Source organism: Lichenostomus cassidix, chromosome 9, assembly GCF_008360975.1.
Source record: "Lichenostomus cassidix isolate B80296 chromosome 9, HeHo_3.0, whole genome shotgun sequence".
NCBI lineage: Eukaryota > Metazoa > Chordata > Aves > Passeriformes > Meliphagidae > Lichenostomus > Lichenostomus cassidix.
Window position 1 is genome coordinate 6858010 of NC_139490.1, and position 129491 is coordinate 6987500.

Sequence of the window (129491 nt, forward strand, 5' to 3'; positions counted from 1 at the left end):
TATGTGCTGCTTGTTGAGTGGAGTTTTTTTGACAGCACTTTTCCACAAATGATTTGTCAAAGACTCTCTACGGTTTCTGACCACCTGACCCTGTAAATCATCCTTACAAGAAGGCACTTCTAGCTCTGGGTAGGGAAGGCTTTTCCTCTCATCTCGGCACTCAATACCGAAATAACCCACACAGTCTGGGGAAAAACCCTTCCTCTTTTTGAAATTTCCAGACCTCTTCTGGATTTCAGGGCCCAGAACTCTCTTTGGATGCTGAACGTTATTTAAATTCACCAATTTTGAAGAAAACCTGTTCTTCCTATTTTTCAGATATACTTTGTGATCATTCCTAACACAAGGCAAACTTTTTCAGTTTTAGAGAAGTGAAGTGCTAAATTTGCATGATGAGATTGAAAACCAGGTTGGAGAGGTGAAAGATAAAAAATAATAGCAGGCAGCATTTGAGGACCTAACAATAATCTGTTTTCCTGGCTGCCACTGAAATTTCTTAAAGGCACATTCTGGCAGGGCAGGCTGACCAGGCAGTTCAACCACATCTGCTGGAAGTGTTACTTTTCAGGACCAACCTTTTCCTGGGCTATTAACCTTCTGTTTAAACTTTCAATTGCATATATGTTATCTGGCATTACCCAAGCCTTACAGCATTTTTGAAAGTCCTACATCATTTCTTACCAGCTTCTCAACTACGGAAACATTGTACTGGAGTTTTGATTAACCCTCCCTGTCAGTGAAGATACAGATTAGAACTCGGGGAGCCTGAATTGTGCTTACAAGGATTTTGTTGATGTCTTTTTATAGACAGTATGTTGACATTTTGTACAGATGGAAAAATCTGGATTTCTTTCTCCCACTCACTGTTCTCCTACGCTCGTACACACAGTCTCCCATGTATATATTTGCCAGTTGTGGGAGGATCAGATCATCACAATTACAAGAGGGGAGTTTTAAACGCCAGTGGTTTAGATTTGTGTGTTTATTTCTCACTCCCAATCAACTCAGCACAGAACTACATCTGTAATTAGTTGCGACAGCAAACAATTCCATTTGCATATGCAAGAACTTAATTTGTGGTATACTAATTATCATCCGTTCTTAGGCCAGAATTGCAAAGGTATTTAGTTGCCTAAGCTACTTTTATGAGTTTTTTTGATACCTTCTTAGGTACAATCTATGATTTTAGCCACCAATATCTTTAAAAAAAGTATTTGGTCTCCATGTTGTAAAGTGTTCTACAAAAGAGAGATGCATGGAATGCATAACTTGTATTTCAGGTTGTCTCTGCATTTGATTTGGGACACAATATTGGAGGTTGGGTTTTTTTTGTTTGGTTTGGGTTTTTTTTTTTGTAAGAGAGCAATTCTGGCCCTTGCTGTGCTTTTAGCAGGGGTCTCTTACTTCTGCTCTAAGTCATGGCAGTTACCTGCACACATACACATCTCTATTTCACAGAAGTATCATTATTTTTTGCATTTCAAGCTATGTCCTCCTGTTTCTGCTTTAGATTTTCATCTGTCTCAGAGCTTCAGGTCCCTGTGATTATGTATTCTGTTCCACTGCCTTAATAAGACAAGAATCGAGAGGAAACCAACAGTTGCATAGTTCTTATATTCCAGAAGCCCCAGCTATGCCATGTCTTGACTTCGACACTTGATTGCACTGATGTATTTTGATCAAATCATAACACAGACAGCAGGGCAAAAACAAAGAAAATTTAGTTACCAATTTCTGGGTTTCATGCTTGACCTGAAACCTGCTGAAGACAGTGGGAGTCCACAAAGTCTCCATCCAAAATCTCTCAGAGACACAAAACTGACCATTAAAACCAGTGGCAGTTGTTTCTGTCTCAGCCTTTGTAATTTCTCCACTGAGCCAAAAGGCAGACTGGAACATGAGGCAACAGGTTTTACTTACAGGTTTTAAAAGTTTTATGATAGAAAATTGAAACCTCTAATAATAAATTATAAACCAAAAGATAATTATTGAGTTCAGAGCAGATATAATTTTTTTTCATGGCTTGTTATTTTACTTGCAAATAATTCCAGCTTTCTGGATTTAACGCTGTGAGGAACTCACCAAATGTTTAAACAAACAAGTACCATATACATACATCAGTTTGGTATTTCACTGTTCCATCTCGCCTCTGCTTTTGGTTGATAGGAAAAACAAACCTGATCTGTTGAGACTAATGAATATCTACTTATGGCTGTTACTTACTGGAATTATATCGGCCAGATAATTCTGTAATTAACTTCTCTTTCTGTTTCTAAAAGTATTTCTTAATCACTGTATTTCCAAACAATTCTTATGGAGATAAAAATTAATTGGAAATCATATCACACCAATTCAGCTTATCATTTTTAATAAGAGTCTCACCTGATAAAGACAAAAATAATTTTAGTACATTCTATTTGTTTTCAAGGTATGCTCATGCATTAAATGGGAGCAAACACGAAGATAATTAATCAGTATTGTGAATCTGCTTTGCCAACTGTTTAGCTCTTCACAAGTTAATTAGAGCAGTTTCAACTTTTTAGTTTTAGTGCAGTTTAAATAGTCACAAATTTAAAAGAAATGAGGAGGCTGCTAATTGCTTTGTGACAATGGTTACATGCCTGGTTCATTGCAAGCAATTGAGAAAACAACTGATTTTTGTACATTGCTTTTTAAGCAGTATTTATTGCACATGTTGCATTAAATGTTAGAATGGTGGAGCAACTGACCATGAGATGCATAAATGAGTAGGTTGTTTTACCAGGAATAGAAAAACTCCAACTGGTTTAGATCTTCAAAATACTTTTAGAGACTTCTTTGAACAACTTTTGAATGTTCATATGTGTGCTATGACCGTTATAAAGATGAAAATTTCTGGAAAAAGTATTCTATAATTAAAACTTGAATAGTGCTTTACTACAAATAAGAGACTTAATAACGCAGAGTAGTTGCATGCTTAAAGATCTCCATGCAGTGCTTGCAGCCTTGAAGTCAAAAATTCACACTGTGTTTTGCTACACCCTGGAAATGTAATTTTGAGCTATAAGGAGCAATCTACTCTGCTGAAAGGAAAGTTGTGATGCTGCTTTAAGGTGCAATCATTCTAAAACTTGAAAACCAGGATGACTCTGCCTTGCTATAAAGCAGGAGATACTGCCTGTCTGTGGAGTGTTAGAGGCTGGAAAATCCATGAAAACCTCACCAAAACCTGTCTGCTCAGCATACCTGCTGCTGAGCCCTCATGTATCAGGGGAATTTGCTCTGCAAGCAGGATTTCTAGATGCACTGCAAGCTGTACAGGTGGGTGTGTACATATTGTCAGTGTCAGGATTGCTGCTAAGCTGCCCGACTGGGGTTCCTGCCAAATAAGCAAACCCTCATTCACCACAGCCTGGTCTTCATATTTAGGGTAAAAAAAAATGTCAAGGATAATGTTTCCTCCAGCTTCCTTTTCAGTTTCACCTGAAACCTTTAAGCACTTGCCGCTACTCTGCAGGTAAAAAACGCTGCACTGGGTGCACAAGCTGAACTCACAGTGTACAAAAGCTCAGCAGTGCCACTGCCTGCAGCCTGGCAGAAATCCACAGGACTCATAGGGGGGTCTCCACTGACATTTCTTGACCATTATTCCCATTGTACTCCAGCAATGTCTGACTGTTGATTCAGAGCCCAGGCAGTTTCCACAGTCTGTCTTTGCATATTTATAACATGCAACTTACTATTCTTTGTCTGTGTTTCTAGAAATCTGAGAAGTGCAAAGGTCCTTGACACCAAAAACAGGTGCTGAGCACACTCCAGGTAAGTCTACATCACTGAAACCATACTCCCTTACAGACCATGCCAAAGCTGAGCTGAACAATGAACTTGTTACAAAGGGAAATGCTTGAATGGGCATGGCTTGGGTTGCTCCATCACTGAGTTTGGGGTTGTCTTCACACTTCCTCCTTCATATTTGGTGATTATGACTGCAGACATCATGTTTTCTTCACAGCAGGGCTATTAACTGGCTAGCAGTTATTCTGTGCTGAAGGTCCCTTCATCAGTCTTGAGCTAAAATAATATGTTGGATATTGGACAGTCTCTTTGCTGCTTCATAAATTAGCAAGTCTAGGCAGCAGGACTGCTTTTGGCAGTATTTTCCATAAGTCTAACACAGCTGGAAGTACAACTCTTCTTGCTCATTCTCATTACTACTATTAGCTTCCTCTTTCTTAGCCCAAAGGACATATTCAGTTGAATATTTCACTCCCATTTGCAACAGGCTAAAATTTATCTTCAAATCTGCCCAAACTTTGCAGGAAATAATACTTTGAAATGTATGATCTTGGGGAATCTAATCTTTTTCTCAGTGATAAAATGTGGCTCTGGGCACAAAATCCTTTCCCTCCATGAGATTTTCTTGTAAGCTTCACTGGTGATATTGGATGCTTGGAAACATTTGAGAAGCAGCTTGACCTTGTTGCATTCAAGCTGTGCTCACTGGATTTGGATGAAAATCTGCTTACTCTTTCATATACCCACTTTGAAGTTCTATCATGCCTATCAGTGTTTGGGTTGTTCAGGGGCAATATCACTGCAAATTTGACCCTGGGTTCAAAGCTGGTTCGGTGTAAATTCATCATCTTTTTATTTTGGGAGTTTCAGGCTGTAAGGATGGATTTTATGAGTTGCCTTTGAGCATGCACTGACCTGAACTGTCAGGAGATCTACATCGAGTGTGCTCAGACATGTCTGCTTTCAAAGTATCTGGAGTGTTCCTCCCCCAGCAGGGTGAGATGTTGACTTAGATCGTTTTCTCCTGCAGAATCAGGACACTCCTGCCCACCTCTTCGTTTAGTTAGCAGATGGGATCAGGCACTACTCATCCAGGCAGCTCCTAAATCAATGGAACAGAGGATTAGCAGCATATGGAGCATGCCCCTCCTCAGGCCTGGCATCTCCTGAGCACTATATATAGCCCTGAGTTTATTCCATACTGTTCCATTTATCATTATGCCTGCCTGAACTGTGGTGGCTCCTACATCCTTTTATCAAAAGCATTTCCTGTTGGGTAAGTGAAGTAAAGCAAGCAAAGAATGAAAGGAAAAGCAGAAAACTTCCACCACTGAAAAGATGCAGAGATATTTTTAAAATCACAGTGAATATCCAGGAAGAATCTTGTGAGAGAAAAGGATGCAAAAGCTTGTGTGTGCCCTGGGTGAGGTGGAACAATGTACAATATGTCACAGTCTTATGATGCTTCTCAGTTCCTTACTATAACGTAAAAAATAGGAACAAAAATTACAAATTCATGCTCAAATACTCTGCTCTGGCAAAGCTCTTTCTGAAGATGGAATTATTTGAGGTATTTTCAGTTTGCTTGATTAAGATAATTTCAAGATGTATTTGGCCCAGTTTAAGAATGGATCACGTTAAAGATGAAGTTAGCCCTCATGTTCAGGGGCAACTAATCTACCTTCAGTGTATTAATGTGTTATAAATTACTGAATTTCCTAAACTGCAATTGATTCTATACAAAGAAGAAAATGTCTGTAAGAAGAATCTGTTGCTATTAGGCAGTTCTGCATTCACAGTGTTTTTTGCTGATGTTTTAAGCCCAGAAATTGTAACACATTGGAAGTCTTTACTCATAATGCCTAAAATCTTGTACATCGTGTGTATGTATCTGCATGTGAGACTGGAGAAATGCTTACACAAGCAGAGTTCATGCTTCAAACAACTTTTTTTTTTTTTATTGCTAGCTCTTGTATTTGCTAAGCAACACCAATTAACTCTTACTCAAAATACCATTTCCTCAAATAAAACTACCGCTATTTGCAGTTGTGCCACACGGCTCAGGACACTGCACTTGCCATGTGATTCATCCAGAAAAGGCTCCTATCTGCACCAGGTCTGTGCAGGTGCATTAACCTTCCCATGTCAGCCCGTGTCTAATCAGTCTTAATGTCTAGAAATTTCCATCTGGTGTTTTCCCACCATGGTAAGCAGCAATCTAAGAGCACACCTGGTCTCATACAGATCAGGAAGACTTTAAATCAAAATCCTGGCAGCTGTTTGGTACATAATAAGTGTTGTGCCTCCTTTATCTTCCGCTATATTAAAACAGGGGGACGTGAAATGAAACCAAAATATAAATTTGCCCTTCCAGTGTCTTCCCCAAGTCTGCTACACCAGTGATATCCCTGCTGGCTTTGAACTGAGCTTCTGAGACCAGAGTCTTTGATATGATCCTTGCCCTCTCAGTCATGCTGCTTCCTAGAGGAGTCCATGTCCCTGATCTGCTGACAGCCAGATTGCTATTTTTTCTTCAGCATTGTACTGAGGGGAGAAGTGACATTACGCTGTTTGCAGTGGGTTTTCTCCCCCACCCACCCCCCCTTTTAAAATTAATTATCAAATGCGATGCCAGGGACAAATTATTCCTGGGAGCTGAAAAACTGTGATCTTTCTAATAGACTTGGATTATTTCCAGCTGGTTTTAAGCACCTTTCTCCATTAGCTGGAGAGGTGATTAGCATGAAGAGCCTCCTGAGTGAAGTGTCTTTTTAGCATCTAAAGTTAGCGCTGAGGAGCAGGACGGCCGAGCCTGTGGCACAGCTTGGCTGTGCATTCAGCCATCGCCTTCTCCCGATGGAATTGCCCTTTCTCCCTATTTCAGTAAAGCCAGAACATCCCTGTCTGCACACTGTGTCACCTGTGGGAAGTGCCGAGGGGAGCCTGTCCGCGGACAGAGCAAGGAATCGTGTTAGGAACACCGCAGAGCTGAGCCTCAGCCCCGTGCTGCTGTGCTGGCTCTCTGCTTTATTCACAGAATTAGGAACCCATTCGGTTGGAAAAGGTTTCTGAGATAGTCCAGTCCAACCTGTGGCCCAGCACCATCTTGTCAATTAATGGAACCAAGTGCCACGTCCAGCCTTTCCATAAACACCTCCAGGAACGCTGACTCCATCACCTCCCCGGGCAGCCCATTCCAATGTCTAATCACCCCTTCTGTGAAGAAATTCTTCCCAATCTCGCAATTTAAACCTCCCCTGGTGCAGCTTGAGGCACTTTCCTCTGTCCTGTCGCTGGTTCCCGGGGAGCAGAGCCTGACCCCGCCTGGCTGCACCGTCCTGTCAGGGAGTTGTAGAGAGTGGGAGAAGTCCCCCCTGAGCCTCCTGTTCTCCAGGCTGAGTCCCCAGCTCCCTCAGCCTCTCCTCACGGGAATCGTGCTCCACACCCATCCCCAGCTCCGCTGCCCCTCTCTGCGCTCGACTGCCGTAACTCGGCCGAGCCCCGACCGTGAGCAGCCCGGGCTATTCCCGGTCGCTCCCTCGGAAGCAAAGGCACTGCGGGCAGCTCCAGATGAACGCGGCGGTGCGCGGCTGTCTCCCCTATCGGGCCCGGCTGAGGGACGCTCCGGCCCGTCACTGCCCCGCTCTGCGCGCACCGCGCCGAGCCCTGCGGGGGCGCAGCGCCCTCTCCCGGCAGCGCCGCCGCGAGTTCTGCCCTCACGGGCCGCCGCTGCCCAGCCGGGCAGGATTCCCGTGGGGAAGATCGGTGTGATTTGCGCCGTGTGCTTTAATTACTCTCTCTCTAATTACTCTCTGTTTACCAGCTGGAGAAGGGCCGGCCAACAGGGCGGGCAGCGCAGCCGCTGCTCAGCGCGGTCCTCCCGCCCACCGGGGGGCGCTGCTCAGCCCGGTCCCGCCCTGTCGCCGTTGCCCGAGCGGCGGTTCCCGTTCCGGGCGAGGCGGCGGCGCTGGCGCCGGGATGGATCGGGAGCTGCTCCGGCAGGCGCTGAGCTACCATGGCCCCGCGCTGCTGTCGCTGCTCCGCGCCGAGCAGCACGACAACCCCGACTTCCGCGGGCTGCTGCCGCCGCCCGGGGCCGCCCCGGAGCCGCCCCGCGGGGCCCCGCCGGCCGCCTGGTGAGGGGCGCCGGGGCAGCGGCCGGGCGGGCCGTGAGGGGCCGCGGGGCGCGACTCACCGCGTTCTCCTTCCCCCAGGAAAGAGAGGGCGAGCATCGACACCGAGATAAAGCGCTTCATCGCCAAGAAGGCGGATCTGCTCTTCGCGCACTCGTGGAAACCCAACGGGCCCATCGAGGACACGATCGAGGAGAATGAGGGTGTGTGAGGTGGTCTGGGGGGCGGTCACTCTGAATGTGTAAGGACAGCACTTGAATTAGCGGTATCTTCAAAAACAGGCTTAAAATTTTTCCTATTGACTTTTATAGGCGGTGCACAAGCTTTCTGTTTGCACAGATATATCATGTTTTCACGTGTTTCGCTGTCGCCAAATATTTTGTGCTCTCAGGGCGTAGCTTGGCCGTGTGTAATTTGCTGTGCCCTTGTTGCAGAGTGTTATGCTGTCATGCCACCCCTGGAGAGGTTCATGGAGGTGCCCAGGGAGGAGAGGAGAGAGTTGTTCTTCCGTGACATCGAGCGTGGCGATATCGTGATTGGGAGGATCACCTCTATCCGTGAATTTGGCTTTTTCATGGTGTTGATTTGTCTGGGAAGTGGTGTCATACGGGAAATTGCAGATTTGGAAATCACTGTAAGATACAGCTTTGGTCGATAATTCATTTTTGAAATGTGTTCGTTGCCTCTTGCATCTCTTAATGGAGTGGAATGTGCAAAGGTGAAACTGAGCTTTGGGGTGATGGGTGGTGTGTGGCTTTGTGGGCAGCTTGTGACACTTTGCTCAGCCAGTGAGCACGTCTTGCTGTGACCACACGATTGGGTTGAAAAATTCATCATTTGTGGATGCATGAATTTTCACTTGAACCAAGCCATATTTTAAGTATCACACTTCTGATGTGCTTTAAGCTTAAAATAATCTTTTTTGGCTTCATCTTGGGGAGGAAGAAAACCCCAACCTTTTGGCTTCCTTTATGATGTTCCTGCTCTGCTCTGTTGCAGGCCCTGTGTCCTGTGAGGGATGTGCCTCCTCAAAGCAACCATGGAGATCCTCTGTCTTATTATCAAACTGGAGACCTTATTCGAGGTGAGTAGCTGCAGTAGTTGTCAGGAATTGGTTTGTCTTGTGTTTGGGACATTTCTGTAACTTTATCCTGCCCTTCATTATTTCTGCAGCTGCACTCAAGGATGTCGACCGTTACCACGAGAAGCTTGCGGTGTCGCTTTACAGCTCAGCTCTTCCACCCAACCTTTCCAGTACAAAACTGGGTGTGATCACCTCTGATGACTTCCCACTGCATTATAAGTACGGATGGGCTGTTTGGCTGCTCTTGCTGGGTGCAGTCAGGGTGTCTGAAGAGCATCTCTGACAGGCTGGCTGTTCCTGAAACTCGTCAGGGGGGTTTCTGATTTAATTGGATGATCACAGCCTCCTTGTTGTTCATCTCTTTAACATACTCGTGTCTGGATATTTAGGTGTGGTTGGCTTTTTAGCTTCTTTCCCAAAACGTAAGGAGAGCAAAAGGCAGAGTGATATATCTGTTGCTTTAGGACAGTGTTAACAGACAAATAAAAAAACCCCAAAACCTTGGGAGGCTGGAATGTGAATTATTAGCATTTTAAAATTCCCATTAGAAGACAGGGGGACACAGCTATCTCTGTAATATTTGTAATGTTTTTGTATGTCCTGGGGATGCAAGGGTAGGTGCCAAAATAGGTTTCAAAAGCTCACTTGGGATAAAGGATATAAGGGTAGGTAAATAGCAGGAAAATACATACCTGTAGGGGAGAACAGTTTATGAGCAGTGATACAGATATCATACAGGTATTTTTATTCTAAACATAATCTTGATAAAATAGGGTATAGAGCCTGAGGTCTCATTTGTGTACATTGGTGCTGTTTTTAAGGCGAAGCCTGGAAGTTGCCAACACAGGAGAGACATTTGAAGAGGTTTTGCATCGTTCCCCAGGATTTGCTAATCCATCATTAGTTGAATATTTAGCAGAAAAACTGGGACTAAGTGAGTCAAATCCACCGTCTTTGCTGAGAAGTCTTCAAATGTAAGTGATTTTTACATTGTTCCTCTCCTGTAGCTCTGTGGAGATTATTCTAATCCATTGAAATAGACTTGTGAGTGGGAGTCCTAGACCACTTAAACCTTTTACATTTTGACTTGCATGACTGCAGCGTACATGTCCTTAAATATTTAAAAGCAAGCTCCTCTAGAGTAAGAAATTTGCATTTGAAATCCTATTGCTGTGAATAAGCAAGACACCTTACCACACACCATGTTTGGTATCAGACACTTTAGGAATTTATTGTGTAGCTCTTGTCACATCTGTGGATTGAAGTGCAGGATGTTTAGATTTTAATATTTTCTGACAGGTGTTTATTCACAATGTTGATTTTAGTAATAGGTTTGACCACTTTTATAAAACAGGGTCAAATATATACAGTGATTGATGTTGTGAGCCCTATGCATATTAGGCCCAAAGCAGGTGTGGACTTGGTATGTTTTTGCTCAATGCACTATAGTTGTACTGGTTCAATTCAGCACTTCTAGAATGGTTTGGGAAAAACTGGTTTCAGAAATATGAAAGAACAGTCCTGAATGAGGGAGAACACTAAGGCATGGACAAATATATTTCATCTTATTCCAACTGCACTACTGTAAGCTTAACTTTGTAGATTCAGAAAGCCAACTTGATGGTTTTGTTTGTTTGTTCCTTAAAGTAAAAATTTCAGTGAGGAAGATTTTGCCCCTGCCTTGAGGAAAAAGCAGTCTGCATCTTGGGCCTTGAAATGGTATGTGATACTTCTTGTCAGAGCTTGTTGTTAAGTTAGATTGAGTTACAAGATAAACTTCTTGAAAGAAAATAAACATTGAAACAGTTTTTCCACTGCATTGTGTAGTGATGTAACCAGGATCCTATTGAAAGTAAACCTATCAGCCAGGTGGGTATGTGATAAAGTCCTGAGATTCAGTTCCAAAATGTGTGTCAGGTTTAAGGGGGAACTTATTAAAATTTTTATAATATCCTGACCCATTCTAGAGATGAGAGCAAGATTTGTGATAACACGAAGTACAGAATTTTCTGTTTTATAATTGAGTGTTGAATGACCTCATACTTGTCAAGTAATTTAAGCCTCAGACGGTAGATGTAACAAGTGCACTTACTGTCTTTGGAAAGTTGAATGTATTTTCCTGGCTGCTTCTGGAACAGCAGCCCTGGATAGGTGCTGTTGCTTTTACATTATGCAGTGTATTTGCAACTTCGATTAACTGCAGAAAAGATTGCTTATAATGTTAAATTAAATTTTAATTTAAAAAAAAGTCTGTAATGAATTCTTCTGAAAATAAGCTTGTATCAATTCTCCTCCAATACCTTAATCTCTTGGAAAATATGCAAGAAATGTTTGGGTAATATGATATGTAAAGCCTTAGGATATTCATTTGAGATGAGCTGGTTTCAGTGTGTAACATATGCCTGTGTCACCTTGTGTCATCGCTTTAATGGGGATTTTTAGCTTTGGATATAATTAAGCCTGTTCAAGGTTAATGGTGGTAGGTCACTCATAGTTTTGTGCAGAAAATTGCTTAAACTATCATTTTGTAAGTGACAAACAATGTAATATAGTAGCACTGTCTGCAGAAATGCTCTTGAGTGCCTTAAGATTTTGGATTAAGAACAATACATTTTTGTGGAATTAGATCAATAGCACCTTAATTGAAATGCCTGTGTGAAGCACACAATAACAAGGTTAGGTTCTATTAGCTGCCCCTGGTTTGGAATCATAATTGTGAGTAACAGAGCAATCTGCATAGACTAACTGTACATACTATTTTCTAAATATGTTTTCTCCAGTGTGAAGGCAGGGGTGGATTATTTTAAGGTTGGACGCCACGTGGAAGCCATGAATGAGTACAACAAAGCTTTGGAAATTGATCCACAAAATGTTGAAGCTTTGGTAGCACGTGGAGCTCTGTAAGTCTGTTTGTTTTACTGTTTTTTCCACTTTGTGAAAGAGAAACATCATTGTTTGACGTGAAACTTTCTGTTGTTCCAGGTATGCAACAAAAGGAAGTCTGAACAAAGCCATAGGGGATTTTGAAATCGCTTTAGAAAATTGTCCTACCCACAGAAATGCAAGGAAATACCTGTGTCAGACCCTTGTGGAAAGAGGCGGGCAGTAAGTGTTGGGGTTGTAGGTTTGGTTGGTGCTAACAGCTTTCCTCATAAGATTTTTTTTAATACCATTCTTGTGAGGACACAGAATAGCATCTTTCCTTCCTAGCGATGTGTTTAAAGAAAAAAACAAAGTCTTTGTAAATATCCCTCCTTGTGTAATTGGTTTACACTTTGTCCTCTGTCCCAGTTAAAATCCTGGCAAAATATTTGAGATTTAATCCTCAATATCCTTTTTAATCCTTGATACCCTTTCACTGGTAGGATACCAGGCTTGTGTAAAGTCCTGCAAATTGTTTGAATATAATCCAAAAGGTTGAGGTTTGGGGTTTTTTTATGTTTTGTAAAATGACATTCTGTTACTCTGCTGAAATATCAGTGAACCACTCTAATGCAAAATTTTAATTTTGTATATTCAAGGAATAGGTTTTTTTAAAGCTCTGTGTTAACGAGAGAGAGAGACAATGTTTTTTAAAGTGGAAGTGACATTTCAAAGAATAGTGTTATAGGTCAGGATTAGGAGATGATAAGGTCAGAAATACTGTTTTGAGTTGTTATTGGGGAGGGCTGAGATGAGAGAGGGGGCCTCAGAGGGATGCAGTAGTAGTGTCATAGTGTGAATGAGAAATACTTGCAAATAAGAAAGCCCTAAAATAAAGGTGTCAAAATCTGTGTCCTAACTGTATATGAATTATCACTTTAATTTTAGATTGGAAGAGGAAGAGAAATTACTAAATGCTGAAAGTTACTATAAAAAAGCCTTAAGCTTGGATGAGACTTTTCAGGAAGCAGAAGAGGCCTTAACAAAACTCCATAAGCACATGCAGGTGATTCTTTACTTTCTTTTCATTTGATGCTCTCAATGACAATAAGTGAACATCAAAAATCATATTAAATCTTAATAGGGAGGGGTTAAATTGATGGTTTGTCTTATTCTCTGCTTCCCTACTCCACAGTTGATCTTTTCTAGTGAGCATTATGGCTGTACCTACCAGAAGAAAGGTACCTCTTGGTGCCTCCACTGTTTTGGAATAGTAAAGAAATGCCAGACAGTGGAGACATGGAAAGAGCAAAGCAGGGATAAGACTCTCCCATCACACAGTGTTATTAATAGGGTTAATTTAGAGCATTCTGTGAATACAAATGTGCAAAATGTAACACGCTTATACAACCAAATAAACGTTGTTACCATAGCTCTGGCCAGACACTTGGTCGTCGGGGTAATTACAGAAAGACAGAGTAAGGCCAGGCAAAGCTGATGCACAGGGAGAGCACATGAGAGGGAAATTAAGAGGTAATTGACAGGAGAACAGCAGGAGGTGGAGGGTGGGCGGGCAGACAGTTTGAATATCTCAGCTTTCTCCTCTGCTGTCTGGTGGTTTTTTTCTCTCTTCCCTTGCACGCAGCATGTTTCCCAGGTGAGCCTGCTGCGTCTGTCTGCTAATCTGAGTTGTCATCTTTTCCTTTTTATTTACCTCCTTTGCTTTTGTTGTCTTCCAGAGTGGGTCAAAGGGTAAAATAGAGCACTGAGGAACAGGCTTGTGTTGTTCTGTGGTTGTGCATGTGAGGATGTACACAGGCTGGGGTAGATGGCCTTAGTCAGCAGTTCTTCAGTTGGTGTAGCCATAATGCTGACAGAATGTGTGGAAACAAGGGGGAAGAGGAGATAGGACAATCTTGATAAAACTGAACTAATCCATAGATAAAGAGGTGTATGTTACTTGAGCACTACATGCATTTGGCTGCTTTAGAAGTGGTGTCAGTTAAAATTATGAAGAATATTCTCAGCAAGTAGGAGATAAATTTTATTCCTTTGACATTTTCTTATAGCCATTGACGCAGCAGATAAGGAACACAATAGCTGTTGTTTGTTGCTATGCATGGCCTTGGCTGCAGTGAAGGGTTTATTATAGCTGTTAAGACAGTTGCTAAGTTTTGAAAACTATAATCAGACTTACTGCTCAATCTGAATAGAGCTACTCAGTAGGGCTGTAGGTGGCAGAAGTCTGATCTCTTATGAACTTAAGTAGTTGAAGGATTATTTATCTGCTTAGAAACTCTCCTGCATTTACCTGTAACTTAGTACATAAGTCTGATACTGTCCCTACTGTGTAGAATGGCTGAAACAACTCTGCTGTGTGTTTTCCTGTAATACTGATTATGTGTTTTTCTCCAATGCATTTTCCTCTGATCGGAACTGTTGTTGCTGTGTCCGACGTCTGGTGCTGCTCATCACCACCAAACCCCTGGAACATGATTCCTTACGTAAACTATGCATCAAACTGCTCTGTGAAATTGGTACAAAATGGTTTGTATTCAAACTTGGCCAACTTGAATTCATCTTCAACTGGGTTCTGCCATGTTTTTCCTGTAAACCACAATAATGATGACACTTCCCCTCAAACTCTCCTCTCTGTTCTGGTTTGGGATTTTTTTACTTGTTTTTCTACATGTTGGTAATATTGGGGATTTTTTGTATATTCAATCTATAACTTTGGGGCTTCTTGCTTCCTGGTGTGCTGGATCATGGGTACCACTGCAATGACTGGTCAAATATATTTTTTAATGGAATAAAAACTGCAATATGGTCCTTAAATATAAATCTGACTGTCACAATGGCCAATACCAAATTCCTGAACAATATTCATTTTTGGTCTGGGAATCCTGGTAAAACATTCCTGGTGTATATATTTGAATGGGGTTGAATGGGGGGAAAATACCCATGTTAACACTACTAATGTAATCTTTTTTATGATGCTTGGGTTCAAAAAAGAAATCTTTGGAAATGAGGGAGAAACAAGCTGCCAAAGAAGAGAGACAGAAAGCAAAGAAAATAGAAACAAGTGCAGAAAAATTGCGTAAGCTCTTAAAAGAAGAAAAAAGGTAACTGTTACATTCAGTGTACTGGTTATGTGGCAATAAATGCAGATGAGACTGAGCAATTCATCTCAACAATGAGCTGGGGAGAACTTCTCCCTGGGTAAGCTGCTTTTCCTTCAGAATGCTTTTGTGGATAGTGCCCTTTAGTGCATATAACCTTTAATAGAGGTGTGTGGAAGAGAAATTGTTTAAGGAATACGTTGCAATGTGATATATTTGCAAAGTGCAGTGCCATGTGCAATTGGGAAAGTTGTCTTTTATAGCACAATGTTCAGTGTATTTAATCTTAGTTCTTTGGTCAAGAAATGACATTTGAAATTGTCTTGCCAGGTCAGGCTCAGTTTCTGTTCCCACCTTACAGTCCAAACTGGGGTGAACAGATTTGCTTTCTACATGTAGTTTTTGCCTGATACTGGAGATTATCTCACAGGTTAATTATTTTTTTTAGGTTGAAGAAGAAAAGGAGAGTATCGACTTCCTCCTCCTCCTCATCTTCTTCCTCCTCTTCCTCATCTTCCTCCTCCTCCTCATCATCATCATCATCAAGCGATTCATCATCAGATGTATCAGTTTCCTCTTCCTCCTCTTCCTCTGATCACAAGAAACGTAGGAAAAAGCATCGGCATAGATCTGAGTCTGCTCGCAGCTCCAAAAAGAGCTCATCTAGAGCTTCTTCCCATTATAAAGATCAGAATAGGAAAGAGGAGTGCTATTCCCCTCCAGCTGATACCTCTGCTTCCTTTCTTAACCGAAGTTCTGAAGTGGAAAAGCTGCTGGAAAGGCAGGACAGCGTAGCGTGTCCAAAAATGGAGGTAAAAGAAAAAGACAGATACTGTTCTTTTTCGAGGACTTCAGGTGATGATGAAGACACTTTTGGAGGTAGGTCTGAAGATTCAAGAGATTCTTTCAGTAGCTCCAGAAATCAGCCAAGTCATAGCAAAACTGAAAAATATGGTAAACCAGAGAGATTTTTCTCCAGTTGGAGGGGTTCTTCAGGTTCGTATCATAAGTCAGATTATAAACCCAGGATGCATTATTACAGGAGATTTGAAAGGGATGGAGAGTGGAGAAGAGAGCAGTTTAAGAGACATGGCTCAGGTCAAGACAGGTATTACATGTCTCCAGGGTCTGACTATTCTGGCAGGTCGGGGGGGAAGTACAGGTCATATTCTAGCAGCTGCTCACATGAAGGTGACAAAGGTTATGATAGTGACAGGCAGCATAAAAATGAAAGTGAGTCTAAGAATAGAAAAAGAAGTTATGAAGAGACTGATAAAACAAAGGAACCAGATGAAGAAACGTCTTTAAATGGTACAGAACAAGCAGAAAGTGGTGTTAAAAGAAACCTGCCCCAGAACTTAGTTAACATATTTAATCAGATAGCTGAGTTTGAGAGGGAAAAAGGAAGTAAGCAGAAGAAACAGTGAAGTACTTGAGAATACACTGTTTGGCTGAGTGTAGTTATGTGAACTTTTAACTTAGTATCTTGTGACAAAATACACACAAAGTGAGAGAAAGGCAGAATTTTTTCTGTATTTCAGAATGTCAGAGAATTCTAAAAGATCATTTGGAAAGAGATGGAAGAATATCTTACACAAAACATCAGTTATTATTTAAAATATAAGTTTCCTGTGGTCTTAATTTGAGGTGTTCCTGTACAATATTCTGTCTGATGGGCTGAAACCCTTTGATACCCCTGGGTGGAGTTAGCTGTGACTCACATCAAATACACCCTTTAACAACAGATGGGGTTGGTTTTTCTTGTCCCTGGGGTACTACTGACTGTTGATATTTTTTCTATCAAACTTAAACTTCCAGCTTTAGAAAAGGGATAACTGAATGAAGTCACGTGCCATCAATGTATATAGCCCATTTGATCATTAAATTTTCTTAATTTTTCTTAATTTTTTGTGTCTGAATTTTTGTGAATGCTGCTGGGATGTTTCGTACTGGTGCACTACATGCTGCCTGTTCCATGGAAGCCTACTATGTCTGTGAAAGCAAGTGCTAAGAGTAATGTAAAAAAACCCAAATACCAAAAAACCCAACTTGAAGCAGAAGAGCAAGTTTCACAACAGTGTTTATTACCTAGGTAAGCTCAAGTGTGAACCCTTGGTTTCAGCTTTGGTGGGTATTTCTTCACAAGTGCTTGGAGGCAGCAGTTGTGTTGCTGAAGAAAACGTTTACAGGGGGATCTGCAAAGGTGAGTGGCAGAACCACACAAAGGAGCAAAGGCCTGGCAGACCACACAATGACAATTGTACTTCAGCTGCAAGTTTTCCAAGTAACTCCATGGATATAAAGTAGTTGCAAAAATTAAGAAGTCTCAACTAGGTGTGGCCTTCAAAAGATGCCTTAAGACTTCTTGCGTTTAGAAATCTTGGAGGTGCTGCCTCTGCTGTGTGGCTGTGAGCCAGGAGCTGCTCCTTCCTCAGGAGCAGGGATAGGCAAGACCAGTTCCACGATTTTGGGTGATGCAGCCTGACTAACAGCTGAACTTCTCCTACCAGAGCATCTGAAAGACAAAAATTTGCTCATTAGGATACAGAAATCCCTGCATGTAAAACAGCTGCCAAGGGTGGCTCATAATGAAGCTCCCCAGCAGCCATGTTCATTCCAGCTGAAATCCCCTAAAAAGATCTTTCTAGCCACCACCACTAAATTGTAACCCCTGGGAATGCTGGATCATAACTGCATCAGCATGGCACAGGCACTATTTGAGCACACCTTGAACAGGGGAAGAAGATACCAGTAAAAGCATCAATATCTTCTCAATTAGGAAGGGGAGTTCACAGTACCAAGTGTAAAATGTGGCTCAAAATTGTGCTTTTATAACATCAGACCACTTTTTTTAGTTAGAGCACAGTTAACAAGAGTATATGTAAGTATTCTGTAATTATTGGTTTCTCTAAACTCTGATGGATGCTGAAGTAAACAACATGTGCTAGAAAAATGTAGTAAACTTTAAAGACAGAGTAAGGAGAAAGTTTTTAAAGAATCTTCAGCAAGTAGAGACAATTGACACTCCTTCAGGAATGAGGAATTCTTTTAGTTAGGGACTAATTTTGCTGGTTTAAACTTGATCTTAAAACCTCAAACCAACCCAAGAGTGCTAGTACTTACCTGCTAGGAGGTCGTGATTTCTGTGAGGATTGACCAACAGGAGGAGCACTTGTAGGAAGCTCTAAATTGAACTGCAATATTTGGAAAGAAAAAACAAGCTGACCTGCTGGTTGCTTAATAGGATTGGGATATCAGGGGCATTTACAGTGCTTGGTATTTGAAGAGATGTTGAAAGCAGGTGAACACTTTGCCATGTTTTACCAGAAGTATATTGTGAGTTGTCCTTGAAAGACACTCAGTGATAGCCTGGAGCCATCACTCAAGATTTTGGTGGCAGTTAACTGGAAAGCTCACCTTGTCAAAGTACATTTGAAAGGCTGCTGTCAAACCAGGATTTGCCTCTAGAACATCAATTATCACTTGGTTGATGGTTCTATTGAAGCCTTTCAGTTCACGAAGATTAATGTCTCTCTCTTCCTGTGTTTCTGTTTTACTTTGCTTCTCAGATTGAATGTCTCTGGATATTCTATAACACTTAACACAAATATTTTTAAAGCATTATGCTTATGAAAATACAACACTTCTTCATAAACCTGCTAAATTAAAACCACAGAGTTTAACCCACACTACTGTCTATCACTATAAAGTTAGAAGTTGTCCTCAATAAATATACAAACCTGTTTTATAACCCTGTCTAGTCTTAGCTTCTGTTCTTCAATGTCTTTCTTCAGCTGCAAAACAAGAGCTTGTTTTTCCTTCTTTTGCTCTTTGAAGAGGGCCAGCTCCTTCTGTACTATTTCAAATTGTTGTTTCATGCTCTGCAAATTCATTTGAACAGTAGTATTAGTTTATGAAGCAGTTCTGGTATCCTTTCACTTTTTGTATTACTTTGTGGGAGCGTCTGTTGTCATTACTACTAGTTTCTAAATGTAGTTCAAGCAATTAGTGCTAATGTTAACTCAAAACTTTCTGCCAGTCCAACTGTTTGGTGGATACAGACCTGGGCAAAGCAACTTCCAGGTATTTTACATCTGTTTTAAAGGTACTGCTAATGAAATTACAGGTATGTCTTTTCAGAGGTATCTCAGAGTGTCTACAAATTAGTTAACTGGCACTCTACCAACTTACCAGTGCAAGCTATCCTAAAAAAACCCCCAACATTGTTTCCTATAGGAAAAGAGGGGTACCCTTGACTGGAATGAATAAAATCAGCTCCACGAGGGCTGCTGGTTTTTTTTTACTAACTAACTAACTAGCTAACTAACTAACCAAAAAGGCAGGAATGGTTTGCTGTAACACAGTGCAGGACTTACTCCCTGATGAAGATCTGTGTCTCTTTTCTTTGCCTTAAGAAATAACATCTCTGAAATAAGAGCTATGTCCTGTGGTGGTAGAATAAGCAATAGGAATGATTGCTGACTATAGTCAGTGACTCAGGGCTTAAAACAGTCATGGAATATGACCATGTGCCTTTGCTTTCTTCTGCCTAATAAAATTATAACTGAAATGTCACACATCAGAATTAGCTGTTGCTCTTTCTTAAGGTCCAGGTGGCTTTTTGATAACGAGGGGAACCATGAGTAAATCCTTGATGTAGAGCCTGAACACAAGCTCTGGTTTGCCTGCATTTAGAGCTCAGCCTGCTAAGTTACAAGTCAGCTAAATTATCCTCTTTAACTGAGGCACTCTCAGTGCTAATAAAAGTGAATCTGTTCCAGAAGAATCCTGGAACATAGAGGCCAGAGGTCACAAGCTGTGTGGATTTTAATCTGCAGTGCTGGACAGGATGGTACAACAGTGGTGTGTGCTGCACATGAATACAGCTGCTTTAGTGGCTGCCAGAACAGCAGCTGTCAGTGCATGTGGGATTCTGAAACTTCTAGTTGTATGTAACTAAACACCTGAAATTTTGGTGTGATTCAAGAAAATTCAAATAGCAGTCAGTTTTTGAAAGGGGAGGTAGAACCTTCTAAAAATTGTATCTAAATAAAAGAGCAGAAAAAAAATTGTACCACAGTTTCCTATTATTCCTCTAGGTTGACTTGCATGGATTTAGCTACATGCTGCAGTCTTGTTTGCTGGACTGGAACTTTACTTGTATTTTACCTGGATATTTTCCTGAAGTTCCTTGATCTGCCTTTGTTTGCGTCTGTATTTTTCATCAGCATCCCTTTTCTGCTTTTCTAGTTTCAATTTTTCCTGAAATTCCTCACCTGTGATCCCAAACAATGAGGCAGCATTATTGCTGTGTGTACAACTCAATTTTCACTTGAAAATAAGGTGCACTTTAAAGTAACTGCATCACAGACTATTATTATATTGGTGTTGGAAGTATTTCAGCACCTCAAGGTTTGAGGGCTTTTTAAATACTCTCCTACTAATTCCAAGTCACTGTGAAAAAGTAATTGGCTTCACGAGGGAGAATGATTTAAGAGCTACTGGTTCCAGAGCCAGCAGAGGGCACAAATGTTAAAAAATAAGTATTATTTAGAATTAAGTTCTATTTTCTATCTAATTTCTATTTCACATACTTGTCTCAGGGACTGGCTTCAAAGAGTTTTTGTAGCTTCTGTTCCAGTTTTTAAGTACACACAAACTGTTTTCCATAGCTATGATTTCTTTCTCAGCTTTGCAGATCTTTGCATCCAAATCATCACCTTCTTGTTGAAGTGCTTCCTTTTCCTGTGCAGCCTGAAAGCAAAACCAATATTTTAGGTGACTCCAGACATGCTGAAAATATTAAGATAATTATGAAGAAAAGAATACCAGCAGCATTTAGGAGTTAAAATCACTTGAACTGAGATTTAGTGAGTGACTAGACAACTGGAAGGAAGAGTTATTGACAGGATTGAAGTTCTCTGAGATGTTTAATCCATGTGCATTTCATTATGGGAATCTGCCTCTCTGCCTAAGCTCTCTTAGTCCTGCCCAGCAGCATCTACACCCTGTACAGAGCAGTCTCCATGTCTTGCACTGCTGATGTGAACTGCAATTCTGCTTCCTTCACCCACAAAATCTAAGTAAGATTTGAGATTGCACCTTATATAACCACTGAGAGACTGTTAGAATTCATCCAGTTTGGGAATTAGTCACTTGTAACTCTTCAATTATCTGACCAGTGGATTTAAGAAACAGCCAGCAGGTGAAGTATTTTCTACAGCCCTTGAAAATCTGTTATGGTGAAAAATCTCCATAGGTGTAGAGGGTATTTTACACACCCACAGTGACCACATGGCTTTTGCTGAGGGTCTTCTGCTGTACTGCACCTCACAGTAGCACAAATACCATCATTAATAAATTATCCATTTAAAAAAAAGAAAAAGATCAACTTCAGAGCCAAGGTCACAGCTAGAGGTGTGTGGCTTTAAGAGGAAATTAGAGAATTTGTGGAGATCAAAACTAACAAATTCTTGTTCATGAATCAGGGTATCACATTATGGAGAAAGACTGATTTTTTTTCCCAGACAAAAGCTGACATATACATAGGTGATTGGTGAAAGGGGAAGGCAGACATTCTTCAAGGTGTAAACCCATATGATAAAATGAATATCTGGAAATAACTCTGACAGGTAGAAGAACTTAAGGTCATGTGAGATGCCAATAAAGTCATTTTCAGTTAACAGTGGATTGTCACTTGACCAGTAATTTTTGTGTATTTGTAAATTAATGAGCACTGAAGTTTTCAAACTGCTCAGAATTAAGGCTCCACATAAATTATTGTGAAAATACTGTATCATTTAAATAACCAATGGTGTCAGATAATGTAAGACAATTAGAATCAAAGTAGGCAGTAGGCAAGGAGGTTGTCTTAGAGCCCAGGGAAATTTATAGCTTAAATAATTAAATTATAATGAATTATGTTGATAAAATACCTTAATTACATAGTAGGCCTGACTTTTCTGCTCCTCTCCTTCAGGTGGCATCATGGAAAGAGTAAAAATTTCATATCTGCATTTCAGTTTATCAATTTTCCACAGGCGATCTTGAAATTCAGCACTGATTTGTTTGGGGAGAAAATAAATGCATTGAGAAAGCGTCTGTAGTGTTTTGTGGGCAGTTCTTACTGCAGCAGTTTAAATTCCTAGTGTTATTCCAGCAGCCAGGAATTGTGCTGCTACTGGTCTTGGTTGTTTTCTGTGTTCTCCCAGCCACAAACATCTGCTGTTCTGATTACCTACATGGCTTTTGCAGTTCTAAACCGAGTCAAATCTGTTTTCACATCCCAGATCTCTGCATCCTGGGAGGCTGTGCCACAGTCCTTCCCCAGATTTACAGGTTTGGCGTTTCACTCCCAGAGCTGCCCCAGCTACCCCGTGCTGATGGCACCTTAGCATTCCCAGGGCAGGATGAGTGTGAGCAGCAGCCGGGAACAGCCCCAAATCGGACTCTGGAAGTATCAATAGCTGGGTGATGGCAAAGGAAGAAGGGCACAGTCTGTGCTCAGTGAGCAGTGAAGCCTGAGTCACACCAAGTCACTCTCATGTCCCATTGTGTGGGGTGTGGTCAGCAGAGCAGTTCTGCTGCTGAAGTGTTCGTTTTTGGCTGCATCCAAATACTGCGATTTCAGGGCTAGAACCATCCCAGATACTTTGTACTATTATAGGAAGGAAAAGTTATTTCTATGTTGTTGCTTTATAAGATGACATATGTAATAAGATTTAATATAGGACAGATAATGGAAAGCTCATTAGTTAAAAAGAAGAAAAAGCCCAGCCAAACAAAACACACCACAAAACAAACCAGTCTTAGTGTTTGAATCAAAGAAACTGCAGTTTTATCAAGCAGCTGGGACTAAAACCTCTTTAAAAGCAACTTTTCTGTTTCTATACTTTGCCCTACCAACACATGGTTTCACATTTCCAGATTATTTTGAAAAATGCAGAGTCACACACACAGTGTGTGTAAAAAGATGTCTGTGACTGAGGGTTCCTCTCGGTCCTGCTGAGGATCCTCACTCACAGCATGGCCACTGATCTCCTGTTCACCGAGGGGTTAAAGCTGCAGCCTGGGGGTCACAGAAGGGATTTCTTGCTGGCCTCAGCTGCCTTGGGAGATAACTTTGAGCAAGATTTATTTAATCTTCAATTTCTCTAATGGTGAAGCTGGATAAAATGCTTCTCTTTTTAGTAAGTCCCCATAAAAAATGTACTCAATCAAAGCTACAAGTTTAATTTCTGTAAGAATAGTTACCTCATGCGGTGCCGTTCCTGATCCAAGAGTCTTATCTGGGAATCCAGCATTGCCTTCTGGATCCTGATTTCCTCAGTTCTTTCTGCTATGGCTTTCTTTAACTCCAGTTGTTGTTTTTCCAGTGTTAGAACTTTCTCTGCTTTATTACACAGAGTATTTTGAAGACGCTTCAGTTCTAGTTTCATGAGATTATCTTCGACCATCATCTCCTAATCAGTACCAAATGGTATCAAAATAAGAAAGCATAGTTTGAATTAAGATTATTTATAATTTAGTACGGTAATATTTATTATTTATTTTACCTTTAACATATATACAACTGTAAGATTCACTTTGCTCCGCATTTAAAAATATCATTTTCTCATCTGCCAACAATTAACATGGTGAATGTGACAGGGGTAGATTGTTTCCTGAGTGGTTTTACACAAATTCAGACTTTCTAATTCAGGCTGAGTTTTGGGTTATTAGACTTTTCCATCTCCAGCTTTCTCAGTTTAGGTGGTTTCAACTAAAATAAGAGACCTTACAATGAGCTTTCTGAAGCATTTACTATCTCACTCAAACCATTAAAACTGTCTTGGAGTACATTCTAGATTCTGGAGGCATGCAAGTCATGTTGTTATATGAGCAAATTTTGGATACACCAAAGTTTATGAAAAGCAGCAAGTGGTGAACTTCATTAGCATGCAAATACTTAAAATAATTTTTTAAAAATCTCTTATGGATCCCAAACTCTGTACCCATTTTGGTCTGAAAACTTTTAGGTCATCAACTTCTTTCTTTTATTACCCTAATCTCATCTCCAAAGAAAAGTTCCATGTTTAGGGAAAGTTTTCAGTGAAGAGGAAGTGCACCAGTCAAGTCAAAGGCAAAACTCCTTCCCCTGCTTCCTAGACTCTGCTCTTTTATACTACATTAGTGCTTTCATTTGGAAGGCCAAATCTTACTGCAAGAAAAAAACTGCACAATAATTAGAAGAGTGTGAACTGTATTTTTCTGCTTATCAGGATGTGGGGAAAAGGATTTACACTTTGTTTCTAATTCCTTAAATTAGAATACAAATTGATTCAAACCATCTGTTATAAAAAGATGCTAATAATTTAATAACAATACTGTGCCAAACTTACTAGTAGGCATCACAGATTGAAACTAAAAACTCAGGGTCAGGTAAAGACATCCTTAAACAGTAAATACATTTTCTATTGTAAAGGTAATTGTTTCTCAGGGGAAAAGCCCCAACATCCACTGAACAGGTGGATATTGTGGTATAACTAATGTGGTATTAAACTGATAATCCATCAAACTTTATGCTGTATACAGAGGAGAAGCAGCACTTTGCCTAGTAAGATAATAGTGATGAAGATGACTTCAGTGTTTGGGAAAGAAGTGTAAATTAGAAAACTACAGAAAGGATAATGATGTAGCACTGGGGAAGGCAGATGACACCCCAAACAAACAAAAGTGTCCTGTATTAGTAAAGCTGCAAAATAATACTGTACCTGCTTAATGTGTTTTGCTTTTCTTAACTCCTGAAGCGATCTCTCATTGAAAAGATTTAATTCTTCTATCTTCACTACCAAACCACTTGTTTCTTCTCTTGTCTTATCAATTGTTTTCTTGATGATGTGGACATCATTCTGTTTCAAAATAATTTATATTGAACTTATTTCAGTGAATGCAAATTGCAACAAAAGCTACCAGTTAATTTTGAATGAGATGTATTTAAGGCCAGGAACCAGGAACCATCATTGTGATGTGTCCATATGCTGCTCTGTGATCTGCATGGCATGTCCTCATGCAGAGAGCTGCATGGGGGCTTTGGACAACATTAAATTCAACTGTGCTTATGAATTTATGAAATATATAAAAGTAATAGCTTCACAGAACAGCATTCTCCTATTTCTGCATGGTCCTAATGACAGAGTCAGACATTTGCAAGCACTCAGTCACATCTTGATAAAAGCTCAGCTTGTCTTTCCAATATTCAATGCTTGTCTTCATGCTAAGGTGTCTCAGGTGGGCAGTAATAACCTATTTTTCTGGAAGGTATAAGGAATATATTAAGTTTTCCACATGGGTTACACAAAGTCCAGATACCTTTTAGTCTAATACCAACTTCTTAATTACTAAAACCCAATCTACTTAATTCACTGAGATTTCTAAATGATACACAGTCAAAATGATGTTCTAAGGAAATTACCTGAATTTTCCTGTACTGTGCCTGTAGAACATCATATGTCTTTTTCTTTTCTTCTAAGGTTTTCTTAAGTTCAGCAACTTTTGCTTCCAAAATTTCTTTTTCATCTGAATTAACCTCCCCTTCTAACCGTGACAGCCGTCTCTGTACTTGCTGAATATAAAAATCCTGTTAAAATAAATTTTAAGAGAATTAATAGTCTGAGATAAGCAATATACTTGGATCCAAATGTTGGCTTTAGGACAGTCACCCAATTAAGCTATTGTTTTTATAATAGTTTCTGGCTTATAGACCTCATTAGCAAAATATCTTAGATGACTGATGAGCAGTGATGATTTGGGGTAATCTTCTAGAAGAGTAACAAAGCACACTCAGCACAGGCTGCTGTGGGGAGGCTTACAATGGAGTTGCCATCTTGTTGCTACCAGTGGATGCTGATATAAAGGAGCAAATTTTCAAAGTGGTGCATAGGAAATATGCACATAATCCAATTAGTAAATAACAGGATTTTGGCATGTACCTCTTGTATTGCTTTAAAAATATACCCTGAGGTGTCTGTGGTTCAGAGGGATCAAAGTAAAGAATGGATTTTAGAAATTACTGGGAATAGCAGCAGATCCAAAAGAATAATGAAATACACAAGTGCAAAATGTAAGTGATACTTTAGCAAGTTTCAGTAATTTCAATTTTATCTGTACATCTACAGACAGAAATAAATGCAGACTTCAAATTATACTGCGCAACATTTCCAAAATGGAAAAATATTAAAGGTTACAGAATTCAAGCAGCATGCTATCAGTAGACTCAAGAAACACTTCTAGTATGAAAATACATTAACATTTTACCTGGTCATAAATGAATTCTTGTTGTTTTAACAGATCTGCATCAAGTTTGCGCAGTCGACATTTGAGATTTTTAAGTGACTTTTGACCTCCATCAATTTCTGACAGAACAATCTTCTCCTTATCCTTCTGCTCTTTTAATTCCTGAGTCTTCTTGAAAAGTAGGTCCTTTAACTGTTTCATTTCATTTTCTTTTTCCTGATGACAAAATGATCATTAAGTAAAAGAAAGAAGTAATTAATCAGATCAGAATTAATTTCCGATGAATTATTTGCTTTTATTAATCATATATAGAAAAAATTATTACTATATCCATTAATATTAACATGGAATTTTGTAAGTCTTCAAAATGGTTGGCAAAAAAAGTATTTGACTTAAAGAGAAAGTTATATTTTTTATTCATTTTTAAAAAATCTAATCCTACCCTACTGTGACTTTTTTCCTCAGTAATAGGAAAGCTACTCTTTCCAGCCTTTCAGAAAACTAAATTTCTGTCATTCTTTTCAAAAAAACTCCTTACTGCCTCCAGCATCTGTGAATAATTGAAGAAATACAATACAAAGCTTTTCAACAGTTTATTAAAACTTGTAATGTTGCATGTACACATGTGTGTTTAGGTAAACTGGAATAATTCTGAAAAATTACACATTCTAAAATCACTTTTTCTCAGAGGTAGGTTGCCTTTAACACCTAAATCAGTGCAGGAAGTGAGGTTTTAGCAGAATAAAAGACAATGGTGAACATTTCAGGTAACCTGAAATGGACTGAAAACAATGAAAATTGAGATTATTTTCTTTTTATGATCCTAACAAGGAAAACAACTTATTCAAACAACAAATTCAAAACTTAGGATGTAAAAGGCAAATGGAAGTTTATTATGGACTGTAGCACATGTCAGTTGGCATTGCTTCCATCATGCCTGAAAGAAGAAACTTACTTCTGGAAGCAAACTGGTATTAAAGCATGTGCCAGATGCTGAGCTGTATTTCTGAAGCTAATGACAATGATGAATTCACCCACTAACATTGGATCATGACTTGACCTTCACTTCATGCCCTTTATTGCATATCCAAATGAATTTATTTAAAAGAAATTGTTGCTCTTCCTTCAAGTGAGGTTATTAATAGAGATAAAATGTCCAATAAGCTTCACTGTGCAACAGTGTTTTGCCACAAACTGAAGAGGGAGAAGTACCACAGAACCAGATAGCAAAACAGTAACATTTCATCCACATTGTTCTTGTAAATATCTCTTCAGAGTAAATTAACAGATGCAGCAAATAGCCATGTGTGTCTAATGGTGATGGAAGGGAGGCTTCTGACTAATACATTACAGACATTGTTCAAGAACAGTTCATCCTAGCTAAAATATTCCCCTGGAGCTGTGGAGCTGCCAAGCTCAATGTCATCTTAGGTTATCCGCCACAGAAACGAGTAAGGAAAGCCTGCTAAGGCTTTAGCCACCCTGCAAACTGTCTTGAGGGGAAGCAAATAAGGTTTTCATTTTAATGGAAGGCTACACCATTATAACTTGTTTTCAAATTATCTGCAAAGCCAAAACAATAAGGCCTGTAATTTAGGAAACTCTCTATAAAGGCATCCCATCTCTACTGTATGAAAGTATATTTAAAATGTCTGGTCAGTGCCTGTGGAGTCCAAAAGTTTGAAAAATAACATTCAATCTACTGCAAGGCATTATTTCACATGCATGTTACAGGAAACACAAAATAGGGAAGGAAAAAAGAGCATACAGTGCACAGGTACAGCTTTGTTGTCAGTTGTCTGGGACACCAGCTGTCACATTAATTTAACCTGGTCATTCTAGACCAACGGAAGCTTCAGTATACCCAATGCTCAATTGTCTAGCAAAATGTAAAAAAATATTTCTGTCATGTTCAGTCAGAAGCTAAGTAGTGAAACTACTTTAAGAGAATTAGTAGCAAAATGACAAAACAGTATAAGCATTTCGTGAAATGCAGGAAGGTTGAGAATATTGCATTACAACACTGCATTTATTCAAAAGCCCTTTACAGCTCATCAGATGATAAAGAATTTTTATTCCTATACTTAATTTGAAACCTAAGAAGTGGGTTTTTAATTTTATAAAAGTATTACTAGGCATGTTAAAAAATAGTCACCGTATTATAGTTTGTATATGCCACTTCCTAGATCAAAATTTTTATTCCAAAAATGAAATCTAAAGTGAGGCAGTAATTATTGAATAGTCCAAAAGTTAAATGTGTTAGAGTATCACACAATAGAAATAAAAAAAAGAAGAGCAGGCTAGGCCCGCCAAATCTGATTATAAGACTTCTAAATATTTTTTAATCCATTTGCCAAAATCACAGCTCTTTGCAGGCTTATAAATTTTGGTGGTGTTTTAATAGAGTCATGAAGTTTTCAGTGGCAATATCATTTAGAAGTCATCCTGACAAGATTCTCCCTCTCTAACAACCTTATTGATTGGTATCAGTATCCTATATTAGTACAGTTGGAATTACTAGGATCATTTATTTTCCTCCAGTTTTCTCAGCACAGACCTATCTACATGCACATTACTTCAATGTTTGATGAAATAACTACATGTCATATTAATACTTTTGTTTCAATTTAATATAAAATTTTAAAATTAAAAAGATAATTTTAAAACATAGAGCTTGCAAATTCAAACGACTCCTCATTTACAGAAACCATGAAAAACATTTTTACCTCAACACTTTTTTCTTCTTCTTTCAATATTTCTTCCATCCTTACGGCTCTCTCTTCTGAGCTGAGTGTCTCCTCAATCACAAACTTCAGTTTATCAGAAAGACTTGCATTTTTTTCATTAAGAAGGTTTAATCTAAACAAAATTAGTAAGTTAAATGGAGGTGCTCTATACAATGCTACCAAAAGGAAACAGCAAATCTGAGCAGTTGCCTCAGTCTAAACTTCAACCTGTATAACAAGCAAGGCCCTGATATTTTTTCACACCTCTTAAAAACAAGGATTACCAGGAGCATTTCCTGAATTACCCAGTGCCAAAAACTGTGCGGGACATGAAGTGACCAGAAAGTTGGAGTCTTTAATCATCAACATTATTTAATGTTCTTTGCTATCTCAAGGATTTGATTGTATTACTAACATTTACAAATCATATTTTTAAAGGTCTGCTTCTTACCTGGCTTGTTTTCCCTGAATTTCTTTCTTCAGATTGGCTATTTGTGTTCTCAAAGACTCTAGATCAGAAGCAGTTCTGTTCACAATGGATTTCAAAGCCTGCAGCTAATAAATTACAAAATCAAGCAATCAAGATCTTATTTTCTTTGGTACATGTTAAGATATTTAAAATTATATTTTCCTATTTATTGGAAAGTTTTCCACTACTTTTAAACAGTGCTCTCCAAATGAGGAGTGCTGCAAATTCCAAGGCACTATAAATTGGCCCAGCTAGTAAACTCAACAGATGAATTTACATAGTATGAGTACTGGGAGAAATAATAATTAAGAACATAAAATGAATTATGGAGGTGCTGTGGGCTGCAATTCTTGTCCAACAGCATCTGTATAAAGCGGAACTGTGCTTTTACAGTGCACAGCTGAGGTTCTTTGTGAACATGGATAACCTTATATATCTAATAAACTTTTCTGTGTCAAACTTTGTTGGATACATAAAATTATTTTGATTAAGAGATCACTGTGACAAAAATACACAGATATTTAATTTGGCAAAAAATACATGACACCATACACTCATTAAACAGGATAGGAATACTTTACAATCTGTAGCTCATTCATCTTCACAGTATCACTTAACAGCATAAGTATAATTGTTTTCACTTTCACAGATGAAGAAACCTGATCAAGGGTATGTATAGCAGGTTTCTTAGAGGTCACAAGTTGTTGGCTGAAGTGTCTCCTTCTTTCCTTGTTTCTCACATGCATGCCACAGATGTTCTAATAAGGGGAGACTGTTCTATTATCCCATCATGGAGTATTAATTGTGAAAAACTTCAAGCAAGAATCTCGCAGCTTGAGATGAAAACCGACCAATTCGACAAACCCTCAAGCTTGCATGAATTATAGGGAAATCTAATAGCCTACACCTTATTTGAGCTACCTCCAGTTTAATTAGGAGATCAGTCTATTAACCACCTGTTACAGAAAAGCTATCCAAAGTTAAGGCAACAGCAGAGGCAGAGTTTTTAAAAATCACCAAACTTGCTGAGTACACCAGTATCACCATCTTCTTTTTAAGAAAAAACTTAGGTAATACAAGTATATCCCTTCTCAGCAGAGCTATGAAACTTGAATTGCCTCTTAGAAATACTTCTACAGGCATTTAAGTAATTAATCAGTGCAGCTCACTCCCAGATTTAAGTGCAGAGTAAATATGGACAGCATCAATCATGGCTTGTTCACAGGGCAGCACTGTCCTAGTGCCTGTTGATTAGAAAGCCATGTGAAAGCACTGGGTGTTTTCCCCAGGAATTGTAACCTGACTACAAGGCCCAACAACACACACTTCTGAGAGCACAGGACAGGAATTGTTTGGAATCTGGAAGAGATTTCTCTCATCTTTACACAATACTGCATACATACTATGCAATACATACATACAGCCTCCTGAGGTATCTAACAGTGTTAGACCATTTAAGAGAAAATTCATCCTTTTTACAGCAACACAACAAAGAATACATTCTAATCTTTTCACCACTCTCACTGACAGAATTGAGACCCTAATAAACAGGAGTAGGCTGAAAGGAGCAACATTTTGTTGAATTATTAAGAGTCCAGTATAAAACCAGAGAAAAGGAAACGCTATTCCAGTATTTCCTCCATTTGGTTCTCAGTTCTAGTTCCAGTCTGTTTTCCTGAACTGTTTGGTCTCCCTTACCTCATCGTGCAGCTCAGTCCTGCGAGTGTCCTGAATCTGAAACTCCTTTCGGAGGTTGTTTGCTTCCCGCTCAGCAGAAGCAATTTTCTTTTCATATTCCATATTATTAACAGTTTCATTTACCAAAAAGGAAGTCTTCTCTCTCAGCACTATTTCTTTGTTTCTTATCTCCTGTTTTATCTGTGCAATTAGCTACCAAGATAAAAACATTTTAGATTTGCCTGCATTAGTTGTGTTAGATTAATAAAGGGTACAACCAGAAGATCAATTCCTATTATGATTACTATTTGCCTGAGATAGGCCAGTTATCAGTCTTACAATTACTTTATTCCACAGATACATCACACCAAACACTGCAATTGTTTTGGACTGGAAACTTCCAAAATATTCCAATAATTTCAAAAAACCCATGACACTATAAATTCTTATGAAAATAAAATAACTCTTGATTGATTAAATAGAAAAAAAAAAAAAGCTAAGCAAAACTTCAGGTAGACTTGAAACAGATGAAATGCAACAGGAAAATTGCCAACAGTAGTGATGCTTACTTTACCTGACAGATTTATAGCTATTCAGTGAAAACTGTGCATTTTGAAAGGTTAAGTAAAAGATTAGCTACTCAAAAAATTATACCAGTTTTGATGTTAAAAAACCCCAAACAACAAAAACAAAACCCAGATAGGCATCAGTTACAGCAGTTTTACCAAACCACAATGTTCAATCTCTTCATCTCTTTTTTGCATCTGCTGAATTGCATTCTCCCATTGCCTGATGACTTCTTGCCTTTCTTGATGAACTCTGCGAAAATCTTCAGCTGCTCTGTCAAGCTCCATCTGTTTAAAAGAAATCATGCCCATGATTTCTGATGTTAAAAATGTCACATATAAACAAGGGATCTTCCACAACCTTAAGTACAAACCTGAGCTGTTATGGTTTCTGTAAGCTCATTATCCAGAGCTCTGCGCTTCTGATTTGCTTCCATGGTCAACTTTTCTATTTGCTGGTTTAATGCCTAAAATGAAAGGATATGAAAATATTCAAAACCGAAGTATTTAAAAATAAATAGATCACATCTTGTAAATTCTTAAAATCCTGCTACAATTAGGGGTTGAATTACTGAGGCATCAATTCTACTGTGTTTTAGAGAACCAAAATTGACAGTGTAACCTCTCAAATTTTCAGTCCTACAAGTGGCCATAATGACCAGACTGCACCAAGGCCTATGTAACCCTCCACTGTGTGTAAATGTGTTTGTGGTGTCCTTGGCATCCAGCAGTGAGACTGTTTGTGTAAACTAAAGGTTTTGGGTTAAGTATTTAATGAGTAAAAATCAAATTTCTCCTCACTGTATTTCAAGGTGAAAAAGAAAAACAACCAGGGTTACTTATCTCTAGATTAATAATACACTTGAGAACTCACCCTTATAAACTCTGGAATCTCTCTTTATACAGATATATATGTTTATGTCTTTCATTATTCCAGGTAGCTTTACTGAAGTAGCTGTACTTTGTTCTCAGCAATATTAAAAAATTCAGTTCTAAAGGGAATCTACACTATTTGTCCATAGTTGGTGTGAATTCTTGAACAAACCCCTCTTAATACAGTAGTACTGTTCTCTAGACTTCATTATCTATCTGTGCACCTTCTCAAAAAATTAAATCTTATCCAGATGAACAAGCAAATTAATGTCTTCAATTATGCCTCTCATTCTTGTAAAACCTCTTCTCTCTGAACTCCAAAATGAGCTTCACACAGATTTGCAGTACTGTGCTAAATGGAAACCAGTTTAAAAGCAGTGTTGTACAAAACCTTGTCTTCATTTTATCTGACTTGATAACATAACAAGGTCTTCAAGTGATAAAATGGTTCTCCATTTGGTTTCTGAAAATTGCTGTAATTTTTACTTACTCCTAGTTTCCCTTCATCTTGGTGTGCATACTTCTGGATTGCAATAGCATCATTATCTGAACGATTTAATTCCTTTATCCAGCTCTCCAGAAGTTCCTCATCACAGTTCATCTGTTGTTTTAAGTTTTCCAGCTTCTTAGTGGTTTTATTTATAGTGTTCTAATAAAACAAGAGAAAATTAAAGGCTCAATATCAAATCTCTAATATTCATTGAACAGTAATTGAAGTAATCAGTTCAAGCTACTGTAAAAAGTCTACCCACAACTTGTCCACAGAATTCAGTTTTCTTTTTTTATAAGTTGTGTGTTATACTTGAAGAATGCCATTGGACATCTTGGTCTTAAAGAAGAAACAAGACAGTAGATTGCCACAAATTTAAAATGTGAATAATTGCAAACAGAAAAGTCAACCTCTAGCAAGATATACCCATATACAGGGTATTTATTCCACATAATAAACTGATCATCTGAGGCATCAAAAAGTGAAGTTTCTCTGTAACTCATTAAGGCCCAGTTGTTAGACCCTTATCCTACATAACAATTTCCAAATGGCCCCACATGACTGCAAAGAGACTTCCTGACACAAAAATGAGAGAATCTAAATCCAGCTGCACAGTGGGAATGTCTGCATCCTGCTACCCATTCTTAGAGACTGGAGATTACAAACAGCCTCAAGAAGAAAAGAGCAAACTGAAAAAAAAAATTAAATAATGAATAGAAAGAAAAGAGACAGTTCCAAACCCAGAAAACCACCTGTAATTGGGTGGCATTAGATTACTTTGTAACTTAGAATAAATTTTTGATCTTGAAATTATGTCCCAAGTTTATTTTACATAGAGAACAAGATTTGCCACCAACAATTTGATTTTCAAACCCTTAAGAAAATACCTGTGAGAATTAACAAGACAGTGATATGGATATGTGGCTGTGTATCTGGCATTAGGAACAGAACTTTTTCAATATCTACTAATCAATATTTGCTAAGTCTTGACCAGTCTATGCAAGGAGATCCTCAGTGTCACTCTATTTGCCTACACAGGGGAAAGCCCATCCAGATCATCTACTACAGTTTATTAACTTCAATTATAATCAGCTATTCTTGAATTCTACTATTGTTGCTGTAAGTGCAAGTGAGGACAAGTCATAAAATTTTACAATATAGGTGTTCTCTTCCAAAAATTTCAAGCCTTACTTGTTGAGTGTCTTTCTTTTGTCTTAAGGAAGCTATCTCATCTTTCAGTCGTTTAATATCGTTTTTGAGACGTCCATATTCTCTCTCAGCAACAGCTTTAAAGTGATGTTCAGTTTCAATTTCATTCTCTTTGGCTTTGTAAAGAGACTGTAGAATAATAAAGTTCAGTATTTTACAATGAACAAAAGGCATACATCAAAAAACTTTTTTTTTTTTACATACAACAAAATCACAAGTCAAAGATGGCGTGGTTTCACCAGGGAAATGAAAGAATTTTCAGAAAAAATTTATTGTTTGGATTTTAGTATCCCAAATACATGTATTCTTATATATACATATATATCCTCTGTATTGAGTATCTACAGACCAACTTTTGTAGCCCTGAAAACTCAATTCTAAGATTTTTCACCCAAGATTCAGTATCTTAAACCTTTCAACATCAAAATCTTCGTCTCTCGATCACCAGTGACTTTACATCAGATTCAGGAGACACAGCAAAAAAAAATACTTTATTGTGTGCTGAGACAGACCTCTGCTATTGGCCTATAGCAGTATCTATGTAATGTCTAATCTTTCTTTCTTTTAATTCAAATTAAAACTTGAATCTGGGACAAAAAAAAAAAAAAAAACCAGAAAAAACCAAACAATTAAAAAGTCGCTCAGCTGCAGGGTAGTTTCTTAAGACTTTTTCAACTGGGATATTTTACCTGAAAGGTGTAAAGCCTTGTCTCAAGACTCTTTAGAAATCTAAACCAGCTCTTTTGGCCAGTTAATTCAGAGTGTAAGTCAAAACTTAGACCGTGATCATCTCACTTCATTTTTCATGTCTGTGAATTAAATCTTCACCCACATTTCACAATTATCTCTTGACCATTATAAAGATTATACATTTATTTTTCTCTTACACTGGAGTTTTCCTTGACTGATTGTTTTATTAATATCTACAGAAGTCCCCATTCATGAAGAATTCTAAAATGCACCCATCCAGGCTTTTTTGAGAGGTACAGTCACTTGAGTGGTCTTCTTAATGCCTATCAAATAATATCACTGAGGTACAGAGTTTAACTTTCATTTTTTGTGGAAATCCTGCAATGAAGGCCCAAAATATCTCTACCAAAGCTGGCAAAGTAGATGGGGATACCAGCCACAGAGAGATGCTCAGCTTACAGGTTTGTTCGACAAAATGAATCTGCTACATCTGGTGATTTACCTGACGGAAGTTTATCTCTTGTCTCACGTTTTTCAAATAAGATGTCATTGCTTCTATGCGCTCCTCAAAGTTGCTCAACTCATTCTGCAGGTCCTCTTTTTCCTTTTGCATCTTCTGCAGCTGTTTAAGAGTTAGAACAGTGAAGTTAGTTTGAGGTTGAGCGCTTATGTACCTGCAACGACCTAAAAGTAGTCATTGCCATTATTAATAAAAAATAACGCAGGAAGCAACTGCAACATTCCTCCAAAGCAGTGAAATTAGGGATTTCAGTGGAAAAAGTGGAGCCTTGCTAAGGGAACGCACAACTCGCAGGGCTGAGGGGGATGAAGGGGGACGAGGAGGATGAGGGCCACGGGAGGGGAGGATCTCCCTCCCGGTTCCCCGGGTAGCTCCATGCAACTCGTGGGGTTTCCATCCACCCCTCCATCCCTCCCTCCCTCCCGGCCCCAGGGGAAGGCGGTTTCCTCTCGCTCCGGCCGCGGCTCCGCGCTCACTTCTTCCTCCAGCGCCTTGTTTTCGGCGTTGGCCACAGGGATGGCGTAGCCGCTCTCCCACTGCAGCTCGGCCAGCACCGAGGCGGCGGGGGTGCTGAACAGGCTCTCCATGGCCGCGGAGGGGCCAGCAGGGCCGGGGCTGAGGCACGGCTGGCGCTGAGGCAGGGCCGGGGCTGAGGCGGCTGCGGGTGCTCGGCAACGGCGGCGGGGCCGGGAGTGGCCTCGGGCGGAGCTGCCCTCGGGCGGGGCTGCCCTCGCTCCTCCCGCGCGGCCCCGCGGCTGTGGCCAGTCATGCAGCACGCTGGGCCCCGTGCCGGGTGGAGGAGGCTGTTTGTGTCACCGGGCCGGCCGTGGGGCTGTGCCCTTCGTGGGGAGTGCCACAGAGGGGTGTCAGAGCCAGAGCCGCTTCAGAGCCCCGCGCCTCCGCTGCCAGAGCCGACCCGAGGCGCGGCCGCAGCTGGGCTGGGGCTGACAGCGGGGCAGCTCATCTGCCGCTGGGGACACCGATAGGGCTGGGTGACAGCACCTGCCGCTGGTGACACCGACTGACAGTGTCTGGGAGGTCGCTCAGAGCCCCATCCGACCTGCCCTGAACACCTCCAGGGAGGAGGTACCCACAGCTTCTCTGGGCGACCTGTGGCAGCGTCTCACCACCCTCACAGCAAACTGCCTCCTCGTATTTAATCTAAACCTACTCTTTTATCGTTCTAATCCATTTCTCTGTGTCCTGTCACTACATGCTCTTGTAAGAAGTTCTGTAAAAACAAGAAGTGTAGTCTTGATGCAGAAACAATCTTGAAGAACACTGAAAGCCAGGCCTGGTGAGGACTCACCAGAACAGTGACTTGCAGTGTTGTGCAGATTGTTGCTGGTCACTTCACTGATCATCACCTGAGAAAAATCTTGTATTATTCTTAAAGTATTGAAAGAAAAAGGAGCAACAGCATATGGAGGCAACAATTTCTTGAAAACAGAGGAATGGTATGGGGTTCAGTGCCTCAAGCTACCTTTGAAAAAATACAGATGTCGTGAGGAAGATCTTTTTTATCTCTGTTATCTTACCTGGCATGGTGGGCTGTGAATGCTTATAAGATGTGATGAATAATATTTTTGAAGAAGCAAGGAAAACGTAGTGTCTCAAGACAGCAATTGGCAGCAAGCAGCCTCCTGCCACCTTCCTGTTTGCCCTCTGGGATATATGAAGTTGTGATGACCAATGTCCTGTGTTTTGATCTTGCTGTACACTTTCACAGTCTGCAGCTCAGTGATGATGTGTCTGACTGTGGGAATGATGTGCTGAGTACAGTTATTGTCTTCCAGAGAAACGTGGCATGATTGGACCTATATTATCAGTGTGGACAAAGATGCAGATGATCTACAGAGGGATAAAAGATAGCTGAGATATATGGTCATTCTGAACAAGGGAACCTTTTATAGGCAGAAAATTCAGACTGCTGCAAAACTCCTGATTCTAGAATTCATGGAGCAGACTTCTAGAAGATGGACATGTGTAGACAGGTGGCTTTTCCAAATGAAATCTTAGGACGAGCAGCTCGCAGCACTGTATCAGAACTGGGGATAAGCACAAAGGGATGGGTGCAGAGGTGAGGCAGTGGTGTCATGGCAGGAGGGAGCCTCAGCTGCTGGGACAGTGTCAGGTGAGTGCATGGCCTGCAAAGGACTGAGCCTTTGACCCCCTCAAGGGTTGCGTGCCAAGAGCCACCTATTGCAGAGTGCAGTGAGGTGACCTGGCTGAATGGAAAGGTGGAATTCCAGAGACACTACAAGCTACTAGAGAGACAGCAGAGACTACAGTGGCACATCCTTGTGTACGTATTAGGGGCCCCTTGCTCTTCTACCCAAAACGAGAACCTCCTTTTACTTCCTGTATGTGAAGCATAAATGCAACTTGCCTTGCACAGGTTTTAAATTGAAACATGTAATTCATTGTGGCATTGCAGTGATGAGCACCTGATAATCTTGTATTATCCAAGCACAGCTTAAGTGTGAAAGAATGTGAGACAATGTAGTGCCTGAGAAGAAAGCAAATTATTGGAAAACTGTTATTAGGTGAGCAATCAGTCCTGTTCACTAAGCAAGGCTTCTAGTAATAAAATTGGTAATTTATAAACACATGCCCTAATGCATGCACAAAAGAAAGCAAATTAAATCAATCTTGATGCAGTTAGTTACATTATGTACCAAAGTTTTGAATTTTTGTCATCATAAGTGCACTGTTCCCATATTTCTAGTCCAGATTTTTATATAGTGTCTGAAACGTATAAAGTGTTATGTGAGTAAAGAGTATTGTTTCACAATTGTCTTGGAAATTTCACACCCCTGGCTTTCTCATGCCTGACACTGACTAAACAAATCTCCATTATATGCTTTTGTTCATATGGTTCCTCCCTTCTCCTGCCTGTGGAAATGTGTTCAGGAAAAAGCAGAATTGTTTGTCAGACGTGCTAATCCACCAGATGGTGCTGCATGCCTGTGGATTCAGGGGGGATTTGCTGGTGTCTCTTTTAAAGTAGCACCAGTCATTTATCGGCTCTTCAGTTAAAAGGAAATGTAAAATTCCTGTTCTTAAATATATATACACACACACAGACAAAGTGTTTTCTTATTAACATTCCTTTTGGGCTGAATTTTCACTTATGTAGACCACTGTGCCCATTTGTTCAAAAGACTTAAATGTAAAACCACAGTTTCTGGCCTTTAAAAGCCTTAAAGCTTCTCTTGTACCTGTTTTTAAAAAAAAAATTGTTTGTGCCCAATCTCCTTAAACTGTTGCCTGTGTGAAAATAAAGATTTCAATTATTAATTTCTTTCTAATACATGATATTTTTGTTATGTAAAATATGGGAAAATATTTTTCCTGACAGTGCATCTCAGCCATCCCCCCAAAAAAAGACTCATTTAAGGGATTATTGGATTATTTATAACTAACCCAGTGTAGCCAGTTGGTGTCAGTTAATCATTGTTTATAATCAATTTCCCATGTGAACCTGCAAGTGGCAGGGTGTTTGATAATGGCATGTAATGGCCCACACTGTATCTTCTCTTTCAGATGGGTGCACCAAGGCTGCTGACACAATGGAAGAAGCAAAAATAGGAAGAGAGATTGAGAGGACCACACAAGTGAGTGTGAGATCAGAGCATGCAGGAAGGGTGGAGGATCTGGCATGATAACGGCTGAAGGGTTGACTAAAAACTCAATGTCTTTATTGAAACCTGGATCTCCTGACTTGGGTAGGAGAAGCACAGTTGCATAAAAAGGAGGATTGCTCATAATTTAGGTCTGATGTGTTATCAGTTATGTTTACTCTATTGCTAACCAGTGAATGATAGAAATTAACAGCAATTTAATACATTGGTCTCGGATGAAAAAAAAGACAAATATGAGCCAAAAATCAAATACCTCTGAAGTCTGAGGAAGTTTAAATTTGTTCTCTTTGGCCTGTTCTATACTTTTTGCATAGTTGTGCTGGTAAAGGCTGCAATATTGCTGGTCCAGTGCAGTGGCTTTTATGTGCTGGAGATGAGTGCAGAGGACAACAAACCGCATCCTTTTGCTGCAACATTCATTTGAAAAGTTACATTGTCTTACATAGGGTAATTTATTTTACTTGCAGGACCTGAGTTTGCAGCAAGCACAGGGAGGGCAGCTGTGAGAGCAATGCCTTTGGTGCAGGCAGGAGCGATTTGTGGAGGGGCAGAGCAGCCCCTCTGAGCCCCGCCCGGCAAAGGCGCTGCCCGGTGGGGTGGGGTGTGCCTTCTCCAAACACTGCTCAGAAAATGTTCATGTAAAACCATTACCAGGTTTTATTTAATAACCTCCTAACCCTCTCTCTCTCTCCTCCTCCTCCCCTCTGTTCCTCTAATGCCTTTTACAGCTCTTGCTGCACAGCGTGAAGCCTTAGAGCTGTATTCATCAATGACTCACACCCTTGCTTAGGGGCCAATTTTCATGGAAGCTATACAGGAAAATTTTGAAATGCACCTATCTCATGCAGGGCACAAGATGATTTCTCTATTCATTACTATTCCAAAAGGACTTGTTGTCCTTTGGAAATGTTCACATATTACTTACATTTGTGTGTGCATGCATACATGTGCAGAGCTAACTTGCCTTTAGATTTGAGTGGTCTAAAAATAAAAATGTATTATTATTATCATTGACACTAGTCAGCTGAAGAGTAACTAAGGGCCTGCTTACCCTCAGTGGAAGCAGACAAATGCAAAGGAAAATGCAGCATTGTGTGTTAGGTGAGCAAATTCTACAGACTCAAGCACAAAACTTGTTGAAAATTCCCCTTTTGTTTGATGCTATGAGTAGCAGCCTTCTGAGGAATTTGGGAGTAAAGCCAAGGACTTTCTCGGGGAAACAAAACTGCAGTTTTGCCTCCAACAGCTTTCCGTGTTGGTCAAGGTTACAGTACCTTTCTAGAGCACTTCAAGAAAACATTTTCCTTTCCCTTAAGACAGCCCAAATTAAGTCAAGTTTTTAACTTTGAGGGGAAAGAGAGAGGTAAAATCATAGAAATTATTAGCCAAAATGACCTTTCAGTTTAAAATCCATCTGACTGGAGGGGAAACGTTGCTGCAAAATTGCCAGTCATAGCCTAATTGCATTCTCAGGGGTTGCTAATTATATCCAAAATTACTTTAAACAGTTTTGGTGAAGAGACTGAGACTTACTGCTTAGCATAAAGCAGTTTATTTACGCATGTACAAAGTAGCTTACATCCCTAAGGGATTAAACTAATTTCAATATTTTACTGTAAGTTGTTGTAAAAATTGTGTCATGCAATGATGAATCAGAAGTGGTAGGAAAAAGAGGGCAAAATATACTTTTGCTTTTTATAATTTTTCGAACAGGCATTTCAAATTGTAATTCTAAAAATAGCTTTTCCCTTCAATTTGTTTCTTAAACAGAATGGAAAAATCTCTTTCTGCAGATCAGGCCCATCCACTGACATTCATTTCTACCTTCTGTCTATGCAGGTAAGTTCCTCGAGAATGTGTTAAAGATCAGATTTGGGTTTTCTCTATTTGTTGATGATATTTTGCTGAAGGAATTTTGCTAACAAAACCTTTTGCTTGACAGATGAGCTTTGTCCATGGCCTAAAAAGAGAACATTGTCTTACAGGAATGCAGAGAATCACCAAGCTCCACATGTATGTTACGTATATCAGAAAAATTAATGACCCTGTCAGAGCCAAAAATTAGCAGGGAGTCCTCTGAAGGCAGTAGTGTGGTCCTTGTTTTAGAGATGACAAAACAGAGGCATGAGGAAGCTAAGTAAATTCCCTCACATTGCCGAGAATACAAAGTTGGAAATTAGAAATTTTTTATTTGTGTTTTATTTCCAGGCACAACTTTTGCACCTTTGTGAAAGTAATGGCTATTTTGTTTACAATGGGCAGCCTGTATCCAGTTCTTCCTTCCCAAAGTCCATTTGTGCTGTAGAGAATATGTAGGGATTGTGAATGTACTCCTAAGTAGCATTCCACAGTTGAACTAATTGCCAGGCCGAGCGAGGGACCACAGTAAATGGGTGAATAATTTGATCCAAGATGGATTTGTACTCTACCAACACAGCCTGAAATCTTCTAATGCTTTTGGATTTGACTGTGAGCTGTTCATTGTTGTTTGAGCCTGTTCTTTTCTATTACCATATTTTCTCTGGATATCATTTCTGTGTACCTTATCTTTGTATAAAAGGCCACATCTTTACCATATTTCCAGGGAGTAGTCAGTAGAGGCATACAAAATTTACTGCTGTAGACCAAAATATGACAGATAAAGGTAGTGCATTACAAAGTTCTTGCCCTCAATCATGCAGAAGGCTCTATGCTTCTGTGAGCAGTGGTACAAATGTGGCTGCACTGTAATGGGAGAAGGGTTAACAGCTAACCAAGACATTTTCTGCAGCAAAAAGAGATGGAATCTTCTCCAAGCAATTACCTTTTATGTAATAAACAATGTCAGTGGTCAATAGAGGGAGTTTTCTTACCCTAATCTCCTTCCATTTAGCTTAAAATAGAAGTGCTATTAGTTTGACTAGCAGGTTGGTGTATCATGAAGCCTGGTCATACCTGGTTGCATGTTAAATTTAACTGTCAGCAGAAAGGTTGCTCCAGTAGCTTTTGTTTATGCTTTCCTTGAAAAAAATACAATAATACATGCTAGAGCTTCAGTGGTGTTAGGTGCTTCTGTCAGATGTGTCTGTTGGCATGCTGCAGCCTCTTTGGAATACGGAGTGCATTGCTTTTTATTACAGATTATATTGGCATCATGAAGTTGTGAGTAGCTTCTCCTGTACTTTTAGCTTCTATTTGCTCTGAAAATCCAGCTCTAATTACTAATGGATACTTTCCAAAACAATTTCCTTCTGGTAAAGGATGCACATAACCTGTTATCATCAGATATCTGCTGGCAATACACATTGTGCTCTGGCTAACCCTTAAAGGAGGGGGAGGTTTGATAAAAAAGAAAAGCCAAAAGCCATTATATGTGCTTAAGATACTGAGGAATTTAAAGATTACAGCATATCTGTCTTTTTACATATGAACTGTGATTTTTAATGGATGTGATGTTCCTCATGGATGCAGTGAGATATGGCAGAATGGCCCCACAGCTGAGTATTCCATAGCTGAGTAGCCCTCAGCTCAGTTAGAGGACACAGAAAAAACAGAGCTTCAAGGCAGCATGTTTTCTTTGTGTTACATATAAACAGTGCTTCTGTCTACTGTCCTTTCTAGTGGAGTGCAGCTACCGTGATCCCTTTCCTGACCATCAGTTTTCTTGTGTCTTCTTTCTGCTTCCAAAATACATTTATTTGAACCAGAGTTGAAGTAAAAAAAATAAAAATATGGCACAAAATTAGAAATAAAGAAAGTTAGTCCTACTTACTATTATGAAAAGTTATATGTGAAAGCAGTGAAAACTGCAAATGTATCCTTTTAATTTTTCTTCTAATATTGTTTTTATTTTGGTTTTGTTTTCTTTTTGTCACTTTCTTTATAAACAGTGTAATGGTAAAGCAAGGTAAAGCAAGGGCAGTGCCATAGAAGGCCAGAGACCTTCCAGTTACAGTTAGGTGATCAAAGAGAGAAGCCTTAGCCTGACCTTAGCCACAGCCATTCCCAGCCCTTTGCTGAAATCTCAGGCAACTGCAATGTCTTCTGTTCCCTGCTTGTGTTTGTGAATTCTCAGCACTTGAATCTTGCTGTTTCTGGCTCATAAAATCCCGTGACTGTAGTAAGCTTCTTCATTTTCTTTCTCTTTTTGGCGCTACTGAAGGAATCAGAACACTTTTAATTGTTTATTCCTTAGCAGTTCAGTATTTTGTGGAAGGAAATTGGTCTTCTCCCTGCCAGCATCTGTGGAGCCAGAGAACACCCCAGAGTTGTCAAGGCAACAGCTTTTGCTTGGGGAGCTGCAAAAGAGAAAGAGACAAGAATGTCCTCTGGAGAACCAGGTCTTTTGTTGCAGGGCACAAAACCTGTGAGTGATCCCTTTACTGCAAACACCATCTACAGATGGGTCAGGGAAAGCAGAAGTTACTCCCAGTGTAACATAAGGAGGTGGAGCTTCTGAGAACAGCATCCTGATGTACACTCAGGTCTAGAATCACAGGCCCAAACTGGGCTTCTCTTCAGTGTGTTCTGTTGTGGAAGGTCATATTGAAATACTGGCATAAATCAAGTGTTCTTAGGCTTTTGGGGGGAAAAGGGAGCTTGGTTCTCTTTACTACCTAGAACTTTTAGCAAGCAAAACTTTCTATTTAAAAATTTTATCACTGTTCAGTGCTCCAGAAGGGTGTCTAACTACTAACTGGATTCTTGTGGTGATCTTGCTTGCCTCTGCTGGGAGATTTTCTTCTCATGCTGGGCAAACCTTAAAAACCATGAACAAACTAGCTTAAGGCACAGGGCTCACCTGAACCAACAGACCTGTGCTACAATTTACATGGTACAGACTGTGGGCTGCATGAACTCAACATGGAAAATGCCACTGCAAGAGTGCTAGAAATGCAAACCTAGCAAAAGTTCCTTCATTCTGTCCCAAGGGCAGGATCCAAGTATTCTGTCTGCATTGTGGTATTCCTGGTATTTCTTCTACTTCAACAGCCAACAGTTAGAAAATCTTGCACCTGTATATTATGGTTGGAATACTCCTGTATTTCTCTGGAGGCATGAATATGCATTTGCCATTGGACATACAATGAGGCTACCAAGGGTTTAACAAAGTATTTAGCATGGGGAGATCAGATGGCCCCAAGACTTGTTGCTGTGCTTAGTATTTGGCATGCAGTGTCACCATCTTCATGCAGTAGCTACTTGATGTCTCTGAAGTGCATATTTGTTGTCATGTTACTGCTATGTGCATAGTAAAATGCTATATAGGACATAGCATAATCTTGTTTGATATTATGATCCTGTAATTTCCTTTAAAAAGATTAATCTTGTAAATACTGTAAAGTTATATTAGTAGTTGCAGTAAGCTGTTTAAGATTTATGCAGCAGCATTATTTATATTTATAGTCAGTGACCTTGATACCTTCTACTTAAAATTGAGATATTTTTATGTTACTTTGTTTCTTTATTTTTATTGGCCGTGGTTAAAAACAAACAAACAAAAAAACCCAACAAAACCCCACCCCAAACAAATAGACCAAAACACTGTTAGATTTTTGATTTTCAAAAGATCTTCCAAACTTTTACAAACTGTGATACACAGAGATTTTGGAGGCTATTTTACTTACTGCCATTTCGTGTAGTCATTTCAGTCATTAGGGAGTGAGTAAGGTACACCTAGAGAGACAGGACATTATCTGTGTATTAGCCTCTTTGAAGTGCATTTTATTGTTGTATCAGTCATTTTAGAATAAGGTTCTGAGCCTAAGAGCACAGATGAAAATATATACAATCCCTTTAAAAGGTGGAATATTTGAATTTAGGTTGCAACATAGTTGCATGAAATTATCACTCCTGTCATGTCAGCTGAAATATCAGAAATCCTATTTCTAATCCCTTCCATGTAATGTGGCACAGGGACATAGATACATATCAGCCACAAAGAGACACAGCACAGCCTTTCCGCCAGGCTCTGCAGGCTGCCTACAATTCAATCCCCCTTCTTCAGCCTCTCCACCCACTGGTTGAGCCTCTTGTTGCCCTTCCAACACCTAATGCACTCCTGACACAATGGAGGGAGGGCAGGAGCAGTGTGGTGAAAAATTAGACACTGCAGACAAAACCTTGACAGACTGTCTTCCTCTCAGTGCCACAATATGAACTGGCCAAGTGAAAAGTGATGGCCATTATCCTGTCTCACTGAATGACTTAAATGACTTACAGCCACATGCAGAGAAAGTTCTTTGGGCTGTTTCCACGTGGATTTTTAATTTAATTTGCATGATAAGATGTACAAGGCAGGTTTTTACAGATTGAGCAGCTTCATTTTCCCCTAACTCCTGTGTAAAGTAAGGATAATTTCACTGAAGTCATCTGAGTAAATTCATTATCAAATGGGTGTTGGGAGAGCACTTTCACAGTCCTTGGGCAACTTTCCAGTCGTTGCTCCTCAATGCTCACAATAGGTTCCTATTTACATCTTCCCTGAGGCTGAGGTTTCTGGGCACGCTGGGCACTCATCCAGCACTGCACATCTCAGGAAAGATGTCTCCTTATGGATTGTATCACTGTTGTACAGGACATCACCTGACTCAACAGCCAGGAGTCTCATGCACCCAAGCAGCTTCTATATTGACAACAATCTGGAAAATGTAGGTATTCTAATAGGCACAGTGTTGTATTTACAACTTTACAAATACTGCCTCAGGTTCACGTGAATGTTTTGCCTTTGTCATTCCAGGCTAGTACCTATATTCAGGGATGCTGGCCACTCCTCTCTTTCTGTGCTTTGTCACTAATCTTGACTTGAGATACTTTTCTCTCTGAAAGCTTCACTAAAATCGATAAACTCCTATGAAAAGTTTCAATTCAGAGAACTGATTTCTTGAAGAATTCCCAGCAAGTGCTTTACAAAAGCTCTGAGAAAAGCAACTGATCTCTGCCTCCCTGTCCAGTGACTCCAGCTAATTCAAAAGCATATCCATGGGCTTGAGAAGAGCAGCTGTATGAGCAGAAGCAGCCAGAGACTAAGAGAGGAGAGGAGAGGAGAGGGACCAAGAGCTGTGTAATGCTGTAATTGTTGTATCACATGGGAATTTGAGGCACCAAGCCTGGCTGTTCCCTGTGGCTACAGCTTCTGGAGCCTGACCTGACCAGTAAATCCTTTAATTGCTTACAACTGGGCCATACTTTTATACTTTTACAGAAGCCAGGAGAAAGCTGCTTGGACCCACTCACCAGTTGCTGTCAGTGTATACAGCTGAAGTATGACTTGAGAGGCAGCAGCAGATGCTGTTTGTCTTGTATTTATTCCTAATGGACCTAAGATACTGTAGAAAGTGCAAGCCAAAAAAAAAAAAAAATCAGATTGTTGCAAGTGCAACATACCAGAAACTGCTTTCTTCCCTTTGCAGTATTTAGCAATCTCTTCCTGTTTATTATTTCTGGTGGAAACAAAATCTTACCACAAAACTAGCCAATAATTCATATGCCTGAATCCATGTTCATCCTTCCAGCAGCATCTTCCATCTTTTCTCCCTTCCTTCTCTTTTTGGGAATTTGTGGTTAGGCAGCATTTATAGTAAAATAATATTTTTATGAATTATTACTTGCAGAAAACCAAATAATAATGTGTGCTGTTTTTCATTTTTTTTCACCTTTGTTCTGATGTGCTAAAATCATGTTTTTTGGCAGTTGAGCACTCTGTTGATGAAGCCTGAAGTACATGACAATATGACTGAAATTCATTATCAAGCAAAGAGTGTAGTGAACTTTGCAGCAAATCATCACAAAGTAATCTTGCTTTTCTCTCTGGTCTTACTCTAAATGTGATTTGCACTCTTATGGAAAGAGGACTTTGTGCTGGTTTTGATGTTACATACAAATAGTCTTGCTTTGTAAAATTCCCATTATGCCTGTTTACGTTTAGCAGCAGTGCTATTGATTCAAGCTGTACTGATTGGAAAGCAGAAGTCTTTAACGCTAAGCCCCTTCAAAGTTTTTCATAAATTTGTGGCATTTTTCCAGCGTTGCTCACAAAACAGCATAGAGATGCTGGAAGGAAATGCTCCAGCTGCAGGGATAAGTGGAGCCAAAAAGTAACATCCAAATAGAAATTATCCAGTTCGTGATTTCACTTTGATCACCAGATGTTTGCCATGTGACTTCAGCATGAGAGAACACAAGAGAGGAGAATGTGATGGTGTGGTACTTAGCTTAAATCTAACACAAGGGCTCATAGCTCAGCAACTGTTATACACACACAGATATTGGCTTTTTCCATTTCTTGAGAAATTCCTTGTTTTATCATGATATTGATTACAGCAAACTATGTCCTCATGCCAGGTTTTGCTTTGGTCTCTCAATTCTTTAAGCTCTGAAAGGCTGTGGAAGCAGAGCAAGATACACTCCAGATTAATTGTATAGTTTACTCTGGTTTGGTTGGTAATTTGTCTCTATGAAGAGCCTGGTTAGTGATGTTAGCAAATCATAAAGAGCACTATTCTCCACCCTTCAGGGTTTCAGATTTAGATTTGTATTTTTTCCTAGTTTTAGCATTGGCCGTCATTTGATTTAACTTCCTCCGATACAGTGTACTTGAAGAAGCTTTTTTCAGCTTCTCTTATTTAAGAATTAGTTGAGCCATTTCAAAGTGCATAGAATTAAAAGGCCATTTTAGAATTTTGGAGTTGTAGCCCTTTATCATCTCTGTCAACCATCTCATATAGAGCAAAGCCCCATCTCAAATCTTCTTACAGGTTTTGCTCTTACTAACCTCACAGGATGGCTGATGCAAACTCTGGGTGCTCCAGGGATTAAAAAGTCTCTTGAAATGTCCATTCTAAACTTATCCAGGGTCTGTTTATAGCTACTTATTCTCATAACTGAAAAATTATATAATTCATGCCATGGAATTTTTAACTGAATTTGAACTTAATCTCTATGTATGGCTATCCCAAAGCAGGAGTTTTTGCCCTCCATCCTCTCCCACCTGGCCAGACATTTTTGTCTCTTGCTGCCTCAGGTATTTGCCAGTTCCTTTACTGATCTATGTCAGTACCTTAGTGTGACAAAAGCCTGGTTTTGAAGGATATTTTTATGCTGGAATAGGAACTAGGACAGCTCAGCAAGTGGCCTGGGAAGCATATAGAGAGGCAGGGCCTGGCAGTTACATTTTTGGCTTAGGTTGCTGCGGAAATACAGCCTCAAGTCTAGATTATTAGTCTTATTATTTATCACTATATATAATATATATTATGATGTGAATTTTTAATTAAGTCAACTTCATTTTTCACTAGTGCAACAGCATAGATTTCATTAATCATATAAATTCCCACTTTTCTTTCTTACATGAAAGTTTCTTACTTGTGAACTTCCTTGACCTACTTTGCAGTCCTAACAGCAAATACCATTGATCCTCTTTATCTGTTAACCTCTGAAATGTGTGATATAGACTTATAACATAGGTTTTAATGTAAGATGAAATAATGCCACCTATTATTTTGGAATCTGAACATAAAATATGTGTTTTATAATAGGTGCTTTTATGTGAAACAAAGTGTTCTTAACATTTTTAACAATTTCTCAATGTACTGTCTCCACCCTTCACTGTGGTATTTTGCATATGTCTGGGATTTCTGGGTCTGTTTCTCACAGCAGTGTTGAGAAAATTTCATGCTTTCACATTTTTCAGCTGTAATACTATTTACTTTGAAGAGAACTGAATATCCTCTAGTATTCTGCCAGGTCCCTCTCTAGACTTCCACACTGAGGTAGTTTTATTTGATCCTTTTATGTGAAAGATTAAATTTCCTCGTGTTGTATGGTGAGATACCAATGCTTATTTTCAGGAAATTATCTCATGGAATGTTCTGTGTTCTAAATTATTTGCACTCAAATCCAAAATGCCAGGAGCCTTTGTTTCAGTAACAGAACATCTGATTTGCTCTTGTGGTTCCAGGGGATGTCCATTCCCCAATATTTACATAAGTTCTCCATCTTCCATTATGGAGCCAACCCCTTAATTCTTACTTAGCAAAAAATACAAATAATTAAGAATACTAATATTCCAAAGATAAATGGATAAACTAGCATCGAGTTGATTGCTGGGAAGGAATTGACAGAGAGATTTTGAATGCTCATTTGTTTTCAGGTATATGAGTTTGAACTGAACTTAAGGCATTTAATCCAAAACTTTATGCAATTTAGTAATTCTTGACTTTCTTAAATGTTCATTTAACTTACCATAGGAATGCTGCAGGTATTTCAGAGCCTGATCACACCTTTCTATGTTCAAATATTCAGTGTCTCCAGTGAGGAATTTTACATTGTGATAGGAGTTTTGACTGAGCAGAGGAAGCTGGATCAGTCCCACATGTTGTAGAGACTTAAAATCAGGAATTAATATGCAGCAAAGCTGTGACAGTGGCTTTAATTCTACTCACATTAATTTTCACTGTTATTATTAATTAAACCCTGAAAATCAGGGATTTAATGGAAACTCTGACAGACCTTTAATTATAGCATTTCAACAGTCTTATAGTATAGGATGTCCTCTACTAGTGCACAGGACATTCTGTACTTGAGACGGTATAAAAAGAAGTCATAGTTTTTGGTGTACTTTGTGTTCAGAACATTTTTTAATTCTTGACAGGCTTTTGCTCAGTGTTGTCTGCTGCATCCAGGTAAGTTACACAGAGTGAATACTTGAACTGTTGTGTTCAAGAACAGTTTGGAAATAGAATTTAAAAATTTTTTAAATGCAGTTGCTCATTATTGTTTAAAACCATCTGTCGTTGTAGGAGAATGCATTTCAGTCTATGGGTTTCTCACAAGCTATTTGTGTAGCAGAGTGTGTGATGCTCACAGATATGTCTACAACTTGAATTATTTAGATTGCAAATTTCTGACAGGAAGGACAACCTTTTTTTTTCCATTTGTCTGCCATCTGCCATAGTGGGGTCCTGACCAGAATTCCTATGTGGACCCATAATATAAGCCATAATATAAGCTATAACATATAGCCACATGCTCTCTCTGCTTCTGTTATGCCACTCTGGCACTTATTCAGTCATCTTCTCAATCAGTTAACGAGCCTCAACTCTCAGGAAACTAATCTTACCCAAAAAAGTGGATGGTTTTCTCCTGGTTTATTCCTGTGAACTGAAATATGGAGGTAGAGGAAGAGCAGGGGGGCTCCCCATGGTGGCAGGGAGCTGTTGGATTTTCAGGGCTGTAGTATGAAACAACAGCCTGAGAGCTGGCCAGCATTGTGTGTCTCTAGTCCCTCCTGAGAATGCAGTGTGAAATAAAATAACACCTACGACAGAAAACAAATAAATAAGCATTTTATGTAAATTTAGGGAAAAACTCCTCCAAAATAATTGCTTTAGGTCATTAGGAAAGACGCTTTAGTGTAAGAACTACAGAGACTTCTTCTGAGCAGGACCAGCATTGACTGGCTGGGTTTAGCCAAGCGCTGGGGATGTCAGCTCAGGACCAAATTGTTGTTAGCATTAGGAAATTGCCTGCTGTGTGGATGGGCTTAATGCACTATTATACGGTGTGGATGCAAATTTAATGGGCTTGAAAATAGAGAAATTGAGCCTGAAACCTGTAGGGCATGTCCTTGGCCCAAACTAACCCTCACCACTTCTAAGCAGTCAGTCTAGTCAGACAAGTGGAAGGTATTAAACCAGTGGCTGATTAGAATCAGGACTCTGTTACTTAAAAAGGAGCTTTGGCTGGCCAGGTGGCCACAATGGCTTTTTGATTTTTATTTTCTTTTGTATTTGTATTTTTTTCAAGGAGCAGAGCAGCCATCCATTTAAATGCACACGAAATACAAACCCAAAGTGTTAAAATGACATTTAGAAATAGTGTAACAGTACAGACAATGTTAAAAGAATGCAATTTGAGAAGGTGTCCTTCCTCACGCAGTAATGGGATTGCCACTGTTGCTCAGCACATCACAAGAAAGTTTTATCTTAAAAGAGCAAAATAATATCATTAACAGAAAATTAAACTTAAAGTCACCATGAACTGTGGACTTAAAAGACCCTCAAGAAATGAAAACCAATTGTCTGTTGGAAAACCAGGAGGTCAAGTAGTCATTGACCAACCAAAAGCTGCACCGATTGCTGAAACGTACAGTACTTTCAAATCCAATTAACTGTTTCAAGCAGACAGTCCTCATTTTCTCTTTCATCAGGAAGGGAAATTTGTAATCATATATTCCAATGAAAGTTAAGTTGTTTTGATCTGATAATTGTCAGATGTATTTATCTTAATTTGTAAGTTTTTAATGCTAAAGCTCCAAGCTGTTCAGATATAACAGAAGTACTGGGAAATGAGGTACAAAATGCTGGAATTCAAATTAACCAATAAATATATTTTAATATATATCAGCAGGACTCTAGAGGATTCCATTAATGTTGAAAAATAGAAAGGATTTAGGTTAATTTGGTAAGAAGGCAGGTCAGAACGTTTACAACAGTGGCATAGAATTGTATAGAGATGCAAAATTTTTCAAGAGAGCAGAATTTTTTCAAAAACGCTGACTCTAGCTGTCACAGCCCTGCCTTGGTTAAATCCAGTGGAGAGATATGAGGACTTTCTAATTTGCTTTCCCTCTATTTTAATAATAGCTGTGCATAAGTAATTTATGAAAGGCCAACCAGGCAGTGGGCAACAGAAAATTAAACTCATTTTATCTGAAAGCAGGTGGATTTCTATATATCATTAGCATGCATAGAATTCTCACAATGTTATTTCTCATACTGATGGAATGTAACCAAATAATATATGAGTTTTTTGCTTATGCACGAGTGAAATTTTTAGATAAAAGTGCCAGCCCCAATGGCAATTTTCTGCAAAACGAAAACTAATTCTGCGAAGCTTCTTATTACTGGGAAGACTCATTTGGCTTGCATTAGAGACTGACATAAGTGACTTTAGGATTTTACTAACAGATTAGATGAGATGTGCTATATGCAGTAATATCATTAGAGAATGTAGCAGCAAAAGCAGAAGAGTTTGTGGCACTTAAGGACACTGGCACAAGTAAATTGTTTTCATTTATGACAAGCTTTTAAATTATTTTTTTTCTCCTGATGAGAATATGTTTTAGTTTTAGGTTTCCCTCACCCTTACCCAAGACTGAAAAAAAAGCTTCTGCCTGAATTATTGCTCATATTATTTCATCCCCTGATACCAAATCTATTGTATATGCCTGCCTTATCATCTGTATCACCTTGAGAGGGGCTAGATTTTTATGAAGAAAACAATGCTAAAACTAAATAAATGTATTTTCAGTGTTTTTCTAACCTTAATAAGGACAGAGAAGCAAACCACATATTTCTCTACTTTCTGTATTTTCACTATTCATTAACTGAAATATATTTGCAATCTCTCCACATATCGTTCAAAGTATTTTAAACCAGAAACAGATATGCTGCAATCATCTCACTTAACCAAGTGCAGTTTTCCTTTTCTTACCTCATAAAAGTCTGTTAGGAGTTTGGTTGTTTTTAATTATGATACCCAAAGGTACATCCTGCATAAGACTTTCCACTCTTACATCTTGTTTGACAATAAATGGCATCTGCCAAGCAGTATTTTTCTCTGAGGCAAGAAGGAGTAAAAGACTATGCTAAATCCTATCCCATATAATATTTTTTATATCATGTTTTACAATGAGGATGAAGGAGCAAATAGTTTGTCTCAAGGTGAAACTTTCCATGTTATTTTCTTTTTTTTAAATTCAAGGAGCAATAGTAGCAGCTGCTGGGTGTTAGCAGTAACTACTCTTTAATGGTTATGTTGGCTTGTACTGCCAACTTTGTAGTTCGCAATATATTTTGTCCACATTTGAATTTCAAACAAGAAGGAAGATACGACTGTGTTGTTGGAGCCAATAGCACTGACCCAAGTCATATGACAGAGACAGTCCTTTGTAACCCTGGCCCATGTGAGGGGACAGTGTCCAGCTGTTCTTAAGCTGTTTATTCAATTTCTTACATCAGCACTCACGTATGTCACACTTACATGACTTTTTTATATTACATGACTATTTTATTGGTTTACTTTGATAGCAAAGTTTATATTGTCCTCCTTAGTCAGTACTTTTACAGAGCTATCTTGACTACCAAAGGCCCTAAGGAGCAGGAAAATAAAATCCTGAGGCAAACTGCATGGGTGTAAATGTAGAATGACTGTGTTTACTTCAGTGAAGCTAATCTGGGTATGTAGTGCTCTGCTAAAAAAGCTGAGTTTGATGCAATGCTACCAATATTGAAAACAGACTTGAAAGTGAAGAGAAACATAAGTTCTCAGGGGAAAATGTTGGTGTTTGCCATACTGAGGCAGATGCAAAATACTGCTGGCGTCAATAGACTTCCTTGAGACATTGCTCAGCACAAACAGGGCTTGGCTCTGCTGTGCCATGGGCTCAGCAAGTGTATTAAATCATAAGGATTAGAATTCCAGTGGTAACATTCAAACGGATACATTGCAATGCTCTTTACATACTCTGGCTTGTAAAATCCCTCCCTGTTGCATTTGCCACTGTTAGCAAATGTGTAAGAGAGAGAGAAGAAATAACTGAAAAAATATAAAAATTCTGTGACTTCTGTAGTGAGGTGCAGGGGTATCTTGCCAGCATCTGCTGAGATCTGAGTATGTCCTCATTCCTGATCAGTCCTTCCCCATTCTGTGTTCCTCTCTAACAAATAAACTGACCAGTAGTAATTTTTATGTTAACACTTAGCATAGAAACTTAGGACAAGACTATCTGAAGCATCTTAGACCACTAAATCTGTTTCTGGCAGACAGTTCAAGCTGTGTCACGTAATTCTGATCATAAATATCTGAAATTCCATCTTAAATCAAGTTAGGTTCTCTGCCCTCACATTCTCTACTGGAAAGCTGATCCAAGACATCCCTCCAGGAAAAATTTTGACCAACCAAATATACCATCAAGTTTGTTCCAGTGCTGTCTCCTTCCTTTATTAACTTTGCTCAAATATATACGAATTTTATAGTAGGCCTGAACAGTAGATCTGGAGCTCTGCTCTGCTGTTCCACAGACTGCCCAGATACTTCCTGAGTCTTCTGGCATTATCCAATTGCACATTCGAACAAATGACTCTTAGAAAAGCTAGTTCAACTCCTTCAGTGCTAGGAAATGCTTTTTCCTATATAATATTCCCATTTTCTAACAGCCTTCTGATACATACGGAGGGCCTACAAGAGAGCTGGAGAGGGACTTTAGGCAAGAGCATGTAGTGATAGGACAAGGGGGAATGGCTTCAAACTGACTGAAGGCAGGTTTAGTTTGGATATTAGGAAGAAATTCTTCCCTGTGAGGGTGCTGAGGCCCTGAAGCTGTGGCTGCCCCATCCCTGGAAGTGTCCAAGGCCAGGCTGGATGGAGCTTTCAGAATCCTGGTGTGGTGAAAGGTGTCCCTGCCCATGGAAGGGGGTTGGAGATGATCTTTAAAGTTCTTTCCAACCCAAACCATGCTGTGATTCTGTGATTTACCTTTGATGCTTTACAGCTTTGGATTGTGAGGGCTTCAGCGCTTACAGCCTTAACTGTGAGACTTCTGTAGGGTAGTACAAAGTATTTAAGTTGATTATAGCAGTGATCAGAGCATCAACAAAAGACAGAAGTGAGAACAAAGTAGATAATATGGTGGAAGAACATTGGAATAATTTTTCATTGCAAATGGACTAAAAGAAGGTGTACATTTTTCTCAGTTTGCACCTTCTTTTTTATCATATTTTATTCCCTACTCAGAAAATCAAAGTCAAAACAGGCATATGGATATATCTTTATTTTCCCCCATTTTCATTTAAATATACAACATTTGAGGGCATTCAAGTATCTGCTTTTTATTTGCAGCCAGCAATCAAAAAGTATTTTCGCTGTGTTATTAAAAACTGAAAAATAAATACTATATTTTTAATCTTAAGCGTTTTAAAAATGGAAGGAGATACCAGTGAGTGTCAGTAAGTCTATCTCTAAGTTGCTTGTGTTGACATACTGCTGAAGGCTAAAAACAGCTTATACAGATTTTATTTGTTTATAGGGCAAATTATAAAATGTTCCACTGAAATAAGTAATGACAATTTTTGTCCACATAAATGTGCATGTAAATGTAATGATGTTTGTTGTCATTTCAACATGACTACCATTATTGAAATAGAAGAGCCAGTACTAATTCTTGCTGTCATATTTCTTAAAAAATGAAAATAAGGCATTTAAAGAAGCGTCAAGGTTTTCAGTGTAGATCATTCATCTCCTGCATGCTCTTAGAATAACACCCTCAGCAAAACAGACAGACAAAAGCTAACTAGAGTTCTGCTTTCTAATCTTTTTAAGAAACATACATTTGAAGATATTTTCCAACTTCAGAGTGTTCTGGAACTCAGTGAGACCATAATGAATAAGATGTGAAGTTTTGTCATTGTCTTATAGGTTGTGTAACCTGGGCACAGGGTAAAAACCTGCTAAAGTCTGCCTTTGATCTCATCTCATCTCATCAGCCAAAGGAAAACCTCCTCTTTAGCTGAATACTTGGAAGTGCCATGCTGAGCTCTCATGCTGCCCACCCCCCTGTGGGACTATCTACAGGACAATTACTGACCCCAACATGCAGGCCTCAAACCTGAGCTTCTGTGCAATTTCAACATAGCAATGTTTTTACAAACTCCTTGGAAATGTGTTCCTCTCCCTCCCTTCCCTCATCAGTCCTGGCCCTTGGCCAGTTGGCTGTAGCGTGATCAGGAATGGAATGCAAAATTATAATTTCTAGATATTAATTACTATTTTGAAAAGGTTCTATGGCTGAGTGGATTTAAGAGTTGAGAAATCTTGAATTCTAATCTTGCTTTTTCCACTAAAGTGGCATGTGACCCCAGGCAGAGTTGGGCAGGGAGGGTGGCATCACCTGTTTTTTGAAGCAACATCTTAATTTTTTGTGCCTAGGTATCCATGCCTTTAAAAGGCCTGAGTATTCACACAGGTTGAAAACAATTTCAGCTTAAAACTGCAAGCATGCAAAGTCTTTGAAATGGGATACCTCATGTGTTCCAGAAAGCAAAATCTGACTTTGAAACATTTTCTTTTCTCTGTGCCTCAGTTTCCCCCAGGTTCCAGCAGGATGAGACAGAGCTTATGACAGGAGTGTAAGACAGATACTTGTTTCTTATTATCTGTGAGAGACTTTGAATATATGAATGTTAGTAAATATTACCGTGTGCTTTTCCATTCCAGGGGCTCACAAAGTGCTGTGCAGTAGGACAGGCAGCAGTCCCTGCACCACACATGGACACAGCTCCAATGACTATTTCTGCAAGTTAGGGACTCTTTCTAACCAGTGACTCTCTGGAGCAGCAGAGCAGGGTCAGGGATACAAGGCTGTTTCCCTCATGGAGTAGAAATCTGGAAGATGAAACTGTAGGTTCAGGTGAATCCAGGAGCGCTGTGCTGGTTTCTGCCTAGGTTAATCCAACAGATCTTTTGCTAACTATAAAATACATCTCTATGAGATAAGCAAACACAAAACCAGCAAGCCACACAGAGTTATGAGACTTATTTTGGGGAAATAGCTCTGATAGAGGTCCAAGACATAGCTCTGATCATAAAACTCAGGAAAAATATCGGGAAAGTTTTCTTCTTCCCTTTTAAATTGATTGACTCCCCGGCCACTGCTTTAATTATTCATGCAGATGATGCGGTGTTTTGTGCAGCAGTTTCTGGGAATCCAGCACCACGGAGTGCTCCCCAATTGTTACTGTCATCACCAACTGCCCACCATCCTTCGTCTTATGTAAATTTAATTCCAAACACACCACTTCATGCTTTATTATCTCACAACAGCAATTGCATTTGGCCCTTTGATTCATCTGTGGAGAATGCATTATGAAGCAAAGCATAAATATCATGAAATGGTTAGTTCATGGGGCTTCTAATTTCAGGAACATCACAAAATGCTAATTCGTAGACTTCATACTAGCACAAAAATATATTTCAGTGGATGTCGTGAGGGTAAATCCCTGCTTTCGTCCTTCACTTGGAAAATGCTGCAGCTTAAAGAAACTTAAAAGCTCTAATAAAACTTAGAGCAAACTAACTTGCTGGAATGTTCAGCAACACTTCAGTGTATTCTGAGTTTAAAAAAAAAATGTAAAGAGCCTTCAAACAGTGTAGAAGGGAAAAAAATAAAGAAAGAACAGGTTACATTTTCTTCACTTTTACCTGCTGTATATTAGAGGATGCAGTTTTTTTCCTGTTGGTGCAGTTCTTCTTAAAAAGTGGTGAAACTGCACCTAGCAGGTCATTTGCTAATTGTAATGGTACTGAACCACAGCAAGATAACTGGATTTTACCAAGTGCTGCTCAAGAAAGAGAAATCCAGTGCGTTTGGGCAGAAGCCAGAGGCTTGTGTGTGCATTTCCAAATGGGGACTGTATGGCTGAGGCAGAAAGTCTGGGCTGGGAGAAAAGAGTATATTGAGTAGAAAAATATTAAATACGCTGCTTACAAACACCACTCTTGTTCAGTGCTTTTTCCCTTTATGATGTGTGTGTGAAAACTTCATCCACTGGTGTTGCTCCATCAATTTGTCCTAAATGGTATAATCCATTTTGGAGATGCATGGGCTAGGCAGATACATAGATTTATTTTGGCTTGTTTGTAACACCATAAGTAGCAGAAAAAGTTGAGGTAAAATTTCCCATCTATTAGAGGCGAGTGTGGTGTGTGCCTGTGTGGAAGAACAAGGGGATTGAGGTGGGCTGGAAAGCTGGCAGGGCTGGCTCTGGCACTTACACAGCCCATCAATAGGTGCTAGTGCCCTGTTAGAATTTATGAAGTGATCTTTTCAGATCATTTCCCTTTCAGCAGTTACCAACCCAGGACAATGAATGCTACTTTTCAATTTTCTGACTCATTTGCACTTAATTCCTCTTTTTCTGTGTTTTAACAAGCATGCCGTGTTATTTAGTGTTGTTTGTACCTTTCCAGCAGCAACCAAAAGTCATTTCTGGGACCATGAAAAGCCCTGTCCCTATTGCAGAGCTCAGTGAGGGCTGTGAGTGTGTTTACCTGCAGAAAGCTCAGTCCCTGGGACTCCTTCCTGCTGCCCTGAAGGAGCAACCTTTAGGCCATCCCCAAACATGTCACACTCCTCATGTCTTCTTTGCTCCACTCACCTGCCTGGTGAGCATGGAGGTTGCATTTTTGTTCTGTTTGCCATCCATCTCTGTTGATGGTGGCAATTTGGGGGGCTAAAGATCCTTCGCAAGCAGTGGAGGACTTGTTAGCATCTGCTTTTCTTGTCCATTAATTATAAAACTTTTCTAAAATCAGAATTGAATGATTTTTTTACACAATAGAATTTGTCAGGTATTTTTGTGTCACCTTTATAGCTGCTAACTAGCACAGCAAGTTCAGCATGTGGATGTACCTATGGACGTGGGTCTTTCAGAAAAAAAAAGCAAATTCACCTAATTCATATTTCTAGAAGTATAAATCTGAAGGAATCTGCTCTTAACCATAATTTTCAACATTAAACTCAACAAGGTTTTCTAGCCCACACTCAGAATTACTTGAAAATTAATGAAGTTAGGTTATTGACTGGAGCAAATTCAACCTCCTTTTTCTGGGGTGCACAGAGATCTATTGATTTATCTTAGTGAGGATATAGTTCATTGTCTCTCAGGACCGTTTCTGCAGCAGGGCCATTGTATTCCTCAGTAGGAATTCTGACAAAAGCACATCTACTCCTGCTGTCCTGCAGTCAGTTCTATTTATATATGTAAGAAGGAAAACACTAGCTAATCCAATTTTTTATTTTTTTTAAAGTTGGGAAGATAGCAATAGGAATAGGGAAGAAATGGGATCCTGCACCTAGCACAGGCAGTGCTTTTTTTTTTTTTTTTTTAATTTTGGGTCATGCTTGCTTAGGATCAGAACATTTCTTTGTGTAATGTGGCAACCTTGATTTTCGTACCGGCTATCAAAACTGTTGAGTTTGTCATTTTAGTCTCTGCAAATCGTCATCATTATTTACTCTTAGATGAATAATTTAGATATGTTACTTTTACGAAGACTGGAAGGAAAATTGAGTCTATATCTCCAACACCAGCAGAGAGTTTGTAAATTGTATTAGGATGGAGTTTCTGAAATCCGGTCAGTGCTGTAGATTATTTTATATATGAATGGGAAAAGGTGAAGTATATTTATTGCAAGGTGCATTTAAATTTTCAAACCTGTAGGTAAACTTTAACTTCTTAATATTAATAACATTGCATTGGTAGGAAAACAAATTTGCTCACCTTGTGTTTTTATATTTTCTTTAATTTTGGATATTACAAACAACATAGGCATGGAAAGCCGTAATAGCCCACGATTTCTAATATTGGGTAAAGCACAAATATAAAATATACTTGAAGCTCAGCTCTAAGTAGATTATAAACATTTAATATAGAATGTTATCATAATATTCAGAGCACCAAATTGCAGACTTCTGTCACCCACTTTCAGGCATGCTTCTGAAGATCATAGTTAATTCTGCTGATTTATGGTAATGCTGTAGCACTATCATATGCAGCATCAGAAACCACTAACAAGCTTAGTATAAGCTTGGACTGAAATGGTTTGAGGTTTAAATTTCTGTAACGATTATAAACTAGAGGGAGTGAAATCCCACTTCAGCAAAAAAATAAAAGTGTCTTGTTACAATTCAATATTGCATCCTCTCTCTCTCCCCCTCTCATTCCAACCCCCCTTACTTTCTGTTCTCTCTTTAGCTTCTCTGAGGAGCCATATTTGAGAAAAGTAATTTTAAATTGTGACTGGCATTTTTAAATTTAAAAATAATCCTTTTTGTATGGTAATGCGCTTTATAATTAGGAGACACAATGCTAGCATTTATTGGAAGTAGAAAAAAAGCTCAGCTGAAAAGTATTAAAATCAACTAGATTTTTTTTGCCCATTTCATTTGAAATGATAGCTATTTATAAAACAAATCTGATGAGTTTGCCAACCCTTTCCATAAACATTTTAATAACATGTGTCACATTTGACTGTCTCAGTAACACTATGGACTGAAATTACCATAAATCTGTTTCGAAACCCTCTCTGAACATAGGGTTAATAGGAAGGTGTGCAAAGGGAAAACATTATGAACCAGAACTTTAAAGAACATAAATCACAGTGCTGTTGCTCCAAAACCCAATCAAAGGAACTGCGTTAACTTGGATCTGTTGGGAATCCACCTTTGGTTGTTCTCTGCACCCACTGGGCTGCTCTCTCGTGTGCCTTTGTGAGAGCTCTGCTCAGGAGCCATTTCTGGCCAAGGGCTGATGCTCTACTGCAAATACAGAACTTCAGGAACCCTGTCATTGGTTTAGACAACATCCTGCCATTTTCAAAATTCTAGACTCCCCACTCCCATCAGCCAAAATCGCTTTTTCTCTCTCTAGCTGTATGAGAATATAAAAATTGTCCAAGGTTTTGAAAGGATTTGAAATGTTCATGTTGTGGACATCAAATTTGATAGCAACAAACAAATAATGATTTCTGAGTATCAAATCTTAAAGAAAGATTGTTTTAAGATATCCCTGTCTGGGCAGTTAAATTACAAACCACCACTGCCTCGCCTCCTATCTCCCAGTGCTGTTATTCATCAAAATTAAGGTCAAGTAAAACATTGCAAGGCAAACCAGCTACATTTCTCAGGTTTTTTGGGAAACTTGTACTGAACTGATTGTTCTACCTTGGTGCAACTTCTTTGATTATGTAGAGTTCTGTCACCTGTTTCCCATTTATTAGAAAACAAATCATGAGGAAACATGAGTGATAACTTTTTTATATAGGGTCAAATTCAGGTATAGCTCTTGACTTTCATGGAACTATGAAATTTTTTAAGGTGAGGAAAAAATCATTATCAAGTCATTGTTATTTATTGAAGCTGAGCCACATCTTGTTTACAGTAATCCTAATTGTACCTCCATATTACCACTTTCATTCTAAATGCTCAAAAGTAGGTATTGTGACTTAAACAAAACTCCTGGTCATTTTCATTATCACTTTTTTCCAAATAAATTCTGTAGAATTTTTCATCTGAATCCAACAGTAGCTGACTTTGCCTCCATCATGGAGAAATTGTTGCAGCCACCAATATAATCAGAGTCCACAAGAATCATGGGCTCACACACTTCAGCACATCTCCTGCTTTAGGAGGCACATGGAGTCCACTGCCTTTCTGTTGAACAGCTGAGAAAGGGAATCAGCTCTTCAGGGATCTGAACCTGTGTCTCCAAGTTGCTGTTTTGCACCTCCTGCCAAGGCAACTAATGCATCCAATGGTCTAAGATTTTACTGCAAAAACGGATCTAACTGCTCCTGTTTCTTTTTCTCCATCAACCTAGCAGAGATGTGAGAAGGAAGCCACCAGGTTCTGTAAGATTTGGGAGGGCTCATCATCCGGTACTGAAATACTGACTCCACATGCTACAGCTTTCTTTTCAGGATGTCACTCTCCCGCCTCCACACTCACCACCAAACAAACATAGAAATCTACTACTGTTCTCCCCATGCACTCCATTTTCTTCCAATCTGAGAGCCATTTGTGTGTATAATTGAAAATTAGCAGTGCAGCTGTTTGAAGAGAGTAATTTATCACAGCACATTGTTCGCTCCTGACACTTTAGACCTGGCTCTAACAAGGCAGTGGTTGCTGGGGGTTGAGCTGCAGAAAGTGATTCGGCTGTAATGCCGCGTTTCCCCTGCTTTGTTGCTAATTGTAGCCTCTTTTTCTCCATTGAATTGGGAGTTGAGTAAAAGAGCTTGTTTGCTCTGTGCGACGAGGCTGCCAGGGCCGCTTGGGCTATTATCACAAGATACTCTTGATCTTTTGAAAAGCAGGAAATAGAATTTTTCTCCAACAGGGAAAGTAATTTGCGATGCGTCCATTAGTTCTTCATTAAAGCAAGATTAAATTGCACGGCAAATCACATCTGTGTTTGGATGATTAAAGGGTGGCATTTTAGAGGCCAAAACTAATTACTAGCCAAAATGAATGGGAGTGAAAAAACAGTCATGTTTTTACATTAGATAGTGTGGCTTGTAATTAGATTCAAGCTAATTCCACTATTTCTTCTCATTTAATGAGATGAGCCTGTCCTCATCTTTTTCTAGGCCATGCTAACAGCCCCAAATGTATAATTTTGATAATACTGAGAGTTTACTTTATTGAAATTTCTTAGCTACCTGCCACAAGTGACTGTTCTGTCTAGTGGTGCTTCATTATACATCAACACATGCTACTGTGCATGGCCCAAGCAATATCTCAAGCAATCTCTACATTTATATGCATGTACCTTTACACAGCTATGAGTTTTGTTATGTCTGTATATGCACACACATGGAAATACAATGCCCATGATATGTGCATATATTCTTGTTAAATGAATACAGAAATGTTTGAAAGAGTATGGAAGAAAGGAAGGTAGGACTTCCCATATCTGCACAGTAGAAATCTCCACATAAAATTCCTTTAATTATGGAGGTTTGTGGAGGTAGTTTTTCTTTAGGCATGAGAAGGAGGTAAATAGGGGCATCAAGTGGTGAGTGATTGAAATAACACAGTTATTTCCTAAAGTTAAAACAAAATGTGGTTTTGCTCATTATTACAGCAATAACTCTCAGCAGACCATTGGAAGTGATAGGTAATTCTAAATGGCCAAGTAATTAATTGACTTGAGGATATATTATGTTCCTAAGATCAACATTTCTTGTTCCTCTTGAAGAGATGCTGCCAATGAAATGTGGTGCTATTTCTTCTCTTCTTGGGTTCCTGTGTTGAGAAGGAGGGAGGTGTAAAGGGCCAAAAACTGGATGAATATGAAGCCCAGAGTACAGATATTGTCCCTTGATTCTTCTCCTTGGGGATTAACTAGAAAGAATAGGTTTTTAACAACAGGTTTTTAACAATAGTTACCTGTTCCATAAAATTTCATTGCAGTTACTCCCTGAGAGAGACCCCAACATGGCCAAGTGTCTGTTCACAGACCTCAGGTCAACACACTGCTGGGGATGTTGACCCCCTGGAGCAGGGCACAGGGGGAGGAGAAGTTCAGAGACTACTTGATAGTAGGCCTGTTCTGCAAAATCTTCTGGTTGTTGGTTTATTTTTGTGAGCTAATTATGGGTATGTTAATACCTTTAGTGTAAGTGTATAATCAGTCAATTGCAGGGACTTAAGTACCCTCTTTTGAGCATATATTTGATGAATAAGTGGAGTGTATATTTCCTTTCTCTTCCAGTTCTCCTAGTGGTTGTCCTTAGAGATTGCCAATCCCTTTGATTCAGTCCAAGCTGGTAATTCTTATGTTCTTGGCACTCTCTGGTGGATAGTCACTGCAGGGTGCCTCAAATATACCATCACAGTGGATTTGTGAAAAGACTATAAAATAATTTATAATGTAGAGCTCTACTTGGATAAAGTACTCACTTGAGCAATACCAAAGAGTTCCCACTACCTTCAAAATTCTCTTCACTCCCAGTAATTTATTAGGACATTCTTTCCTAATTTTCCTTTCCATGCCTTACTGTCTCTTCTGAAACTTAGGAGAGTCAAATGTGGCCCACTTGTTTGCTGCATTATTTTTACTGCATCATTGACTCATATTCACTGTATCAGATTTCCATTAATATGATATCTGTAAATAAGAGCCATGAAACTGCCTTCTGGCAGAATACCACAGAGGCCATTAAGCTCACTGCTTATTAACTTTTAGAGATTTGGGTGTTCTTCTGGAGAAGCAGCAATGCATTCCAGGATTGCCAGTTTCATTTGAATTTACTATGGACATTATGCAAAACAAATTGTGAAGGTAATGCAGAAGTTCTAGCAAAGGAGAAGGTGAGCTGCTTGACTGCAGAATTAAAATACAGTCACAGAGAAGTGAAGTTCCCTTGACCATGGACTCCTTTCCTACTTCTCACTTGAGAACTTTCCAACAACTTAGCCACAGGTACTGGCTTCATTGTGTTTTGCTCCATGACAGTTTTTGCTTTTGTTTCATGAGATTTCCACCAGGAATTTGTTTATTTTTACTTTTTTTTTTTTTTTTGCTTGTTTGTTTGCTGGTTTCTAGTCTGCTAAGAATGAGATTTTAGCGACTCAGGTCTCCACTATGTATTATTTCTGTTTCCCTGGAGATTGGTTTCGTGTTCTTGACTAATGAACATGAAACTCACAGCTTAGTTTTAAAGATTATTTAATACCAATGTAATCAGGAGTTGGACTTGGCACAATTTTAAACACACTTTAAAGTTATAGTGCTATTTCGTTACATGCATAACATAATATCCAGATATCCAGATTACATCTTATCAAACTCATAGTCATCTTTCTGCTGCAATCCACATCGATCAATAAAACAGATTAAAAGCTGTGTATTTTGAGTGTTTAATCTAAAATACTTTTCTCTATTCTTTATAAGTTTTAGGGCCCCATGCCATTGCATCTGCATTTGAATTCTCCTAATTATAGGGACCTTGCTTGCCAAAACAATGAGAGAAATGTGTCCATTTACCATAGCTTGTGCCCAGAAGAACTATGGCTAACATTTCTGCAGGTATTCTGGCAAGCTAAAACGCTTCTTACAACTAATAGGAGTGCCTAAAATTCATTTGAATACAGAAGGGTCCTATTTCCCTCTGAAGACAACATTTTCTAAATTGAGGATTGCAGATTTCAAAACTTCTGAGCTCTCTGCTGACCTTGGACACCTCAAGCAATAATGAAACCAAAGTCTGCAATAAGAAGCCTTACATACTGCTTCAAAATCAACTTACATATCCTGTACTTTTGGCTTCCTAACAAATTCCTTCAAAACAGTACATTCAGCTATTGTGCTTTAACCCCAGCCAGCAATTAAAGGAAAAGGCCAGATTATATTCCTTCTCCATTTATATAAAGGGCAATCATTCAAAGTCTCCAGTTGTTTCTGATTGTTTTCCAGAGAAAGAAGCTAACTGTACTGTATGTATACACATATAATTATAGAAACCATTGCATATGAAGACCTTATAGTCTAAGTGAAGATAAATATATGCAAGATTAGTAGATCACTAGATTTTTTCAAACTATTACCAATTCACACAAAGTTACCACATTTCTGATGGGAGGAATAACAGAATCATAGAATATCCTGAACTGGAAGGGAGATACCTGACAGAGGAATTGGTAACAGTGACTTCTTAATCTTCTTCATTATCATAACTATTTGTATGATTGTGCCTGTAGAATGGTGAGAAGTTTGGTCATAGCTTAAGAAATCCTGTGAGTTGTGAAGAGGAATTTGTAAGAAAAGAGGACAGTTTTATGGCCTGCAGCAGGAGCAAAGGCTCTCTGGGCAACGATACCAGGAGAGGTAGAAAGAGATAGAACAGATCATGAGGACAGAAGCTTTAGCAAGACAGAGGCAAGATTTAGCTGGGAGCAAGGAGGGGGAAGCAAGCAGCATCATGTGACTATCCAGCCAGTGTTTGCTGCCACTGGTATTGCAAAAGAAATCTCAGGAATAAAATTTTATTTGAGGCAGAATAATTTATCTAAGTCATGATCTTAGCATTTGGTGGAGATACTATAGTTATAAAAACTTGATCAGATCTTCCAGTAACAAATCCTGTACGATGACAAGTAATATTCAGGTCACACTTGTCCTTTGAAGTTTTAATGGCCACTACAATTTTCTGTTAGTCACTCATTCATGTTTGAAGTAGGCGTGCAAAGCCTTGGCTGTCTCCATTTGTCTATAACTACTTTAGAAGCTTCTGAAGGCACTGAACTCATAAAACTGCAGGCTTCAAAGAGCTTATTCAAAGATTTCATTCTGCTGCTGCCATTTATCAAAGGGGCACTTTTAAAATATATAGCTCTTTATAATAAAATGTTTTTTAAAATATAAACCTGACAGTGGGGATGATTAAAACAAAATCTCCATTGGCTTCAATGGCAAGAGAACTGAGTTCCATAGCTTTAAATATAATATTTATATTTCTACAAATAATGTTATAGTCAAGAAAGTTGCTAATACAATGAAGCACAATTCATTTCCCCTTCTTTTTCTTTTCCCTCATAATAATTTTTGAAACGTCACTATGAATTTAACCGTGAACTTTAAATCAAATTTTAAATTTAACCCCATAATACAGAAAAGAGAGAAAAGAATTGTCTCTCCTAAAGAAAACAGAAACTCACTGTTTCTAAGTAGAATTAATTCTATTTTCTGATGCAAACCTGGAGGGTCAGTAGAATGTTAATGTCAGGTTGTCATTTATTAAAAAAATAAATCCTAATATTCTTTATTTTATCCTGTCATTTATCAATTCCATGATAGATCTTTCTGAGCTCTAGTACATGATTCTAGATAAATCACATGACATTGAGTTATTTTTTATCCCATTTAAACAAGAATAGCAATACTTACCTACATGACCTTCAACAGCACGTGGTCTCCTGTCCAGTCCAGTTCCCCAAAAAACAGCAGGAGGCTTTCCATTGACTTTATTAGGTCAGCCCTTTAACTCATTGTGTTCTGCAAAGAATCATGGCCTGTGGGGAAAGTGGTACTTGATGTCTACGAAATGGCTGTGATATCAGCCAGTAACGATTTTAGAAGTGCATCTTTAGGGTTTTAAAGTGCTCCTACTCCTTCCTTATTCCAGCTTGGTCGCTTGTTTTGCTTGCTCCAAGAGAGGACATCATAACATCACATCTGTTGCCATGGGAATGGCTGTGATTTTGCAAATTCAGCTTTGTGTCTTCATGAAATCAGGCAGAACAAAAGAAATGGGCAATAGGGGAAAAGCCCTTGTTTAAGGACAAGAGCAATTTGATTCTAAATTCAGGCCTAAACCCTTTGTCTTCAATAGGATAATTCCCCATCAAGCATCTTTTGAAGTTACTCCTTTTCTGTTGTTACTCACTGGTTTCCCTGGTTGCTTTGGGAAGGAAATTCCACATCCAGTCTGCTTGAGCACTGCCTGGCAGAGTGGCCTGATTCGAGTCTCTGGACTCACAGTGCAACTAAACAAAGATAAAATGATGATGATGATGATATTCTAAACACAGGTAATAGCATTTCACTTTTCCTAATCTGGAGTAATTGCCCATTTAAGTAGTTTCTTTTGAATTACAAATTACTTCATTCTGAAATAATTTATCTGGTTTGGATAATAATAATTTTTCCTAAACGAAATTACTACTATTTTAGACTAAAATTCCCTACAACAGAAAATATACTGGAATACCTAAGTGATAAGTATCTGGTAGATGCTCTATTTACACAAAACTTCAGAATATGGACTTTTTAAACAAGTGTGTCAAGCATTATTTTTTCTTTTGCAGCAGCATTTTTGCTTTATTTAATTTAACAGAGGAAGAAATTTGAGGATTGCACTACATCTTCCAATCGTTGTTTCCAAACTGTTATTTTGAATTCCTAGCTATTCCTGGAATGTATAGCCCTGCTTGGAAAACCATGACTCTGTTAATGGCCTGCTTCAGAAGTAACACAATTGCCAATCAATAAAAATTGGCATAGATAATATTTGAGAAATACAGGCAATCCATGGTGTCTGTAGTTCAGTTCTGAAATATCAGGGACCATCTGGGAAGGTCAAAATGATGATATAATCCTGCAACTCATGTTTTAGACTGGACTTGTGCATCAGTTAAAGAGTTTACCTTTGTCTGGAGATGAATTTGACTGATTTTTTTTTTTTTTTGCTGGATAGATAAAACTAAATTCCCTGAGTTTTATAGCCTTGCTTTTGAAATAATTTTGACAAACTACTAGAACTCTAGGCCTTTGTCCTACACACACAGTGAGACCCTTTACAGTACAATTGAGACATTTAGCTGAAAACCCAAAGTTCTGAATATTGCAATAAGCCATGAAAGGCCTTCTCTGGGATACGGACAGTATTGTGGATGCTGAATGTCCTCCTCCATTTCCCCCTCCCCACATGGTGTTAAACCAAAGATGTGCACCTTTGTTAACTCTGGGGTACAAGCTCTGACTTGTTACTTGATGAAAAACCTGAGGTGGAATTAATAATATATTTATTACAGAATTTGATGCACAAGGGGGAATATTTTTAAGTGGGAATCACACAAATTTCCTCAGACATCCTCAGATGTTCTGTGCAGTTGCTGTATGATGTTGGAGAGGTGTGTGTGCCATAGCTGTACATGCTTTAAAGTTCTCCAAATGCCTGAAGTCCTGCCTGAAGCTCAGCCTGTGCATTGTGCTGCCTCACAGGCAAGACCAGGAGAGCCCATGGGCTGATTCCTTCTCTGCAGGCTGTGGCAGTTTAGACCTTTCTGGAGTCAGAGAAAGAACAGGATTGTGATTTTTTTGTTCAGTGGTTTCTTTTCCACCTATTGCAGCCAACAGTGTCTTCCTCAACCATCAGTCATAAAGTACTGAAAGAATCCCAGGGGTGGGAGGTGACACCTGTTTTTTTTTGTTTTGCTGTACAGTTTTTCTTAAGGGAAATGTGTTTCAAGGCACATTTGATCAGCATTATTGCTTGGCAAAAATACTTTTTCTTTATAATAAACTGTTGAATAAGAGCATTGATTCTTATGGTTGGAACCTGGGTAATGAATCTCTGTAAAGTGAGGGTGATCAGACCAAATATTTCTGGTAGAAAGAATAAAGAGGCCAAAACAATTACTGCAGTAAACTGACTGAATGTTTTGAGAGCTCCTGAAAAAGTCTTTTTTCCAAATGATGGTGTTGGCAAACAGGTACAGACTTGAACTGCAGTCATTAGAAATGTACACCTTGGCAAAATTGCAGAAAACGAAAGGTAAACAGAACAACAAATAGGTTTTCAAAAATATGGACCAACTCTAAAATATTTCAAAACTGCTCCATGAAAAGGGGTGCAATATGTGTCTAGCTAAGCTGGCATTATTGTATTAAAACTGAGCTTCAATTTTGCTGTGTTTATTTCAAACCCCAAGCCACTATAAAGCTGCTTTTTCCCATTTATAGCATTTTTTTCTAATAAATTATACAACCTTTCTTCACTTTATATGATTTACTTATTTAATGCAAACATGCACCGCTCAGGAAAGATTGTTCAGGTATGAGAGCAAAGACACATCTGAACAAACAGCTTGAGGACAAAGCTGTGATCACATGGGAGCAGTTCTTGCTGAGGCTCTAAATACATTTTCAAAGCAGGATTTTGTACCTGATTAGTTGCTGTATGTAAATTTCCAAATAAATACTGGTTTTCGCTGAAAGATAATTACTAGAGGCATTATGAGTGTGAACACAGTGTCAAAAGAAAAGGCTATGCTTGTTTAACACTGTAAACAGAATGGGAATCCTTACATCTGAAGCACTTTGAACCACATCACAAGAAGAAAATAGCACTTGAAATGATGCAACAGAGATCCCGTGTGAATCTGGGTGGGATCTTTGATGCAGAGTCAAGCTATCAGCTCTGTGCATTGGGTAGACCTTCTCTGCTGATCAGGATTTGAATGCTTTTCTTAAATCTCTTAAGCACTCTGTAAAGTTCTTTGTTTGTTTTTAGCAAAAGATAACACACTGACATAAATTCCATTGTGCTGAACTGTTAACACCAAGAGAAAGCTAAAAGTTGTCAAGATCATACTTACTGAATAAGTTCAGACATCTCCTGAGGTAAAATAACTCAGTGTTGAAAAAACAAGATGAAGACACAAAGACAGTGGCAGATACCAGGAGTGCATTTTGAAATGCAGAGGTGTTGTTATTTAACTAATAAAAAAAAGACATTACTCTGAGCAGAACCAGCTAAGTAAAGGAGATCCAGAAGTGCTACATCCATTCCTAGCAGATATTTTTTTTCCCATTTTTCTCTTCTGCCTTAACCCAGCCCAGCTGTTAAAAGCCACCAAAATGTCTTGATCTGAATATTTAGAAGTGATTATCTCTGGACTGCTTCTGTGAAGTAAGACTGATTAGCCTCATAGTTTGAGAGACAGCCTGTACTACACTTATCAGTGAGCAAGTGTCAAGAAAGGATTAACAAACTACATAGGAGTTGTATTCACTGGAAAATTTATCAGAGCCCCAAAAGGAAGGGACAGTTGTACACAACGTGAGCCTTTGAAAAGAACCATTCCACGCTGAGGTACCTGGGCAGTGCCTGATTTCACATCCCTGTCAGGCTGAAGCTTAAGGACAGTATGACTGGTATGGGAAAAATCAATATGAAAATTACAGAAACAAATTATTATTTTTAAAATTTAACAAAGAACAAAAATCTCTCCAGAAGCGTGTATAGGATGAATCTTTCTACCAGTGGTGCAATCTTCTGATCAGTTCCTTAAATACTGAGTTAGAATAGAATATGCTGAATAACAAAGCATCATCATAATTTGGCCACGATGGGATTCCATGCAAATTCATAGATAATGGATTACAGATTGCAGCTGCCTCAATTTTGCAATTCTCTATTATATCAGTGGAAGTATACCACACCCTGGCTTTTATGGTCACAAGTAATAGAAGAAAATGCAGCATAAATACCAGAGACACTGGTTTAAAAAAAAAAAAAAAAGGCATCAACACCATAATACCTTTTCTTAAAGAGATTATCATTTATTAGAATTACCAGACCTGGGACCAATGGATGAAGGAAAGAAGTTGCTAATGCCTAATAAAAACAAGAGGTCCCAAAATGTTGTCACCACAGACCAAAAAAACCCCAGAAAACCATAATAGAGATGACCCCTATTTCTAACTGAAAAAAAAACCCCAACAAGATGAATTTCAGATGGTGTTTGCTAACCCAAGGAAGATACCAGTCTGTTCTTATAAAAGTCAGCTATTATCAATCACTGCTGGGTCAGTTTTACAGGAAGGATCGAAGCTCCTTAGACAGCACTCAGTCTACCAGGATATAGACAGAATGAGCAAGAGGTTATAACAACTCCTGGAAGCATTGATTATGTAATTTGCACACCTTTTTTATGTGGTTATTCAGATATAGCGAAGGTGGAAGATAACAACCTGTTGCCAATGCTTTTTTTTTTATACCTTTAACACCAAGGCCATTTCTAAGCTTGCATGGGAATATTTTTCTTGCATAATCACTATTCAGAGTGATGAAGACTTCAGGAAACTCCTTTTTAGGCCTTTTTGTACACTAAGCAATTTTTATATTTGCCTACCTAGCTTGCAAAGTTCCTATCTACCACTTTTCCATTCTGTTAAATTTTTGGGAATTTCTCAAGCCTCTGCTTTCCTTCATTGTGTCAAATACTTTGGATGTCCTCCCAGTGCCTGGACATGGTCAGATCTGACTCCTTCCTTCCAGCACCACAGGGACTCTTGCCATGCCCACACCACTCGCTCTTTATACTTTATCCATGTTGGACTCTTATGGCTTTTCCCTCCAGACTCCTTTCACACCATTATTAACTCTCCTGTTTCTACAATGGGGAGACAAGCAGAGATGAGATATTTTGTTGTCACACTGCATGCTGTTAATAGGTTTGATCTGTGGACAATTACAGATCCTACTGTAGCTTCTGGGTCTGCCAGCTCAATATCTGAGCTTCATATATTCCCTGTTTAGCTTTTTTTCTCATTTGATTCTGTTCAAATCTGTAAATACCTATGAATTTGTGCCTAGGACGTTCTTTGAGAAATGGTGGAGCTGATTGGATGTATTATTCAAAAGTTTCCATGTTACTGCCTAAAAGACAAATGACACCAACCTGAGAATAAAACCCTGCTCCATTTGGCTCCCTGTTATCTGCAGTAGCTTTCCTGGGGTGAGCTATTTGGAGGATGTACAGAGGCATGTGTGACTTTCATGTTGCTATTAAGGTGAGGCCATTGTGCCAAGAGCTGTGACGAGTTTTCATAAAGATAGTTTGAAAAGACAAAACCAGGACATTGGCTTTGCTTCACAGGTGGGTGAGAGAAGGCAAGGGGCACAGCCAGAGGAACTAGGAACCAAGAACAGCCAGCCAGAGAAAGTTCTGTGATCAAAGTCCAAGAAAAGGGGTTTTTTTCATGAAATTTGCCATTAGAGATATTGAGGAGGCCTATGTATTAAATTGCTGAGTTTTGAGGCACTGTAATAGAGCTGTCAAACAAAGATATAGAAAGTGCTACTGTTTCCACGAGACATGACAAGCTAAGGATTCCCAACAAAGTAAGGCCACCTGAAGGGGGATAATGAAAGTGATTACATCAGCAAAGAGGAAGGAACAATCCAGGTAAAGAGTTGGTGGATGTTTGATCTTGGAGGGTTGCTGTTACCTCCAGTGCAGTCATCCAAAGCCATCTAAAAATTAAATAGGCTAAAAGAACAAGAATGCCTAGGATTTCTTCCAGGAATTTCTGTAGTTACCTACTAGGCATCAAAGGAGACTTCTTTTGAACCTTCAAATATACAAGGAGGTCACATGCATTAGTGACTGCAGATTTGGTAACCTATTATTCATTATTTTCTTTTATTGATTGTTTTACAGTCCCCAAGGCTTGTGTGTTGCTTTCTGTGCCACAAAAAAAAAGAAAAAAAAAAAAAAAGAAAAAAATGATCCGTAAAAATCTTGTGGGTTTTTTTTTTTTTTTAGGAGTGACAGCAGCTGTCTGTCCTCGTTAATGACAATAGCAGCCTATTTTTTCCCTATTAATTCTAATTAGGGGGTCTCATATGAATGTTAAGACAAATTTTTATACTGACTGATGTCTTTTAACCAAAAAATAAAAAGAAGACAGGTTGACCTAAGATCATTTCCTATTTAAAGATGACCTTTAAAAACATAAAGTTGCAACAAATTAATTACTTGGCTTGCCCACTTTGTGAATTTTTTTTTAAAGAAAACATGATGACATGCCTCGGGCTATGCTGGTATTTAGGACAAAGAGACAAGCCAAAGCAATGAGAAAATTGTGGAAAAGTAAGGTATCACCCACAGATATAAATAGCCACTAATTACACAGATGCAGTTAGAAAAATAATCTACTTGTTTAATAACTCTAGGTGGCAGCAGTGGAACAAAATAGAGAAAAATGTATGATTATGATTATACTTGCTCCCTGTTAATACAAAATCCATTAATTAAATACTGCTGATGCTGTTGCATGACACAGTGTTACTTTTACACTCTAGATGGCAGCAGCAGCACAAAATACAGAAAAAAAGATTAATTGTATTCATGCTGTGTGTGAGAATGCAGCCCCTTCAAGTTTTTGGAGGTTAAAGTTGGAGAGGTCAAAATGCAGATTTCCTGTAGGCATTTCCCACCACAAAAGAAGAAAAAAGCCCTAACAGTGATTGTTAAATATCATGTACAATTAGAGGTAAACCACTTCCGAAGCAAGGAAGTTTTGCCATTCTGGGATTTCCTAATGGAGAACTGATGTGCAGGAAACACAAATGACAGCAGACGAGTGTAGTATAGTGATCCTAAAAATCTGTGTGTGTGCATACCTGTCAGGCTTTTGTGCATCAGGAAAATGACAGCTTTTCAAGAGAAGGCAGTAACTGTAACCATACCAGTAATTCAGTCTTTCAAGCATAAGTGTTTGCACATATCAGTTGCCAAGGACTTCATGTGCATAAAGCTGGTTTTTGAGGTGAAAAGAAGGCTTTTAGTTTAGAATATACAAAGTTTTGGTAAAAACCATTTTGAATATTGTTTGACTGGAAAGCCTCATAGGTGCCAGCTCAGCAGAAGGCTGCCTGGGGGCAGCAGCAGGAAAGACTGATTGTTGCCCAGTGCCATGGCAGGGTCCCACCAGAACTGATTCCTCTGCCACGTGTGGGGAATGTGGCTTGTTCAAAGGTACAGATCTGTGCTGAGATCACTCCCTCACTGATCTCACTGTTAGTGTGATCCAAAAGTGGGACTGTGTGAGAGACCCAAACACTAACTGGGGACACGTCGCGCTTTTCCTTTGTTCTTTGATCATGTAACATTCACTCAGTATGGAAAGGCTCTTGTTCTGTCATGCTTAATTTAAAAATGGATTTTTAATTAAATTATTATTTTGTTTTAAAAATTATTCCACCTGTCAGGAAAAAAGATGAAAGTGGGAAGCTAAAATTGAGCTGGTATCACCAGTGTTAAGCTAAAGCAAAAGTTATGGCAGTCCACTCACTGAGTGAATACAAACTGAAGAACTTTTTCATATAAATATATTTGTAAGCTATTGGTAAATCAGGTCTGAATTAAACTATCAGAATATCAGTTCCAAAGACTGACTATAAACTTTAAATAATTTATTATGAACTCTTTGATTATAAATCCTAAAGAATTTCATCCATTGAATCTGTAACTCAGAAGTTACATTTCTATTTTGATAAGGACAAGAAAAAAACCTTGAGCACCTGAACAAAACTCTGAGAAAGATATGGAGTTCTCTTCTCAGTTTCTCTACAGTGGCTAACACCTTCCTTTTCTCAAAAGTAAGCCTATCCAACTACAGTTTCAGGCTACTTAAAACTATTACAAAGTTTTCTGGCACTTTTCCCAGCTGAACTCCAGTTGCTTTTAATAAAGAGGCCTGACTTCATTTTCAAATTCTAAATTAAATTAAAAATATTTTGGATGTTTCTCACGAAGGAAAGCAAGGACAAAAGCAAATACAGGAAAAATCAGATATTGAAGACTGCAAAAAATTTTCAACTTGTCTATTCTCTGTTTATATAATCTCTTGGAAGAAGAGGTGAAGCAATCCCAGAGCCAAGTGGTGGTGCTGGTACTGTGCTCATGCTCTGGGCTGCACAGGCTGCTCTGGAGCTCTGCCTGTAGATGTGCTGAGGTTTCTGTTTCCTGGTGAATACCAGGTGCTACCAGCACTGGGAGGTGTGCTACAAGCTCCCTGTCCTTGGCAGCCCTGTACAACTTCATGCTCGCAAGCCAGTGATATGTTTGAGGACAGACTTTTCTGAGGACTAGGCACAGCTTAGCCCCTGTACCTGCTGGGGGGCTGTTCCAGGAAGACAGTGATTCCACGGAAATAGGTTTTTCCTGTTAAAGTGAGAGTCCTGTTGAACTTAACACCATGGCATTAGTTTTGCCAGATGTGTATTTGCACATTTGCTGTAGCCAGATTCCCAGGAAAAGGTGTTCCACTGGTGGGATGAAAAAACACAGTGAAAATAAGGGCTGTGTCTTTCACCTGAGCAACAGCTCTCTGTTCCTTCTTCGCTGTGAATAGATTCCTTAAAGGCTTGGACAGCTCTTGATAGCAGAGATCCCATTAGATGGTGCCAGCTAACTTGTTGCTGGGATGAGGGCAAAGACAGCTGCTGCCTTCTCATTATTATTAATATATGCAGTAATAGTAGTAGTGTTATTTTCTGCCCACCATTAATTTGTCAGGTGAATAACAGCTACGTACTGCAAGAGAACAGTCCGCAGGGTTCATTGTTTTGTTCATTTCCTCATTATTGCAATGACTTTGAACATTTCTTTAGAGGGAAGTTCCTGAGGCTATAATGCACATACCTGCTGTCTGACCCACTGTTCAGTTGCACAGAGAAAGGACTGAAGACATGTTCTAGAAACAATGCCTTGAGGTGGAGTAATGCAGGAGGATACAAGAAGGCTATAGAATGTATGTTTTCTCTGGAGAGGAAAATGCATGAAGACACAAACATTTGCTGCATGTGCACGAGTGCCCATCTCACTGACACAAAGCCACTTCACTGAAGTGCTCTCTCAGCCTGGGAGGTTCCAGCATCAGCCACAGACCTAAATTATTTCTTGCTTTGTGAACTCCTGTAACGATCAAGCAGAGAGGTGTCTTAATTTACTGAAATGAGACAATGACTGAAGATGCTGAAAAGCACTGGCTGAGATTGTCACAGAACCCTTGCAGCAGAACCTGTCTTCTTTGAAATGTTCTCCACCACTTTTAAAGTTTTTTTTTTTCAATTCTTTGTAGATCATTCCTGTAGTTTCTAGCACACAGTCCCCCCACCAGTCCATAGACTCACACTGTAGGCTACACCATAAATCCTAAAGAAAGTATTCACCAGCTCCTCAGACTGCCTCTGGAATACTTTCTCTAATATTAGTGCCTTGAAAATATGACTAAGAGCAGGGAAATCCTCTGGGTAATATTTGAATAAAAAAGAGATCTTTGCTTAATAGCATGTGAAGGTTATGTAGTGAGGAGCACTTTTCTGTGGGTAATATAAACTGATCCTTAGCATAAATGACCATGGCGAGATCTTTCATTAGAAGTCCATGAAATAAAAATAACTCAGATAAAATTATATCAGGAAGATAAAGTATCATTTGGGTGAAAGCAGTGTGCTGAAACGAATAATCTGTCGTATTGATCAGCATAATGTTTCTGACAGAACTGTACTGCTCATTGGAAATAATCTTCACCTGCTTTTTGCTGCTGTGGGATGATGCAGAGCCAGGAGGTACAGCCTCAGGAGCTGTGAGCTGGATCTGCTTTACAAAGCCCCACATCCCCCCTCCTCCTGTCCAGCTGCAGACTGTCTCCTCTCCCAGCAAGCAGCTCCATCCTCTATCACACAGCACTCAAACCTCACCTGGCAGAGCTCTCCTGCCCTGTCTACCCTACCCAAGCAACTTCCACGCCCTGCACATGGGCAGCAGCTCCTTGCTCATCTCCTGAACAGCTTCCCATCACCTCCATGTGTGAGCAGCCAGACTCTCCTCTTGGCTGACCAGGCAGCTTCATTTCCCCTGAGAGGTTCTGCTACAGACCTCATTTTCTGTGTCCATAGACAGCTGCTGCAGAGGAGAGGCACAAGTAGGCAAAAGGTCTGGGCAGGGAAGGTGAATGGTGGGAATAACTTACAGGCCAATATCAACATTAACAGCTGCAGTGGACTGTAGGGTTTTCATATTTGGAGAATGAAGTTGGCCTTCTCCAGCTACAGGTCATATGTACCCTGGCTGAGATGAAGATCTTCTTCAGTCCATGCAGACATCAAAAATTCCATCCTTTGAACTGAAGAGCTCAAATCTCGGCGAAGAAAAAATCTCAGCATTTCATACAGAAAGCAACTGTTATCTTTGAAGCATGAACAAGCTGAGCCAATAACACTCTCAGCTGAACAGGCAGATTCTTCATTTGGTTTTGCTGATAGCTAAAAATTAACAATTCAACATAAGTCTTAATATAGGCATGTGTCTGTCTGGCACGTGCAAGACTTGCCTCCAGTACTTTCTCTCTCTTAATGCTGCAAACATCAGTAACAGCAATGACTGATGCAGCAACAAATACCTTCAACTTTGGAAGAGTGACTTGGCTCCTGAGCCCAATGAAGCTTCAAAAAGACAATACTCCCTTGGAGCTTACCAAGCCTTCTCTCAAAAGGTTACATGTCAATGTGTCACCAGTCTGTATAATCAGAGTGTTCAGAAAATGGAGACTATCAAAGTAAGATTTGGTTTTTGGTTCATGATATTTCTACTCTGATAAGGGGATAGGCAGAGATCTGAGTTTTTTCATTAAAAAGTTAACTATTTCTTTATGTTCAGTCTTATCTGTTGCCTTCTAATTGGATTTTAATTCAGCTAATTTTTCCAGACCCAGATAGGTGAGTGAGAGAACATTTTTTTTTACTTTTTTGTCTTGTCAACAGAATAATTTACTACATTTCATGTAATTACATGTATACAAATGTATTAAATGAAGCTGGGTAGATGATACAAGCTGAAATTTGAAAGACAGAAGTCTTGACTCAGTGGAAGTAAATGCATAAAATATGTATGCACATGATGGAACACTGGAAACACGAGCTCTAACTACAGTTTCAGCTGCAAGGTGATGTAGTCAGGTCTTGGGTTGCAGGTTTTCCAAGCCCAGTAGCACACAAAATATGTCCTTAACTTTTAAACAGATTGAATTTTGTGCAGAATCACTGGCAGACAGTGGCAATACATCTACTCTGTAAAGAATATGTAGAAAATCAAGTATGAAGTGTAATCTCATTATCAAAGAGAAGACAAAGCTTTGATGTCAACAGGAGTCCTTCTGTGGACTTTGATATAGAATTAATTTCTGTAATCTTAATTATTTTGCCCCGTCTTAATATCTTTATTGCACCATGAAATGGTGTTTTCCTAAGAGAGAGCAAACAGTTTGGGGATTTTCTTTTCTTCCTTATTCAATTTTGTTTTGGTTTCGGTGGGAGTATTTGTTGTTGGTAGAATTGCTGACAAAGAAGTCCTGAGGGACAGGAGAGGATGTGTGTGTCTTGGAATGTAGATGTAGGTGGCATATTGGCCTTGTGATGGATGCTCAGAATTGAAGAGTGATAATTCATCCAAAATCCCCACTTGTATTTGATGTATTATGACAATATAATCTTGTGTATTAATAACAGATTAAAATATGTATATTTATGGGGTAGTACTTAGCCAGATGAGATTTCCTTATGTAAATTCAACTACCTGTGTTTGAAACTGATAGTGGCTGTTACTTAATGGTGCTCCAAAAAGCTCATCATAGGTTCGGACTTAGGTGGGATTGTGGGCTTGGAGAACTCTCATTGTTTATTTGTTTCCTCCCCATTCTCTGTTGAGGATTTCTGGAAAAATATATTTCATCCAAGAGCTCTAGTCTTCTACTTTGGTGATAATAATTTCACTTAGTTGTGTGCCCCTGTATACAGTCTCAATTTGATGTGCCATTTTCTTCTGCCACACAGAAAAGGGATCAGTGAGCAAGAACCAAAACTTTTCTGAAAACAGAAAGAAAGGCTTTATTACATAAAGCTTAAACAGAAAAGCAAGAGTGACAGGATTTCCATACAACTAAAAGATTATCTTCTTTAAATGTGTAACTCATGTTTGCTCTTTATGGGCAGATTGTTACTGTATGTTCAGCTCTCTCAAGAGGCATTTAGGACTTCAAATGCAACAATAAATTAATTTGCAAGATAGAGACAATAATGAGAGATTCGATTTCAAACCAGAGACGTGAAACTTTTGTGGAATTCTCAAACATTAAAAAGCATAAATGACAGCCTTATTTACTTGCGAAAATGAACCCACCAAGGAGGTAAACCACAAGACTGACAGCATTAGGAAGAGCAGCTCCTTTTTTTATCTCCAGAGAGATGTGACTTACATCAGTGTTATTGCCAGCTTTCCTCCACGTCACTTGGCTACCCCAGTCCCCTGAGAGGCCAATGGCAACACAGTGGGGGCAGATGAGAGACCTGGTGTGTGCAGCCCTCGCTCTCCCTGAGATAACTGAGGTTCCTCTTGGCAGCCAGGAGGTGATGGGTTGACATCCATCACCTCAGAAAGGAAACCATTCGTTTACTCAGAGGCCAACACAAAGCTACCAGATGGGAACAGTTTTCTGTCACTGCCTCTCAAGGCTGGAGCACAGATCTCCAGCCTTCTGTGACATCAATTTTATGCTGAGAGCACAGCAGTCTCAAAAAGCACTGAAGAGCCATTTGCTTGTGAAGTATAAGAAACATCTGTCAGGGGCTAAAAGTGTTAAAGAAATGCTTAACTGTACATTGAGTTGGCAGAATCTTAGGCTCAGACTACAGGAAAAAACATTAGCAGTGAAAGTCCACAAGATTTATCCTAATTTATCAGATTACTTCCTCAGAAAGTCTCCTTTTGAACTGCTCTTCAACAGAAGAACAAATGTGTAGACTTCAATGCTTAATAAAGCTAAAAGCTTCTCCCTGGGGTAATTGAAATTTTTCTATCAAAGGGTAGATAGACCTGGTTGCAGCTGCAACAAAGAAGAAACATATAAAGCCAAGTGGAAAGCAGTTAGACAGCATTGGTGGTGTAGGACCATTGAACATGGTCTTGCTAATTGGAATCTATAGCACAGGACATTCAACTACATGCTGGGCAAATGACCCTGAAAGTTTCAAGTCTATCTAGTATAAAAAAAAAAAAAAGTTCAGATGTAAAAATAATCATAGGAATGATGGATTCTGTATCCTTGAATGGGCATAACCAACCAGAGATCTGGGTAACTGGCAAATTTCTTTTTTAAATAAGGCCCTTTGAGTCCCATATATGCATCTACTTTCACAAGCATTTCAAAACCCGTCTTCTAATAATTTCACACAGAGCTTTCAGAGCAGCAATGTTCAAAAGAATGAAAGTAATGAAACACAGCAAAGTTTTACATTTTTATTTCTGTACTTTGGGAAAATTCCTATTGAAGACAGAAGGCAGTTCAAATTGGAATTGCTTTACTGCCAACAAAAATGTGTGACTCTTGATCTAATGAAAAATTAGAGAGATTGAAAAGCAGAAGTAGACTTAGGAAAGATTTCAGTTACAGCAGGATGCAGCCCTTATTGCATTTGTAGTTCAAACTGTGATCTCTAAGGAGATCTAAATTGCTCCAGAGTGTGGAATTTAGGGTATTTGAGACTTTATTTTCTCAGAGGAACAAGTATGGGTAGATAAGACATCAGGCTTTATTGTCACACATTTAGAAAACATATGTTATTTTAATTTAAAATAAAATGTCATTTAATGATGAAAATTTTAAATCTTAAAACCCATTGCGTGAATTAAAAGTTGCTCAAAATGGTTCCATAAAGTGGAAATTGTGAATTTTTTTAAGCCTCCAGTCCTGTAAACTGATCTGGATAAGCATACTTTTATTTTATACAGAAAAAGCAGTTGTATTTGTGATTGTTATCGGTGTGTAACAACTTCTCAATGGTTGTTGTTACATGCTCTGAATCTCTGTGAGCACTAAAGTATTTCTGGGCAGTGAAACAGCTTCAACAGCAAAAGCTGGAATTACACTTCACACTAACACACCAGGACGTCACAAGAAGCTACCTACAAGCACTGTCTGTGCTTTGGTGTCCCTCAGAGGTGAAAGAGCCAGCTGAGAGATGGAGTATCTTACCTTGGGTACAACACCACATTATGGGGCTGGGCTGCTTCCCATGCAAACACAACTTCATTCATTCATTCATTCATTCAGTGTTTTGATGTGACATGACGTTGACTGGGTGCTACAGACATGGTCACACAGCTCAGAGAGCAAAAGAACTGCAATCAAATCCCTGCCCCAGGATGGCAAAAAGTAGATTTTAACTTAGATGTTCAAAATACCAGTTAACATTATGTTAGATATGAATTAGTCTTATGGATCTATAGGATCTATATTGTTGATGTCTACAACCATCTCTTCTTTCATCCTTTTCTAGTGAGAAAATCATGTGAATATCACAGGTGACCATCATGTATTTTAATACATTCCCCAGAACTGTTCTTTCTCTCTTGGTTTCCCTCACCATTCATTTTATCTATCCTCCTTTCTTACCTCATCTTTTTCATTCATCAAACCTTTTTTCACAAAAACCCGAGTTTTGAATTTTTCTTCCACTGTCATTTGAAATTTTCTTCCTTCTGTTGTTCTTTTCCCACCATTCTTGACATTTCTCTTTTTATCATTTGTCTCCTTCTTGTTTCTTTTCTTGCATATTTCATCTGTTTGCACTAATCCTCCTCAGCCCCTCCTTTTGACAGCTCTAATGTAGTTGCAATCAGACACTTCTTTTCCACTGTCTGAAGAAGCATTTTAAATCTTGAACAGACAAACTCTCTTCCAAAATCCAGCAGGAAAAGTCCAGGGCTGGACATATCACCCCACTGAGATGGAAGAAAACAAGCAGGAGCATACAGCTGTGGTAAGAGCAGGTTAAAGCAACCTCAGCCTTTAGTGCTCAGCTGATGAACCTTATGGCAACAAATCACCAGTGAAATCATGTGCTGCTGTGTCTAATATGCCAGACAGCCAACAGCACTTGGCATCAGGGGATCAAACAACTGAGAAAAAAAGAAGTGGAAGTTTGCCAAAGACATGACGTCCTGAGCACTCATGCAATAATTTTACTGATTAGATCAAAAGAATGGTCATTTTGTTGTATTTATCAGAACTGTCTGTTTTATCACCAAAGTAGCTTAACGAGTTCCCTTTTTCATCTCAACAGACAGGCAGTCTGGGAAAACACTGGGCTAATAATAGAATGGTATTTTTAGAAAGATAGAAAAAAGAAAAAGGCAAGAGTCCAGATTTTATCCCACCCTCTTCAACGGCATCTGTGATACAACTGGAACACACGTAGCAGAGAAGGTCATCTCAGTTGAGAGAGCAATTACAAAAGCCACAGGAAACATTTGAACTTCTTGATAACTCCCTTCACTGAAATACTCTCTGTTCCATACTGCCTCACCCTATCTGACAACACAGATGGGTTTGAGGGAATGTAGAGTTGCATGACATGAGTTACCAGCTACTTCTTGCAATCATCAAAATGTGCATGTTTAATCCCTTAATCTGAGTATTAGTATTTAATTTCTTAAATCAGCGCCTATGACTAAAGTAATAGAAAACGTTCCCCGGATTTTTTGAGGGAGTTGAATCCATTTTGGGAGAACAACTGATGTTGAGATCCTGACACTGACATATCAACATTCTTAGTGCTTTGTTTGTAAAATGCTTGTCTTTGCTCCTAGGGCACTCAGGCTCTGTATTTATTTGCAGTTTCTCTACATATACACATAATGACAATACATACAACAAATACATATATATTTAATTTATATATGCATATAATATGTACCTGTTGCTCTACAGGTGGGACTTTTCAGAGAAACCAGAAAATATATGGACACAGAATGCTTTACATTATTGTTGTGCCAACAAATGTGAAGAAAACTTTCTTCTCAACTCCTTCCTTTCCTGAAGAGCACAGATTAAGCCAACTATTAAGTCATTCTTACATCCTTTCAATTCAGATGCTAAATAAAACACCTAAGTACTTTGCTGCTGCATTGAAGCCTTCAAAAAGTAAAGTGTGGCAAGACAGAAACCTGCTTTCAGAACTCTTGACAGCAGAGTGCCTTGAACTGAAAACTGTTCTTCTTCTGAAATGAATTATTTTGTGCTTTAGATAATATCAGGTAATCCTCTAGGAACATAAATAAGCTTTTCAGTTAACTGAGTTTCCCACAGATGCATTGCTAACTTCTTCCTACCTGTAAGTCCATTCCTGTCTCTTCCAAACTGCATTTCTTCATTTGGATTGATGTGCATCCCTCTGCTGCTCCAGGTACACCTTTGTTTAAGAGCTAATGTTTCATGTTGTGATGTCCTGTGGCACTAAATTTCTATACCTCAGATCATGTATTAATGGTAGCAACATGCCCATTTTCCACCCTCTCACAAATTTTGCTCAGGACTTCACTGCCTCTTTTTTAGAGCAGGCCTTGATTTTAAGAAATTAAATACTAATACTAAGAATGAGGATTAAATATGCACATTTTGATGATTGCAGGAGGTGGCTAGTAAATCACGTCACATAAATCTACATTACCTGAAATCCTGCTGTGGTCCAGTCCAACACTAGAAATGCAGATATCTCATTACATGACACTGACACTAAAAGTTGGCCCAGGTGTCAAGTCAAAACAAAGGTAGTCTGGATTTGCCTGAGATTCAAACAAGGACCAAAATTGGATCAGTTATAGAGAAAAACACTACTTTCCTCTCCTGGTTTCAGAAGTATTCAGAAAACAGGAATTATTTCCTGTGGGTCCACGTGGGTAACAACAGTGATAGGAAGAATATAACTCCTTACACTTGGAGATGAAAATTTCTATGCTTGGACACCTAAAGTTAATTCTGTGGCAGGCTTTCCCACACCATTACATCACCATGACTGCAGACAAGCACCGAGGTCCCTCTGAAGCTCACTGCATTCACTTCCTGGCTTGGAACAAAGTCAAGCACAAGGTTCGTTTGGACCAGCTGCATCCACACCAGCATTCAAAAGAGGCAGATGTAAAGTGATAATGAAAATTAGCAAACCAAGCCAACTCCATGAAAAGTTGAATTGTGAGTGGATGAGCTTCCACCCATTGCATAAAGTCCATTAAACAGCAGTGTTCTCGTTGGAGTTCATTAATATTTCAGTGAAATGATTCTGCAGTTTCTTTCCACGGTGCCAGGATGAACACTGAGTTTACAGCTGGCATTGTGTAGTGTTTCTCCTTGCTTACAGAATGACATCAAAATTTTCATTATATTTTCCTTACTTTCCTGTGCTGCTACTGAGAAAACTGGGAAGACCAGTCAGGAAGTTCATGCAGTGTGAAAAAACATTCAGCGTGAAATGACTTGCACATAGTATTCTGTTGCCTGGATGTATATTTTTGCCTTTTGCTGAATATGCACATCTTGTGGACTTTGAACAAATGAAACCTAAATAATATTGCTCATCATTACTTCAGCATAAATACAGACTGTAGTCAAAACCATTTTTCTTTTAATATTGGTTCTTGATGTCTTCCTTATATAATTTAATTAGCTGAGTGACTTTTTCTTTTTTAGACTGCAGTAACAGGAAGTAGAAAACAATAATAAATACCTGCTGCATTCTGTGGATTCTTAACACTTTTTATCCTTCTAAACGTAGGAGATTTTTAACCCTATACCTGCAAATAATTTTAAGTTCATTGTGTCAGGATGATTAATGTGAGTGCTACCAGCTATAATACACAAAAAATAAATTAGCTCCAGAGGTTTTTCCCTTTAAATTTCGGTGTAAATGACTACAAAAATAACTTCCTATTTAGAGTAGTAGGTACATTTATTATTTAATTTTTCTCTGATTTCCATACCAGAGGGCTTGAAACTGCATTGCACAAAAATGTTTTTGCATACACTCTCTTAGCAACACCTTTTGTGGGTCCTATTTTCAGAAGCGGTGTCTGCTTACAGTACTTGCAGATGTGGCTGGGCACGGATATGGGGTTCAGCAAACCTCCAGACAAATATTCATTCATTGGAAAAGGTCAGGAATGCAGTTGTGAAAGGCTGATGAAAAATGGTAGAGATTCTTCTTCAGCTCAGCATTCAAATAGTGCAAAAATCACAGTCAAGTACAAACAAAACAAAGCAGAACACAAGCTCATGAGCTTCTCTAAAGGAGTTTTTTTTTCCATTTTTATGACTGCAGGCCCTTTATACAGCCCAACAGGATGATCTGTATCAAGGCCATATGTCTTTATATCAGTGTGTACCACAACATCCCCTGCTCTACTTGCACAGGTTTACTGGAAGCAATTTTACAAGTTTCATAGATTTCTTTCTGCCACCCAAATACAATTGGTAGAACAAAGGAAACATACATATAAATGAACAAACTCTATGCACTTGGAACCAGGTGATTTTCCAAGAGATCTTTTTCTGAGTTGTAATGTGGCTTTGTCATTTGGTAAGATATGAGACCAACATGATCTTATCTCATAATAACTTTCAAATATCCACCTGTGTTGTATGTCTCCACTAAGAATTAAGGATGCAGAGTAATTTGCAGAGGGTCTCAGTGCTCTGAGTTTGCTAAGCTTCTGCTAAGGTTTGAAGTCTCTGGATGTATGGCTCTCAAAGCTGTCAGTCTTCTGCCAAAATTTCAGAATGAGCAATGGAACTAAAAAGGTTTTTAGCCACTTAAAGGCGAAGGTAGATTAATTTTTTATCATTATTTTATTTTTTATGGCATGAGTTGCTAAGTGTCAGCACTTCACTGAAAGGAATGTAAGTCCCAGGTTGTTACACTGGAAGTAAGAGCATAAGTCTGAATTTAGTCAACCTTAGGTTTTGCCTATTGTTTTTAACAAAATGTGATAAGAAAGGATGCTTCTGGGTTTTTATTTTACTGAAAGGTAGGAAATGTGCTCAGAAAAACAGAGAAATTACCCTTGTTCTGGTTTCAGAAAAGGCACTCAATTGGCAGCAGAATTACCTGATAGTTTAAAACTACAACTTTTTTTCAAAGAATTTTTCAGCCTACTAGTAGTGTAAGAGGGCTATCAATCTGTGCATGATTTCATAACTAATCTTACTTTAAGAGATCACTATTCTAAACTGTTATGTTGTTGATTTCATCATTGTCTCACTTTTGCCCAAGTCTTTGAAAATAGCAAAATTTTTTCTGCTTTTGGGTGAGGTAAACATTAAGAGAGTCTAATGTCAGAAGGTCCCTGAATGACAATTCCATTATGACCTTCAATTACACAGATGATTCCATTAATTCATATATGAACTAGAGCATACTCAATATTGATTTAAAAATTGCTAGTGATAGGAATCTGAAAAAGCCTGTATATTTTTCCTACCTGGATACTTGCAGATTGTGGACAAAAAACACTTTTTCAAAACATTAAAATTTTGCTATGATACTATTTCACTGTGAGTTACATTTCAGTGGTTTTATGGCTTTTTCCTGAACCCTCTCTATTATGTCCCCATACTTCCTGAATTTTAGAAAATGGCATTTGGAGGGATGGGAGTGTGGGTTGGTTGTTTATTTGTTGGAATCAATACTTGCAAAGTTTTCTCTCTTGAAAATGTGATTTATATTGCTCATGCTATATCACCATCATAAATGCTTTTTCCATCCTAAATAAAGTAGGCAGGCTTCATTAGCTCTCATTAATTCATTTGGAAAGGCTGTTCCAGAAACCTCCTCAGCTTCCCATTGTAAACTAATTTCCAGATTAAGTTTATTAATGGTCAGTCTATGCATTTTGGGGTGTCTTTTGCTGGTCATGTTTTATGTCTTTTATAAATTCAGTCTCTCATGGATCATTATCCCTTTTGTGTGCCTTGATGTATTTGAAGACAACATCCTAATCCTTCCGTGTTTAATGCTTCACCCTTCATTTTGCTCACACAAATTAGGAAACCCCTTTTGTGCTTTTTCCAGCCAAGGGTCCCAAGGATACAGAATCCTGCAACCTCTGGCTTACAGTCCTTCCAGCATGATGCAGCTCACTCTGCCTCCTGAGCTGTGGAATTTTAAGACGACAGAGAGTGGTTCAACCAGACTTACTCCACCACCTCCTAGACCACAGCAGCTCTAGGAAATGAAAGTGGCAGTTTCACCGCGGGTGATGAAAACCGAAACAATAAAAAAACCTATGAAACGAAAATGAAACCTTATGAAGTCTCATGAAAAAAGTTGTAAGTAGCTACTATCAGAGGAATTCTTGAGTTCCTGAATCTGAGTAAAGATCTTTCCTTTTCTTCTTTCATTAAATGTTTAAAGCAATTTAATATAGTAGTTACTCATAATTTACATGTAAGTGAAAACTAAATTTAGAAAAGATTCATCATCTACATTCTGGCTGATGTGCTGCAAACTATTATGGCCCACAACCTGCTAAAGCCCTCTCCTACCCCCATTTAACCCAGGAACAGCAATCTGCCTAAATATTAACATGTAAACAACCCTCTCCCTTTAACCACTATCATCCTCACACTTCCAGAAAAACAAATTTTATCAGGCAAATTTAGATGCAGATTGCATTGGCTCAAGCCAGTTCTCGTTATCATTAACGCCCAGAACTGGCCCCGAGTTCTGCAAGTGGGGACACCCAGGCACCTAACACAGTTCTGGAGTAATTTTTTTTTATCTGTGTCCTGTTTTTACACCTAAGAACAGCAGCTCATGCATAATTTATTTCTGGTTTTTTTTTTTTTTAACCCTGGACACATTTTTTAGCAGTTGACATTGAGACGCTGTGTCTTGGTAGCTGAATAAATGAACCTCAGTCTATCCAATCTTGAGCAATGAAAAATTTGGCATAGAGTTTTTGTAGCACAACTGTTTGCTTCATATTTCCTGGTTCCTTACTTTATCCTGGAAAATCCTGAGTGGCCTCTGCCAACAGGAAAGGAAGCACCAACTTTTGTTCAAGAAGGGCTCTTTGCCCATGTGTGGCCCAAGCACCATGGAGAGAATAATTGGTGGGTAATATATAAAGATTTGAACGAAATTTAGAATAAAGGGTACCCCCCAAAATTTATGTGGAATAAATATTATGCAAGAATAATATTCAGGCACACAGCATGGGAAAAAACATTCATGCTATTGAACCCCTATTTCTCCTTCAGTTGTGGCACATCAGAACCACAGAATCACAGAAACTCTGAAGCTGAAAAAGACCTCCAGGATCATCAGATCCAACCTTGAACCCAGCACTGCCCTGTTCACCACTAAACCATGTCCCCAAGTGCCACCACCACACATTCTTTGACCATTTTGCGCATTTGCACCTCCTTACCCAGTAGCCAGATTTCTCAACACTTTTTGGCCTTTATTATCCAAAATCCTCATCCCTCTGACAGACATAATTACAAGTGGCAGAAAAGCAAGATTAACAAGAAGAAACTGAAAATGAAGACATCTGATGGCTAAAATATCATTGCATACTCCTGGTCATTGGGGGCTTATGCCCAACGGGAAAGATCAGCAGAAAGGGCATTTGAAAGCATTGCTATTGAAATGGCCTTAGGCTGAGACAGGGCAGATTCAGATTAGACAGCCGAAAAAAAATGTCACGGTTAGGGTGGTCAGGCATGGAATACTTTGTCAAGGAAGGTGATGGTCACCATCCCTGGAGGTGTTTGAGAGGCATTTGGATCTGGTGCAAGTGATGTAGTTTCGGGGTTACAGTGGTAGTGCCGGACTGATGGTTGAACTTCATTATTTTAAAGGTCTCTTCCAACCCTGATGATTCTGTGCTTCTATATTTAAAATTATTGCAAAAACACACGCATTTGGCACAGGTACAGACAGTTCATCAGGCTCTGCATGACTAAGCTTATGTGAACATCCAGCTCACAGCACAATTCCCGTCCCAGCGCGTAGTGAGGGCCAGCACAGCACAGGCACTGTGTATCTTTTATTGTTTCTCTGGGCAGCAGCACACAGGGCAGGCAGACGGGCGGGACAGCCCGGCGGGCTGTGGGCAGGGCGGGGCCGGGCGGGGCAGGGCGGCCGGCGCTCCGGGAGGGACAAAGCCCAGCCGGGCGCTCCGTGTCCGTCACCATCTTGATCGCCGCGGGCGGCGGCTCGGCAGCCGAAGGTGCCCCGTAGGGCGCGGCCTTTCGAGCGGCGTCCATCGCAAAGCGCGGCGCTCATCGCAAAGCGCGGCCCTCGCCGCATCCTCCCCTCGCCGCGCCGTCCCCGCTCGCAGCGCCCGCCGCCCCCTCACGCGGCCGCGCCCCGCGCTCCCCCTCAGCCCCGCGCCGGCGGGCGGGGAGATAACGGCGGGGAGCCCTTCCCGGGAGCCTTTCCCGCAGGGAACGCCCCGCTCGGCCGGCGGCAGACTGCCCTCCCCGCAGGGCCCGCCCCGCGGCCGCCGGCCCGCCCGGAGCAGCAGGAGGGGCCGGAGGCGCGGCCCGGCGGGCGGGGGGCGGAGGGGCGGGCGGCGCGCTCCCCCCGCGGTGACAGTTTCTAGAAGCTCGTCCCGGCGTCCTTTGCGGCCCCAACATGGAGGAGCTGACGGTGGAAGTGCGCGGCTCCAACGGGGCCTTCTACAAGGTACCGGCGGCGGGGGCGGCGCGGGCGGCTCGGCGCTCGGCGGGGCCGGGGCCGAAGGGCCGCGGGGGAGGGGACGGTGAGCGGGGCCGGTGCCGGGTGCGGGGCGGCGCGGGGCCGGGGGCGGCGGGGATGGAGCGGGGCGGCGGCGGCGGGGGGGCGGCGGTGACGAGGCTGCTGAGGGCTGCGCGCAGGGGAGCTTCGCGTGAGGGGAAGGCAGGGCGCCGGCGGGCCGGGGGGAGCAGAGGCGCGGCGCGGGCATTCCCCGAGCCTGCATTTTGGGAAGGGTGGGTGGGCGTGTGGGGGGGCTGGCTTTGGAAGGTGTAAGGGCTTTTGGGTGGGATGGGGTGAACCGGCGCGATAATAACGATTTTAAAATATTTTACGTAATTTTTCTTAAAGATTTCGAGTTTATTTATGCATTCAGAAATCTTCCTTCACCATCACCCTCCCTGGAATGTCAGGATGGTACAGGATCAATGCAGAATACTCTCAGCTGTTGCCTGTCAGTCATTTTCCTCTAAGCCTGGCTTCAGATGTTTAAGAATCCCAGCTCTTTTTATGGCAATAGGCTCCTGTCTTCCTCTCCAGAAGGGCTGATCGCAGCCGGTGTTGTGAGCACGCAGCGTGGCTGTGTTCTGGGAGGATTTAATCTCGGCACTCTCCTCAGCTATTGTGCCTAACCACATGCACCGTGTGGTATTGCACAGGCAATATTGCACTTGGTGTGGGGGTGTCCTTTTTAATTCCCCCTCCCCCCTGCTGCATTTCCTGTGTGCAGCTGTGGATTTGGCTTGGCAATCATGTGGTGATTGTACAGTATGTAGAGGCAGTTGGGTGTAAGGGATTGTAACCAGCTGACTCCAGGAGTTAGTTCTTTCAACTGGCCAAGACAAATGGGAGATACCCTTATGAGGAAAGAATGCAGTGGGGTAAGCTGCATGCCCTTGGTAGGGAACCCTCTGAAATTTTTACCAAAAGAAGTAGGTAATAAATTTTTTATGTTGGATAAATTTTTTGTTGAAGTACCACACAGAAACTCCCATCAGAATCATTTGCATCTAGAACAGGATGCTCTAAATAGAATTGGCTTGTTGGTTTTTTGGTTTTTTTTTTCCCCTGAGCTTTAAGAAGCCCAGAATTTGGAAACACTTTTCTTAGCTTTCCATTTTATACCTTGTGATCTTGGACAACTTTCCAAATGATGGATTGGTTGTTCCTCTGCTTAATAGGAATATCACACACATGGGAGTATGAGGTGTGCTGAATTTTTGGGCTGAAGGGATCTGTGTGCACAGAATTTGCTACAATAAGCCTGATATAAAATCTCCAAGGATGACATCTCCTCCCAAGTCAGTGAGAACTATCAGACTTGGATTAGCACCATCATGTGTTTTAACTCTGTGAACAGTCACTTAAAAAAGCAGAAGTTTTAATTAAAAATGGCATAATGGCTTTGAGATCAATGAACTGGGGATTAAGTCCAGTGATGGCATCTTCATGGTGGAGAAAGGAAGGTTAGAATGACTGGATGCACAGTGATCAAAGCCCCAACTCAGAGTAAGCCACTCTTAATGCAGAGGGGGAAAAAACACACAAACCCCATTAAAAAAAAAACCCAAAACCAAATCATTCAAACATACACAATTTAAAATATTCTTGTGAGCTAAATGCAGTGAAGTGTGTGTGTCAGTGACTCCATTTTGTGAGTGTTGCTCTTGAGGAAGGCAGAGGTTTTGCATGTATTTTGGAACTAGGTAACACTCTTAGGTCGCTTGCTTTTTAAAGTGTCCTAAAGCAAAGAGGTGTGTCAGTCTCCTTTAGGAAGTGTACTATTTTGGGCACCAGTAGCATTGATCATTGCAAGATAATGACAAGAGGGTCATCTTTTCTAAGCTGTTTGACACTGTATGGAAGGTGGCAAAAGTTTTCTGAAGAGAAAAAGCAGAATTTGTAAGGTGGGCTGAGATTTGATGTTTGCCCTTAGAACAGTCTGAATTTGGATTCATTAGCACAGCATACCTCCAGGTAAATGAGATCAGAAAGAGACTGCTATGCCAACAGAGATAAAAACCAGAATAATTACGTAAACAGTTACATGAGATATTTTCTTTAAATGAGTTGTTACAGTGATCTAAGTTGTTACTGCAACTTAGCTGCAGTAGAACAAATGTAGTGGTTAAATCTGTTGGAGTATTATGGTGGGTTTTCAATACTTCCTAGAGGTATGATCATGGTAAATGGTACTCTTTATAGATCCTTTAGTTTCTCTAATAATTGCTGTTCAGTTTTAACAGGGAATTCTTCTTAAGTGTAGGAAGAGCATGCATGATATGTATATACTATGGTTGCAATAAATTAGTATAAAAATTACTCTTTTTTATTAAAATCCATGCATTATGAAAAGCATTTTGAATTTTCATGTATCAGTGGACAGTTATGGTAGATCCCAAGGTAATTTAAAAAAAAAATTCATAAGAGAAAGCCTAATTATCTAATTTTAAGCTTCTATATCTAAATTGTCAGACTAATTTGTGATTCTTTTTTTTGTTTCCTTTAAGGAAGTGATGTAATATGGAGAACACAATAGCATTTACCTTATATTTTATCCCAGGTTCTCAACCATTACACAGCAGAGCCAGTGTTTAGCCACTTCCTGCAGCTCAGAAGACTGCATATATCACAATATTGAGCACCCATTGTCTTTGGAGAACAGATGGCACTGATGGGGCTCAAAATAGTCGTGGGCTTCTGAAAAACGAGGAGGTTTGTGCTGTGGAATAGGGGAGAACAGACAGGGTTGCTGAAGACTACTAGTTAAGGGTTTGCATAGATTAGAGGTGCTGTGAGGCTTCCTGAGAGCAGAAAAGTTGATGCTTTCTAGGGGAGGGCTAGATGGCAGGAAAGTTTTTGTCTTTGGGGCATTAGCATAGGCTTTTTATGTATTGAATGGTCTGACTTTCTTTGGCTTCTGAATGTGTTGAAGAGAGTGAAAGCTGGATACTCCCAGCCTTGTCCTGGCCTGCCTGCAGTGTGTCAGGATGATGGTTCACTGTGTTATTAAGATGATGAAGTAATTCACAGAATCACAGATGGCTGAAGCTGGCAGAGACTGTGGGAGTTCATCTGGTCCACACCTCTGGTCAGGTGTGGCCACCTAGAGCCAGTTTGCCCATGTCCAGATGGCTTTTGAGTATCTGTGAGGATGGAGACTCTGTAACCTTCCAAACAACCTGTGCTTCTGCTCAGTCACTCTCACAGTAAAATTAAAAAAAAAAAAAAAAAATTCCTGACATTCATACAGACATTCCCATGTTCCGGTTTGTGCCATTGCCCCTGCCAGTTGTGGAGGGTCTTGGAAGAACAAGACAAAACTTGTGTTTTACTCAGTATCTCCATCAGCCTTTATGTGCTCACTTGTGTGCAAATTAAGAGAAATTAAGAGCCCTAGAGATGCATGTTATTCATGAGTTCCCTATTGACATGGGGACTTCCCTGAGATAGGTTTGGCCTTACAGTAAGACCAAGGTACATAAATTAAACATCAGATCACTTCCTCTGACTGAGTCAGTGGCATCTGAACAGCTGTGAAAGATCCATTGCGTTCTTCCTTGCAGGGACTTAACTCTGCTGGAAAATGGGTTCTGGTGTGCTGTGTGCCCTTGTGTTCTTTAAATTCTACAGTAGTAGCTGTTTAGATTATGCAAGGGGAAAGAAAATAAAAACATACATTAAAACGGAGCTCAGCCCTTATTTTACGGGTTCTGAAGTGCTTCCTTGTTGGCCTGCTCCTGTCTCTAGAGGTGCAATTGTTCTGGTAATGGGACCAAGCAGAGTGCTGGTAGTAGGAGTTGGCATTGGCCTCAAGGCAGAGACAAGCCAAAATATTACTAAGGGGAAAAAATGATGAATGAGAAGTACACACCATTCTCCACATGTAGAGTCAAAGCTTGATGAGCAACTCTGGGGGGGAGAGTTTATGCATCAATAGAAATATAATTATTTCTTAATTTTTCTTACATTTTTTAATTAGTGGCTTTGCAAACAACTTGAGTTGCTCTGAGTGGTTTTTAGCTTGATGGTTATTAAAATAAGAAATTGTCATTAGGAGTGTAGCTTACACACTGTTCATACCCAATTACTACACCAGGAAACTGTAACTGGAATGACCTTTGTTTTTTTCTCTAAAGATCTCCAGTGTCTCATAACTGTCAGAATTTTTTTATTACATCTGGTCCACTATCTGTATGGGTAGGAAATTGTAGGCAGTTTAAAGTTGATACTGATCAGCTGAAAGTTGTGTAGAGTCTTGCAAGGAGTAGCTGTAGTCATTGTTGCTGTTGATGAGCTGTTTGCTTGAGCCTTTTAGACTGCTAGAAGGGAAATGCTGGAGGGAGTGGTTATTGATTGCTGAGGTACATGGTCAGTGGAGGGTGTCTTCCAGAAGTTTTGCCCTTTTGGAGGATGCAGATGAAGAAAGCAGTGAAAGAAATGAGTCATTTGGTCTTCCATGAGTAAGCCCAAACCAGGGGATTCAGTGCTGAGGCTCTTGCACAATTGTCAGAAGGACCCTTGAATTCACCTGTGATAATTGCTGTTGTGGATGGAAATAAATAGTGATGTCATAAATTATACTGTGGTTGCTCAAACTGATGTGATAGTGCAGGGTATTTTACTTTCCTGATATCTGCTTGTAATGTTTGTGTTTTGCAGTAAGCCACAGCTTCTTGCTTTTATCAATTCATTGTAGAAACAGGTGTAGCTAATCACTTGTAAGGAAAATAATAGCAAGTTCAGTCTTTCTTGTCCAGTGGTTTGATTGTTTTCAAGTTTCTTTTGTTTGCTTTGTTTTTTGGTTTTGTTTTTTTTTCTTTTATTTGGGGGCTTAGCATGAGATACATCCCTTAGTAATAATTATTTCATGTGTTTGTTACATGAAACAGTTGTGTTTCAGTGTTAGTTAGAAATACTAATGGTTCTTGGATCTGCAAAGGAGTGAAAGGCTTGGTAATTGGATATAGGCTGCTTGACCTTTATATCACTGGTTCAGAAGCAGTCCGTGGTACCAGATGCTGAAGGGTTTGCTTTTTGAGATTGGCTCAGCAGTGGGTAAGGTGATATTAATACAGTTTCACTCTGCCAGGTATGTGTGACTCAAAAGCCAACACAGTGGCTGTTCCTGGATTTAAAGTTTGCAGTTAAGCTCACAGCACCTCATGTTTAGATTGGATCACCCTACTTGAGGATCAGATAAACTTAGAGAAAACAGGATGCAGAGGGAACTTGGATTACATCTGCTTGTTTTAGAGATTTTGTGACTTTGGCTGGAACTGGATTTAAAAAAAAAAAAAAGTTGTGTGTGCATATACACACACAGACATACAGTTCACTGTAAGGGCACTTCAGTAAGTCTTGATCCGTTTATGTTATCAGCAGATCCTAATCCTAAATCCATGAGCAAAACCCAGGTAAAAGGGAAAGAGTGCATGTGGGTGTCTGTTATGAAATGAGGAAGTCTCAGCCGCAGTGATTTTGGTGCAAACGATTGGTTGAGAGTTTCCTGCCCCCTTGTTCACCCTGCACACCCTGTCCGGCCCTGGGTTAGATTTGCTGGCTCTCCCATTCCCTCCCTCTGCAGGTGCTGCTGTTGGCAGCCCAGCTCCTGCCAAGTGAGTGGCAGAGACAGGTCTGAGCTCAAGAGCCTGTGGAGCCAGCAGGACATTAATAGCCTGTAGTACAGTACAGTCTCCTGCTCCTCCTGAGCTGGGCATACATGGGCTGCCAGAGATCCAGCTCACAGCACAAACGGAGTGACTGACACTAATATCTGGACAGGCCAAATCTGAGGTCTGGCAAGATGAAGTCATATCAATTTTTCTTCCTCTCTTGCCCTCCACAGATTTGTGTATGGTATAAAACACACACAAAGGTTATGAGTAAGCTTACTTGCTGATAGTACAGGTTTTCACTCTTTTTGATGCCACTGTGTTTATTGCTGATGTGTTTGGTGGTCTCCTGTTAGCTCTGCCTTGTCACTGGAGGTACAAGGAATGGTGTGTTGGAACATAGAAATCCTCAAACTTAGAAACTGGAATTACCTGTCTCTGGCAACACTGCTACATTAAATTTCAGTAATGGAGTACCTCGTTCATTAGAGCAAAAGTTAAGGTGATGCATCATTACTTAGTTTAGTAGAAAATGTTTTTGACATAGTATCAGGCATGACTAGTGCAAATATATTTATATAGGTTACCTCATGAAAAAAGAACTCCTTCAAAACTCCCTAATTGAAAACCAGGTTATTTACTTTTCTGTTTTATGTTCATTACACCTCTTCTGGAAAAATCCTTTTGAATTTATAGGATTTACTACAACTTTTGATGCAAAAAAGTCTGTTTGGTATTGTGAAACATCTTAATGTCACAGGCTTTTTTGTAAAACTTTTGTTTTTTTAATTTAATAGTCATAGGCTCTGTGAAGACTTCTTTAAAAACCACGCTAAATCTCATCCTGACATGCATGAAATCTCTTCCTTGTTTTATCTGGAAGTTGTGACAGCTGATAATGTGTATAGTCAGGGCTGTAGGTAGGAAAGTAATATGCAGGAATTTTTGCTTTCAGAAAATATTCTAATGATACTTTTGGCATCCTTCTTGACAATTATGAAATAATTTTGTAGAAAACTATTTAAAAGTTACATTGAATTCTCATTATTTCTAGTTCTATTACAAATGGACCATACAGTCCATAATACCTGATAGACTGCTGTGCTTCAGTTGCTGTAAATGTGATCTCATCCTCACAGCTGTAGAGAAATTGCTAATGGTAGGAAGTAATTGTACAGTCAGACTCCGATAAGACTTTTTTCAAACCCTGCAACAATAAAATTATTTCATAATTATGTCATTTTATTTGATACTTCACATATGTGCATTTGTGACCTGAAGTGCATACTTGATAGGTGTTATGCTTGATTATATTAGAGAGTGAAAGAGTTTTGGGAATACCAAGTGAAAAGCTGTGCAGGTAATTCCAAGGCAGTTGCTGCCTACATGTCTGCCAGCAGTGAGTCTGCATTACATTCTCCTGTGGGAGGCAAGAGCAGTGTGCACACTTTGAACTGAAACACTTCCTTCCATGAAGGAGCTCCTGAAACCCACATGGTGTTGTAAAATGTACAGACTCTGTTGGAATTTGTACTTTGGATTTCATTAAAAATTGTCCCATGTTTCTGTTGATGCAGCTGACGTTTATGCAGTGTCGGCTGTTGCTCTGCTGAGAGCCATATCTCTGCATTACTGTTCCACTTCAGCTTTGGCATTCTTCAGTGGGACCTTAGCTTGAAAATTGGTTGTGACTATTAAACCTTATAGAAAAACGCCACACTTCACCTGGCAATGTCTTGAAATCCTCAAAAGTCAATGCTGTTGGATTCCTTTTTTGCACTTCTTTTTTGTTGTTAATGAAATCTGCAGCTAGTCAGTGGATTCATGACTTTCTAAACTCTAACATAACAGAGCATTAAGTTCTGAATGTTAATCAGATGTTTTATGGTACCTGAAGTTGAATCTCTTGATTCCAAAGTTGTACTTTTTAACAAAGGAAAGAAGTGAGTTTAGTTCTGCAGAATAAATTTTTAGCTACTATAGGCTGACCTTAGAAACACATTGAGGACTGTGAGAACACAACAGGAATAGAAGACCAGGTTCAGCTATGGAATAAAGTAGCGTAATGAGGCAAAGGCTAGTATTGAATCACAGACTCTTGGAATGAAGATAAATGGCTCTCTTTAGTAGGGAGTTAATCTCTCCCTGTAAATACTGCTCTCTGTTGATAAGTTGTTATGTAGCAGAATGCTGGACTGCATGAAGTTGGTCCTCAGTACTGTGACTTCTATGTTTTGTCCCTGGATAGGGTTTGGATGAATTTTAGTAGAATTACTCATATTTCCTTCACTCATGTTAATTTGTCCCCATGCTGGGGCATTTTTGAAGGGGACTGGTAGCATAAATTTGGTAGAAGTTCTGCTTTATCTCTGTAGCTGGCTTACACATACATTAGGCATTAAAATTTTTATACTCTTTCCATGTTTAAAGCGACATAACTTCATATTCCCATCCAGTTTCCTTGAAACTGAAAGTCCCTGATTCTGTGTGTTTTACTGTCAACTGTTTCACCTGCAGTTACCTTTCAAAGAAGGAGATTGGCCTACCTTCTCTTGCAGTGGCAGGATGGCCTTTGAGAGGGTTTATTTTATTAGGAGCACACTAGGTGGTTCAGCAAGATGATTTCTGGTGACCTGCTTTGCTGAGGGTTACCAGTGTACTTTCTGCTGGAACCAGTCTTTTGTGTTGCTGACAGATGGGTTTGAGGGAAGCTCAGGGAGCAGAAAAGCAGGTTTTGTGCTTTCAGAGCGTTGGCCGAGTGTGAGCTCAGGTAAAAGGAGATTTGTTTTATAGGCCCTTTGCAGCCAGCTGTCAGTGTGGGCTCCTTTACTGTCCATCATTACATGGAGGGATCTACTGTGTCAAAATTTATCTTTCCCTGAGCTGACACATAATACCTCAGTGGGCTGGTTGCTCCTTGCACAGCTGATATGTTCTTCGTCCTCCTCAGCTGGCAGTTTCTTAAGTGGATATAATCCATTCAGCAGATTTCCTGGAACTTCTCTTAACATAGCTATGCAGCTCTCTTACTCCTTTCAAACTACAGGGTCCTCCTTGATCACCTCTGTTTGGTCAAATACCAGACTGTGGCAAAAGCAGTAATGTTCTTTTTATCTTTTTAAGATTATTATTTTTTTCAGCATGCCTACCTTCTTTAGTCAAGAAATGTCACAGCTGCATGGATACCTAGGTATAACTCTGTGAGATTGATCTTTGTCTTTAGGTTTTTGCCATAATCAGTTACCCCTAAATATAAGCACCAAAGCCCCATGAAATACTGTATTCTGTGTTTTCCTGGGAGGTCCTACAGGCATTTGGCCTCATGCAGTCCCCAGTTTAGTACCTGGAAGATGATACCATAACTAGCTGTGTGGCAGTCTGTACTGCCAACTGTGCTTCAAACTGGCTGCTGCACTGTTCTGAGGGACAGTTGTTTGGAAATCAGTTTGTGTTGGGAAGAACACCAGTGAAGCAAACAGTGCTGTGCACAGCTATTTGAATAACTTCCCTTGCCTGGATCACTCTTGTTTTGTTCCTGTAAAACACCTGTGCACACCTGTGGGTAAAATAAGAAACTCTGGGTAGTGAGTTCACTTGTAAATGTGCTGGTCAGATTTGAGCAGTTATTTGGAGCAATCCTGTGCTCTGCACATCTTGGAATAGCCAGCTAAGAATATCAGCAACCTCGTGCAAAGAGTGGGAGTTGTCTTGGACCTTTCCTAAATTGGAACCTCAGTGTTAGTGGTGGTCTTGGCTCAGTTTCAGGCTGTTTTGAGATTGCTGCCTTTTTGATTTCACATGCATTCTTGTAACAAAAATGTTTTTGTTTTAGGGATTTATCAAAGATGTTCATGAGGACTCCCTCACAGTTGTATTTGAAAACAAGTAAGTATTTTATTTTTAAAATGATCCTTTGAATATTAGGTTATTATTTCACATTTGTGCTTTTGCTGCTGTTTTTGATTTGATTGTTTTGCCATTAAGAGGAAGCAGATTTCATTAGTTATAGTTCTAGAAGTACAAGCTCACTATTCTGTTCAGCTTCCATGGACTGTCGTCTTGAATCTGTATCAGAATTCAGCTCATCAGTTACACAGTCCTGTACATTCTTTGGTCTCTTTAGTGATGCCCATAGATGTGACAGCCAGATTTAATTAAAGTAAGAATCAGTGGCACAGGCTTGGTAGTCTTGCACGAAAGCAGAAGAAGATGGAAAATACCAAAATATTCAAATAAGCAATTCTGTATGTCTGATCCCTGGAATGCTGATCACTATTCTCAACCAGAGAAAAGTGGAAATATCCTGATGGCAATTTTTTCTTTTAACTGTTGGGAAGATAAATACACAGTATATATCGAGTCAAAAGACCTGTTGGTTTTGAGTTGAACAGAGTGCAAATCTGTTAGGAAATCTTGAAAAAGAATTATCCATGAGGCCCTTTTCACTTAATATATAAACACAGCAGTGCTGCTAGGAACTTGTAGTGGCAAGCCAAGGATAATCCATGGGATGGTAAAGTACAAATGAGTGTCTGTTGTTCAGCATTCTGACTGATAACACTGTGGATTACCTGGGAGATTCCAGTGCTAATTCCAAATACTCTGTGAGCTACATCCTCTTCCCTGTTTCCCTCCCAGTTACTGGGTGGAGATCCTATAAATGTGTTGGCTTTTGATGTGAAAATTGTTACTAACCTTTGCCAGCTCTAACCTGTAGATTAGTCCTTGAGCCTTTCTTCAAGAAAGATTTCTGGGTAATAAAGGTAATGCTAGGGAGTGTGCAAGTGTGTCTTTATAAACAGTGTTTATAATCCTGATGCCATTATCCCACGTGTGTATGTGTGTGTACACATATACATGTGTAAAAAGAAATCCTGGGGGGGGGACACGTGCATGATCCTGGGGTTTACCCTGCAAAACCTTGTGTTTGTTTCTTCCTAACCTATGTTTCCTAGTCCTTCTTTTTTGAAAGATAGTTAGAAGATGAGGTGGAAACCATAATTTATACTAACACTGAGGTGGTTATGGAAACTGATACTGTCTCCTAGCTTTTCATACCACCACCCCAAAACCCAACAAACAGAAAAAAATTAAACCCTTCATCCTGTCCATGATCTGACAAGATGTAACAAATCTTCAGTTTGATCTTCAGCATCCATATTACTTTCTAAAGAAAAGTAGTTAACTTCTCTTTGGATTTTGAAGTATATACTTCAATGTCAGAAATCAAGTAAGCTAAAAGAAGTGCCAGAGGATTGCAGCAGGAGCTGAATTGTTGGCAAACGCATTTCTAGTATTTAGTATCCATATCATCCATGTATTTTACAGAAAGTCTGGCAGCAGCAGCCGTGTTTCAGAAAGGATGGGCTGTAACATATGTAGAGTGTTCTGTTGACTAAAAATAGATCTGATCAGGAAGTGTGTACACAGTCAAATTATTCTGTGACGTAAATCTGATCAATTCTTACACTTTTTATGGAGTTAAATTCATAAGGGCTTTAGTAGAAGCGAAATTGGCAAGAGCGTCCTGTGCTGAGAGCATCAGTGTTGTGATAGTGATTATCGCTAACAAATACACACATCTATTCCACAATAGGCAGTCTAAACTGTCACTTTGCATTTTCTGCTATTGTTAGCCAATCGTTATCTAGCTATTGTAAGGTTCCCAAAGTTAAGTGTACTAGCACAGACTGCTAATGATGATTTTGTGGCCATAGCAACACTCAGTCTCTGGGCAGGTAGCCTTAATTCTTTTAAGAGACATTTTTTGAGGGTAGGGAGGCAAAGAATGGATGTAGAAGCTTCAGGAACTGGAAACTTTTTTTACTGTGTGAGATGGAAAATTGGATCTTGGTATGCAGTTTCACAGAGGCTCATTAGAGTTTGAAGCAGCCATATGGAAGGAGAGGCTTCTGTGTTGTAAGAAGCAAGAACCTCCCTTTTTTGTGATTTGTGCCCTGTAGCTTAGTCATCAGGTCTGTCAGATTGTCTTAGTAGGCAGTTTGCAGCCCATCACAAGTAATTTCCTACAACATCTTGTTTTGAATTTCACCAGTGAGATGCTCCAGTTCTGGACTCAAAACGTTTTGCCAACAAGACTTGGACTCATATTTTGAGATCTGAGCCTTCTGTGTGCTTTTCCACTTGCACTTCCTCCACTGGCAGGGAGGGGAAGGAAAAACCCAAACCATGAGATTAGTAACTGGTATATTTATAACAAGGGCAATTTAATTGCAATTGATTCTTTTTGCCAGCCCCCTTCACCATTTCTCATAAATAGAATATGATTTAATTAACATTTTGTGGCCAAAATACCTTCCAACCTCAACAAAAGCTATCCATGTCATAGTATCCTCAAGGCTGGAAAGTCTTCTCCTTGGTCCTCCAAGATCAAGTCCAGCTGTTAGCCCAGCACCACTGTGTTCACAGCTAAACTGTACTGCCAAGTGCCACATCCATGTGCCCTTGGAACACCTCTGGGACTGGAGATTCCACCACCTCCCTGGGCAGCCCATTCCAGTGTCTGACCACCCTTTTAGTGAACAAATTTTTCCTAGTATCAATCTAAAGCTGCCCTGGCACAACTTGGCACTGTTTATTCTCAGGTCCCTTTGAGCCTCCTGTTCTCCAGGCTGAGCTCCCCACCTCCCTCAGCTGCTCCTCATCACATCTATGCCCCAGACCCTTCACCAGCTTCCTTGCCCTTCTCTGGATGTATTCCAGCACCTCAGTAATAGTCTTCATGTGTTTTTGTTGTTTTTCAAACTAAAATTAAAAGTTTATTGTAACATCTAGATTAAAACTATGATATGTAATATCTTTATTAAGTGAGATACTTAAGCATAAGCTGTCTTTTCAGAGCAAACATACAAATGCGTCCATCTTTTCATCTAGAAAGTTGCCCTTTGCTCCTTATGCTCAGACTTGTTCTACTAACTTAGGCTGCTCTGTCTGCAGGTTATTAGAAGTAAGCAAAGCAAATGACTTGCAGTAATTCTTATTGTTAAAAGCTGGTTTTTGTTGTCAGTGTCTGATGTGAATCAGCTGAGCAGAAATGATGGACATGGTAGTGCTTTGGCAGATATCATTAAAAGTCCCTCAGATATTCTAAATTAATGGGTTTTTTGGAAGCTGTTTTTTTCTCTGAGTTCATTTCAACCTGTGTAGAGTTTTCAGTTGGGTTTCTGACTAAGAGTAAGGAACAGCTGATGGCATTCTATGACATTCACGGAGTAGAAGGAAAAGGAATTTCAGGAGAACACAGTGGATTTAATTACTCCAGTAGTCTACACTGAAAACATGCACTTCTACAAATAAAATGCTTCTGTAGAGCCAACTATAATAAAATAAATAGCCTTTCTGTACAGGAAAGTAAACCTTTGTTTTGTATGCCTAGAAATAATAGGTATTGATAAGCAGATACAAAAATACGTTTTGATCTGAATCTGTTACTGGGCAGTGTCAGCAGGTGGAAAGTTGTGTTAAAAATCAGTCAGATTTTCCTGGAATACATAAAATTTGGTGGTAAGCAGTTGAAATTATAAATATGAGATGGAGAAATGGATGAACCCCATAGCAGACTGCAAAGCTGAGCTTAAATCTCTATAAGGGCTCTATGGCTTGAGCAGTAGGAATGTTAAGTACATCATATTATATCTTCCACTGGGGTTTTTTGAAATCCATTAGTTAGATTTTTCAGTTAATTTTAAAAGTTTGTCATTAAATATGTTGCCAGATACTACTTTTGTCATTATTTTGTTGCTTTGCTTATGAGGTTTGCTTTCTAGCAATAAGGAAACAGACTTGATTATATGGAAAGAATGAATTTTAATGAAACTCAGAATTCCAAAATTAAAATGAAGAAAACATTAGGGAAATTTTAAAATTAACGTGTAATGCTTCTTCAACTTCCAGCTGGCAACCAGAGCGCCAGGTGCCCTTCAATGAAGTCAGATTACCACCACCCCCTGATATCAAGAAAGAAATTGGTGAAGGAGATGAGGTGGAGGTGAGTGAACCCTCATGACCTGTCCTGGGCTATAACTGATTGTCCATTCAAGGCAGTGGTGAGGGTTGTGAGGGCATTATTAGCAAGCTGAAGGTTTAAATAGAGCATGTCTCTACACATGGGTTTGTTAGAATTTCAGTGAAGCTGTGACATTTCAGTTTTCACACAAAACTACCAGTGGAAATTTTTCAAAGTCTACAACTTAAAATAGCTGAGACGGTTTTAATTCTGACACAAAATCTAGGCAGTTCTCTTTTTTTGACCTGGAATGTAAAGTGTTGGAAATCTTTGATATGAAGATGTAATAAAGCTTCTCCAATAACAAGAGTTTTAACCCAGATGAAATGTCTGGTGCAGTGTGTAGGAAATTGGTTGAATTACACTGTCCTACAGAGAAAGAGTGTTAATTAGGAATGATGTATTAAATCTAGAAATAAAAATGTGCATGTTCTATTCCCTGCTCATTGTAGTATAATTAGTCATTTAGTAATTAGTTTAACTTTTAGGTTTTTTTTCTTTGTCCTTAAAGTAGTGAGCTTCCTTTCCTGAGGATACTTTCATAGTTTTGGGCAACTAATTTAAGAAAAAAATGTAGTATAGATGCTGGGTTTTTCTGTTTCTTTATTTTAAATACATTGCCTTTGTTAGAGGTTATGTGTAAAGGGTTATTTTCTACCTCTTTGCTATTGTAAAACTCATTTAGTGTGCATGTAAGTGCCTTTGGCCTGTCAGAAATGAATGAGGAGCAAATGAAACTTGAAGATGAGAAGACTGGGTTTGAGAAGTCCTCTGTTCTATATCTAATCTTGCATTAACTTGGTAGCATTTGTTTAATAATGGAATATGTAGTCATGTGATGACTTGGTTCATTTCAGTAGTCCTTGGTTTATCAAGTAAGCCAAGAACAAAACAGAAATCTGAATTGTGGAGTTAGTTCTGTGTGTGGACTTCAGGTATGAAGACAATGTTTGAATTTGCTGAATAATTGTCCTCAAAGAAGGCAATATTTAGCCAAGGTTTTATATTCCTTTAGAAATTTCCACTGAATTGTCAGTAATACATGCAAAGGAAAGCTGTTCATAATCCTTGTAGTGCAAGAAGGATGGGAGTAGAATACTGTTCCATTTTAATGAAAATTAGAAAAATTGTGCTGTTCTTTCTTTATTATACATGCAGGTAAGTGAATTATGTTTGTATGTGCTTTCAGTGGTTCTTACTACTTTGATTTTCAGGTTTATTCTAGGGCAAATGACCAAGAACCTTGTGGCTGGTGGCTGGCAAAAGTTCGAATGATGAAAGGAGAGGTAAATAATTTTAAAACTTAGTGATTTCATGCTTTTGTTGTAAATACGGTAAATAGGAGGTTCTTGTTCATGAAAAGACTGAATATAGTACTACAAATACAAAAACCTGACAAAAGAGAATTATAAGTTGAGACCACTTTGGAATGATCTTTGCTGCATTGCACAGCAGAGGGTTGTGCCGTAGAACTGAGCAAGCGACTTCCGTTATCAGCAATTTTGAGGGAGGAGGTGAATGTACCCCTAAATTGCACACAGGTGGAAGGGAGGGGAGGAGAAGGCTTCATCCCTAACTCAGAGTCAGGCTTGAGGGATACTGTGCACACAAGCTTCTTTAAACTTGCATGTGTTGGGTGGAAGCGTAGGAGTAGATTATTGGTAACTTAAATCTTCTTAGTTCTTTTGCCTTCCTAAATTTGGCAGTGTGTCTCAGAAAGATTGAGTTTTTATATTGATTTTGATCTTACATGATTCACAGGTAGTTTGCCCATTGAATCAGTGGATTTGCCTCGTTCGTTTGTTTTAAAGTGATGCAGAGTAGATATTTCTGTGAAGATTTATTCTCTGTTGGGTATTTTTTAGAATTAGAGCTCCAGTAAACATTTTGGATTTTGGAACTTGAGCTGAACTAATGAGAGCATTTGCAAGAAAGATGGGCATGAGAAAAATCAATTCAGTAGGCTGTTGTGGGGGACTGAGACTGTGCTGATATCAGTGCTCTGGCTTCAGTGAGGTATCAAAGGGTGCTGAAATACGCTCAGGCTCATTTGTGTAGAAATGTATCATATCAACTTAGTTTTACATTTTTGTATATGTATTCATATTTTGTGCTTCCTTGCTGATACTGGTAATGTACCATTTTTTAAAAAAAACTCTTCCACAGTTTTATGTCATTGAATACGCTGCTTGTGATGCCACTTACAATGAAATTGTCACTTATGAACGACTCCGACCTGTGAATCAGAACAAAACTGTCAAAAAGAACACCTTCTTCAAGTGCACAGTGGATGTTCCTGAAGACCTGAGAGATGCGTGAGTAGCTCTGCACACTTCAAGAAGGCTTTTACTTACTGGAGGGGGAAAAACCCACTTGGTTTCTATTTTAGAGGCTGATTTACAAATCCATGAAGAACCTTAAGGGTTGTTATGGCTGCAGTAGCTTGTTTAGAAACTGCTGACAGGGACCTCTGCTGAGCTTTTGGCTGGGGGCAGAAGGCAGGTTGTCAGATGGGAGCTTTGGGTCTTGGTTTGTGCCTGTGCAGGTGATTCACTTCCCAGTGCGCCTTTTACTGAGACTTGCCAGATGACCATGGTGCCATAGAATCCACAGAGAAACAAGCTCTGGAACCATGTTGAGGAGAATGGGAACTTTACTGTTCCTGAACAGTCCTTGCCATAAACTACTGAAATGTTCTTGGGTCTGATCATGTTATTACATGTTCAGTGTTGATGCAGCTTGTTGAAATAACAATCATTTTGTCTCCTTAGGTGTGCTAATGAAAATGCACATAAAGATTTCAAGAAAGCTGTGGGAGCATGTCGAATTTTTTATCATGCTGAAACTGCTCAGCTAATAATACTGGTAAGTAATTGCTTCTATGTAAATGTTGCATGAATTCCCAGTATATTATTTACAGGAAGTATATAGCCAGCTGTGTGTGTGTATGGAAAACATTTAACTTATCAAGCTATGTAAATTGTGAGAGATTTAATATAAGTAGATGTGTTTAATTTTAATCTTTGTGGGTAAGGCCTCCAGTACATACAACCTAAATTTAGGAACAGCTTGGAGTCTCATTGTATGACTGTATGTCATTCTCAGCTGAGTTCCATTTCACTGATTTTAGCAGGTGGCTCAGGTAAATCATCTCACTCCACTCTGGAGCTTTCCCCTTTTGCTGTATTGCACTGTACAGATTGACCCACAGCTGGGCTTCCACGTGGAGAACTGCACCAGTTCAGTGTAGCCATTAAGGAATTGTTCCCTTAGATGTTTCTGTGGTGGTTTTCATACTACATAGGCTTGTCCCAGCATCAGTTTTTCTTCTAAATTCCATTTACTTAATATTATCCACTTGAACCCCTCTCTGGAGGATTGTGTTGTCCTTGATTAATTATTTCCTTAGCTCTCTTATTCACAGGGTGACAAGTATGTATATGGTAGAAAGATAATTTGTTTGGGCAACATCAAGGGGAGGGGGTTGCTGTGTAATTTAGCAGCAAAGTCTTTAATGTGAAACATGCCGTGAGCAAGAGCAAATAGTTGGTGGTGTTGAATTTCTCGTGCTTTGTTTTGAGGAAGAACAAGGTTCATGTAACTTCTGGAAATTGAGGTCATGATTATGACTTAGTTTCAGTAGGGTCCTGATTTATCCTGTAAATGTGGATTTGCTTAGAAAGCCAAAACTTAGGTTCCCTCTCTCCTGTAGTCTGCCAGTGAAGCAACAGTGAAGAGAGTGAACATCCTCAGTGACATGCACCTGCGCAGCATTCGCACCAAACTCATGCTGATGTCGAGAAACGAGGAAGCTACAAAACACTTGGAGGTAAAGCCACAGCTCATTGCTCTTGTTGCTTGAAACTGAGCTCAGAGCACTGTGTTCCAGTGAGTGCACGTGGATGAGTCTTCCTTTGTTTTCCCTTCAGTGCACAAAGCAGCTTGCTGCAGCATTTCATGAGGAGTTTGTAGTCAGAGAAGATTTAATGGGACTGGCTATAGGAACACATGGCAGTAACATACAGCAAGCCAGAAAGGTTCCAGGAGTTACAACCATTGAACTTGAGGAGGATACCGGTACTTTCAGAATCTATGGAGAGGTAAGGGAGGAGCTTTGTATGAATCATTGGAACATTTCACTCTGTATCTGCTTTTAGAGTGGTGAGAGCCACTTAATTCTGGTACCCAGAATTAAGAACAGAAAACATCTGGGCTTTCATCTGAGTGTCTTTGTGCATACTGACCCTATGGCAGCTTCTACTGCATGTATTTGAAATGCAAACCTTTGTTGCAGTGGTGACCTCCATAAGGTGTGTTCTGTCCTAATCACTTCATGTGTTAATGCACAAATTCTGTAACTTCACTGTGTATCCCAGGTCAACCTGACAGAAATATTATTTCCTGCTATTTTACTTGATCTTGGGTTTGTTTTGGTTTTTTTTCTCCTTCAGAAGCTTATTGGTTCTCCCCTCTCTTTCATGTGTGTTCTGCTGTGTGGTGTTTGCTCCTCTGACCTAGCCAGGTGTGTTAAAGCCTGTGTCGACTGCTACTAACCTCTTGTATTTTGGCAGTTTAATGCTGGCTTTGGAAAAATAATTATTTGCTCCAAGTTAGTTCCATTTGTGTCTTCTGAATCTCACTCCTGCCGTGAAATAGCTGGTCCTTGGGCCAAAACAAGGATCCATTGAAGAAGCAGAAACCTAGTGACAGAAATGTCACTGTCACCAGGGCCCTTTCAGAACATATTTTGAGGGGTTTTATCCCATGTTACCAGCTCTACAGGTGCCATTGAGTCTCTAATGTTAACACGTCTAGATATGTGTGGTTGTCTCCTGTTCCAGGAATCTGAGGTCTTCAAATCTGCTCCATCTATGTCAGGAGTAGAACCTGGTTGTGATCCAAGGGTCAGATGAAGTTGATCCTTTGAAGAAGAGGTCAAACTTCTGGGCTTTGCAGTATCTCTGAAATTCTGTGTCCTTTTTTTGGAAACCGTAAATGCTTCCAGGGTATCAGGGTGGCAACAGGTCCTTCTTTGACCTCCTTCTGCCAGTAAATTTCATCTCAGTTCTTGAGGAAGAATTGGACCAGTTTAAATGCAGTGGAATGTCCAGTGTATTCCAGTTTTGATCCCTTTCATGTCAATGATGTGATGCTGGAACTTGTGGAAAGGTTATAACTGTCACCAGCCTCTTACAGAGGTGCACAGCAGTGATTATAAATACCAGATGCCCCCCTAAATAAAAATGCCTTCAGACATATCTAGCCATGGAAGTGATAAGCACTTCTAAAAATGCCAGGCAGCTTAACTATTCCACATGATAAGGGGTTCAGCATCTGGCTACACTTGCCTATTCTTTTTGCCTCTTTTCAGCTGCAGTGGGCAACCAGCCAGACCCTAACAGCTGAATGCACAGGCAGACAATTTTAGGCTGAGATGTGTGGGAGAGTGAACCAGTGTTGTTGACATAGCAGTCGCGGTCTGAGGGTTTCCCATAGCTGATGTTTTGCATACAAATAAAAGTTCACTGTTTCTCAGGGCCAGACTCTTTGAGGGAAGAAACATGAAGATAAATTTTAAAGAAGATTGTAAAGCTCTGTGGATAGAAGGAATCTAAACTGTATGGCATGCTGTTTATGCTTTTATTCCTGTCTGGTCAAGACCATTTCGGTTTCAAGACCCTTTACTGGTTGCCTGAACTTCTGATTGTGATGTACAGACCACAGGTCTGTGAACTTCAGAGCTTGGACAGTATAGCTTGGACTGCTGATGAAAAGTTGTGCTTCCCAGAGAGGGAGAGCTATGTCAGAAATAGAAAAGTTCTCTTAGACCTTCATTACTGTCAAAATGGAATTGCAGTCAATTCTTGTGCAATTCTTAACACTGGCAGGTGTAATGCTGAGTTTAGAAAAACACACTGCATTTAATTTTGCTGTTAAAGACTCTTTGTTAGCATGGATGTGTCTTGAGTGTGTGGGCTACTGTGTGAAGTAACAAGAGCATCAGCAGATGTGCAGGCTATAATTCAGAGTTAACAAAGGTAGTTGCTAGTGACTGGAATCCTTTGAGGTCTTTAATCCATGTTCCACTACAAGGAACTGAGAATACATTGTCTGAGTCAGCTTTATGTGCTCACTCATGTTGGGGTGTGAATGAGTTACACAGGTTGTACTCTCATAAAAATCCTGAGTGCTCGTTGCAAGTGTGGAGAGGCTTATGGGTGCAGTGGAGAGCTCCAGCTCTGGCAGTTGTATATTTTCCTGTCCTGAATCTGCTTCTATAAAGGCATTCACTGTTCCTTCACCTTTATTTAGGAAAGAATTGATAAACATACCTTAGGCAGGAACTGTTTTGTTAATTGTGTCTATTTGTAGAATTCATTCAGGATGAAAAATTGCTAATGTGTTTTAAGTTTGTATCATTTGAGTGGTTACCCTGAAAATGCAGCATAACCTCTGCTCCTCACAGTGGCTTCCTGTTCATTTGTTTCCTGTGTTTGATCACTGCTTTCATTATCTTGAAATCCAATTTGTCCATGTTTCTTTTGCTGTCATTTTGACCTCTGCCAGAAGTAGAGGTTTATACATTTTCTTATTCTTCTAGGATTTCCGTGATTTGATTAAAAGGTGCAGGAGCTGGTGGTGCTCTTTTTCATATGTTGCCTGAAAATGACAGATGAAAGGGCTGAGGCATTCGTGTAAAATGCAAGTTGTGCTCAGAAGCTGTTATTACTTACTAGATGCTGATATTCCTTTAATTCTACACTTCTGCTGTTGTTAATTTGAAGCCTTGTTTCTTGTTTCAGCATCTCTGTAGCCTCAATTAACTCAGCTGATTTCTGTCATTTAATAATAAAGCTGTAAGAGAGCATTTACAGGAGTTCTCCCCAGTAACCAGAGCCACTGTCCTATCTTGGAAAGCATTGTAGATGAACTGTGGCCAGAAACCAGCATTCTGGAAAGAGAGTGTCCTGGTTGTAATATCATTTACAGTGTTTGCTCAAAGCCCTATCCAGCCTGGCCTTTGAACACTTCCAGGGATGGGGCATCCATTTTGATATCTCAAAATGTCTTGAAATAACATGAAAAAAAAAGTTTTATTCATTGCTGATGCTTTGCTTTTATACTGAATTTTGTCTCTGGGCATTTTACTTAATTATTCGTTTATCATTTAGTTTAAAACTAGATTAATCTTGTCTCTATTCTTCTCTTTTCGAAAATAAGTTTGTTTCGAAAACTTGCAGCTGTTGCTACAAGGTTTTGTTTTTAACATGCTATATTCACAAATAAATTCCATTTTTTAAATTCATTTCCAGACTGCTGATGCAGTAAAAAAGGCCAGAAGTTACTTGGAATTTGTGGAGGATTTTATTCAAGTTCCCAGAAATCTTGTTGGTATGTAATATTGCTAAAATTTGAAAAGTTGGGGAAAGGGAGCCTAATCAGCACAACTTTGTGAAGAGGATTTAGGTGCCAGTACAACATTTTATGTCTCCATCTGAGTAGAACGTGATTGATCTTTTAAAATTATATGTATCAGAGAATTATTATGAAATTGGATATATTGTTGCTGCATAATACTTTGTCAGGATTTTAACACCTAAACTGACTTGATTGCAGACTTGTACCACCTAATTTAATGGTAATACTTGTAGTTCAGATTCTAGTGAAAAAATACACTTTACTAAATTGACTGCTTAAAAGTGCTGAAACTAAGTTCCAAAGTTCAATCTGGAAATACTTCAGCTGAGTTGCAAGAATGACAGGAGGCAGTTCTCCTGTTACTGCTCCCTCCTGGGCTGAGGTGTGTCAGAGGTGGTGGTTGGATGCTGGTGAGCTCCTGTATAAATCAGCAGTGCTCATAGGTCTCATCCTCGGTCTCAAAGTAGACATTTTTCCATGTTGCAGCTTTATGAAGGTGAAGCATAGTCTGCTAGGTTCTGTAGTAAAAGCCACCTAAAGGTGAGGTTAATCATGTTCCACTGCAAGACACAAACATGTCCTCCCCAAGTCCAGTCATCACAGGGGATGTTTTTCCTCTTCCCTCATTCTGCTTCCTTTATCCTGCTTTTGACTCGAGTCTGGCAGCTCCCTGCTCCCCATGCCCAGCTTGTGGGCAGTGTGGGCATGGAGGCAGTGTTAAAGTTTCAGGTGTTGTACCTGATAGAACTGCTTGGATTATCCAGAGGAGAAATTAAAGCCTGAGCTTTGACCTCCTGTGGTTTGGGGCTTAGAGCCTGCATATTGTAAATAACATCACTTAAATAATTCCTGTGAAAACTCCTAAAACTTAGACTTTCAAAGTTTTAGAACTTGACCAAATTAAGGTGTAATGGGGTTTCGTTTGTTCATTTGGGTGTTTTTTTAATAGGACTCATGCAAGTTGTGTATCTGATGCAACTTGATGATTTTGTCATCCACCTAATGTTAAAGCTCATTTTAACATTGAAAAAATTAATCACTAATTCGTATATGAACACATTTTTTTTCTGCAGTCTTGTTTAGTAAATCTAATTAATCCAGGGAAATTTGCTAAACCTGATGTTCTAGCAGTTGAGTTTTGGGGAGCTTTTGGAGAGCATTCATTAATGTGCCTATCACACATAAGAATCAGGGCACAAGTGACAGCAGTGTGTTTAACTGAAAATGCTGCTATTAAACAATTACAATGCCAGTTTCTGCTGAAGGCAGATGTCCTGCCCACATCACCTTTGGGCACCCAGGGAAGCAGACAGATACTTGGCTAGACTCAGTGAAGACACCCAGCTTAAAAGAAATGTAGTGCTCATCAGTGACTCCAATACAGAAAGATAAAAACACAAACCTGCTGAGCTGTTGGAGCTCTTGAGGAAGGGAAACAAATTTTTAATATTTTTTGCATGTTATTTTCCATCATGTTGATATTTGCTGTAAAGAATATTCCTTATGGAGTACTCTGTCACACAGTTCTGGCTTTTACCCTTTTTGAAGTTGTTCTGCCTTCCTTTGCTCCTAATTTAAACATAAATGTTTTTAAGTGCCAGATACCTAGCTGGGATAAAGAGATGTTTCCAGATAAATTTAATCTAAGAGCTAAAGTCCTTTAGTAAGGGAGCCAAGGAGTCACTTTTTTTTGAGATTGTAACATAAAAGTTCTGAACAAATTTCTGGTATAGATCCCATGCATGATCTCAAAATAGGTATTTTAAAGGTCATATGGAAAGCACTGGTCGTACACAAATCTGTTGTAATGGCAAAATTTAAGAGGCTCCAACAAATATATATTGTATAAGTCTGTCAAAATGTCAGGAAAGATTGACTGAGGGCACATGTGGAGTTAGGGGGTCCAAATAATTTTGATACATAAATTTAAAGTAAGAATTTGTAAAACTCTTGGCCATTTCACTCTTGATTTGGTTCTATTAGAAGCTTGTGTGCAGTGGTGATCTTCACTACGTGTTACTCTGTGCTTATAGAGAGTCTAATTTTGGAAGTTTTCACCTGTTTTCTCTGACATAGTGTGGGGTATTCTTTGGTGGTTTTTATACGTAAAATATTGATATACATGTTAAAATACTTTGCACATGGGTGCAAAATTAACCATTCTTGCCCTCTGAAGGAAAAGTTATTGGAAAAAACGGAAAAGTGATTCAGGAGATTGTAGACAAGTCTGGAGTCGTCAGGGTGAGAATTGAAGGAGACAATGAAAATAAGCTGCCTCGTGAAGACGTAAGTACTTTATTCTTTCCTGCTGTGACTAGGTTTTTAGTTTCAAGCCCAGTTTCTGTGGATAGAGAGAGCATTAGTTTTAAGCGAGCAACTTGTAGTAGATTTTTTTATGTAGTAATTCAAGGATTGTGTTTTACTGCTGAAGTAAGACTTTTTCTTTACTTTCTCCTCTGTATACTTTGGCTACAAAACTAATTTGGGATTGTTAGTGTTAATAGTATCCACATATTTTAAATAGATAAGAACAAAAGGTAAAATCTTGTAAAGGTGCTTGGTCTTGTCAGGTTGGTTAAATGAACTGCTGTGCACTTCATGGTAAACTGTGGATACTTCTGCACACCTGCTGTGATAAACACACACAGCAGGTGTTGCATGGGGGAAGATAAACACAGGATGTCAGGTTACCTCAGCTCCACAATAGGCTGTTGGGAAAGCTGGACAGTCTGAAGCCCCTGCTGTCACCCCAGAGCTATTTCTAGTGTGTCTTTGCAGCCCGAGGCTTAGTTACTGCCTTTGTTTAGCTGACTTTTGTAATTTAAAACAGATCTCTTTATATGATTTAAACAGAAAGCATTAATTTTGATGATAATGTTCTTCCTGATGAAAAGCTTTGATGTTGTTTTTCTGTAGGGAATGGTACCATTTGTATTTGTGGGTACTAAAGAAAGCATTGGGAATGTCCAAGTTCTCTTGGAATATCACATCGCATATCTAAAGGTGAGTGTATTTTGGGAGAAAGAATCTGTACAGGAAACTTGGGTTGAAGTACCAGAATTTTTTAGCTACAGCTTTGGTGGGATTTGCAGTTGATAAACTGTTCTCTGTACATCAGGATTTGAAGCTTGGTGCCTTGAGCCCCCCCCTTGCCCATGGCTATCGTGGGCCTGTAAATACCTTATCATGGTTACTTAGTGCTGTTGGGGTGGAAAGAATCAGACTAAAGAGCAATGTTCCCAAATGCATTTTGTGTTTGGGAACAAACACAAAATTTTTTGTCTGTGTTTGTGTTCTGCTGTTTTCAGGTTAATGCTCTGTTGGGGTAGGATGGAATTTCTAACAGTAACGCACTGACACAGTGTAGTATTAGAGCAATTATCTGTTTAGATGGGTTTGCTTTGTAATGTTACCAGGGATAATGAATTTGAGTTGTGTTCCCTTGTCAGTTTGCCTTTTTTTCCCCCTAAATTTTACTGTAAGAAATTTACTGAATTGTAGTTAAGAAATATGGTGGTGGTAGTAGTCTTAAAGCCAAGCCTTCTGCAAAGTGGTCAAAGAAAGTTTTTTGATCTCTTCCAAAACTTGGAGATAGCTCATCTTGGATTTTGTTATTTGTAGTCACCTTCAAGGTGGCATAAACTCTCCTACAGGAATGATGATTATTTTCAAGATGCCTGGGTGGGCAATGATGTTTTGTGAGGGACATTTGTCAGCAATATTTTCAATGTATTTTGTTTCCTTTTATGTAGGAGGTAGAACAGCTAAGACTGGAAAGGCTCCAAATCGATGAACAGTTGCGCCAGATCGGGATGGGCTTCAGGCCTTCCTCTGCTCGAGTCCCTGAGAAGGAGAAAGGTTACACCACTGATGAGAGCACCCTGAGCTCAGTGCAAGGCTCCAGGTCCTACAGCGGGCGGGGCAGAGGCCGCAGGGGCCCCAATTACACATCTGGCTACGGTGAGTGCTCCTGGGTGAGTCCTGGGCATACCTTTGAACCCAAAATTGTCTCTGGATTTCTTTGTGTTCAGCATACTTGAGTGAAGATAGGGTTGGAAATTCAGAATTGCCCATTTTAGTTTGTACCTAGCTCAAAACACCTTGTTAGATTTGCAACCTTGAAGTTTTAAAACTGAAAAAATTAACAAACCAAGCTCTGGAAACATCTTGTTGGTGTTAGTAGATAACATCATTAAAAGCTGGGAAGGGAGCTAGAGATGCTTTTCAGGAGCATCTTTTTAAAAATTTTAAAAAATCTGAAATTAGCATTATCTGTTTGGATTGAGGAGAAAAATTGCTAGTCTGTGCTCATGGCCATCTTAGCGGCATATTTCTTAAAAGTGAATCAAAATGTTGTAAAATGGAGACAGCACAAAATCCTATGGGTTTTTTAATTCAGTCAGGAACTAACTGAATTTGTTTTAAAATGTAGTGAGGTGTTCTGGTGCATTTCTGATTTTAAAAGCACTGTTTAGTCCCTGACAGGTGTGCACATCCCCAGCTTGTCCAGCAGCAGCTCCCCAAATGGAGACACTGCATTTCAATATAGACATGTTTCACAAAGAAGAACAGTATTATTTATTCAATACAGTAAACTACTGTGCCTATCTGCATGTAGCTCATTTGTGTTAAAAAATCAGACACATTCTGGGTTTTACAGTCTGCCCTGGCTATAACTTCCTGGATCATGCCATGTGTTAGTCATGTTGATTCTGATGATGTTTGTAACTTCATTTTTTATGATTTTCCAATGAACTGACTGAACTGGAAAGAAACTTGTTCACTTTGCTTATATATATGCACTCTGGTTTAGAAAACTTACATTATTTTTTTTCCTCACAAAATGGCAACAATCACATTGGAGCCATATGGGTCTAAAACTTTATATTGCAGACTGGTTAGCAGGGGGAGTTCTTGGATTCCTAAAATGAATAGTAGGTGCTGGGTTTTCAGGTAGTAAAAAGCTGTGTGGGTTTGGGTAGTTCGGAGATGGCAAAGTATTACAGATGCTGTTGAATATAAACAGTGAAATTGTTCGAGCAGCATTACAGCATCCAGAAGAGGTTGCTTAGCAACAGCCATCGGCTATAAGGTAGCAAAGTTGTCCTTGGGAATTTCAGAGAAGTTGCCTAGAAACTGCACCAAATGCCTGCAGTGTGTAGACAAAGAGAGGAAACACTGCCTAATCCTTGGTTTATGGGTGTCCAGAAATTACAGATTTGGTGATTATTCAGCCCTTATTTCACACGTTAGTACAAACAAATTTAGATTGAGAATCTTATTTAGGTAACTTCTGCTCTGTATCTTATGTGTGCATATATTTTTATATATGTATATAGAAAAATAATATATCTATGGTTATATACTTGTGTATGTGTGTATTAATATTTATATATATGTATATTTATGCATTATATTTTTTTTAGATAAAATAAATACATAACCAGCAATGCTGGCTGGAATACTTCTGTGAGAATATGAAACCAGAATATAATGCCCAAATTCATACTAATTTCCAATTTTCTTTTCCTTCTCATACAAGGTACAAACTCAGAGCTCTCTAATCCCTCTGAAACAGAGTCGGAGAGGAAAGATGAACTTAGTGACTGGTCCTTGGCAGGAGAAGATGACAGAGAAAGCAGGCACCAACGTGACAACAGGCGACGTCCTGGCGGTCGAGGACGCAGCGTGTCCGGAGGCCGTGGGCGCGGGGGACCTCGTGGTGGAAAGTCGTCCATTAGCTCTGGTACTGTGTTCCAAATGGGTTTTTTACTGAGATTTTCTTCCTGGCAGCTTTCTGTATAACATTTTCCCCTTTTAAAATACTCCATTCTTATGGTCTTAATACCTTGGGATTTCAGTGCAGTTGCGTGATAGTTGTGTCAGACACCGTGTTTTAGATTTTTGTTTATTTTCACAGTGATCTTAATTTACTGCCTCTACTGCTCACACATAATAATGTTATTAGCAAAGTTGATAAATCTTTAGTGTGTTTCCCATGGCTGCCTTCTGAGTTAAGCTTATGTTTAGATACAGAATGAGAGAAAAAATAATTTTTTGGAAGTTAGGTTTTGTCAGAATCTGTGCTAATATTAACACTGTAACAGGTCAGAAGTACCACGCTACCACAGAGTGAAAGGTGTGTTTTATATATTTAGGAGTTTTGAGTAAAAGGTCTCTAAATGTCACCTTGGAAATCTTTGTGGTGAAACAGTGCAAATGCGTGTTGTGGTGCCCCAGAATTGTTAATGTTGGGTTAGAGTCAGAGGATCCAGTTTGAATCAAATACTGCAGGTCTGTGTGTTACACCCTGGCTTAAGGTTGCTTTGTAGTTGGAAACTTTCAAATTAAGTCAGCCTGGAAATGAAGTTACACATCACTCCAGTATCTCAGATGGACACTTTGTGTTTGTTTAGTGCTTAAAGACCCGGACAGCAACCCCTACAGCTTGCTGGATAACACGGAGTCAGACCAGACTGTGGACACTGATGCCAGCGAGTCCCACCATAGCAGCAACCGCCGCAGGAGGTCACGCCGGCGAAGGACTGATGAAGATGCTGTTCTTATGGATGGAATGACAGAGTCTGATACAGCTTCTGTTAATGAGAATGGTTTAGGTATGTAAATGGTTGGATGGTAGTCCCAGAGCAAACTAAGAAAAAAATGTGTTGTCCCTGTAAGTGTAGTGAAGCCCTTGTTTGTTTTTGTAAATGACAAATCGTTGTTCTGTTCAAGGTTGCTGTCTGATTAAAGAGACTCCCTCCGTGGCTGTGCCATGGAGCCTTCTGTTTACTGAGCTCCACTAGCCTTTTCATGTGCCTTTTTTTGTAAAAACTGATGGAGACACCAAAGACTTGACTTGTTGTTTCCCATTGGTACTGCTGCTTTGATAGAAACAGTACTGTCGGATAAACGCTCTGTTTTGTCCTTGGTAACCTCAGTCTCGGTGTGGGAAAGCTCCTTAAGTAGCTGTTAATTTGTCTCTTCCCAGCTTCTACTTAAGAACTTTCCCTCAGTAAATTCTCTCAATACTCACTGGGACAAGAATACAATCTGTTGCTTAATGTAGAAAAAAAAATCTGGGTTATGTTGCTAAAATTTGACGTATGGTTACTTAATAAATGAAATCTGAGGTCATTAAGCATGTGCCTTAATGTTTTAATGAACCAAGAACAAAAAGTAAAATCTAGCTTTTGTGTTACTGTGTATGCTTTCAGTATAAAATTTTCTTTTAGCTTTTCTGTCTTATTTAGTCTCTGTCTTTAACAGAAGCAATTTTAAATGCCCCATGCTGAAACTGCTGAAGAATTTATTTATTTTATGATCAGAAATAGTTCATTATAAACTTTGCAATTGCAGATGATAGTGACAAAAAACCCCAGCGACGCAATCGTAGCCGCAGGCGTCGCTTCAGGGGTCAGGCAGAAGATAGACAGCCAGGTAATTCGAGTGGAGCTGTGGGTAATCTCAGGTCAAAAGCATGAGAGAATGTTGTGTCTGCTGTTTTACATAGAGCTGCATAATATCAAAAGGTTACTCAATAACTAATAAGACTACTAGATAAAGATCAAAGACATTTCTTCTACTAGGAGAACTTCTAAAATCTGTCTAATGAAACTAATTGATGTCTAACTTTTTGCTTGGACATACAAGTTACGCTTCTGATCTGGTTCTCACTGAAGTCAATGGCCAAAGTGCTGTTGAGTTCTGTGGTCCAGGATCACGACAAACATGAAGGTTCATGGTCTGCACTCACTGCATCTGTGCGCTTGCACTGACTGGGACACAACCTTTTCAGCGCCGGCTGAGCAGCAGTGTTGGAGGGGCAGGATGTGGGTCCTGGCAGAGCTCAGGGAGGGAACTCGCGTGGGGTTTGCCAGCCCCACACCTGCATCACACTGCTGCTCTCAGTCCTTGGCTGTTGGGAATAGTTTAAGTCATCTGCAAATCGAGGGTGGGAAGGAGGAGGAGTTTAAGTGAAATTGCATGTTTCCAATTTTTTGTTGTTGTGGCTTGTTGCATTTCTTTTGTGTGTACTAACACTTGAAATGTTAAAGGTGAACTGGCTAATTATCAATACAATGCCCTGTTTAGAAAATGCTTGTACATACACGGCGCAGGGTAGTAACAGAAGGTCTTCTAGATTGACAGGTTCAAAATTTCACCTATATTTGTCTTCCTTGTATCTGTGGTGCTCATACTACATTTGATTAAGAAGAAAAAAGTTGTTTTATTACACTAACTAAAACTTGGGGGAAGGAAATAAACACCCCACCCTCCTAAAATACTCATACCCACACGTTTCTCCTCAGTGTTCCAGTTTTGTAGCAGTGATATGGATTTGTGAAGGGGCAGAAAAAATTAGAAGGATTTCAGCTTTTACTTCTAAGAAACTAATTTCAGCCAGGAACATAAAGAAATGTTAGTAATTTCTAGAAAACCATGGGAATTCTTTTAAATCTTAAGTATTCTAAGAACATAACAAAATTTCCCAAACAAGATTTCTCTGATATCTTTGTTAAAATGCTGTAATAATTTAAGTCTTCATAAATACCTAGTAAGTGTGAGTGAAATACAGGCAGAATGAATTCTTCCCTTCTTCCCCCCCAATACCAACCACTGTACTTCAGTCATTTAGTTGTATCATTTGATTTACATTGCTGTATGTTATGGGTCCTTATACATTCAGGAATATTAAGAATGCACTGTGTGCATGAAATATGCTTCCTATTTGCTAGTATCAGAGGAGTTGGGTACAGAACCTCATTTTAAAGAAAAAGTACTTGGCACAAACTCCCTTGGCCTTCAGAGTTTTGGAAGGACCCAGGTGTAAGAAGTCCAGAAAAGTAACACAAAATTCATATGCCGTAGTTCCCAGTCTGATTTGGATTTCATGCAACCAAAACCAGGCTACAGAACATGTGCTGAGATGGCAAGGAGAGGTCAGAGAAGCCCTGGACACCCCCAGACAGCACTAGCTATGTCCACACAGCCCACAACAGCCACACCCGAGCCAGGGCACAGTGCTGGTGGCACAGTGCTGGTGGCACTCAGTACCTCAGGGAGGGCAAGTTCCCTTGCCAATTGCTTCATGACGTAACAGAGATTTGATGCCACATCATTGTAAGAGATGCTGCACTCTGACCTGCCTCAGCTCTGGGCACCACTGAACTGCCTTCCTTTCATTTCATTAGTATCAAATTCTCCACTACTCAATAAAGCACCAGTGGCACACACAGTCTGTAATTCAAAGAGCCTGCAGCCTAATCTCTTCAAACCTAGTACAGAAAGCCCTTCTCCAATAAAATTTGCAATTGGACCAAAATTTCTGTTTTATTGAAAGTCCACCTTCAGATCACTATGTTACCACCGATTTTAGTGAAAATTATTTTTAACAGACACAAATTGATCCTTGTTCTGTGGTTGATAACCTGTAAGTGTGAAGGCCTTTTGTGAGATGTCTCCCAGTTAGAGCATAACTTGTGCAGAAAAGACATGAAGGTTCATGCTGAATTGACTGCTGATGTGAGCATCACTGTGATTTTTTTCCTTGAACAGTAACAGTAGCTGATTATATATCACGAGCTGAATCTCAAAGTAGACAGAGAAACCCTCCAAAGGAGACAGTAGCCAAAACCAAGAAAGAAACGGTAAGACTTTTTTAACCTGCATTTCCTTTTTTTCTCCTCCCTTGCAGCAGAACTGTAAAGGAATGAAGGCTTCAGTTACCTTGCCCTCATAGGACTACAATGCATTTAGGTTCAAGAACAAATCATTAAAAGCTAAAATGGCCCAGAGTAAACAGAACTGGCAGTGACTTGTAGACTGTCATTGCAGATTTTAGGTCTTAATTTAGACAAACCAAGTCTGTACACATTTTAAAATATTACACTTTGTAATGTTGTATTATGTAATAATACGAAAACTGCCCATGGTGAGTCTTGAGAAGTAATCTTTAAAACATGTTAGGAGTAAAGGATACTATGTGGCATTTTTAGTGACTTGTATAAACTATTTAAGAAGGAATTAATTTTGCAAAGATCGTATATTTTTGATCATTTCTCCTTAAAGTATCAGAGTGGCATTGTATTATCCTGAAAAATAATCAGAACTGAATAGAGCAGTATTTTTTACTTCTAAAGTGACAATGTATTGCCACAAGTTATGTCTGAGTTTAGCAAAGTAAGAAAGATCCATTAATAAAATGTCACCTTGCTATAGAGTTTAGAAGGGGAGTAAAACTCAGTTTTTCAGTGAACTCCTTCATGGGCTTAGACAAATTGAAATAAAAAAGCATTCTGGGTGTGCTGGGGGAATGCAGTCCTGGGGTTATGTTGGCATGCTTTCCTCCAAGTGGCTGATACAGAAATGTCCCATAAATGATGAGGTAAGTACTCAGATGCTCTAAATGACAGGATACAGGCACAGACAGACAAGAGGTGTTCCCTCTTGCAAAGCTGCTGTGTGAGCCAGAGGGAAATCTAGATTACACTCTGTATTGTTACAGAATTTTTAATATTGCCCCGTTCTTGTTTTTGCAAGGCAAAAGATGCGATTGACGAAAACAGCCCTTCTGAAAAGGCAGTGAATGGTCCTGCCACCACCTCTGGGGATGAGCCTTCTAAACTACAGCACAGCCCTGATGAAAAGAAAGTCACTGTTCAGGAGGATGGAAATAATCAGGAAGAAGCAGTGCTGAATGGTGTTTCATAAACTGAAGTTCCTAGTTTACAGTTCTTTTACATTACATTTAAAATAGTGCTTGTATAAGCTTGCCAAAGATAGAATACGGATCGCCAGTCTTGACACCGCACTTTCAGTTCCTCCATTTTGGAATACAGAAAGGGGAGGGATCCTGGAGAAATCATATGTTAAACATACTTTGACACCTACTGTGTTATAAATATATCATCAGATGTGCCTTGAGATAGTATATGTAACATTTAAATAAAATTGCTGGCTATAGGAAATGTTATTTTGTTTTCAAAATACGGCAAAGATGTGAGGGGGATCCCTAACATAATACTCTTTATGAAAGCATTAGCTGCTTTTGTTACATTTTTAATAATATGCAACCACTTCTTCACCTGAGGAATACTAGAAAGAAATGCAGTCTAAAATATTTTGCACTGAAATGTAATTTCTCCATTAGTTTAGTCTGGAAACTGGTCTGTTTTAATACATGTTTTTTAAATGCTGTATGTAGAGGAAAAATCTGCAGACCACTGGAATACATTTGTTAAATTCTCATAATCTGCAGGGATACTGGGTGACATTGGCAGTGACTGTTCTACATTGAGGCTTTGTTTGGTTTATTTATTAAACTGTACAGTATTTAAAAATCAAACATAGCTTTAGTTAACACTAAGCTGAATTAGTCATGTCCATTAAGACATAACCTGAACTACTGAAAAGATCAATTTCCAGAAAGTTTATTCTGTATAAACTACATATGTTAGTCCTTAGTAGAGTATTTTTATTTTTGTTTTGGTTGTTTGATGTGCAATATGTTTTTTTTGTATGCTGGTAGTAAAAGAAAATAAACTTTGATCTTCCATCTGTTGACTGTTTCTATCAAATTTAAATTACTATTGACTCTAAGGTTTTCAAGCTGTTAACTAACAATGGAAACTTACTCGTGAGGCAGCTTGAGCCTTTAACTCTTTTTCCTAAGAGTTTCTAATGTTCTGATCTTCTTTTCACTAAGGTGATGATGTCAAACACCAGTTACCAAATCTAAAACCAGACTCCGTATCTTGGAGAATTGTGTAACCTGACTAACATATATAGGAATTAATGCAGATGTAGTTTTTGATAAGTTCAAGCGTGACACACAGCCCCATGAAGTGAGAGACTCCATGGAGCACAAATCCAGCTCAGGTAGCCTCAGTGATTATGTAGAGTTCCCAATTCCTAATCACCATACATGCAAACCTCACTAAGTGAGCTCTGGCTTTGTAGTGTACAAGAATGTATAAAACTACAGGACTTCTATTACAAATATGGAATTTATTAAATGCTATTAAAATCCGTCAAAAATTAAAGTTACTAAACAAACCTGGGACATTCCAGATCCATCAGTAGCACCTAACCAACCTTGTTTTTCACAAGGCTAAGACAAGGGAGTACAGTGTTTCCTGCACTTTATTTCTCCAGGCAGAGACAACCACACATCTATCCCAGCTTCTCCTGTCCAATAAATCCTCTTGCTTTTTCCACCCCCTCCCCAAACCAGTTCACTGTGCTAATTTTAGCAGATGGAAAAGCAGCAGCATGAACTTTAAACAAGGCCAGTTCAACAGAAATTAGGTAACAGCATGTGAATCTACCTGCCCCTAGTAACACACACTGGCCACACTGAGTTATTGCTCTCAAGCACTGAAAATATTTGAGTGGCACATTTTTGCTGTTTAATAAAGAACAGCTATGAAAAAATCTTTAAGCCTCACTCCCTCACATTTCCCAAAAAAAAGTGACTAAGTGGGGAGGGAAGTACCTCCTTGGATTTGTCATTACATTAAGTCAAAGACTGACATTAGAACTTTTCTTCAACCATTTATCAAAAATAATCATTTGCAGGGACAAACCCTCTGAATGACAGATTTTCTTTCTCATTCATTTTTTAGCTTGGTCTTCCAGTAGATCCTTAGCTTCATTGATTTTGGCTGCTACATATGGAGACCCACCTAGAAGAAAGAGAACCTCAAATCAGATTTAAAAACTCCCAACATTTATCTTCTGTGTTGATAATGCCACAGGACACAGGAAAAAGAAGAGCACAGCCTGAGGTTCTGCCAGTTAAAGAACAAACTGGTTATGACTGAAGGGATCTGAGTTCACTCACATTCACTGCAGGAACTCAGTGTCAGCCACTCACACCTGCAAGGCTGCTTTTAGTTTACAGAAGTGGTTTTTTCCTCCAGTTTTATCAGTCATAAACAAATTGGTCACCACTGACTTGGCACAGGCTGTGGTGAATACAAAAGCACTGAACCAACAGGTCTGCAGATAAACCTGCCCAGCACAGACTGCTGCTGTACCAAGGGATCAGGTCAGTTTTTAAACAGGGCAAACAAATGACTCAGGGAGACTGAAACAGAATCCACAGTGCAAATGTATCAACATTGTAAAGCCATGAGGTACAACAACTGTGCTTGTAGCATATCTATCATTAATTGCACTGTAATTATTTACCTGAACCTTAATTTAACTTGTTTGGGTCGTGTACAACACAGAATGCTATTTTTAGGTTCTGCATATGTTCAGTAAGGTTAATTTTGAAGTTAACTTTCACTCGGTGAAAGTTATCTATGAACGTTGTCTATGAACGGCATATCCCCATGGATTATTTTGGAGCATAAAAGGAAGGAATTCAATAGTCACTTTAAAGGAAGCCATTTTACCTTTTAAGCAACGATTAAGAAGTTAAATGTCAAACACCAACACATGATTCTGACTCACTGAACAGAATTTAGAACAGGTATAGAAGCCTTGAGTTACTAACTTTGAGCATAACTGGATTCCAAGCCTTTAGAGTACCACAAACAGGAATATTTCACAGTTTAATGTCTTCAGCAGTTGTAGAAGGCTCAGTATTTGCCATTTATGGTGAACTCCCAAGGCATTCACATGAATTCAAACTCACAAGTGGTACATAATAGACACAATGTGTACTCTGGGGTTTCATCTAAAATTAAGGCAATTTTAAGTTTCATTTTAACAAATCATATTCAAATCTCATATTCACAGAAGACAGAGCAAATAACAAACTGACCTGAATCTGTCTCCTTGCTTTTATAACATGCACACAAAAAATATGCTGTAGACCCACGTGGATTAAGGCACCCTGAATTTTGTTTTCACTCAGTTTTCTGTGGGTTTTTTAGTAGCTGAGGTATCACTCACTTCTTCCCTACGCAATTCTATTCATCTGTATTAAAAACATGTATTAACTAATCAACATGATTAATTTCCTTACCTTTATCTGGATGATTCAGAAGCATTATCCGTCTATGAGCTTCTCTAATTTTATTTCTGTTGGCTGTAGGGCTTTGAAAGAGAGAGAAAAACTGACTTAAGGGATCCTCATGAAATTCCCCAGATCGTCAGAAAATGTCTGAGAACAAGTGAGCACTCTGTCTTATCCATAAATTCTCTAGCTAACATGTATGTGATATGTAGTGTCTAAACCCTGGGGACGCTTTCTAGGGTTTTTCCAAAACACTGAAAGCTGAAAAAAACATGCTACAGCAGTCTAATAGGGTGGGGGTCATCCACACAGTTAAAAAGAAACAGAACTATGTTGGAGTATTTTTATTGAGAAAACTTCCTAAAGGCTGGAAGACAAAAAAATGTGCTTGATTTTTAATGAAAATAACACAACCCCCAAATAAGAAAGTTCCTATTTGACAGATTTGTGTATTTGGCCTTAAGTGCTTTGGCAGGGGTTGCCACCATACTCAGATCCACAGTGTTCCAGAAATGATGAATTTATTCCAGAAGAAGTGGGTTTGCAGCACCCACCTGAAATTCCCCAGCACTGACAGGACTGAGGATGACAACCTTTCCAAACAAGGCCAGCAGTGAGGAGACACCACTGCCTCCTGTTCACCTTTCATTTCTAATAAATTTCCTTTACCTCACTCCTAGTATTAAAGCTGCTTCTCGTTTAGTCATTTTGGGTTCAAATCCACCTCTGTAATAACCACTGAAGGCCTGAAAGAGAAAACTTGTTAGTTTAAAAACCACTAATTTTTAAGTAGCAGTTAAAATGACTTGTTATTCCTTTAGTAGCTGCTGAACTTTTAGTTTGTAAAAATAGCAAAACTTCTTCTGCACTTGTAGTAAGAAATCCAGTTGGAGTATCATTATCTAAATGATTACTTAAATTTGTCCAAACAAGTTCTCTATTAGCCAATCACCACCAGAGTTGCTGAAATTAATTATTCTCACTGACAAGATACAGCAGATACTGACAAAATACAGCAATGCTATACAGAGACAAGTCTGTAGTTATTTTACCAAGTAAAATTTTAAATAAAAAGATGCTTCTAATAAATAAAAACTTACAGGCTTTGGTAGGTTTTGAAGGGCTTGTTTTACCTGTGGCTCCATATGCTTCAAAGCTTTTACTGCATAGCGACCTTAAAGAGATCAGTGTTGATTGAGGTTAAGTATAGCTCCATGAATATTTAGAAATTCCATGCAACGGGGAACTTGTGGGTTAGAACGTGAAACAAACTTTTTTTGGGACGAAAAACAGCAAGAACTTCGATCTTTTGTTTAATTACAGCCATTAATACAAGCACTCCCAAGAGAGTGTCCTGTATCCGCTCTTGAACTACCTTAAATCGCCCTGAAGCGCGGGGTGTGCAAGCAGAGCTGGTGCTCCGTGTCGCCCGTCCCCTACACACCTGCGAATCCAGCCGCCGCTATGGCCAGGCCCACCGCCACCACCGTGCTGGCCTGCGGAACCAACAGCGGTTTGTTTAGTGAAGGACAAGGGAAGGAGCCCGCCGGCAGCAAACAGCGCCTCGGACACACCGCCACCGGCCCGGCACGGCGCAGCGAGCACGACACGGCGAACCGAGGGCACGGCGCGCCCGGGGACCGCGGGGACACGGCCAGGGCAGCGGGGCGCGGAGCCCCGAGCTGCGGGGGACCGGGGCAACTGTCCGACCGCGCCGCGCTCTCCGCGGGGCTGCGCGGCCGGGGCCGGAGCCTGCGGTGTGTGAGAGCTCCTCGCTCCTCGCTCCTCGCTCCTCGCCGAGCCCGCAGCCCCTCGGGCAGGGCAGCAGCGGCTCCCGCAGCACTCACCATGTCCGCCCGAGCCCAGCGCGCCCGGCCCGCAGCGCCGCAAACTGCCGTAAAGCGCGGGGCGGGGAGGGGCCTGAGGGACAGGGCGGGACAGCGCTGAGGGGACTGAGGGACAGGGCTGAGGGACTGAGGGACAGCGCTGAGGGACTGAGGGACAGAGGGACAGCGCTGAGGGACTGAGGGACAGCGCTGAGGGGACTGAGGGACAGCGCTGAGGGACAGCGCTGAGGGCAGCGCGAAGTTGCGGCGTTGTAAAAGTCATAGTACACACCTTATTCTTAATATAATCAAGCGATTTTGTCCCTGACTGTTCTCGCACACCAGATTAGCTTTTTTAAAAAAGTCGTTTTTCAGCCCCTCCTGAGGTGACTGTCCAGGTCTGGGCTCCTCGGTTAGACAAGGAGGCACAAAGTGATTTGGGGTCTGGAGCATCTCTTGAGAGGAGAGACTGCGGGAGCTGGGCCTGGTTAGTGTGGAGAAGAGAAGGCTGGCAGGGGATCTCATTAGTTCAAAGAAATATCTTCAAGGTGGGGGCCAAGAGGGTGGTGCCAGGCTCTTTTCCGTGGTTCCCAGCAACAGCATAAAGAGCTATCGCCATAAATTAAAACACAAGAAGTTTCACCTCAACATGACGAAAAGCTGCTTCACACAGGGTGGCAGAGCACTGGGACAGCTGCCCAGGGAGGCCATGGAGTGTCCTTCTCACCTGGATGCTCTCCTGTATCACCTGCCACAGGTGACCTTGCCTTGGCAGGAGGCTTGGACTGGATCATATGCAGAGATCCCTTCCAACCCTGACAGTGCTGTGATTATTCCATTTCCCCGTCTTTTATCGCGGTGATCTGCTCCCCGTGTCTGACCGCCCCGTTTCCCGTGCGCTGCGCTGTTCGCCTCCTGCCGTGCTAATGGAGCTCCCCGCAGTGCTGTCACACTGACCAGCACGGACAGACCAGCCTCTGATTGCTGCAGATTGCTGTACAATGAGGCACAATTACAGGCATGGCGCTTGTGTTTGAATTTTATTAATGACATCGTGTCATCTGTTAATGGCACGGTGCCGCACGCAGCGCAGCAGTCGAGTGTCCGTCTGTCTGTCCTGAAGGTGCAGTTTTGGAAACCGATTAATGCAGCAGGGAGACCACGGCAGCCTTTAGCCCTGAGGTGCTGCTGCAAATGTCAAAGCTCAAGGCTCAGAGTGCTGCTGTCTGGCTGACACTCGGTGAAAGCTTCTCTGCCATCGCCTGTGCCTGTAGAACGTGTCTGACCTCAGGGGCTCCCGGAGGAGCCAGTGGCCAAAGCCAGCTGCCTTTTGGCTGCTTAAGGTCTGAAATTCACAAGCCCTCACACAAGCAGTGCAGTGTCAGAGCTCACCATTGGCTAAGAAACATGTAATTTTACTGGCTCTTGCACTGGAAGACGGAGTTTTCCTTCCTTTCTGTGTATTTTCGGTGAGGAATGAGTTCCCTTTGAATGTGTCATAATTTAGTGTCGCACTTGAATTGTTCTTCTTACCAAAATTTCAAGTGCCTGATTTAATATCTTCTAAGGTAATGTTTGCAGGTGTCTCCTGTCTCTTTCCTTCCCTGTCATTCTAGTGACACAACAAGGAAATAACCTGCTTTGAAAGGGATGGAAGAAAGGTACAAGTACCTTGTGGTTAAGGTGCTTGTACTGTTGTATAAGTGTTCACTGAGATGGAAGTAAAAGGAAACTTTTATGTTTAATAAAGGAATTGAATCCATTCTTTGTAGAGGAAAAGGCCCCTGACAGCCTGTAAAACCTGTTTAAATCTGGAAAGGGGAGGCAGCAAGTGGAACACAACTTTTTTTCCCACAATAAAAGTAAAGGTGTACAGGTTTAATATCTAGAAGAGGATTTAGTTTTAAGATGGTTTCCTCTTTGTCCCTTTTCTATCAAAAAAAGCAGTTAAAAAAAACAAACCAAAACCAAACAGAACCAAAAAAGCAGGAAATGACTTTACTAGGGTAGGACTAGAATTTAATTTTTCATATCATCTAAACAAATAAGGTTTTTGCATGAGGTTTAGTTCTTCCATCTTGAAAGAACCTTTTGCTAGATCCAGATCTTAGTGACCTTCAGAAGAAAACTCTCTGAAAGGGAGTTCTTCACTTCTTCACTTTCCCAAATCCCCATTTAGAGGAATGGCTAGCTCTACTGGCAAAGGGAATTTTGCAAATTTATACTTTGAGGTTCTTTCCGTAGTGAAATTTCTCAGTTTTAGAGAAAAAGGACAAATATAATGAAATGTGCAAACTGGGCTGTGAATGAGTTGATAATGTACCTAATTCTCCTGTGAAAGCCCTTTAAAGAAAATCCAGAGAGGGAGATCTTGGGAGGCCTCTGCTTGCTGAAGAGATTTCATCTTTATTAAGGAGAAAGGAAAATTAGTGGGAAGGGCTGGCAAGAGTGGAGGTGGAATGGAGGAATTTGCATTATTGGTACATGTAATACACCAGCAACTGGACAAGACTGAGCCTAGGGGTGGAATAATTTGATTTTTATTATTAAGTGAAACAATAGAGCATTTCAAGACAAAATGTCATAATTCCTTTAAAGCATGCTGTATATATTTTTACTCTGGGACAACTCAAACTTTGTTTCTTCCCACAGTTGTGCTTCCCTCTCAGAGCTAAAGAACTAGATGTGTCCCTGCTTGGACATCATGGAGAGTGAAATCAAAGTTCTGTTTGATTTGCCTGGTGAGTTCATTTTACAGCACCTTATTCCTCTGCATCTTCTATTGCTCTGCCTTGTGGGGTATGGAAGGTCATTCCCAGGGGAAAACAAGTCAGTTCTAATGGACTCAAGTGAAACAGGTGCACTCCAGTTTTTATCCCTTCTACAGAATATCTGTATTTGAAATCAGAAGGGAGACAAAATTATTCAGTGTTTGAGAAATGTACTCTCAGTTGGAGTATACAACCTTTTATTTTGCCTGTGTTCCTAAACTGTTCCCTTTCTATAAGCCAGAGAAACCCTGAAGCTCTTGTAATTTCTTCTGTCAGGTGTTTTACCCTAGTG

At 39.7% G+C, this 129491-nt stretch overlaps 5 protein-coding genes and 2 long non-coding RNA genes across 12 annotated transcripts in view; 4 read left to right on the top strand and 3 right to left on the bottom strand.

The window, feature by feature from the left end:
* Positions 1–7702: 7702 nt before the first annotated feature.
* Positions 7703–16876, top strand: TTC14 (tetratricopeptide repeat domain 14). The gene is made up of 12 exons (XM_085069105.1): positions 7703–7910; positions 7989–8110; positions 8342–8541; positions 8907–8991; positions 9081–9210; positions 9813–9965; positions 10639–10710; positions 11772–11891; positions 11974–12096; positions 12802–12919; positions 14866–14975; positions 15421–16876. The coding sequence occupies exons 1-12, from the start codon at positions 7753–7755 to the stop codon at positions 16397–16399; spliced, it is 2370 nt and encodes a 789-aa protein (XP_084925231.1). The 5' UTR covers positions 7703–7752; the 3' UTR covers positions 16400–16876.
* A 158-nt stretch (positions 16877–17034) lies between these two features.
* CCDC39 (coiled-coil domain 39 molecular ruler complex subunit) lies at positions 17035–36209 on the bottom strand. Its single transcript, XM_085069104.1, has 20 exons — positions 35943–36209; positions 35449–35568; positions 34239–34385; positions 33048–33206; positions 32059–32151; positions 31844–31972; positions 31140–31331; positions 29424–29527; positions 28973–29105; positions 26268–26462; positions 25426–25590; positions 24725–24862; positions 23226–23434; positions 21908–22031; positions 20567–20726; positions 20142–20248; positions 18713–18853; positions 18390–18569; positions 18096–18166; positions 17035–17487 (listed from the first exon to the last, which is right to left on the bottom strand). The coding sequence occupies exons 1-20, from the start codon at positions 36051–36053 to the stop codon at positions 17328–17330; spliced, it is 2838 nt and encodes a 945-aa protein (XP_084925230.1). The 5' UTR covers positions 36054–36209; the 3' UTR covers positions 17035–17327.
* A 262-nt stretch (positions 36210–36471) lies between these two features.
* On the top strand, positions 36472–87192 carry LOC146433135 (uncharacterized). Of its 5 annotated transcripts, none has more exons than XR_014854005.1 (5): positions 36472–38012; positions 39013–39083; positions 40881–40949; positions 63896–64132; positions 86904–87192. XR_014854005.1 is itself a non-coding variant. In XM_085069109.1 (5 exons), exons 2-5 carry the CDS (start codon positions 39039–39041, stop codon positions 87058–87060), a joined length of 342 nt encoding a protein of 113 aa, XP_084925235.1. In that variant the 5' UTR covers positions 36472–37600; positions 39013–39038; the 3' UTR covers positions 87061–87191. The 5 variants fall into 5 exon arrangements, 2 of the variants coding, with proteins under 2 accessions (XP_084925235.1, XP_084925234.1); XM_085069109.1 differs by lacking the exon at positions 63896–64132 and adding an exon at positions 41053–41123 and having other exon boundaries at positions 36472–37600; positions 86904–87191; XM_085069108.1 differs by lacking the exon at positions 63896–64132 and adding an exon at positions 41053–41123 and having other exon boundaries at positions 86904–87185.
* LOC146433136 (uncharacterized) lies at positions 77721–81902 on the bottom strand. Its single transcript, XR_014854002.1, has 3 exons — positions 81455–81902; positions 81035–81194; positions 77721–78869 (listed from the first exon to the last, which is right to left on the bottom strand). It is a non-coding gene; the product is annotated as an uncharacterized LOC146433136 (long non-coding RNA).
* Positions 87193–89354: 2162 nt separating the features above from the next.
* Positions 89355–122190, top strand: FXR1 (FMR1 autosomal homolog 1). 2 transcript variants are annotated; one of them, XM_085069106.1, is made up of 17 exons: positions 89355–89525; positions 99021–99073; positions 103103–103196; positions 104429–104500; positions 105381–105529; positions 105986–106079; positions 106927–107043; positions 107144–107314; positions 110528–110606; positions 112810–112919; positions 113550–113636; positions 114386–114593; positions 116176–116379; positions 117050–117250; positions 117993–118073; positions 120192–120283; positions 121176–122190. In XM_085069106.1, exons 1-17 carry the CDS (start codon positions 89475–89477, stop codon positions 121344–121346), a joined length of 2034 nt encoding a protein of 677 aa, XP_084925232.1. In that variant the 5' UTR covers positions 89355–89474; the 3' UTR covers positions 121347–122190. The 2 variants fall into 2 exon arrangements, with proteins under 2 accessions (XP_084925232.1, XP_084925233.1); XM_085069107.1 differs by lacking the exon at positions 117993–118073 and having other exon boundaries at positions 89356–89525.
* Positions 122191–122622: 432 nt separating this feature from the next.
* On the bottom strand, positions 122623–126523 carry DNAJC19 (DnaJ heat shock protein family (Hsp40) member C19). Its single transcript, XM_085069110.1, has 6 exons — positions 126450–126523; positions 126047–126098; positions 125736–125776; positions 125272–125348; positions 124612–124682; positions 122623–123319 (listed from the first exon to the last, which is right to left on the bottom strand). The coding sequence occupies exons 1-6, from the start codon at positions 126450–126452 to the stop codon at positions 123249–123251; spliced, it is 315 nt and encodes a 104-aa protein (XP_084925236.1). The 5' UTR covers positions 126453–126523; the 3' UTR covers positions 122623–123248.
* Positions 126524–126849: 326 nt separating this feature from the next.
* Positions 126850–129491, top strand: part of LOC146433139 (uncharacterized) — a 2773-nt gene continuing 131 nt past the window's right edge. The window contains exons 1-2 of the long non-coding RNA XR_014854006.1: positions 126850–126915; positions 129081–129169. This is a non-coding gene — a long non-coding RNA (uncharacterized LOC146433139). The remainder of the gene's footprint in view (positions 126916–129080; positions 129170–129491) is intronic.

Coding starts and splice junctions, on each gene's coding strand:
- DNAJC19 (XM_085069110.1), bottom strand. Junction 125,349..125,735: donor TGAAGCATATGGAGCCACAG/GTAAAACAAGCC, acceptor TTTCTCTTTCAG/GCCTTCAGTGGTTATTACAG. Junction 123,320..124,611: donor TCTGAATCATCCAGATAAAG/GTAAGGAAATTA, acceptor TCTTTCTTCTAG/GTGGGTCTCCATATGTAGCA.
- LOC146433135 (XM_085069109.1), top strand. CDS start 39,039: ATGGAAGAAGCAAAAATAGGAAGAGAGATTGAGAGGACCACACAA. Junction 39,084..40,880: donor AGATTGAGAGGACCACACAA/GTGAGTGTGAGA, acceptor TTTCTTAAACAG/AATGGAAAAATCTCTTTCTG. Junction 40,950..41,052: donor TCTACCTTCTGTCTATGCAG/GTAAGTTCCTCG, acceptor TTTGCTTGACAG/ATGAGCTTTGTCCATGGCCT.
- TTC14 (XM_085069105.1), top strand. CDS start 7,753: ATGGATCGGGAGCTGCTCCGGCAGGCGCTGAGCTACCATGGCCCCGCG. Junction 10,711..11,771: donor GCATCTTGGGCCTTGAAATG/GTATGTGATACT, acceptor TGTTTTCTCCAG/TGTGAAGGCAGGGGTGGATT. Junction 14,976..15,420: donor CTCTTAAAAGAAGAAAAAAG/GTAACTGTTACA, acceptor TATTTTTTTTAG/GTTGAAGAAGAAAAGGAGAG.
- CCDC39 (XM_085069104.1), bottom strand. CDS start 36,053: ATGGAGAGCCTGTTCAGCACCCCCGCCGCCTCGGTGCTGGCCGAGCTG. Junction 26,463..28,972: donor AAGAAGAAAAAAGTGTTGAG/GTAAAAATGTTT, acceptor TTTTGTCATCAG/GAAAAAGAAAATGAAATGAA. Junction 24,863..25,425: donor CACAGTACAGGAAAATTCAG/GTAATTTCCTTA, acceptor ATTTTGAAACAG/AATGATGTCCACATCATCAA.
- FXR1 (XM_085069106.1), top strand. CDS start 89,475: ATGGAGGAGCTGACGGTGGAAGTGCGCGGCTCCAACGGGGCCTTCTAC. Junction 110,607..112,809: donor AGTTCCCAGAAATCTTGTTG/GTATGTAATATT, acceptor TGCCCTCTGAAG/GAAAAGTTATTGGAAAAAAC. Junction 116,380..117,049: donor AAAGTCGTCCATTAGCTCTG/GTACTGTGTTCC, acceptor GTGTTTGTTTAG/TGCTTAAAGACCCGGACAGC.